Source organism: Semicossyphus pulcher, unplaced genomic scaffold, assembly GCF_022749685.1.
Source record: "Semicossyphus pulcher isolate SPU_LCO1_2020_fin unplaced genomic scaffold, fSemPul1.0.p SCAF_25, whole genome shotgun sequence".
Taxonomy (NCBI): Eukaryota; Metazoa; Chordata; class Actinopteri; order Labriformes; family Labridae; genus Semicossyphus; species Semicossyphus pulcher.
Genome location: NW_027211699.1, coordinates 856,016 through 973,919, shown reverse-complemented (window position 1 = coordinate 973,919; position 117,904 = coordinate 856,016). Strand labels below are relative to the sequence as shown.

Here is a 117,904-nt window from a genome sequence, read left to right as displayed (position 1 = left end):
GTATATGGAAACGTAAGCAAAACTGCGTTCCTTCCTCTTTCCGTCTCACATAGCGATTATCAGAAGCAACAGAAAGCAAAACTGTAGATTAGAAGGAATCCCCCGGACTGTCCCGGTATGTTCCGGGTACTTACCAGTTAAACTCTATGACAATAATATAAACATGACCTCTCTGTATTCTAAGGAGCTTATATTGAGCGCCAATAACATATCTATCTCCAATATTCAAGCTGACAAAAGTTCACAGATTACATTTCTGGAAAAAAAAAACAGCAATAGCCTCATTATTAATTTTTTTCTTCAGTGGTTTGCTGACTCAGCTGGTCTTAACCTGTTGATAACCAGTCTTATAGATGCTCTTCACCCATCACGCAGTTTTAAGTATAACTGGGTTCACCATATAACCCAAAATCTCTTGTTTTTGTGTCTGTTATTGTCATTTCTTTTTTGTTTTAAAGTATTTTACAACTAGTGCACACTACCACAAAACCACACAAAGATCCTTGATGTAAAAAAAAAAAAACAGGTTCAAGATCAAAAACTTTGACTATTTTCCCCAATTCACTTATAATTAGCTGAGCTTTTGGTCACACAGATCGCCAGATCTTTTTCATTAGTTAAATAGCCTAACTTTTTTTTGTTGCAATTATGACTTCATTTGTAATTATTTTTATATTTCACAGAAGTGTTTGTGCTTTATGCAACTTCATATTTATACTCCACTACATTTCCGTTTAAATATTGGACCTTTTGCTCAGTAGTTACTAGCCACTTTATTTGGTATGCTAAATATAAAACATAATCAGCCTCTAAATGATAGTTATTTTCTATGTAGAGAACATTGGATCCACCTTGATTAGCTCTAAAAGTAATATCCTACCTACATGTTAATGCATCTGCGATTATAAATGCTTTAAATAACACTCTGAGCGCTCAGTTCTTTTTTAATGTGATATTACAGTATTTTGCGCTCTGCGGTTTCCATTAACCCATGTTAAATTACACTGTGATGCAAGGCTCACCTCCAAATTTGAGATGAAAACCACATCTCTGATTGTCACATTTCCTCGACACGAGATGACAAGAACAATGTCAAACAAAACCACATCCTGTGTGTTCCACTGCGCTTTAACTTGAGTTGGTTTTTATGTTTCCTCTGTGACTGAAACACTTTGCTGTAATGTTAATAATAATAATGTTGTAATAGTACATTTGAAATGTGTCTGAATATTAAGGTGCTTTTGTTTTGGTAACACGGGTTAACACCCATCACACTACTTTCACTGGACAGGTTGTACCGGCATGGTGATAACAGGTGTAGTAACAGACAGATGATTATATAATAATCCTTTGTTGTGTCCTGCTGAAAATACTGTAAAAGAAAAACATAACCCCTTGTTTTATATTGTGTGTAAAGTGTTTACATACAGGTGTGTGTTTGTAGTCACATCTCACCGTATAAATCAAGTGACACAAAAGCATTTTCTGATTAAATTTTTAATTAAAATACGAATTTATCCACAGATTAAAAATGAAAGGCAGAAAAAGCAAAATGTAGCTACAATCAGGCACCAATGATACATGTTATTTAATATTTTTAACAATTGCGATAACGCAACAATAACATTATTTACTGATCATTATTTAATATTTATTTATTCAACTGAAGACGTGGCGGGCCGAAGCAGCCCACCAAAGACATTCATGGATTCTCCATTATAGATATCTGAGTAAAGACCAAAGCTGATCCTAACCCCCCAAACACCACCCCAACTTTGAACTCCTCTCTCCACCGCACAAGAACTGAAGCTTCAAAATAAAAAAAAATTGCAAATGTCCACAGGGAGAAAAAACAACACTAATTCAGTCAGAAATCAAGAGTAAGAAGAGAGTGGTATTTCATATCAGACGAGCTAGCTGTTTGGGTGGAAGTCGGGAGTGATTAACCACACACACGAGTACTTTTTATATAACCATTAGCCCTGAAGAACAGACGACGAAGCAAAGAAAACGAGGTGAGCGGAGTGCGGGAGCGACAGCACGTGCTACAGCGCAGAGTAGCCTCAGTACACAAAGACGCACAGATATGGTATGAAAACAGTTTAACATCAGTTAAGACATCCCACCGTGGCAGGGGTGGACATGGCTTGGCGAGACATTCCGGCACTTGTGATTGGAGTTTTTTCTTGAAATTAGGGTGTTTTAAGGTGGGAGTGACTAAGGCAGGACACTTCATTCACAAAACTACGACTGCAGTGCTGCTTTGATTCTGCACCACGTTAGAAAAACCAGAGGACAGATGAATACTGCGGGCGCCCTCGAGCACCGATGAGGAAGAGGGAAACAGAAACAGAGGGACTGGCTGAACCAGGTCAGGGAAGAAGTAAACATCTTTGGAGTTCTGTTTTCTTGTAATCAAGCTAACACGGGTGTAGCAACATTGATAAATCGTGGTGTTAAAATATGGCAACTTCTCCACCTGCTTTTTTTAAGGTCTGGGTGATAGTAAAGTGGAGGCGAGAGGCTCATAACTTCAGAGAAATCCATCAGCACTGAGTGAGATTAAGGTGAATAGAAACCCTGACGCTGTACATGGGGACGGTGACATTAGACCCTGTTTACGACCGCAGAGGACAGACATGACGGAGTACTACAGCTCTACCAGCTTTCACACTCTACAACTGAACGAGAGGTTGAGTCATACGCATCACAATCATTGATTCACAATCGTAACGATTACTGTCCTCGTGCTGTCAGTTTAGAAATCCATGAAATTCATGCAGTATTAACAAAGGAAACAAAAAAACAGACCGATAGTATTTTTTCTAAACACAAATAAATTGAATTGCAAGAAGAAGTGGATGGCATCTGGCAGTCGATGTGTTTCTTTACATTGTAGTGGGATGTAAACAGATTCTTTTGTTAGCCTGACTGGCACACTTCAGTTCCTTCTGACCCCCTTTCCCCCCCATCCCCCTCCATCCTCTGTCTGCCCTGTAGCTTCCTTCCTGCTGTGGTGTGATGCGTTCAGCGGATGTAGACGTCCCTCCCCCAGTCGTCCTGGTTCTTGTTGCGGCTCATGTTGGCTCCCGTGTCCACAGGGTCCTGGCAGTATCGCTCCCTTAGCTTAGCGCGTCCGTGCGGCTGCGTCTGGCTCGGCATCGGAGGGTGGTTGAGGTTCTCCTGGTCCGGCTCGGCGCCTTCGTCTTCCCAGGAGGCCTGTCTGCCGTGATGCTGCGCCAGGTGGAGGCGGCTGCCCCCACCACCTCGGTAGGGCTCGGGCTCTTCGTAGGGGTCTGTCTCAATGTCCATGCAGGAGTCGCCGGCCTCGGTGTAGGCCGAGTCCCGGCTGCCCTGTGTCTCAGAGTCGAAGGTGTCTTGCCGTGAAAGGCCCCGCCCACTTCCTCCCCGCAGCTGGCCGCGAGAGGAGCGCATGTATGTCTGCTGCTGCTGCTGCTGAGGCTTTCCTCCCAGGTCTGTCTGATAGTCATGCAGGGTGTCGCTGCCTCCGCACTCTGTTAAAGGCCCTTCTCGCTTCTGCTCGCCGTGCACCAGGTATGGCCCCTGCAGCCAGTCGCAGCCCATGCAGCACAGAAACCATGCAGACACACAAAAAGCAGAGCAAAAGTGTCAGTGTTGTGAGGGTTAGTCGGCAGGGTTAGCAACAGGCAGGCAACACATCAAACACTTTCTTTTTCACACACTGAGATGTTCTAGCTGAAGGACCTGCGGTTTTAAAGCGTTAGTTAATGACACATATCCCTTGTTTGCAGCGTGCACACACACCGACTTGCACACAAAATTAGTCAGCACAGTTAGCCAAACAAATCATCACTTCTTATTTTGAATCATGATACCTACCTGCAAACACAAACACACCCAAACAGTCATTCAAGAGGCAGACTGAGCGTTTACCATTACACCAGTGCCACCTTCTGGCAGATTGAACACATGGCAGAAATATCACTACCAAAGATTACGTAATTAACTGAACTCTGGAGCACATGATGTTCATGCTGTAGATTAAGAAACATATTTGAAGTGCAACAGGCTGTTATGTTTGTTATGTTTTCTCTCTAATAACAGCCTAAATAAAAATGAGATATGATGCATGTTTTCCTGCCATTTGTTGCCACTGTCACACACATAAATATCTCAGACACAATGCAACTCATTATGTGCAGTCGGCAGTAAATTAGGAGTGGAGACTCTGCTGATTAGTACTTTCCTGTTTAAATAATTACTTAAGATTAAAATGGACAGAGCGTTAGTAACAGCCTCCACCAAACTAAGCGTTTCTGTTTGAAGAGGCGGACATGACTTGCTGTTTTCAGGGGCGGTGCCATGGCAACACGGAGGCGGCCAGCAAACTGGATTCAGCCTCCCGGAGAAGAAAAGTGCAGGAGAAAGGAGGCCACGGAGCTAAAGAGGGGAGCCTGGGGGCCGCAGATATCGTTTTACTCTTGATTACAGCGAGAGGGAGGGGCGCCCGAGGGCAGGGGGGTGTCTTACGGTTATTCCGAAAGTCCGGTGTGGTTTGCTGCTCTCACAGTTTAAACAGAGCAGGGAAGTAAACAAGATACGGACGGTGTAAGTGTACCTGTGGGTGTTCTTTAATTGGCTTTTTATGTGTGGGAAATTGAGTGGTTGTAAAGTCCTGCACAGGTGTGTTTGTGTGAGTGTGTATCTGTCTGTGTTTCTATATACAGCATGAACAGGGTTTTAATAAACTAAAGTGAGCGCGCTGCTAGTTTGAGGTTGAAGTTGAGTTGCCGGAGTCCCCGCCACACTCTCTGCTGGACTTCAGAGAGCGTGTTCTTCCTCTTTCGCTACAGCACCGTCCATGTCAGGCCACAGATCCATATTCCTGCGCAGAGAGGTGAGCACCTGTACCTGCAGGTTGGAGACGGGCTCGGGGGAAGCGGCCAGGGCTGCCGTGGCCATGGTGCGGTTGAGCAGAGGGTTGGGAGGGTTGCTGCTTGGGGGGTGTGTCGCCTTCCAGTACGCTTCCAGGTAGTCGGCAAGGTGCTCGCAGGCGTCTTCCAGCTGGTTCTCGTCCAGGATGATGTCAAACAGCTCCTGCAAATACAGAGAAACACTTTTAGGTGGAAACTCTAAGAGCTGTTCTTTCTTTTATTACAACAGCTAAAAAAGCCAAACTCACGGGTGGGCACTGGGCCAGCTTGTCTGCTGCGACCATCTGCACATTTAGGTGTTTAGCCTGGGACTTCCCCCTGGATTTGATGAGCCTCTGGAGGACCTGCAGGGAGACAGCAGCACCTTGTGAACTAAATTAACTATTCGTGTGAATGTGCTGGCACGCTTTTACGGCTGCAGCTAGAGTCAATCAGTGTTTCCTGAAGCCCAGAATGGCGTCCTAACAAGTCTTGCTTTGTCCAACCAAAAGAGATTTAGATTACTGTTTTGAAATAGTGAAGTAAACAGAAAGAAAATCACATGAGGAAGCTCAAATCAGAGAATTTTGTTGTTAAAAGGTTACTTAACTTTTTAATCAACTTTTAAAATAGTTGTAGATTAATTTAAACTAATTGGTTAATCTATTATCTTTAAATTTTATCATGGAGAAGAAGTGAAAAACAACAAATTTAAGGGTACCATAGGAGATACTAGTAGTGCATGTGCGATTCACATCGTGCTGTTGGTTTCATGCTCTACAAATGTAGCGCTATGTTAAATAAAAACAGGGAAGAAAAACACTGCTATAAACTAGCGAGATGGCTTTAAAGGGCCAGCTCGCTCCTATCATGCTATTATGGGGAGCTAATGCCATTATTACTCCGCCTCCGATGTCGTTCAAAATCGTCAGGTTTGAAATGTAGACTGCAGACCTGAAGATTTTTTAGACGATCCGCCGGTATATTCTCATCATATTTCGGATTCTGTACCGCTAGAGTCATTGCCTGCAGCGAAAACGATAGTATTTCACTCCAGCGTCTCTTGCTGGGCCGTTCCTTTCAGAGGGAGGGGTGCAATGCACGCTGGGTGTTGTAGGAATGTAGAGTGGGCGAAACCACAAGCTGTTTGTACAACTTTCTCCACAGCTATGGCGCCAATTTCAAATATAATTGCTTCTATCGATTACAGAGAACACCAGCTTTGACTGACAGTGGCTTTTTCCAGGGGTGAACTGCTCCTTTAAATAATGCAAAGTTTATTGGCTTTGTTGGTTTACAAGAAAACTCTAGAGGTTACCATTTAACGTCCTGGTTGTATCAGCATTTGTTGTTATTTAATAATATTACATGACAGATAAAAGAGAAGACATTAGGGTGTTCTGGTTTATGTTGCAGCAAGACAAACTCTTGTGTTCGGTAACAGAGAGCCAATTTGAATACAGGCAGGAATGGCAGACCCTACCACTTACATACAACCTTTATAAAGAAACACATTACAGAATATTGGTACATTGAAAAGCTATTGCATAACCATAAATAGTATCCAACATGGGTTTGATTAAGGGTTACAACTTACAGGTTATCTGTTTCCTTACCTTAGGTGAGGCTATTTTGATATAGACAATAATGGGGGCCAGGGAGGTCTTCGCCAGCTGAGACGGGTGGTTGATGGTGTCTGCATCCAGCGCCACCAGCTGGAGGGTGCGGGCCAGCTCAAAGATACGCTCGATCTCACTCTGCACCTCCGCTGAAGGCCAAAGGAAACAGATAAGAGAGTAAATACATCACTGACAGCAGAAAGATTGTGTAAAGGACATCTCTCTCTGAGGAGACTCAGAGCTGTACATCAGCTGTACTGCCTTTGCTTTGTGCACAACTGATGTTAATACTTCATCATGCATGTCAACATTTGGAAAAAAATAGCTCCAAGCACATGAATTAGATTGAGTCACAGCTTAAGTTCCATTTATGCACAGCTAAATGGAGCAGTGCAGCATCCTCATTCTGTTGCAACCTCCAAACATTTACAATTTCCTCATGTGCTTCTTGTTTTTTTTTTTCATTATTCAAAGCTGCGAGGGAAGGAGGCACTTAAGAATGAGATGCCTGTGGCACTTGTAATAACTGATGATAAGGGCACGATTTCTCACCATGAAAATAAAACAGAAAAACAGAATTACAAGCACCCCCATCAGACGAATTAAGTGGAACATTAGTTCTTGTTAGCGGTTACAGGCACAGCAGTAATTATTCTATCAGGTGAATAACTCAACTCTGTGGACTGCTTGGGTGTTTTGTTTTCATTGTTCCTCAACAACAGCCTGTAAAAGCGTGTTATTTAGGATTTCCAGCACGGTGGCCTCTTTCTTTTTTCTTATCAGCTTGTTGACGTGTAAGGACAGAGATTAAAACCGGAAACCAGAATGTTCCCTGCCTGTCTGGTCAAACCTCAGCGCCTCCTACATGTGCGTGCTGCCAACCCAGCGGCTGAGACAGATAACAGGGGTGAGGCAATCTGCAGAGAGACCGGAGCCTGCAGACAATGTAGCAGCCTCCAGAGGGCCGAGGCATAGAGAATTAAAGCTGGAGGCAGAAACTCAGGGCCTCCGCACGGTGATAAGAAACCTGAACTTGAACTCGCATGAAGAAGAAGAAGGCAGCGCTTCCATTAACCTCAACAAACTTTTGCAAATTTGGATTGGACTGCTGTGTTGCTCCCCTGCCTTGACCAGACAGAGTTTACAAGGCAAGGTGCAGCTTCTATGGAGGCTTTCATTGGGTATAAATGCGAACATACAGAATATTGACAGCATTAATGCTTAAGTAAAAGGGAACAGCAGAATGAAGGAACGACTTCCCTCGTTGCTCAGTCCTGTCATAGTTAAGAGCAGGTACCAGCCACCCCGCTGCCCTCCCACGGATCTATTTCTGCTTTGGTTTTGTAATTCTTCCCTTTTTTTGAGACTACAGGCTGTCACACAGAAGTATGAGGAACAGAGAAACTGACAGGCAAGCAGACAGGCAGACAAACGAGGTATGAGCAGACGATGAATAAAGTGAGAAAGAAACAGGGAGGAGGGAAGGAGGAGAGAGGCTTCATTGTTTTGTCACAAGGAGAGCATACGTACCCAGTACGTCTGAACCAAAAGAGGATGGTGGAGGAGGGTGGGAGAGAAGGTGGGGCGAGGGGGAAGGATGGGTGGGTGAAGGGGCAGAAAAGACAGGATGAAGAAAGAGAGGAGGCCAGATCAGACTCAGGCAGTCAGAGCAGATATAAAAGGGAAAAACTTTCAGATCTTTGGATGATGTACAACAGTACCTGTGTGGTCTGTCCACCTTTATAACCTCTAACATGGAAATATAGACTGTAAACTCAGGAACATGAATTATATGTCCAATCCTGTATCCAAAAATCAGGTCGTCCTCTGATTTATGTTGCAAAGCTAATAATATGCTTTCACAAGTACTTAAGCCTCGTTCAAAGTGAGCATCATGAAAACATCATTCTGCAGTTTACAGGTTATTTGTTTGTGTCTTTGGTGATATTCTGAAATCAAAGTAAAAAGACCAAATCCATCAATCAATTTATGAATGATTTGCAAATATCATGTTCCTTTGATACAATGAACACATCTAGGAGTGTATTTTGAGTCAAATACAGTATCCCGCTACCTACCTACCTACCTACCTGTCAATCTACCTACCTACCTGTCTGTCTCTACCTACCTACCTACCTGTCTGTCTCTACCTACCTACCTGTCAACCTACCTACCTACCTACCTACCTACCTGTCTGTCTCTACCTACCTACCTACCTACCTACCTACCTACCTGTGTACCTACCTACCTGTCTCTAACTACCTGCCAACCTACCTGTGTATCTACCTACCTGTCAATCTACTTACCTACCTACCTGTCAATCTACCTACCTACCTACCTACCTGTCTGTCTGTCTTTGCCTACCTACCTACCTACCAACCTGTGCACCTACCTAACTACCGACCTACCTACCAACCTGTGTACCTACCTAACTACCGACCTACCTACCAACCTGTGTACCTACCTACCTACCTACCTACCTACCTACCTACCTACCTACCTACCTATCTGTCTGTCTTTGCCTACCTACCTACCTACCTACCTACCTACCTACCTACCTGTCTGTCTGTCTGTCTGTCTTTGCCTGCCTGCCTGCCTGCCTGCCTACCTACCTACCTACCTGTCTGTCTGTCTTTGCCTGCCTGCCTACCTACCTACCTACCTATCTGTCTGTCTGTCTTTGCCTGCCTGCCTGCCTGCCTGCCTGCCTGCCTACCTACCTACCTACCTACCTGTGTACCTACCAACATACCTACCTACCTACCTACCTACCTGTGTACCTAACAGGAAGAAACAGTACAAACAGTAATGTGAGACACAGAGAGTGAAAGGTATTTAAATGGATGGTCACATGACGTGATGAACAGACATGTCTTCCTTTGCTTTTTCTCCACTGTAATATTGTCTCTGTACTTTTCTGAAACCTTCAGTGTTCAAATGAGATGTGAAGCAGCTGTACATTGTGTGTGTGTGGTGTCTTACCCAGGCTGGAGCGGGTACTGGAGCGCTCGATGATGGTGTGTTTGCTGGGGTTGTTGAGGACTGAACGTTTGGCCAAGGAGATGTCCGCTGTCACCCGTGTGATGGATATCCTGACGGAAACACAGATCCGGTACACGGTCCGTTAGCAGATTAGTTTATAAGAAAACACTTAAAAGATACAGACAGGAGATGCTCTCATTCTTACCTGCCCTCAAACTTGTGTTTCAGGAAGTCAAAAAGCGCCTTCTGCATCATATCTGTCACCTAAAAAACGAAACATAAGGTGTAAGAGAACAAGCTAAGGAAGGGGAACGAGATGTAAAACCAGTCATGTCTGCTTACCTCGTATCCTTTGAGTGACGGGCCCACGAGGATGATGGGTCTCATGGAGGGAACCACGTCATAGGGGGGCACATGCTCCATCTGAGCCGGGGAAACACAGCGCCAACATTAGGGTGAGTCACGTTATAATATGGTGTCTAAACATATACAGTCCACCCACTTCAGAGCCGCGCAGATGTACAGTCACATATAAATCAACATGAGCTCAACACAAAAGCCCTCTCTGCCCTGTCCTCCTTTCCTTCTGTGATTGTTACACTGATGGATGGTGAGCTTCAGACGCCGGAGTCCATTCGTTTTATTGAGCGGCTGTGACTGTTGGTGAGGCAGGGATCAATCTCTCAGTGAAAGCACTCGCCTCGATTTCTGAGGCTGCTGTCTCTCACATAATTAAAGTGTCCATAATTAAAGACGAGTGTCAGGAGAGCTCTCGTGACGTCATCCTTCACACTTTTCTCTTTTTGTTATACATCAGTGCTTGGTGTGAGATGGCAGGTTCGAACAGCCGGTATAATGTGATTTTCAGTGTCAAAATAAAGTTTTTATACATGTGCTTTGCATGTCTGTTATTCTAATAAATGTATTTATCCTGAATTAATCATTTATGCTTGAAAGTTTTCATCACATAAACTTCATTTAGGGCATTTACACTTAAAATGGACAACGGTTTTAGCCTCAAAATGAAGTTTTATATATGGCTCCGATTGTAACTCTTGATTTTCCTCGCTGACGGTCGCTTTCCCTTTTAGACTGTTTGCCTTCATCTGAGCATCAAATTTTCACTAATTTTTGACGTTGTATCTGTAGTCATCGATCTTTGTTTGTTCAGCCATAGTAGATTACTGTTTACTCGCTTGCAGAGACTGGAAAAGCAGCCGCTTAGCTCCGCCAACCCTCTCTGGGAGACCAACCACTGCTGGCTGGTGGAAAAAGTGTCACTAACTAGGTGCCGCTTGTGATTTTTTCCGCGAAAGTTGCACCAGACACCCAGTCTGTAATACTGCAAATGCAATGGGCCATCGGCTCAATCACCATTGTGTTACCTCATTCAGATAGATAGTGACTCCTGATCAGACAGAGCGCGTTTTGCAGGCTGTAAAACACGTGGCACACCGCACTGCCTTTTCTGTTGAAGCAGCTCGCTGCGCCTTTTCTTCTACTGTTGTTAAGGCAAGCACCGAATCATTAGCTGTCAGTAACTTAACCAATACTGACAGAAGGCCCGCCTCTCCTTTCATCCAATTGGACAATGAGAAAAAATGTCGGCCGCTTTTCTGCTTTAAGTTGAATTTTTTTCAACTCGATGCGCTCAGAGCGTTTCCTCAAAAACGCGAGGCGCAGAGAGCGAAAAAACGTCCCAACGTTTGCAACGCAAAAGCAGTGCACAAAAAGCGTCCCTCTCATTGAAAACAATGACAAAAAAGCTGCTAAAACTTGTTCTGTCTGATCGGGCCCTTAACGGGCATTTATTTAAATGAAAATCTTCCAGACTATCACTTTAAATGCTCAAAATAAACAGACACATTTCTGTTATTTGTAGAAACAAAAGCTGAATATAAACAGCTCTATTCATACTTCAGTCTGTGGCTTTTCTTACACTATAAATGGAGAAACCTGTAACAGCCACAGAGACCTCTATACAACACCCACGCACAAACTCGATACATACCGCATGAACTTTAAGCTTGTTTGTACATTATGAATCATGAATGATTCATCCATAAGGACTCCATAAGCATTTGTTCTCTTTAGCCACACTCGGCTCCTCAGTGAGAACGGGGTGAAAACACTCACTCGTCCTATATACTCTAACAACAGTGAAATTGGATTTTTTTTTCTCCTTTCTGATCTGTATTCTGAGCACGCCGCCTCCTCTGTGCGTGCCGCGCTGCTCTTAAAGCATGAGATAGTGCTGGAGTGCTCCACTACATTACATTAAATTACATAAAGGCAGAGCAACGGAAGCTCATTTCACCTCATTTGTATTCAACCGCAGCTAAAAATACGTATTTTAAAAAGTTTCCTAATGGCTCTTGTCTCTGAGGGGGCCGAGCTGGAGGACAGAACATCACAATAGTGCTCATTGGTTTGGAATAACGGGAGCACAGAGCACGATGTAGTGAGGAGGCTGTCCTTATTATAGATGTGGATGATAGATCAATATTACGGTTTATTGTGCCTCAGAATTATTGTGGCTCACAGCTGTCATGTTGACAATAAAAGGCAGGTGTTGCATTTATTAAACCTGAGCTAAGACCCTGAGAACGGACACATTTCTTCTCGGTAAACATGATGGAAAATTTGATGCAGATGACTTTTAATTTTCAACAAGTGATTTTGAATGTGGATATATCGGTGTATACATTTAGATATTGTGGTTCACATTTGTCTCGTTTGCAATAAATGGAAAGTAAATATCCTCAATTGACCCTTCGCTAAGCCCCTCCCTTAAACGGCCACTGTCCAATCCTACCTTAGCAACAGTAACTAGGCGCAGGAGGCCCGTCAAGCTTTCAGAACAAGGAGCATTGCCTTAACGGTGTGCATGTGGAATCTGCAAATCCGACAGCAGATATCCTCAAAGTTAAGAGAGGGGGTGTCATATTTTACGCTTTCCTGAAGCCAAAAACTCAAGAGGAGAGACGTCAGATTAAAAGTTGTGGAAGACAGTCAACTGGTCTCCGCTTGTGATCCTGTCTGGCCTTCGCTACCACCACCGATGATATCGGCACTGATATTTACCACCTCTTGGTTTGTGCCGTTGTTGTGGCAGACTTTTACAGGATTTTGATCCTGTTGTGCCTTTAGTGGATCAAGCCCACGATATGCGAGCAACATCCTGATGCGCTTTAAACAAAATGAAAAGGTGGGATAATTTAGTTTTGCTAGCAATGGGCTAAAACATATTAGATAATGAAAGTTAGAGGGAGTCATAACTAAACATTAGCTTAATATAAAACAATATATTGACTTACCCTGCTGTGCAAGAACATTGTTGTTCCTGTATATGATTGTCCTTATCATGAAATGTCAAGACGTGGGGTGCCTGATTCTCTTTTTATGTCCTCTTCATTCTCAACACTCCGCTGACTAATTATATTCTGGATGTAGCTTTCAAATTGTCGTCCTTTCTGTCGACTTCTCTCTGATATTTGGGAACTATTTTTCCAGAAATTTGCTTTGATTTCCCCTGGAACATCCCTCACTTTTATAGTTAAAAACGCCACAATATTTACATGCCGGTGCGAAAGCCTGACAGGCGTAGCAACAGTAACCAAGGGGGTCAAATCCACGTCTCAATGGGATGTTGTCCAAATGTCTCACTCTCTTTGCTCTACAGCCTCAACATGTGATTCAAATTGTGCCGAAAAGCCTAAAAACAGCTGATTGTGTGATGCTGTCGCTCGGTTCAGCCGTCATAAAAGGAGATGAAAGCATGTCAGGATGCGTTACTGTTACTCTCTGACTAACAGGGTCTGGGACGGTTCCGCACCTGTATCCGCACGCTGACAGCCGTGATACGAGCTCTGGGCGAAACGACAGAGGCGTCACTGTGATTTACAAATGATGCTGTGAATATTGCGGCATTAATGTGTGCGCGGACGTGTGGAAAAGGTGCGAAGTAATTATTCGGAGGACTGATTTCCTACCACCACGCGTCAACCGGGAGAAGTAAGACAACAGAGGAGGAGGAGACAGAGTGGAAAGTGTTATTATGTTAATTATGACACTCACCGACTTCTGTTTCTGTTTAGCTGGGCCACCTACAGTTTCAAAGCACACAGAAGCAAGAAAAAAAGCACAAAACACAAACACACAGTTAGTTATTGACAGGTTAGGATTAGAGGGGGGATTGGGGGAGAGACTGATTATTATTGAGTTAAAACTGACGGCACTCTTATAAAAACATCAAAGATTCAGACTAAAATGCAGCAGCAGCCATTTGAGAGAGCATCAGTTAGTTCAACGCCTCTCCCAGCCAGTCGACAAGCACAGAAACAAAGCAAACATATCCAAGTGTAACCATTGTCACCGGAGCCAGAGGGGCCAAAGAGTGTTGCATTCAGGAGCAGCCTGGACGGTTCAGTTGTGAGCAGTTAGTGAGAGACGGAAACGGGGAAAAGGAGAGATTAGTCCTGCACACATCTCAGTCAAATGTAGGAGGGAGGAGAGGTGTGCGAGGTGTCCTAGGCCTCCTCGTGTTACCTTCTTAAAGAAGGGCAGGCGGTGGGCGTTGGCCTGAGGGGATGTTACGCTGCCTGACTGGCCCTTTGGGGAGCGAGGGTCGCCCTGGAACTCAGGGGGCTCCTCAGCATCCAGGTCGAGGGGGTCAACGTCAAAGGACACATTTGACATGTCCACTTGAGCTGATGAGGGGAAGGGTGGGGTGGTCGGTGCAGAAAGAGAGGAAGCAGAAAAGGAAGAGAAGGAGGAAATAATAGAAGAGAAGGAGAAATAATAGCAGAGGAAACAGGGGAGTAAATAGAAGTAAGAATATGAGATGCATCCAGAGAGAGGCATGGAGGAAATTGCAAGAGATGGCATACACACTGAGATCAAGAAAGGTGACTTAATATGATTCAAACTGGAAATAACATTGACAAGAGTTTAAAGAAGAACACATCAGATTATCATGAGGGAAAGCACAGACAAGGGAGGAATAATATGAAGGAAAGAGTGAAGAGAAAGCAGCAAACAATAGTGTGGATGTGTGAAGAGGAAACTGGAGGAGAGCGGTATAGAGAGGGAAAAGGAACGGAGCGGAGAGGGAAGCTGGGGGAATAACGTGTCTGGATTCTTGTTGGTGATGCAGGTGTGGTGGGTATGAGGGAGGGGGCAGCAGAGGCTGGCAGGTGTCTTGTTTTAAAGGATTGCTTCATAGTTTTGGGAAATACATTAGGGACTTTAAGCAGCGACGGATGAAGGGACGACTTCAAACTGTAGCCCAGCTGTCAGTGCAGCATCATAGTGAAAGCAGTAATCAATTTTTTATTGTATATGACTTGCATTTCGTTTATATTCGATTCTACCTTTAGTAATAGTTTGGATTATTAGTATATTTGTTAAAGATATCTGCTAACAGTTTTCCCTGTTTGTTATACTCCGTTGCCAGATCAAATCGTTGCATAGTGACATTAGATTTCCACCACTACGGCAACCCGATGAAATGTTTCACGGGCGCTGTAGCCGTCCCTCAGCCGTCGCTGCTTAAAGTCCCTACTTTCAAGTCGCTACAGGCAGCTAAGTTTTAGGCTAAAACAGTGGGAAACAGCTCGCCCAGCTCTGTCCAACAGCAACAAGATATGCTACTCACCATTTCTCAACCTGAACTAAAAGTGTTAAAAGAAATAGTCAAGCACATAACACCCAAAAAATTATGCAAAAATGTTTTTTGCACGGTCTAAACAAACAAGAGGTGCTGGTCGCTTGACTCTGTCGCCTTTGGAGAGCTCCAGGTGTTTCTCCCTGTTAACAGACTTTGTGCTAAGCTCCTTTAAGAGAGTGGTGATGAAATAAACAGGTTTCCCCAAATGTAAAGGTTTTAAATCAGATCAGTCACTTAAGGTGTACAAGGTGTTTCAGACGGATGTGATCTCCATCATGCAGGTACTGACTTCAGTTTGTCGCTCTCTATAGATGATACGAACCCTTAAAGTCCGTCAAGCTTGTTTATTTTCCCACGTTTGCAATTTCCTCTCTCCTGCTGTCTCTCTTGGACATTGTGCAGCAGTTTTCTGTCGTCTTGGCGATGCGCACACGCTCACATAAGCCAGACATACTTATCAAGTTTAATGAGAGTGGCCCATCCCTGGCTCTATTTCAGTCCCGTCCTGCTTGCTAATGACGGACCTCCTCAGACCTCTCTCACTTCACACAGCGACCTGAGACGGGCCGCCCGTGATTCATCATCATGCCTGAATAACCAGCCAATTAAAATCTGAATATCAGGCGCCTCATCGGGCGCTCTCGGCCCTCTCTCTCTCTCTTGTCAGGAGTGTACCCACACCCACACGAACACGCACAACGTCACTGTTATGCCAGTTGTTAGGGAGACCCCCTTGACCTCACCTGTGCCTGGTGGGGTGGGCCTGCGCGTTCCCGTGGCAACATCCAGACTGGAGCTTCCTCCAGATTTACTGTAACAGGAAGAAAAGGAACAAATTACTGAAAGAAGGCACATTTCAACTAAGTCTTGTTGGCTGTAAACAAACTGCTGAGTGAAAAATAAAGCATGGATAAGCGGCTGATTAAGTGCAGAATTCAATTTAAGAAAATAAGGGGAACAAATATTAAAATATATTAAGAGGGATTTCATTTCAAATTGCACATTAAATCTAAAATCTACAGTCCAAATAAACGGACACATTCTTGGATATTTAAAGAAAACTCAAGCGTACAGAGACTCACAGTTTAGTGTACAAACACACTGTCGTTGCAGAGAGGAATACAGTGACTCACTGTTGTCCTTTCTGTATTACAGGAAGTTTCACATTACCTGGTGGGTGAAATGTGACTCAGGTTTGACCTGTTTATAAGAAGTAAGGGCTGTCATTTCTCAGTGTTTCCCACAGGTCTGAAATTGTGGTGGTAGCCAGGAGAGGGGGGGGCGTACTCAAGCCTACAAGGAGCCTCATTCACCTTCATGAGACTTTAAAAAACATCATATAATACAGACTGTGATGCAGACTCGCAGCGCTGAGAGGGGGAGAGCACGGGCACAGAGGGAGGGAGAGAGCGGGTGATCGCGAACTGAAGTCATTACGTGATGTAAACTAGGGATAGACCGATTATCGGCGCTGATATTCGGCATTTTGACGCTTATCAGCATCTGCCCTTTTTTTTTTTTTTTTTAATCCGATGGCCGATAAGAGATCAATTTAAAACTGGGTTATTTTGGCTCTGATGCATATGCTTAAAGGCATTTAAACAAAGTTAAGTGTTGGAGTTTGTATTATTCAAAATTGTGACGCCAATATTTTCACTTTTACTGCAAATGAATATTGGCTTCAAATATCGGTTATCGGCCTCCTTGACTACTAATAATCGGTATAGGTATCGGCCCTGAAAAAACCATATCGGTCTATCTCTAATGTAAAGCTTTAAAACTTGATCATGAAGCCTGATGCTCCTCTACAGCTCTGTGTGAAATATATGAACTACACAGCAGACTGGAGTCTCTGTTAACAGTGACAGACAGACAGAACGATCCACGTGATTAAACGTCTATGTCCTCCCCGCACTGCGTTATTATAAACTATAATGAACTGATCGCAGGTTACAGCTCCTGCTCGAGTCATTCACACCATGTTTAGAGTGACTGGGCGCAGAAATATGGACAGTTCGCGACCTTAATGAGCCATTTACAGAGCTGTCGATTACCATGGCAACGATTGAAGCATCCGATTCAGCCCTAAATAATATCCACAGTTTGCGGGTCTTCAACGCAATACAGGCGTGTAAGTGTCTCTCTGTTTCTTTGCAGAGCATGTGTGACTTTCAGTAGGTGAAACCTCCCTGCGATATCAGAACGAACAGGTAAGGGAGGGGCTAGATTGCCCAGTGCTACTACTTAATCGATCGTGCGTGGCGTCGTTCTCTCGGATGGATAAAAAAAAAATGCTGAAATGTGTCGCTAAATATACTTGGGCAGCTATTGGCCTGCCCAAGTTCCTCTGTGTGGGAAACCCTGTGTTTCTGATGCTGCAGATGCAGAGTGGATTTTAATGCTCACCTGGAGCTGAGCCGGTTTTGTCTCATCCTCTGCTCCTGCAGCAGGCGGGTGTTCTCCAGTTTGACGGGGCTGGGGATGAAGCCCACCTCACAGCCCTCCTTCACCAGACGCCCGATCCACCAGTCGTTGTTGTACTTCTGCATTCAGACAGGCAGCAGAGGCCAATGGTATTGATTTTGTGAGTGCACATTAAATAGCGTTTTCATGTTTATTGCGATATCATTTTTGTGTCTGATGTTGGAAGCTAAAAAAATGTCCTCCAAGTGACCAAAATCAGAAAGTTAAGAAGTGAAAGCACCGATTTTTTCACCCAAATTTGGATCACCAAGTTCTGCTTGCACTGCACCTCTTGTTACTGCTAACTCCCACTCAAGGCCTGGCTGGAGTTTAAACAGAAGGAGACATGATCCTTCACTGGATTCACACCCACCATCACTGCCAATTGTTTGAAAAGGCCAATCTCTGCGATCTACAGTTGCTCTTTTGGGTAAAACATACTCTTCAGTACCATTGCATGTTTGTGTTGTAGTGTGTATGGTCCGGAAGGTAATACCTCTTTAATGTGCAAGAAGTCTTTGGCTTCGAAGGAGATGGCCATGCCCTGCACAGGAACGTCATCACTGGGGCCGGGGTTGTAACCGACATTTGTCCGCACCGCAAACGCCACTGGTTTGGTCTGGAGCCGCGATGAGAGAGAGCGATATTAGTATAGAGACAACAGCTCACCAATCACACCCAGCACCGAGTTTAGTGTCCTCTTGATACCGATGAAGAGGTTTAACGGTGTCAAAACACTCCACACTGATGTGACGATTATGCAACAATGATAGACCGGAATCAAACTGTTGATCTCTGACCTTTGCTTTCTCGAGTGTGGCGAGGGCCTGTCTGTCGGCCTCCTTCCTCAGAGCCTCGGGGTCCTCCTCCAGGGACACGTCTGAGTCCGACGGCCGGCTGGTGTAGGAGTCTGCAGAGCCCTGAAATGCACAATGACAATGAGTTTACATAAAGGTGAGGAGGGGGAAAAAGTGCACCATAAGTCCATGAAGGAAGCAGGAGGAACTGAGCTGTGTGGGGAAAAGTTTCAACGTCTAAACTTACTCCTTCTTGGTTCATCTTTAGGTGTTCCTTTTTGTCTTGTTTAAAATTTACTTCTGTGAAGTTCTGAGCCTCTGCTTCGCAATTTATTTGCGGTCAAATGTCAAGACCGCCTTGAGAAGCATAACCTACATAGACACAAAAGGGGCCGTGGCCTTCATATTGCATGAAAGCTGACTCTGTGTAATTTGAGGTGGCGAGGATGCACAATAACAGGCCGACATTTCCACTGCAGCTGCAGCCGGGCCGAGGTGTTCTGCACAGGTACACATTCAGCGTGTGGGTGTGTCAAGTAGAGACAGAAAGAGGTGAAGAGGGAAAAAATGACCTAATATAATATAAGCGCGGATATAAATTCCTCATGAAGTGGCCACAGTTTCAAACACATCCACCACTCAGGCTCGGTAACTTGACCTTCCTGCTGACCCTCTTCCAGACACCCATACCACAATAAAAACCCGAGCCTCCTGCGAGCCGGCGGCGTACAGGCCCACTGTACCCACCGTTCAGCAGGGAGGGAGGGAGGCAGCCTGAACTTCTCTAATGTTTGAGAACTTATATAACAATCCCACTTGTTCTCTTTTTGCTCTTTCTCTTTTCTCTCTCTCTCTCGCTGACAGGCTGCCTGGCGCTTTGTAGGAGGTGCTGACAAGAATGCGGACAGCTGAATGTGCCAGGCAGAAGAAGTGACTCACTAGGTGTGGGCTTTTAAAATAGAGGTGAGAATGCGCAAAGATGACATACACCATATGTAGTGATGCTGAAAAATTCTCCGCACACGTGTAGTCAGACATCGCAAAATATCCGGTCAGTAAGTACAATAAATATCGCAGGAGTACGGCTGTGAAATGTTTGAAATGACTCGATATTAGTGCTCATACTTTAGTGTTGATACCAAAACAGTACAACTGGAGATCTTAGATTGTAAATATAAAGTGCTTTTTCGACCAAAAGTACCAGGAACTTTTAGTTCACAGCCACAAAGTCCCGGGAAGATTATGCAAATCAGGCCAATGACGTATGGAGAAGCAATAAAAGTAACCACACTACACCGCCAGTCTAGTAGGTGGTGGTAAGAAAACGATTCATTGAATCAACACTGGATAGGAGACAAGTGCTAGTAGGTAAATGCCCGAAATGCTTGACGATCGACCGGGAGCTGTCAGAGACGCGTTCGCGCTACCGAAGCACAAAGAAGACAAATAGTGGGTGAAATAAAACGCTGCAAATACTCAACCAATCAGAAACAATCAGCACTGCAGGTCCCGCCCTGAAAGTTCCTGGACCTTCCCCCGAGCCGGGACTTTTCAGGGGGTAAATCACTTACCCCAGAACTAAATTTAGACCCTGGTTCCTGCAGTCGAAACGCACCTATTGACATGTTTTAACCCCTTTTGATGTGACGTTGCTTGAGTTAGCATCTGATGCAGCTAAAAAGGCTACAAGTTTGAAAAAAGAAAAGGTGGTTTGGAGTTAAAAAGGAGTGAGACCTCTGTCTGGCTACATTAGCCGCTACCAAGATAACTCAAAAGAACTCTGACTGAAATATCCACAGAAGAGTTGCATTCTGGGTCTTGTAGGCGCCACTTTTTGACAAGAAATAAGAATGTGTGGGATATGATAGGAGTGTTTTATCATTGGAGTAACCTTCTAGGGACCCAGAGTTGATAACAAGTCCTACTCTGAACTTGGTTTCTTGCTGCCAACTCGCTTTAGCTTAAATTGTTTTGTTTAGCAGCTTTTTTTTCGTCTTTCAAAGGTGGAAATAAATCTTGTGAATCCTGGAGGCCTCGCGGCAAAGATGGGGGGCCTGTGTTGCAGGTAAAACCCACCTTCCTCCCCTTTTTCCTGTCTCTATTTTAACTACTGCTATCTAAAAAAAGTGCCAAAATAGTGATGAGAAGAAATCAAAAGAAGAGTCCTTGGTGGCATTCCTCAGACACAAACCTTTATCATGAACCTGAAGGTATAAATACATCCAGATAGAAACACAGGATGTATGTGTTAGAGTGAAGCACCTGTGTGGTACGTTAGCATGTGTGATTTATGCTCCTCCGTGCCTTCGATTACCGTCCACGCGTCTCTTTATGATTTGAAACAAAAGGACAAACACAAATGTTTATTCTAGCCCAGCCACCTGTCTCATCGAGGCGCTCTGCGACTTGGCAACAGTAGACCAAATGTAGACACTCCCTGTTGCCAAGGCGATGGCCAGCTACTCCTCGTGTCCTCGGGCATCCACAGACCATCCGTACTTCCTGTTTCATTCTACTCAAACGCTGGCGGCGAGGTGCGCCCGCATCCCACTCTAGTAGGAGGAATAATCCTGCGAGTGGCATGCAGCATCTAATGAGAACAATAACAGCCGCCCACGCCAACAGCTCTGAGTCATCGTCTAAAGCTTACAGGTGAATCCCAACAAGGAGAGCGACTAAGTGACGGTTAATAAAACCTTAATGAGGAGCACACGGGAAGGTTTTTAGAGAGAAAAATAGCTGAAATTACGTCTGATACGACAGAAACGGCTCGCTTCAACAGGTCGGTGATGCAGCAAAATGTAGAGCAAGAAAGAGTGGGAGGGAAAGGCAATGACTCTGTGTGTCTGTGTAAATACGTGCGTGTGTGTCTGTGTAAATATGTGTGTTTGTGTGTGTGTGGATGAATGCTTGTATCTGAGTCACGCATGGAGTTGATTCACGTCACACAGAAGGAACAGGAAAGACAGTCAGGGATAGAAACGACGGATGGATTCATGAGCAAGGACACCGATACTTCATAAAAAAAGGTGCTTTAGGACAAAAAAAAGCAGCTGACAAACAACCTGCTTGCACTTTTTCTCCTTTGAAACTGTTTCAGGACCTGTTGATAGGCCGAGAAAGCAACTTAACACCTTCTCCTTCCCTCTCTTCTTCTTCTCTTCCTCTCATGTCAATGAGTTGTGCCTCTAATTTAGCAGCTTGCTTCACTTCACATACAGCTCCCGTTCAAAATAGCAACAGGTCACCTGACGGCGGGGCTGCCTTCCTATTGGCCAGCGCCAGACTAGAGACCCCGGCAGTGTCATAGTAACCATCTCTGCAGCTTATAACAGGCAGCCGGTGAGCGCTGAAAAAGGAAGGAGATTAAAAAAAAGCAGACACAGGAATCAATAGTAAATAAAATACCCAGAGGGGAAATCAGCGGCGGGGAGATTGCATAAAAGCTTTTCAACGGGTGATCAATGAGGCTTTTTCTTACAGCTACAAGGCCGCCGCCGGGTCAATAGGTGCGAGGCTAACATGGAAACAAACACGTTAAACAATAAGGGAAATATCAATGTCTGCACTAACAAGACTACCGAAACAAAAGTATCCTACTGTGGCAGGCCTAAGAGGGTAAAACACAAGAGAAAGGTGCAAGAGGTGACGCTCAGTAATTATCCCGACTGTTTCTCCTCCTGCCAGCGTGATGAATTTACACCCCCTTAGCATTGATATTGAATAAATGGAGGGGGAGAAAAAGAGAGCAGCAGAGCGGAGGGGGGGGTAATGGAATAAGGAGTAAGGGCGGGCCGACAGAAGACAAGTGCTTTGAATAATGAGGGTTGAAAAGAGTCAGCCTGCAGCAGGGAAATGAGTTAACATTGTGCGTCTGATGCAACGACACCTTCGTTAATGGTTTCAGGAAAAAGAAGGAATGGAAAGGCAACAATAAAATGTGTTATAAATCTACTGAACCAGCATGAAAATAACACTGCTTTTCATTCTGTTTAAGGACACAGGAAATCATCACGCTGTTTTCCTGTTGTTGTGTCAGATAACAGAGCAGAGGGCAAAGATTTGAATCTGCGACTGTCATAAACAAGAAAAACAACGCAGCAGGTGTCAGACTTCTCGTATGAGTGATTACAATCGAACAGCTGACACATTTAGCGAACCCCTGCTCTGATAATTACACGGATAAAAATACCTGCACACTTATCAGCTCAGATAATGTGAAAAAGGAAAATAAAGATCCATCACATCCCCGACGAGATGAGCTCAGAAAACGCAGCTACAGGATGAGACATCAGGTGCAACGAGGGAAGAAGAGGGAGAACGCGTCTCACAGAACAGGCCGTTCTACAAACCGAGGATTCACAAAGCACAGATTTCCTGTCTGAAGCTCGAGGCTGGTGCCTGTAAAAGGCCATATTTCTTTTTTTTTTTTCTGTCACAGCAGCGTCATGGCAACCAGCTGGACAGCCTGGAGATGACTGGAAAGATGAGTCACGGTTTGAAATCCCCAGTTTTCACAAACAAGCAAACGAGGAACTCCAGGAACAAGTCCTTCCTCAAATTGAAAATACAACTCAGCAACAAATTTAAAAATAAAATCGTATGTGTTAAGGCGTCAATTTAAGTCATTATTCAGGCTTGGTAATGTTGGACATTTTCTAACAGTACAGCCATCATAAGTTTATTAATGCTAACATCCCAACAATGCTGCTTAGTAATTTTATTCAGGCTTATAAACATGTTTCCCTACAAACCGTTTTTATCAAGTACAAAATGCATCAGCTTTCTTAATGCATTTAATGTTGGGTTAAAACAATCAGCTGCACTATGTTAATGTAAATAAAAAAGGTTATTACTTTATATCAAACCTGATATCTCATTAAATAGTATAATTATATCATTGTGGCTTTTAAAACGTGTGTTCACTATTAGTTAATTTGTAGCTAAGTAGTTTAATACTCAGTCTGACGATATCCATGATACATATACATAATGATATAACGTTTGTAGCTTGTATACGCAAAATCATGTATGATGCATGTAAAGTGGATAAAATAAGAAAAAATGTAAAATATTTTAAGCTCTTTTTTAACCTAAATAAATATAGTTCCAGCTTCTTAAATGTGAGTAATGTTTTAGTCGTCCATGACAGTAAACACGTTGGGTTTAGGACTGTTGGTTGGACAAAACAAGCAACTTGAACGCATCAATTTGAACTTAAGACACAAAAAAAGGGACACATCTAAGTGATTGACTGAGACAATAATTGGCATATTATTCGATTATGTAAAAAATATTTGATTGAAACTGATTATGAAAGCAGAACACTGTTTTCAACTGTCGTACCGAACATGGGACATAAGAAAAATTTGGGCAAAAAAAACTGTATTCAAAAAATGCAAAGAGTTTATCAAAGCAAACTGTAGAGGAGTGACTGATTTCAGCTTCTTAAATGCGGCTTTTCTCATACACTTAATATCTTTGGGAGTGAACCTGTTCGATTAGACGCAGCAAACGTTTTGAATTGAACGCCAAATTATTCAACTAAACGCAGCTGACAAAAGGAACTAATGATTAAAACAGTTGCTGTCTGCAGCCTGAATCAGTGGATTAGTATTCTACTGACTGCGAAATTAAAATATTGAATAATCGCCCAGTCCTTCGTGCTTAGATTATTAAAATAATGGACATCTAAAATGAGAGAATATAGGATTGTGAAGCAGTTACAAGCTAACTTCACCTCCAGCCCAGGCCTGTGTGTGACAGGGGGACAGCAGTGACAGAAGCCCCCTGAAACGGCCACAGGGCAGGCGGTGCACATAGCAGAGGCCGGTGGGTCTGGAGGTCTAATTAAAAACACAGCGCCTTTCCAGCAGCTGTGGCCCGGCCCAAAATGGAATCACACTCGCAAGAAGGGGAGCGAAGAAAGAGAGCCGCAGACCAGGAGGCACAGGCGGCGAGTTATATTTCCCCGTCATATCTCGGAGTAAAAGATTCTGCTGAACCTTCAAAACTTCATCCAGACCCTCACAGAGACACTCAAACAGCTCCCAGATCAGTCAGAGGCATCAAACAGCTGGTCGATTAATCCAGATCTTTCTTACCATGACGGGCCTTTGAATCCTCTCAGTCCTCTCCATACCTCGTTTGCCACGCTCGCCACACCACGGCAAACCAAGGGGGCAACGCCGGAGTCCACAGACAGAGTTATGTGTGTGTGTGTGTGAGAGAGATAGTGGCAACTAGTGTGTGTCTGCTGGTGTGACAAGTGCAGAAGTGAACATGTGCGTGTGTCTGTGCGTGTGTGCGCGAGCATGTGTGTGGTGTGTATGATAGGAGAGAAAGCCAGAAAAGAGTACTGTATGTGTGAAACCAGGAGAGCGCTCCCTTAACCTCCAACCCCTTCACACGCACACACACACACACAGGCCCACCCCACCTCCACAACCCAGAGGAACGTGAACCCTGTGTAGAGGAAGGGAGCCGGGGCTGGCTGGAGGAGGGGAGGGGGGGTCGGGTTGCAGGACTTGTGCTACATTTGCAAACTGGGGAAATATATTTAGCCCTGGCGGGGCAGAAACAGGGACACGAACACGCCGAGACCCAGAAGGAGGCTCGGTATGCAGCCGTCAGCCATTCAATGCCCCCGCTGACGTGGGAGAGGGGCTGGGGCAGTGTCCAGGGAAACCCCCCTCACCTCTCTCTCTCTCTCTCTCTATTTCATTCCTTCCTTCTCAGCCCTCTGATCTCATTCTTCCCAACAGCTCGTCCTGTCTCTTTGTTTGTCCGTGTATCTCCCGGAAAAAGGGGTATCAGACGGGGGGTCAATCTGGATATGAGGCAAGAGTAAGGTTCAAAGAAACAGCAGTGAAGGAAGGGCAAAAAGGGCAACAACAGGGCTGTAACAAAACTGGGTGTTTGACTATTTAAGCCTTTAAAGTATCTGCTGAATACTTTTATGTAATTACACATTTAGTGTGGACTTTGGACGCTGTTAAAAAGTAGGTGTGGTTGGCAGGGTGGTGCCTGGGCTCCATTGTGTCCACAAGAGGGCGACCTCTGACACTGTCAAAAAGGCTTTCTTCACGGCCACAGCCCTGACCGCCTCTCCCTCTCTTCCGTTGGTACCCGATGACAAGAAAGTCAGGAAGAAAGAAGAGCCGGGAGCAGCTACGCGGGGCTCTGCTGGGATTCATCTGTCAGGGCCGACAGGAGGGCCGCTTGTCTCTCTCCAGCATCTCGACCCTCGAAACCTTTCACATATGGCGACCGGGCCCGAGACAGCCTCTTATCTTTGGGGACAGAATGATGGATGTTGGTATTCTGGTGATAGAAATAGGACCATGTTTGACGGATAAAATCTCTGGTCTGGAGAGAGTTTGCGTTCCTAAAACGAAACATTTGCATTATTCATATTCTATAGTGCCTCTTTCCCCACGGGGTATTTAATCTATGCAGAACAGTGTGTGTGTTACAGAAGGCGGGAAACTTTTCACACCTTGGAAATCGCACTTTTTAATTTATTCTCTATATCTCTTTTATATGAAGATGAAAGTGAAGAGGTTATAGAAAATGAGGGAAACGATGCAACAAAGGTCTTACGAACGCAATATGCAAACACTTCTTACATGCAGAAATTAAACTTTCTTTTGCTCAAATTAAGAGTGCACATATGCTTTTTAACATTCAGTAGTATTACATAATCCACTGTGCACTGGTCAGTTCTTATATGGAGCCTGAAGGTGATCGGGGAGGATCATGAGACGACGCCGTGTTTACCATATAAAGTGGCTATCAGTCACTAATAAATGGAGCACTGAAAAAGCTGCTGCAGAGTCACATTAAAAGGCAGGAGACACTGAATTGTGGATCTGGCTTTTCAATATGAAGCTCTAACTGTTCGTCCTAAATCAGCCGGAATGAGTCTCATGTTTTACCTGTTGTTCACTTGTTTTTCAGCATTTTCCAAAAGCACTGACTTTTGGCCACAAATTAAAACATTTCCAGCTGACTACCTTTAAGTGTTTCAAAACTGGTTTGTTTTGTGGATAACTTTGTACCTTGTAAAAGTCTAGTGAACGATAAACTCTGAAGGCTTGAGCCTATTTCTCACTGGTCAAAAAACCATGCTAACACCCGGCTTTTTTGCTTAGTGGGAAAGGTTACAATCGGCATTCAGACCCGGGTCAAATGACTGCAGTAGACCCGGGTAATTATCGGCTCGGCTCCGATCGGCAATGATGGGAACACAAAATCGCTAGTCCCCGCCCTCTTTCTGGCACGATGCTATGTCGCGCATTAAAGTTCCAGCCGCTGTCGCGTAAATACAGAAGAACAACATACAAATTTGTTCTTTGTTTCGTGCAAGATGCAGCATCACTGACAAGACAGTGAGGTGAGGGAGCTTCTCACCAAAGAGTATAACGTAAGTTCTTTGTGCGCGCTATTGTTTGCTAACCCTGTCTCCGGTGCGTTTGTGGCGTCAGACGGTGACGCAGCACCGACACCGAAAGGAGTAAACTCCACTGGCAAAGGGAAAAGAGACAATCAGCATTTATTAGGGGGTCTTCCCGGGTCTGAAAAACCTGCATCAACGCGCTGATTTTGGTTTGTCAAGCTAACAGCAGGACATGCTGTTGCTCAGGCATTGCTCTGTGTTGTGACGCAGCTAGAAAAACTAAAGATTCAGCAGGCACAATGTGAGTCAACTCTGGGTCTTCTCTAATGATGATTCAAACCGACGACTTTACGGCAGCCACTTTCTCTACTGATGTTCTGATGAAGTGAAACACGGATTATATCTCTGGTATCTGCAGCAACTTTCTCAGCAATTTGCAATTACTTGTCGGCACAAACGCAGTGATTGTTTTTCTTTATTAGGGGACGAGGGCCGTAGAGGGCCGTTAGTATTTATGAGTCCAGACTGCCTCTAAAGGACCCTCCTTTATCATCCTCGTCCTTTAGGAGATCCACAGAACTAGGACACAGCTGTTACGCGTGGCTGCCCCTCTGATTTGATTCATGTTATAAAGCTTTACTGTTGTGCGTGAACGTGTTTTAGTTTCCTGCTTATATACGTCCTAACAGGGCAAATTCTCCCACCATACTCCCGGAGCAACAAAAGACATGTTGCCTGTCTCACACAGCGGCAGCAGACAGCCCCTGCCGTCTCTGCACAACTGAAGACCAAACGTGTTCGTGTTGAACTCGACACACAAGCCAGCACTGCACAAACACGTAAGATGCACCCACACCCACACGCGCACAAACACAAGCCCATCTAAACATCGTTTCCTTCGTCTCTCCATCCCACTGTGCTTGCACACGGGGGGAGATTCAGTAGACCCGGTCGCCATGGAAACCGGGCTGAGTGTACCAGCCAGCTCTACCGTTGGCTGATTGTGGCTCTCGTCTATTTGTGTGTGTGTGTGTGTGTGAGTGTGGTGTGGTGAGTGTGCTCTTGCGTAGGTGTGTGTGAGACTGTTAAGCCTATACAGGGCTCTGCTTTGAGTTGTTCAAGGGGAGGCTAAAATCGGCTATACGTGCAAAAACCTACAGCGCGTCTGCATGCTGCTGTTTGCGTGTTTTTAAAGCCTAAACGTGGTTTCAGAGTTGGCGTTTGTGTGTTACAACACAGAAAGAAGCTTCATGTATTAAACGGCTGAGTTACTAAAGCAGTGTTTGGATTATGAGCAGCATTTCAGGTGTTAAAATCCTCTGCCGGCCTTGGTGAGTGAAATGCTGTGAGACAGGGGAGGACGTTTTTCTCAGGAAGTGTTAAATCATCCCTACAGTAATGAGATCCTTCTCCAGTGCGAGCCATTATGAATTGTGCCTAACCTGCAGGCCTCGGTGCACGTGGCCCTCCTGCAGGCGCCGAGTCGCCGAGTTAATGAAGGACAAGGCAGCGGGAAGGGTGATGTGTGTGTGTGTGTGTGTGTGTGTGGGCGAGGATGCAGCTAACCTTTAGAAACCACGGGAGAGTTCGGCTCCCCGCGGTCACAAACAGCAAGTTTTTTCCTTTTTTTCTTAAGCAACAACGGCCCCGAACAGGTAAATGTCATTCAGCGCGGGGCAAATCATTTCCTCTCACAAATGAAGAGGTCAGAAGGAAAAAGGGCGGCTTTGAGAAATGTCATGTCCAGACAGGGCTGCAGCTCGGGTGGCGTGTGTGTAATCTCTTTAACCCCGCCTCCTAAACTCACAGAGGAGAAGATGAACTCCCCTCTGATAAAAAAAGCTTCTTGACTCATTCTGCTTGACAAATGACGGATGCAGATGGGATGGAGTTAGGGTCAGATGGGAGAAGTGAGCGGGTGGGGACTAATAATCACCATCAGAGCCCGGGAGGAATCTCTGCGTATGTGGCGGCTCCTTCACGATAAAGCCGTGTGCGTAGCGGTAGTCACAGGGGTTTTACTGTCGTTACTGAGATGCTATCGAAGCCATTTGGATGTGTGAGATGGGTATGTGGGCTGCGACAAACACAGGTGTGGCGAGGAAGATTCGCCTTGTTTGAAGACGAGGTGATGACAGCTGCTAGAAAAAACTGCAGCGGGATTACTTTTCCTCTCATCATGCGTAGCAGAAACTATTATTGTACTCGTTCTATTAGCCTGCTTCTGCATTACTCTTTTTAATTATAAACCTCAAATTCATTGATATTTGGCATATTTGCTCTTTGAAGTGTGCTCGGTCATGTCCTTTTAATTTTATATACCTCTCAGGCAGAAACTCATGCAGGAGATTTCACTGTTGGCACAGCTTATAAAGCAAATCATGCAGGAAAAATAAAGCCAGTCGAGCTTATTCTCCGTAGAGCAAAAAATGTTTAGTGGCGTAGAATCTAATTAATTGGTTGTACTCTTTTGGAATTAGAAAATATTCAAGGGTAACGCATGACTTAGACAAATTCATACGATTTAATAGCTTAAAGGGCCAGTTAACTGATTTTGAGTGAGGACGGAGTGTATGCGGACGCCTAGAGAAAAGGCGTTGCACAGAGGGAGCGCTTGGCCTTTTTTTGTGCGGCCGTTCCGAGCGCTCCGACTTGAAATTTTCTGAACTTTTCAGAAAGGCACTGGTATCATCACGCTGCTTTTATCAGGCAACCAATCAGATGGGGCACCACTCGTCACCCTGGTTACCACAAACATGGAGGAGCAACTTTCCACCTGGAGCTGAACATAAGACAAACAGCATCACAATAGAGACCGAAAACCCCTTTGGTGGGGGCAGATCGGCCGGACACTAACTGTTGCTGGTAAGTGTTGCGCTTTTATCGCCCTTCACGTGGTGAGCTTGTTGTTAGCTGTGTAGTATTGTTGTCATAGAAACAAAACCACGTGCAGGCGCTTCATCCCAGCGCCCTGCCAGCGCTTTTCTGCCAGAAAAAGGTGCTATATGGAGACGGGGCCTTATTCTTTTCTTCGTCATATATGACACTAGACTGAACTAGTTTGGTTTTTAGACTGCTGTTTGGATAAAACAAGCTATCAAGGTAGATCAGCTTGGTCAGTGAAGTTGAAATGAAACATTTTTTTGACAAAACTGTTAATAAATTAATAAATAAAATAATTGACTACTTGATTACGTCTTTAGTCCAAGAAATAAACAAATTAAAAAATCCAAAAGGTGACTCTCAAAAGGGCTTATTTGTCTATTTGTCTCTTAAACGATTTGAGAGAAAAAAATATATTTAAAAAACAATTAAACTTGTGCTCCAGGATGATCAAACTTTTTAGTCTGATGTAAACCTTGACATGGAGACTCTGAGTTCCCGGCATTAACAGCCCTCACTTTGACCCCATTAAACTTTCATTTGAATCTTCATTAAGTAAAACGATGGGAAGGCATCTGGATTAGCGGCCTGCAGGAAGGATTAAGTGTGAAACGTTACCTGTCGGACAAAGCTGTTGGAGGTGGTGTCAGAGGAGGTGCTTCCGTCCGAGCGCTTAAATCGGCTCTTCCTCTTGGGGTACTTTCCCTGGAAGCGGAGCGGTTGGAGGGGAGGGGAGGATGAGGAAGGAAAGAGAACACAGAAAAAGTTTAATTAATTTAATTATGATCTTTAATAACTTATCTTGACATACTGTATCCCGTAGAAAACCTTGTTTCCGGGGAGCATGGCAGTCATTAACATTTGGCCCAGCGCTCGAAGGAGCTTCTGAACATGATGAGGCCGTCGGACACAAGCAGAGATAAAACAGCGGGAGTCTCAGACTGAACAGGGAGAAAGTGCTCCATGAGCGACCATCGTTACTTGTCATTTTTCATGTTCTGATGCAAACAGGGGACCTTGTAATCAGATTGGCAGACCCCGGGCAAACGGTCTATCCGGGTTGGGCAGAGGCCACACATTGCATTATGAGCCCGTCCAGCCCACATCGGCAGGGTTACACAATGCCGACTAATCACATTTGTTGGTAATCAGTAATAGCTCTGTGGAAGAGCATTAGACCGCAGATCAAGAGGTCTTTGATTCAAATTCGGATGCTCCCTGAACATTCAGTCATACCTCTATTTTTCAGCAGAGGCCGTGAACAGCATATATTAAAGGCCTAGGGCGGTGCTTTTGCAATCTTTACCTTGTTTATGACAGATCCTATTTTAGATAGTAGATAATAACACCGTTTAAAACAGTTTCCTAAAGCACAATGTGACATCGGTTAGTTCTGTCCAAAACCCGAACACGTTCAATTAGCAGCAATTTCAAACCAGGAAAGAAGAGCAGAGAAGAGGCACAATCGATTAACGGTTCACTCAGGACAGTTTGCTAATCATCTGCGACTTGCAGGTGTGTTGTGTTCAGGTGCAGGGTTGAAAGTCAAAGATTTCAGAGACGACTGTAACACTGGAAACCTTGTAATTATAAAAATTACCTCATTAACACCAGCCTACTGTTTACCGACTAACTTATACATGAATACGAAACACCTGCAAAACTTTCACTTAAATTTACTGCACACAGTATTTTTAATTCTCAAAAATGAACATACAGGTTCAATGTAATAGATTTTTTATTTTATTGTTGCAAGTTGCAATTAACACTTTACTAATGCGGGCCGGATATCAAACCTCATTACTTTCTTAATACTAACTGAATTGTGTCTTTCACACAGAGCATGAAACGGTGAGGTTTTAAAAAGTTGTCATTCAAAGTCTGTTTTGTCTACTTATTGTTGGACTAATGTATTTAGGGAAAGTTCCTACATGTTTGGTTAAGACAGCATTAGGGCCCGCTCAGACAGAACGCGTTTTGCAGGCTGTAAAACGCGAGGTGCACTGCACTGCCTTTTTTGTGGAAGTAAACACCCGATCAGACAGAGCTCGTTTTAACAGCTGGGGGTGCCTTTTTTTTCTACTGTTGTTAAGGCAACCACCGAATCATTAGCCGTCATTAACCTAACCGTTATATTGTAAACTGACAGAAGGCCCGCCTCTCCTTTCATCTGATTCGACAATGAGAAAAAACGCCCATGATGTGGGGCGCTTTTCTGCTTTGAGTTTAAGTTTTTTCAACTCGAGGTGTCCAGAGCGTTTCCTCAAAAACATGAGGCACACAGAGCGAAAAGCGTGAGGCGCTCTGCAACGCAAAAGCAGCGCACAAAAAGCGTCCCTCCCCTCTGAAAACAATGACAAAAACCTGCCCCAAGCTGCTGAAACGCGTTCTGTCTGATCAGGCCCTTAAAGTAATAATCTGGAAGATTTTCATTGAAATAAATGTCTGTTAAGTCTCTATCTATCACCTGATGAGGTAACACAATGAGCCTATGGCCCACTGATGAAAGCCTTTGCATTTGCAGTATTATAGACTGGGTGTCTGGTGCAACTTTTGCGGAAAAAAATCACAAGCGGCGCCCAGTTAGTGACGCGTTTTCCATCACCCAGCAGTGGTTGGTCTGCCAGAGAGGGTAGGCGGAGCTAAGCGGCTGCTTTTCCGGTCTCTGCAAGTGTTGCGAGTAAACAGTAATCTACTATGGCTGAACAAACAAAGAAAAGATCGATGACTACAGATACAACTTCAAAAATAAGTGAAAATCCAAAGAAAAAGAAACAAACTTGACGCTCAGATGAAGACAAACAGTCTAAAAAGAAAACAACCGTCAGCGAGGAAAATCAATTGTTACAGCCGGAGCCAACTGTGGACGTCACACATGCGACGCTGTCTGTATTTAGGAAGTGTGCTCCTGCAATTACTGTTTGTCGCCATAGGTGCTGATAAAGAGAACAAAACTGAGATCTTCAAGATTACAACTTTAAACACAGGTAAAAGAAAAGGTGAGGCATATTTTATATTTTTTTATCTCCAACCAGACTCATCTTTCGTAGAGCATTTTCAAAAGACTGGAGTATCAAAAATGTAAAAGAACTACAGTTTATTTTGAAAAGTTGATAGGAATGATATTAAATATTCAGAGTGAATATTCTTGCATGTATTCTGTTCACTCTGCACGGGCACTTTGACAAACGCTATCTGTGTTAACTGTTTGTTTTTTCGTGCACATTGTAAAAACACAATTACAGTATCACACACTTGCTTACAGCCAACCAACCAGACAACAATCCCTCAGCCGACACACACAAACACTATGTAAACATGTCCAAATGTCTGTTGCTGGATCAGCAGGACAGAAGCAGTGACAGGTTAACAACACTGAGCTCGCCTCCACACTGTCTTTGGTTATAACTGTCACATCACGTACGACGGGGCACGCCGAGGCCCTCGGATGAATGACGCCGTCCTGCCTGCCTTTAAACAAACATGACCTGTTATACCAGCGCTAACTGGTGCGAACATAAAAACACACAGCGTCCGAGAGGTTTCCAGTGTGAACAGATGAAAGAAAAACACATCTGTCACTCGCTCATCTCCCTAAGAGGAGCTTGGGAATTCATTTGAATATATTTTCGACCTCCTGCAGCTAAATATATAACGTATCAACCCTGTGTGTCCTGCTTGATTTACTGCGGCTGATGGGCCGGATGAATGCACCGCAGGCTGCACAGAAAACTGACAGTGAAACACGCAACAACAAAAACTGTGTTGCAAACTTTTACAAAAATGCTTTCTGGCTTTTTTAAGTGAAACTCGGGGTGATGATACGTGAGAAAAGATGTCGATGTGCAACTGGCATCCCTGCTGGTAAATGTTTCCTCCTACGCTGCCTGAAAAAGTTGTTCAAGAGTCACGACTTTACAGACAAAGTTGTGTTCGCTTATTACTGCTCAGACTTGTACTCCCTGATGCTTCTTAATTTGCGTCTCTGTATATTAAACATCAAATATTCTGATCGTGTTAAGAGAAAAATCATACTTTTTGACAATGTTTTTAGAGATATCTACTTGCATCTTAACACCTGGTTGTGGCAACAGTTGTCTTCTGCATGTTTTATGATGAGATGTAAAGATGCAAGTCACAGATTGTTTAAGGAAAGGATATATGTGTAGTTTGCATGCAGGGAGAGCTGGAGTTATGTATCTATCTATTCATCTATAAATTCTGTCTTAGTAACGGTCAAATGCTCGTATGTTTACTTAAAAAGTTTCTGCTTAAAGGGCCAGTTCACCGATTTTCAACCTCAGTCATATCATACTATTATGGGGAGCTGATGCCATTACGGTAGAAATAAAAACATTATTTCTCTCTGTGCCTCCGACTCAGACTCCGTAAAACACGTCATCTGGCGGAGGCCAGGGAGCTCGCTAAACTACACTTCCTCAATCTAGGACGCCCGCCTCCGATGTCATGTCTCGTTCAAAATCGTCAGGTCTGAAATGTAGACTGCAGACCTGATGATTTTTTAGACGATCCACCGTTATATTCTTGTCGTCATTCGGATTCTGTATCGCTCTGAGCCATTGCCTGCGTCTCTCGCCGGGCTGTTCCTTTCAGAGGGAGGGGCAGTTTAACAGTTTATCTAAAGCATAAATGAGGTTAAACAGATATATAAACAGTTGTGTCATTAACAGTAATAAAAATTCCCGACATTTCCTGCTTTCTCTCCATTGCAGTTCAATGGATAAACACTGTCTGTGAGAAGACAGTGGAAGATATCCACTTCATTTCACTGACACAGACTGCTGCGTTAGTGACATGAAGCTTACTATTGAATTTGTATTTTTTGCACAAAACCAGGACTGTGGATTTTGCTACCCATTAAATTTGCCAGGATAAGCAGAATAATGATCACAGCAAGCCAAAACAGTTTCGTTGTTTTTATGGATATCTGACCTTTGTTTTAAGACTGGTTTTTGAAAATATGTACACCTATCCATACCGGGTGTAATTCAAAGGGTTATCAGAGCTTCTCTGTATGTCGACAGGCCGATATGACTGAATTCTGATCACAATCTGTGGCGTAACTGCCTGTACTAACGTGTTTGGCCGGGTACAAATATGTGAACAAATCAAAGGGTTATAGGGTTAACGTAGAAGAAGCTCTGCAAAACCTTAATGTTAAAAATGGACTGTTCTATTATAAATCGTTTTTATGTTAGCGTCTCTTCTTGTCTGCAGATAAGTGACTTAGACAACACGATTACACTGTGGATGCTTCCCCTGCTGAGGCTGTTGCTGTTCCATCAGATATCTCAGCATTTCAACTGGTAAATAAAATTATGTCATAACAGATAAAATCACAGCTTAACACTAAGTTTAACACAAAAAAAACCCCCTTTAAAGATCTTAAAGGATGTTCTGTTGACGGGGGCACTGCTTCCACAAGTTCCCAATACACTTAACGCCATCTGTGTGTATGCAGGTGGATGTGTGAGCATATGTGTGTGTGTACAGGGGTCCCTACAACCGGAGTCACGATAGGGTGAGTTCCTGTCTGCAAAGGGCAGGGAAATGCCACAGGAAGCAGGGAGGGGAGGTTTCCTGTTGGTAAACATCCTCCCAGATTAGGAATATAATTAAAGTGGGTGTTGTGTGTGAGCTGCAGGAAAGCAGGGAGCTTGCAGGGTGGTGGGTGGAGGCCTGAGGGTGGCAGGGTGCACAATATCACGACTGTGAAAATGTACACTCTTCTAGACGTTATTCTGCTCGCACATATCCTCACTGATCTGCAATCTAACGTCCGTCAGCAACGCGATCTTTAATCTAAGCGACCCTCAGGCGACGAATTCAGATCAGCTCTTGGCAGCTCATTTCTTCTTCTGTGGTGTTGTGCTGGGTAGCAAACTCCGACCGTCTCCTTCAGGATATTAGAAATGCTGTTCCCTGCTTTGCAGAGTTATAAATACATATAGCAGCATGACCCGCTGCAGGTCTGCATGAACTTTATATCTAATTGATCAGAGGTGCCACACACAAATACAAGCACACACACCATTCCCCGCTGCCTGGCACAAATAGGGGGTCCATCTGTTTCTCACCACGGCGATCTGACTTCTAAAAACAGACAGGAAGAGGTGAGATGGGGAGAGCAGGATGGAGATAAAGAGGATGGAGAAGGAATCAGGAGCGTTGAGGGGGAAGAGTGGGAGTACAGAGGAGAGAGCAGGACTTGGCATGGTTTGAAGCGTTGGTTGTCTGTGGTGAGGTGGTTTTTTTTTTTCCTTCTCCAGAGAGACAATGAGCGAGCTCAGCGTGGGTGTGTTTGTTCTAGATATTCTCATCATTTTTATTTTTCATCCATTTAAAGTGTTATGACTAAACATGCCCACAACATCATGTCACTTCCTAACAGCCACAGGCTATTTGTAGCTGTTAAAAAAACAGAGTGACACCATTGAAAGCTGAGGGATACAATTGTAAATGGAAGAGAAAAATGTATCGCTTTACTAAGTCGTGTTTTTGTGGGTGGTGGAGGGTCTTAGAGAAGATTTTCTACAGATTGAAAAACAGATGTGATGTCACGCACAAGACCTGAAATAAAACTCCAAATGACACGTTTCAAAACTTAAACTGAACCTGTTTTTGTGATGAAATAAAACTCCACTCTCCTCCAGCTGAGCAGATCAACATTTAGTCCAGAATCTGTTTAATTACTGATTAATTAAGAAAAGGCGTGGTTTTCATAAAGACCCAATGAGCGGAAAGCATAAAAACAAGCGTTACATCATGTCCTCACATACGATTACACATGGGAGACTTATTAAAACCAACACAATTATCGGCTAGACACAGGCCAAGGATGATCGTAAATCAAAACCCATAAAAGCTTAAACTAAACTGTAAATTTACTTCCTTTATGAATCAATACAATCCGGTTTGAATCAGTGCTCTTGCATTTTTAGACTCCTGGTGGCGAATTAGGCGACTTAATTGCAGAACAACCTGTTAATCGTCAGAAGTGAAGAAACGCTTCACTGGCATTAAAAAGCGTCTGTGATAGAAATGTACGATACTTTACGCAGTTATTTTTCGTTAATCTATCATCATATTTCAGCTTTTGTGTTCCTTGTTCTTACCTGTGTGTGTGGATGATGGTCGAACATGTCCATTTGGATCTCCTGGGTTGAGGTCGAAGGCGTCCTGGACATACTACTTTTCTGTACCATTGATTTAACTTTTTCAAATCTATTTTCAGTTTCGTGTGTTTATGATGGTGTCGACTGACTCATCTTTTTCTTTTTTCTTCCAGGGAGGGTGAAGCCGCTGATGTATCTGAGCTGCCTGATAATATAATGGCAACAGCTGCCTTCCTCCAGCCTATAGCGTTACAAACTGGCGCACCAGGCTTTCACAGTACAGTCAAGTCAGCGAGATGACGCAATAACACATCCGGTTACTGCTTTCACAATAAAATCCTAATTGCTAAAACTACTAGACTAAGAAAGTTACTTTCAAACATTATATACATTTTACATTTACTTCTTTATTTAGGGACTGCGGATGAAAATTAGCTTAAGCTAACTTTGGTACAATGCATCAAATGGTAACATTCATGTTTAATATTGTACATGGTCCCTTTTAAAATAAATAATTGTACTAATTTTTTTTTTTTACACAGTTTGCAGTATTCAATCAAAAATGTCTTTAAAGAATTATCTATCATCTTATGTCCTAAACTGCAACGCAATGTTACCATTACATATTTGATTATGAATCCTATTATAAAGGGCCAACACAGATATAGGCTGGACAATTAGTTTATGCAATTTGTTTCATTATTAAACACCTATGATTTTAATTGCAATTTTAATAACCAATGTTGCAGTGTTTAGTTGTAATTTTAATAGCTTTTATTCTTATTTTATTTTGTCTCTAATTTTATTATTTTCTTACGGGCTTAAGGAGGGGCCGGGGGATTGGGGTGACTGATGTGTGATGTCATATGTCTTGTAAGCTACTGGATGCCTACATTTCCCTTGGGATAAATAAAGTATGTATCTATCTGTCTGTCTGTCTGTCTATCTATCTATCTTTGTGTGACTTTTAAAGAATAGCCTATTATTCATGTAGCCTAGTATTATATAATTTGTGGCAACTGTTGGGCTACCACACCAAGCAGTAATAATAAAATTGAGTGGGGGCATAGTTATAGTCATAGTGGTAACATAACAAAAAGTAACCCGATAGGTAAAAACTATCTCGTCTTCAATCGCATATGCTTTTATTGTGAAGGCAAATTCCGCTTCCTGCCTGTGTGTTACCGTGGCCCTCTGTCTGTCTTGACTTCGTTTCTCTCCGCTGTTCGCTCCTCTGACTCCAGCTGGGAGCCAAGGTCCACGCCCCACAGAACAGACCCCACCTTCGCTTATCGATTGATGAGAGAAACAACCGAGCTCTGCTCATGGGGGAGCAGAACTTTACTTAGGTCATTAAACATGCCAGGAATTAGAGATATTTAAGTTTGAGGCCCCTGGTTAAGTTCGATTCAGGGGCTTCAGGTTTTCTGAAATGAGACCTACAGTGGAGGACCAAGACAGCAAACACATAATATCACCTACTGGGATATTAACAATATGATATTCATATTCCAATCAGTAATTTTGGTCAGTATCTACGTAAAAGACAGCTGTGTCAGTTGATAATGGCACAAAAACAAAACGTGGATGTATAAAGTGTATTTATACATCCACATCCCCATATTTATATCCCATATATATTTAACAGGTCCTTTATTAGTAACAGCTAACCTAGCTAGCTTGCTTAAATCAAAGTTATAAACACAACTTTAGCATTTCATCACGCTATAAAGCCGTGTTAGCAAACAATTATATATCTACATATCCAGCAAAAGTGGAAAAACAGTGCATTACAAAACATTTGGAGGAACACTTAAAGTTTCATGTTGAATGTACGTCCAATATCCACTCACCTTTCTCTGTTTCTCTCTCCAACTACCCAGTTAAACGTCCATTAGCTAATAGCTAGCATCGATGTTCCACTTGCTTTCAACAAGCTAGTTTCCAGCTCGCTGCAAATCTGGGTTTATTGAGGTGTTTTGAAACCGAGAGAAAAGTGATTATTTGCGTGTTTCTTTTGCTCAAATTTGAACATTGGACACCAGTGGATACATTACTGTACAAACATTAGCTACAAGCTAGCTTGAACCGGAAGCACCAACTGCTTCTCTGTAGGTGTCATTTTTATACTCAGCTTTGACTGAACTTAAACTCACCAGGGAAGAAATTAGTATTAGTTTTTCTTACAGTTTCCTAGTCTTTCGTTTCTATGTAATACTAGATAATTAATACTTTTGTTTTCAAATGAAACCATCTAAAGGAGTTATGAGCTCAAAAGGTTTACAACTATTAGCCTCATTTTGAACATTGTCGTATAAGCTTTAATATTTTTGTGAATGTCTAATCTTGACTGGAAAGTAACTAAAGCTGGCATACCAAGAGTGCAGAGTGGAAAATACAATAGAGAAGCATAAAATAGAAATTCTCTGGTAACCCCAAATTGTAAAAAGGGTCTGAGTAAATGTACACTGTTACATTCAACCACTGGATGCTGTGAAGCTTTGTAGAGAGCTGTAAGGGGCTGTAGAGTCAGGTGATAATTCTCTGTGGGTTCATCACGATGAGCAACCAAAATAGATCATCACATTAGTCATTTGATCTGAAAATACTTATTAGTGTTGCTTTGAGTTTTCTGCTGCTTGATGACGTTTGTATCATTTGTGTGAAACATAGTGTGAATGAGTCATGACCAGTAGAGAGAGGGACACAAACAACGGAAATGCTTCACTTATGTATAAACAGATGATTTATATGGTCAAAAGTGCAGATTGTGTCTTTAAATAGTTGTATAGACAGAAGTACTTGATACCTCCGTTTGTCCACATGAATCATGTCTGTGAAAAAGATATACACTGAGGTCATATCGCATATCGAGGTCATATCATCCTGAAAAAACAAGATCTCCACACCCGTTAAAGTCCATGACAAACTCCCTCTGTTGGGAAACCTGTGATGTTGTGATCATGGTGTTGGTTTAAACACCCACGAGGTCATCATCTTTGGCTGCAGCCCGTACTTCCGTTGAAGAGGTTGCCTCTGTAGGAGTGAGGAAGCCATGATGGTTATCCTCTTAAAATAAAAAAAAGCAAACAGAAACATAGCGACAGAGAGTCAACTTTAGCCGTCTTTAGTTTGGAATTCAGTGGATGTTTTTCTTTGCAGATGAATGCAATGAAGGCAAGAGTAGAAAAAACTTAAGTGTCTTATATATTTTGGATATTTGATTACTATCTTTTTTGTGTTTTTATCTCCTTAGATGTGTTTTCAACTTCATAAACAGTGTTGAGTATCAGCGAAAGACCCTGAAAATGTGTATCCCTGTGACCCAGCTAACATGCCATCCAGCGAGCCTGTGGAGGACTGGGCAACTTCACTGCTGGCTCAGAGTAACTGTTGGTAAGAAGAGACAGCAGGCTTAGTGCTGCTTTCCCTGACTGCTGTTCACTTCACTGTGTCAGTAGAGTTTAAGGGCCAGTTCACCGATTTTCAACCTCAGTCCTATCATGCTATTATGGGGAGCTAATGCCATTATAGTAAAAAAAAAAAAAAAAATGCAATTTCGCTCTGTGCCTTTGGAGGACTCTATCCGTTTCTCCAATGGGTCCTGGAAAACCTCATCCAGACTATGTAAAATGCGTCATCTTGTGGAGGCCAGGGTTGCTAAACTACACTTCCTCAATCTAGGACGCCCGCCTTCGATGTCATGTCTCGTTCAAAATAGTCAGGTTTGAAATGTAGACTGCAGACCTGATGATTTTTTAGACGATCTACCAGCCTATTCTCGTCGTATTTCTGATTCTGTATCGCTCTGAGCCGTTGCCTGTAGCGTAACTAAAGTATTTCACTCCACGCTGAGCCATTCTTTTCAGAGGGAGGGGCGCAATACACGCTGGGTGTTGGATTCTAGGAATGTAGAATGGGCGAAACCACGAGCTGTTTGTACAACGTTCTCCACAGCTATGGCAACAATTTTAAATATTATTGCTTCTATCGATTACAGAGAACACCAGCTTTGACTGACATGGGCTTTTTCCAGGTGTTCAATTCAATTATAGAAGAATACTAAAAAAATCTGGATATAATTTGAAGGACTTAATGTAGAGCTCAAAGATGAAAGAGCATCATTGTGACTTCTTGTTAAATGGGTGTTAGTACAGCTGTGCATAATTATTAACCACACAGCTGTGGATTCAGCCTTTCAAGATGGTAGAATGTAAGTATGCACAGCTTGCCCCACATTCATTTATTAATCTATTTTAAAATTAGTTACAAATTGGAATACTTAGTTTCAGCCACTTTGCCTTAACAGTGCTAATCTGCTGCTGCATTGCAATCTGTTGAGGAGGGACTATTTTCTGTGTCTGCACAGCAAAATCTTAGCCGGACTGTGATGCTGTTTGTATCCGTTTGTCTGAGGTGACACTACAGTTTCTCCTTTGTGTTTTCATATGCAATGATCTTACAATTTCATTTAGCAGACGCTGTTGTCCAAAGCGATGTACATCTGAGAGTTAATACAGCACAAGCAGCGATCAAGACAGGCGGGAACAAAGTCAGTAAGTGCCAACTATCTTCTGGCTGTGACTGTGTTGCACATGTAAACAACATGTTTTGAGACAGAAAAAAGGACACCGTAGCATGTTGACACTCGATTCTGGTTTCTAAACATTCTTTGTTGGTACAGAAATGGCTGGCTGAGACCAGAAGTTAAGATGGATAAAGATGATCCGAAACCTTGATACTCGTGTAGGGTCGTGCACACAGGAATAATAAGAACCAGGATTCTCATGTGTCGTTTAAACCTGCAGCAGATATAATATAATATGTATGCAAACTTAATCATTGTGAGGAAGTTTTTACTGCTTTATTATGGATTCATTGATTGTTACCAAACTATTAAATAAAAGTATAAAATACTCTAAAAATCTTACTCTAAAAACGTCCAACTTCATTGAGGTTGAAACTGTTTTGTTCACTTATTTTAAGCTCACCCTTGTAGAGAGAGCTGTAGTAGGAGGTGATCCGGTGCTTTGCCTGGGGATGATGATGGTTTCAGCTGGTATTCTGGGTTGCATGAGGTGAAAAAGTCACACAAGTGCCCCTCGTGCGCCCACACTGTGAGCGTGCAGCGTTGTCATGGTGATGGTGCTGCTGCTGAAGGATGCAACAGTTAACAGTTGCAGCCTTAATAAGCGTGCAGTCAGATGTTTTTGTACCACTTGGCTAATTTTCAAGTGTCCTATGAAATAACCCTTCACCTAACTACCAAGTGTTGTATTTTTTTTCTTAAATAGAAGCCAATTGAAAGTCTAAAACTGCATTTTTATGATGTCTTGATTTGTAATTTTTTGACTTTCCTGAAGCTGCATATTTTATAGCTTCCACCTTTGAGTGGAATTGAGTTCCACCTTTCTGTTGCTCTCACTGAAAATGCTGATTGTCCGAAAGCAGTTCTCTTAAATTTAGCTGAACAGTCCCCTCTTGGTGATGCCCTGGTCTCCCTAGTATTGCTCCCTTATAATTATTACTTTCACAAACTTAATTAAGCTGAATTTAGCAGTGCATCAAAAACAATTTAAATTGGCTTTGTACAATATTTTGGTACTAAGTTGGCCTATCGAATGTAATGTAATTTTATGTGTTTTAAAGGTCATTTCTGTTATATACACATAAATAAACAGCCAGACAACAAACCAAAAGGACATTTGGCACTATGGGAGATTCAGCAAAGTATTTTTTTGGGCAGTCTCCATTGAAATAACTATCATATGTTCTTTCTGATGCAGTATAGGTAATACAGAAGAATCATTTTTGAGAATACCTGTAATATAAAATAACTATTCTTAACTGGCCGACTGATTTAAGAGAGCAAACATAGCAAATTACACAATAATAATAAACCTCCAATTATATTATGTAGTTGGTTTCATTATAAGACCTAATTGCACAGTGGTTATTTAATTTCCTTTTTAATATCAACCATCTTATTGATATTGTAAGAAGGCTGAATTAAACATTTTGAATGCTTCACATCAAGGAATATTCATAAAAACATGTCAGATTAAACATTTTAGTTTATAAATTGAAATCGTAGTCGCCCGTGTGATAACATAAGGTATTGAAATAACTTTCCTTAAAAAAAACCCTACATAATTGTGTTGTCAGTGTTTTGGCAGCAGTGTGCTATCAGGGGCATTTCTGGTTCAAACACCGCCCTCTTGTGTTACAACACTAGAATGCATCTAACTGTTACCTCACCCATAATGCTTTGCGTAAACACCGGCCAGTACCATTATCTTACAAGGGAAGTTTGGCGATCAAGACTTAAAACCAAACCCCTGGGCCAGGGGCCGTGGCCCCCCTGATAAAGTTGTCCCCCCCACCCCTCGTGAGTCTGACGGCTCTGGGGGAAAAAAGGATTACTAATACATGTACCCACATTTCAGGATGTTTGCTTCTGATTGCATCTGCATTCTGCACTAAAGGAGTACGGTTAAAAAAAAGTGATCTAAGTGACCTGGCTTAACCTTATAGCCAGAGGGTAAATTCAGCCATGATTGGGGCATGATTATTATCACGGAATTATTTTCCTCTTATTTCTTTTGCAGATTACCATATCATTGACAATTTAAGCACAGCCAAATATGAAGTGATGAAACGGACAGCTTCGCTGATCAGGATTTAAACAGAAATTGCACCATGGTGGTCCTCTCCTCCTCCAAGCCGCTGGTCAGAGACAAAGCATCACACTCGCGGGGGCAAGGACAATAATTACGCACTGTAAAATTGTGAATAAGAGGGCATTTACTTCACTGAGTCTCAGCTATGTAACACTTCACATGGCCCGCGAGTGCACACAAACACAGTGAACTTATATTGGGAGTGATGGCAGGGACGGTTGTTACAGTGGTAGCTCAAAAACCTCTTAAGTAAGAAAAGGGTCTAAGCATATGGCAGCTTGTAACACTGTAACACAATTAATTAAACAGCATTTGTATAGGAATTCATTTGTATCAAATAGCTGTTTACAGACTGGACGGGCACAGTGTGTGCTTAAACATACAAGAGTCCTAATTCTCCTTTGCAGTAATTCCCTTACTGTTTAGAACTCACAAAATCACAAAAGTATGTCATAATAAATATCAGTGTATATGATAGCAGCTAGCTGTCTACTTTTTCCCTCTGGCTGAATACTACATATGTTGGGTAATAACCTAAATAATCTTAACAATATTGTCAGAATTTTTACATCATGTACTATTCATTTCAGAAATTTTCAGAATTATTCTCATACTCGTTTGTGTGAAAGAAAATAACAAATGTATATCTGTGGCGCGGTGGAGCTTTTTTTTGCCAAACGTGTATATATGGCTTTTGATTTTGGTAGCAGGAGCAGGAGGATGAGGGAGAGGAAAGAGGGAGGTAAAAGTAAAAAGTAAGACAGCAGAGAGGCAAACGATCATCAGTAAAAGAGAGAGTGTGTGTGTCACTTTCTGCGCGCTCACCGTCACTCTGCGCCGTCGTGGTCTCTGTGTATACGCTCGCTGTCACTATCTGTGTCTTCTACTCGCTCGGCTTGGCTGAGTTTTGGCACTTTGGGGACGGGCACTGAATAAACGGCCCCGCAACCCCCCCTCCTTTCTGATTGGTCACTTTAAAGACAAGAGCAAAGACAGAAAAAGTGGAAGACAGAAACTGAGGGGGTCAGAATGAAGGGACAGCTCTTGAAGTCACTCTACCCTTTGGTGATATCGTTCATGTGTTTGGGGAGCCTGATGACTATTCTCATCTGGTACGTGTACAGCAAGTAAGTGTTGGAACTACACACACACATAATCATTTACAATCTCTACATTCCAATTGGGAAGTTTGTGTTATGGTCGATATTATGGAAGACAAAAGTTGCAGTCCACTTCTTTCTCATTGCTAAGATGCACATAGCCTTGGAAGATGCGTTAGTTTTCCTTTTTTTCTGCTCCAGGTATGTGTAATTATATCTCATAGGGCACCACAGTACTAAGCTTTGTTAAAGACTGAAGATACGAGCATAAAAAAATTTAATTTGGAGAAACATCACTTTTTCATTTTAAAAGAACAAGGTGGTTTTTGAAAGGTTTATGCTCACTTTTATGTGTTAATGTGCCATGGTATCGGCATAAGTCAAAGTATCACAATGTCTTTTACAGTCAGTTATAAGGGGGATCTTCACACAGTCATTGGAACTTGTATAAGAAACAGAATACAGTCTGATACAGCATACACAATGGCACACAACGCAATGTATATTCAAACGAATATAATTAAACAAAGAACATGAACTGAATTATGTTATTATGCATTATTATTAGATTAGTATATTAATTATAATAACAATAAGGTGCAAATAAATGCAATTACACTTTGAAAGGGTCTCTGCGTTTGTACACTGACATTAACTATTGTTCCACCCCCTGTCAGTGTGACTTCACTGAATGCAGAACTTTGTATAAGTCCATCAGCTTTTGCGATGATGAAGTTTGAAATACATTCAGAATAAGAAGATTTCATTAAACATTAACTGGTTAGCCGATTCTATATGAAGATTTCTGCACGTAATGAACATGTGCAGGGAAACAAACAATACAAAACATTTTAAACAGGGCCTATTATCGCTTTTACATTGGGGGGTTATTTTTGTGTTGACAATCTTTGTGTATCTTTGTGAGCAGGATCACACAAAGTTACTATTTATAGTGAATGTCTAAATACAGGGTCACTAATTTTGTGCTGCTGCCCTGATTTGATTATCTGTCCCTTGTCTGGTTTCTGCATTTAACACATCTGTCCTGTTTTTGTTTGTTCCACAGCGATGTGGACCCTCACATACCCCCAAAGAAATATGACATCTGCAAAGACTGCAAGTGAGTGCAAACACTGTCACTGCTTCTCCTTAAGTGACCTTTAGGTTCATGACTTTGTTAGATCAGGGATTACTCACCTGGTTGTGTATTTGGATGTGTGTATACTGTATGTGTGTAAAAAAATAAAATAAAAACAAAAGCTAAATTAGCTTGTGCAAATAACATAATTGGAGCTATTGCTGAACCACCGAACCTCTAACTGGTGTGCACATTTAAACACGGATCCAAGAGCCATTTAACCATTTATTGAGCACTGGCAGAAGGATGGCGGTACAGGTGAATGGTGGACGGACTGACAGATGGATGACTTTCTGTACAATAAATTAAAATTAATCAACGCAGTGCAGTGCATATTCAAACAAATAGAATTAAACAAAGAACGCATATTGACTTCCATTGTTATGCATCTATTATAATAACAAGAAATCTATAGGCGTCTTCAGCATTTACACAAGTTTAAAACAAAAAACAGGAGTGGAGTGACCTCTTCCAGAGAGGGGCGTGAACGGTGCGGGGACAGGCACAGCTTATTATCATTTAAAGCTACAGACAGTTTATTATCAGTAGAGGTAGTTACAGGCTGGCTGAAGTCCAGGAACAAACTGGGTTTTTAGGCAACAGACTTCAAATTGACTGTTCTGGGACCTCTGAGACCTGTGTGAACTTGCTGAAAAGGAGTATAATATGGGACCTTTAATCCGGCCACAGGTCTAACATATTGCTTTCCATTGATGGCAACTTCCACAGTCCTAACTCTTCCATCCTTGCTTGGCATCACTTCACTATTTTTCCCACAGGACATAAACCCCTTGGTAGTTGCAATGTTACAATGTTACAATTTCATTGCGGCCTACATCTGAGTGTTAATACAACACAAGCAACGATCAAGACAGGAGGAAACAAAGTCAATAAGTGCCAACAAATATCTTCAAGTGCAATTTCCTTTTAATCATCATCAACAAGGTCAATATAGTCATCCTCATAATTATGAATATCCTAATCAACATCAACGACATCCTCAATGTCATCAACATCAATAGCTTCAACATCATTAAGTGCAAAGGTGTTCCTGAAAGAGCTGTTGGGAAAGACCGGAAGAGCTGGGTATTGTCCGCATAGCAATATGATAAACCATGGGAGCGAATGATTGCACCAAGTGATGTGATATATATTGAATACAGTTGTGGGTCCAAACGACATCTCCTTCCTTTATATATATATGATATTAAAGCATCTTTCTCCGGTCACAGGATGAGGATCAGGTTCACCTGCTTCCTTTTTGTGGATTATGGCTAATTGAGATTTCTTCTGCAACTGACTTTAAGCTTGACAAAGGTGGGGTATCACAGATTCTTTAGGAGACTGGCGTTTCTGATCATTTTTAACTCGAAGCAAAAGGGTTGCAATAAATTCAGTTTTAACCACATTTTGTTTTAGTTCAGTAGAGGGGCTATTTGTTTAGGTAAATAGACACTATGGGGTGACCTGTGTTTCAGTTGGGGATGTAGGCTCTTGGATTTCTCGCCTGCCTCGTCAGGTACTTGGCTGTTGAAGGCAGAACCATGGTGTGCTCTAAGCCATCATCAAGAATCCCATAGGTCCCAGGCCTCCTCACCTCAAGTTTGAACTGTGTATTTGATAGAAAACCACTTAAACAATAAATAATTGGACTGGTTCTTTTCTTGTATTTCGGTGTTCAGTTTTTATTTCTTGTTTTACCTTGTCACTTTGTCCCTTGTCATGAGTTTTCATCGTTTAGTTTAGTATTTAGTTTATTCTGTGTTCTTGTCAGTATTAAGTCTTGTTTAGTTCAGTATTTCACTTGTGTCTCTTTGGTTAGATCATTTCCTGTTTTTCTTTTTCTTCTTGTCTCTGTTGTTGGTCGACTTCCTGCCTTTGTGTTTCGGTAGATGTGCGGTAGATGTGCAGGGGAACATGAGTATGGTAAATGTAAAGGAACTAGGCGTAAGTGTTGCAACTGTGGAGGAGAGCATACTTCTGTTTATCGAGGATGTGAAGTAAGCAAGAAAGCGGCTGAGGTACAGAGGGTCAAAATCTCCCAGGGGATTTCATATGCAGAGGCACTGAAGAAAGTAAAGGTGGTGCAGCCAGGGGCCGTTAAACCAATGGGAGTAGAAAGTAACAGCAGGACTTTGTTATATATGGTTACACAGCAATAGCCGCCAGGGTCACGCCCTCTGTTGTAAGCTCACCAAGTTTTCTCACAAACCTTAATCAAGATCTTCAGTTTCCTGACATACATTTGAGGTTAATATGTTCAACCACTTTGGAGGTGGGGCTTGTAGAGTTAAACATGTCACTTCCTGTTTCCAGTAGCGGGCGCTAGGCCTGATGGGAAATATTTTCATGTAATTGTGTTCAGGCTGGGACTCTTGTCATACATGTGAAATATGAAGAAGAAAGAAGATTGTATGTGAGAGTTACAGTGATTTTATATTTTTGGCATTTTGCCAAAAAAACATCAGACTTTGACCCCCCGCCAAGGCCACGCCCATTCTCAAAAACTCAAGCTTTTGATAACTTTTAATCTCCAATGTGTTGTCAATAAACTGAGGGACTTTGAAAAGTCTGGGAGGAAGTCCCTAGGAGGAGTTCGTTAAAGTATGACCCCTGTAAATCGCCAAAAACATGTCTTATTTTGAAATTCAAAGCAAAATGGCTGACTTCCTGTTTGGTTTGAGGTATGGGTGCAAGAGGCTTTTTAGTGCGTCTTGGGCTGTTCAATATGCTTACCTTTTCATACACCTAGGTGAAAGTAACCTCTATGGGGAGGCGTTTTTGAAAATTTCTAAGGGGGCGCTATGGAGCCATTTTGTAACAGTCATCTGCGAAACCCACAAAATATCAAATTTTTCACCAAACCTGATGCACAGTCCAAATTTGATGATTCATTTGGCACCAGAAACATTTGTGAGGAATGGGCTGAGTTACAACTTAGTCAAAATAGGAAAAGAACAAGAATCCATTGTAATCAAAATCTGGACAGGAAAAAGTAATATAACAGTAGTCAATTACTATAACCCATGTAATAGACTGAGCATTGATATACTGAATAATGCAAGTGGGCTGATTGAAGGGAAAGTAGTATGGTGTGGGGACTTTAATGCTCACAGCACATTATGGGGGAGCAAGAATTCAGATGTAAATGGATCAGTAATAGAGGAGTTTATAGATGATATGAGTTTGGTGTGTATCAATGATGGAAAGGGCACAAGGTATAATAGCTCACAGAACACAGAAAGTGTAATTGATATGACACTCACATCCGCTTTAATTGCAGGTGTAAGTACTTGGGAAGTGTTAAACCGGTCAACAATAGGCAGTGATCATTATCCAATAATGACCAAATTTGAAATTGAGATATATCAAGAGGAGGGAGTAAGAACACCAAGGTGGAAGCTGGATGAAGCAGACTGGGTGGCATTCCAATCATTAAGTGAAATTAGCTGTGTAAAACTAATGGAAGAGAATGTGGCAAATGTAGAAGAAATGAACAGGAAATTGATAGCAGCATTGATACAGACAGCAGAAGAAACCATTCCAAAGAGTAGAGGAAACAAACGAAGAAAGAGTGTGCCATGGTGGGATGACAATTGTAGTAAAGCAATAAAAATGAGAAACAGAACATTTAGACAGCTGAAAGCTCACTATACATTAGAAACATTGATTCAGTACAAGAGAGCCCAAGCATTAGTTCGGAAAATAATAAGATCAGCAATACGAACATACTGGAGGAAATACTGCAATAGAATTGGGAGAGAAACGCAATTAGCAGATGTATGGGGAATGATAAGGAAAATGAATGGCATTAAGAGGAACTTTGAGATTCCAGTGATGCATAGTAGTAACGTTACAGCAATAAGTACTGTAGAAAAGGCAGAGCTCCTAGCAAAGACGTTTGCGAAGGTTCATAGCTCAGAAAATTTATCGGGAAAAGTCAAGCAGTGTAGAGACAATACCCTCGCACAAAATGAAGGGGTTACAGAAAGAAGGACATCATCAGGTGAAGACCTAGATCTGCCATTCACTCGATTCGAACTGAGGAGAGCAATTTTAAAGGCACGACAAACGTCACCAGGGAAAGATGGTGTATGCTATAGTATGTTGGCTCACTTGACAGACAATGCACTTGAAGCAGTATTAAGACTATTTAATAAGATATGGGACACAGGTAAACTCCCGTCAACATGGAAAGAATCAATCATAATACCATTATTGAAACCAGGTAAAGATTCATCCAATCCCAATAGACCCATTGCACTTACGTCACAGTTAGGAAAAACGATGGAGCGGATGGTAACAGAGAGATTAATGCACTTTCTAGAGAGCAAAAAACTTTTTTCAATATATCAAAGTGGATTTCGTAATGGAAGAGGGACGATGGATAGTGTGTTATGTCTAGAAACAGAAATAAGGAAAGCACAGACCAACAGAGAAATTGTGATAGCTGTATTATTTGACGTTGAAAAAGCATACGATATGTTGTGGAAAGAGGGACTCCTTATCAAACTTCATAAGTTAGGGGTAAGTGGGAAATTATTCAATTGGGTATCAGATTTCTTGTATGGGAGAACAATAGAAGTCAGAGTGGGTACAGAGTATTCAAAAAGTTATCAGGTGGAGAATGGAACACCTCAGGGAAGTGTCTGCAGTCCGGTTCTGTTTAACATTATGATTAATGATATTTTTGAGAATGTTGAGAGAGGCATAGGGAAGTCACTGTATGCTGACGATGGAGCGTTATGGATAAGAGGGAGGAATAAGGAATATATACAGAAGAAACTGCAGGCAGAAATTGTGAAGGTGGAGCAGTGGGCAAATGAATGGGGCTTTAAGCTATCAGTTACAAAAACACAAGGCATATGTTTTTCTAGACGACACAAAGATATTTCCCTGAAATTATATGGGCAAACAATTGAGCAGGTCAGGGTCATAAGGTTGCTAGGAATGTGGATGGATGAAAAGCTGACGTGGAGGCATCATTTAGAAACAGTAAGAGATAAATGCAAAAAGGTGAACAATCTTTTAAGATGCCTGTCAGGTAGAGACTGGGGAGCAACCAGAACATCACTGCTGAATATATATCAGGCCATTATGAGAGCAACATTAGATTATGGATGTATAGGGTATTTATCAGCAGCAGAAAGCCATCATAGGAAACTGGATGTGCAGCAGGCACAGGGACTAAGGATATGCAGTGGAGCTTTTAAATCCTCTCCAGTAGCAGCCATTCAAGTTGAAATGGGTGAACAACCGTTAAGGATCAGAAGAATTAAACTTCTTTTAGCGTATTGGGTAAATCTTCAAGGGCATGATACATCACATCCAGCTAAAGCCATCCTGGAGGAATGCTGGGAGCATAATGACTCTAATGTTACAAGCTTTGGCTGGATAGGAAATATAAAAGCAGAGCAAGCAGGTTTGGCTCAAATACAATTCAGTCCGACAGTCCCATACTCTCATACTCCCCCCTGGTTATTTATAGAACCATCAGTGAATTTTGAAATAAAACAACAGCTGAAAAAGAATAAACAAGTCTCTCCCGGGAGGGTAGCTGAAATTTATCTGGAAAATCATTTCTCAGATAACACAATGATTTTCACCGATGGGTCAAAAGACCCTGATACTGGGCGAACAGGAGCTGCAGTCTACATTCCACAATACAAAATACACATTAAGAAAAGGACCACAGATCAGTTATCAGTGTATGCAGTTGAGCTTTTAGCTATCAAATTAGGTTTGGAGTGGATAGAAGGAAATAACTACAGGAATACAGTAATAGCATCAGACAGTTGGGCAGCACTCACAAGCATCAAAACCATGAAATCATGCAGACAAGATCTTATAATCGAAATACATAATACACTATACAGAATACACAAGAGGGGTTTGACTGTCTGCTTTATTTGGGTTCCTGCCCATGTAGGAATAGAGGGAAATGAAGCGGTAGATATTCTGGCCAAACAAACACTTAAATCACACACTGTAGACATAGAAATTCCGTTAAGTAGGGCAGAGGGTAAATCAATAATTAGGAAACATGTTGGAAAAGTATGGCAAGAATACTGGGACTTTCAAGATACAGGAAGACACCTTTATAATATACAAAAACAAGTTGGGGTGGTCCGAAGGAAGGGCAGGAGCCGGAGGGAAGAGGCAGTCATCACACGACTCAGGATAGGGCACACAGGACTGAACAACACACTACATAAAATAGGTAAACACCCTAACGGCAATTGTGACCACTGTGGTCAGTCTGAATCAGTCAAACATGTTTTGTTGGAGTGTAGAGCGTACGAGGAGGAAAGGAGGGCACTGATAACGGCAGCAGAGAAAGCCAAGGTATGCTTTAATATAGAGAGTCTACTCAGAACAGAATTAAACGGAATAACCGTTCAGTTAATGACATATTTAAAAGAAACAAAGTTGATGGAGAGGATTTAGTTTCCTCGTTTCTATTCTGTTTTGTTTCTATTCTATTTTTTGGTTAATAAATATTTTTATTTATTTATTTATTTATTTATTTTTTCTTATTATGTTTTATTTTTCTGCCAATCTACTGCTCCACACTCCAGTCCAGTAGGTGGCGGTAATGCACCTTAAGTCGGTTGCCAACCGCCAATAAAAACCAAAGAAGAAGAAGAAGAAGAAGAAGTCTCGTTGCCTGTTCATTGTCGTCCTTCTTGTGGAGTTTGATCTATGTCTGATTTTTTTCCGTGTTCTACTTTGGATATTCTTCGTGCTTCCCCTGATTTCCTCGTGTCCCTTGGATTACCTGTTCCTGGTTTTGTTTGTAAGTTTTTTGCTGTGTCTTTTGATTTTCCTTTTTGTCTTTTGTTGGAGTTATTTTTGTTTGTGCATTTTTGCCTTTTATTTAATTAAATCCTTTATCTAAGTCTGCTTCTGGGTCCTCACCTTTTTGTTTCTATTGAAACTGTGACACTTTCGAGGAAGTGATAGCCTTGAGATTCTTATCGTGTTTGTGTTACAGGGAGGTCATCGAGAAATTAATGGAGCGTTACTCTCAAACCTGGGAGAAGCAGGATTACAATTACTTAAAATTCAGGTTAAAAAAATCTTTTTTGTTTTTCATTTTTAACTTTTAAAACAACAACAAAAAAAACATGCCAAAAATAAGTTTGCAGAATCAAATATAATCGTCTGTCCATGTACAGATATGCTGTATCTTCAATGTCAGAGAATACAGCTGCCATATTTTACAGATATGGGCAATTAATATCAAAAGGTAGTCAAAATATACTGTACATAAAGCCATGCTCAATAGGGGGTGGGACTTGAGGTCAGAGGTGCTCTCTTGGAAGTAGAGGTCTTCACGGGTCCAAAATTTCGTGCCCGAACCCCAAGAGACCTGTCATTGTGCGACCCAGAACCGAACCAGACCCTTCTATTATTTGAAAGCTGGGGCCCGAACTGAGTTATGTCGGACCCGACCCCGGCCAGGTGAAACAGACCTGATCAGCACCGACTTCACAGCTAATTACTATTATCAAGCTACCGTTAGTCAGCTGTCAAAACAAAACTTTTTTTCCTACCCGTGTTATGCAGCCTCTGTGCCTTGGCTGTACATATAATGCATCCTCTAATCCACTAGATATTTCAGATTAAAAGTTCACTTGCTGTCAAGCAGACGGATAACAAATGCGTGGCTAGTTTTGAAGCCACACACACGTGTTACACTTAACTGCCCTTACTTTCTTCTCGTCTTTGTCCACAATTTGCATAAACAAGGATTTACCGCTTTATATTAATTTTCTTTTAGCTTTTTTGTCCACATCAGCGAGGAAAGTATCCGTCTTTACTGGCTTTGGCTTCAACTTTTCTCTGAACGTGCAGTCACGTGACACGTCACTCAACTCATTGTTGCTATTTCTTCCATTTTTTTCCCACTTTATTTATCTCACGTTGTCATGCAAATGATACATTGTTGCAAATTAAAATACACACACAGATGCACACAGCACTTTAATCATGAACCCTTTCTAATCACGGCCGGGTCTACCAGGATCCACTCGGGTATTACACATTATGTTGAACAGACCCGGAACCGAGGATTATAGGAGTCCTGACCCGGAAGCATTTGACCATGTAATACATGGACCCGAACCTGTCCGGGTCCCGGGTCAGGTCCCGGGTCTTCAGGTTCCGGTAGACCCGTGAAGACCTCTACTTGGAGGCCCTCGTGCTCAATAAAAGAAGACAGGGTGCAGAATAAGGTGGCCCAATGAGAAGAAGCCTTGTGGCAGGGTGGCCTTAAAAATAGTTTACCTCTACATGCCTCTAAATGGTTAAACAGTTAAAAATCTAAATTTAATGATAAAACAATATTAATCTTAACGTGTTTGAAACTTTCAGGGTTTTGGTGCCCAACACCATGTGGCTATAGCCATTTTATTTCTCTCCACCCCGGGCCCTAATTTCACCAGTGTAAATCAACAAATCTTACTTAGCGCCCTATCATAAGTGTCACTGCTATTTTTCCACCCGACGCAGTTGTCATTTTCACACCCAGCGTCCACATTATGTAAATAGCAAGTGATCTTGTGCCCACGTTAGCGCCCATGGTTGTGGTAGTTAGTTTCTGCTGGGCAGTGGGATTGCTTCAGTGGCTTCAAAGTCGAGCTGAAACAGCATTTCAAGAGTATCTAGCTTCCGTATCGTGACGTATTTCCGAGTGAAACAGGACGTGCACGTGGGACATATCATTAGAGGGATTTCATTTGATCGTTGAGAAGTGGGCGTAGACAGACGTTCTCCACAGCGCAGTAGCTAGCTAACTGACCGAGCGTTCTTGGTGCTCTGCGGCTAAATACTGCAGATTGATTGGTTGAAATTGTTAGTTTTGGCCTATATTTTCAAATAGATGCACAATATTACCGGGGATGTGATCTAAAAGGATTAAAATGACATTTTTCATTTCACCTAACACAATCTGTGCTTTGACGTACAGTGACCTGTTTTTTTTTCTGTGTGGCAGTGGCACAGTGGAAAGAAAGAAGTTTAATATGCCGGTCTGAGTTCGGTTTATATATGAAGAATGACTGAAATCCGCCGTGTAAATAGCAACACCTGGCTCTTGAAGGGAATAAGAGCTGACGCTCTGACTGGTTTGATTCATGTTACGTTAAAAAAGCCTATGAATAATCCAGGGCCTTAAGCCAAACCTCTTTGTGCCTTGCGCCTCAATTTGCGCCCAAATTGTGCAACGTGTAACTACCAAAAGTGGATCAGACACACCCTTACACCCTGTTCTCATATAAAATAAGCTTTTAATTTCTAAGCTAAACAAACCACCAATCTAGTTAGGTCTTCATCTTTTGTCAGTCCTCATCAACATTCCTAACCCTTGCACATCCTTGAACAAAGTCCTCATGTTTCCAAAGGTCTCAGCTGAGCAGCAAGTGCAATGGTTTTGAGAAGGCCATCATTACCCAGGCTAATACTCCAGTAGGACATAAGATTATGTACGCTGGGGAGAAGAGGACCCTTGAGGTGACCCCAGAGATTTTCAGCACATTTGTAAAGGTCTGTAGTGTGTCACTCATGAATATTACCTCAACATCTGCTGAGATTTTTTCACTGTTTTGCCATAACATGTGTCTATTCTTACTACCATACTTATTAATTTTAATTTATGACCATGCTCTTTGAAAGGCGCTATGCCAAAAAAAAGCTTACTATCGAGAAGCCAACAGTTCAGTTGTTCAATGCTAACAGGTCTTGTTGACCATGTTCAACATCTTATTTTAGTGCGTAAGCACGGTATTATTTACTAATTAGCATAAAACACAGAAAATATTATGAGCTGATGCTGATGTTAGGTGAAAAGTTTAGTGTGTAGTATTTAAATTGTAAAGTTTTTACAATTCATCCTGACCCAAGTCTCATAGCAATCTATCTTCTCAGTAGTTGAGACATTTTGCTCAAAACCATGACTGTCAACTTCCTAGCAGATTTTTGCAACTTGGAATCCTGGTTCAGACGAAGGGGGCCTTTCTGTGTAGAATTTGCATGTTCTCCCCGTGCACGCGTGGGTACTCCGGCTTCCTCCCACAGTCCAAAGACGTGCTTGTTGGGTTAACTGGTGACTATAAATTGCCCTGATTGTGATTGTGAGGGTGAAAAGTTGTTCTTCTCTATGTGGCAGCCCTGTGATTGACTGGCGATCAGTCCAGGTTGTACCTTGCCAGCTGTGATGGGCTCGAACTACCCAAGACCTTGAACATAATAAACTGTATCAATGATGAGGAGATGGACCTGGGAATGGTGAATAAAGGGACCAAATTTCACAGCACTTTTTTTTTAAAGTAATTTCACTAAGTACTTGACAAGTATTCGGTACTAATAACGCCCAACTCTTTCCACAACTTTCCCTTGAAAATTTTGGAAAGTGGAAGTGAGATATTTTATCGAATGTTCACTGTCAACTGTGTCATCACGCCACAGTTCAGATCTGAGTATCAAAATTAGTATCAAATTATGAGTTATCCAACTCCTGAAATTTACCAGGGGACATCCAGATTTGAACTTGGGACTTGCTCTGCCACTGATATGGTTACAACATGGATACAACGCCCTTGTCATGGGATATCTCCTCTAACTAACCAAACAACAGTATAAAAAATATATGCAATTATGGTGCACCCAAACCTAAAAGTACATTTGGTAAATCATTGAACCGCGGAGCTACTTCCCTTTTAGTGTATTGATGAAGGTTATCTGTAGTTCACAGGTGCAAAATAGCAGCCAGAAACAGCTGCTACATATTTCTAATAATCAGGCACAGTGATCACTGTGCAAACCATATAACCATAAAGTCGTGCAAAGTTAACATCCTCTCTTTTAAAGGTACACACTACAGGGCTTTGATGTCAAGTGATGCGGAAACATTTGCAAATGAGATCCAGCACTAGATTTCACACAGGGAGGACATTATCATCAGTATAAGTGATTGTTTAGTAATACTTTTTCCATTGGTGGTGATTCCAGGAGCATCCTTTCTCAAATAAAACATGGGACACGTGTGCTGTTGTTGGGAACGGAGGGATCCTGACTGACAGCGGCTGTGGAGAGATGATTGATTCAGCTCAGTTTGTCATCAGGTGAGAGAGGTGGTGAACTGAGAGACTGATAAACATGTTAACCAACAGAATTCGATTAATCTCTGGTTTTTACTCATTCAGGTGCAACCTACCCCCTGTGGAAAATGGTTATGAGAAGCATGTGGGCGTTAAGACTGACCTCGTGACAGCAAACCCAAGCATCCTCGGAAAAAAGCGAGTGACAGGTTTAATCTTGCCGCACTGTCACTTTTAATGTTATTTTGTTGCTGTTGTTGCTTCACATCTGCTGTTTATTTACAGGTATGGGTCTCTGATGGGGTGTCGCCGTCAGTTTGTGGAGGATCTGCGTATTTACGGCAACTCCCTGCTGCTCCTTCCAGCCTTCTCCTTTGGCCGCGACACTCCTCAGTGCCTGCGGGCCGCTTACACAATGGAGGACTTTGGAAAGCCCATGCAGCCAGTGTTCTTAAACCCTGAGTACCTCAAGAGCCTGGCTGGCTTCTGGCGCGACCAAGGCCTGGCTGAAATGCGTCTCAGCACCGGTATCATCATGGCTAGCCTGGCGCTGGAGCTCTGCAGCAACGTGCACCTGTACGGGTTCTGGCCCTTCAGTTATCACCCCCATGAACGCTACACCCTTACAAACCACTACTACGATGACCTAAAAGCTGATAATTCTATCCATGCCATGCCGGCTGAGTTTGATCTATTGTCGCAGCTGCACAGACAGGGAGTGCTAAAGCTTCACTTGGGAGATTGTCGCCCTAGAAAAAAGGAGACACTGGGACAGCTTACAGAAAAGTAGAAAAGTGCCTTTTTTCGTATAAACATTATCACACGTTATCACGCAGATTCCAGCTGGAGTCTGGAGGGAGATATTTTGATTTAAATGGGAGTTCCTTTGTGAGGCCTAGGTCTACAATTTAGTAAATTTAAACAATATCATATTAAAGGGAGTTATGTTGTACTGAGGGCTATCATCAGGGCTGTGATTCGGTTGTAGGCACCAGGCCTACTGTTAAAGTCTTAACAGTGATTTTTTTTTGTCATCCTGAGAAATAATGGACAAGCTGTAGACGACCAAACTTGAGACCTCTTTGTGCAACTTTAGTAACATTTCACAACCATTTTTGTGATTTTGATTTTGTTTTGTGAACAACACGAGGCGAGAGGGAAAAATTAAAGTGAATATGGGAATAAATCAAACTGTGTGGGATCAGTAGCTGGAGTGGAATTTATTTCTACTTCTATCCAAAAAGCGAAAGCATTTCTCTTGACCTCTCTATTTACAGATTCTACATAGATTCTGAGGTTAACGTCCACAGGTATGGAAACTTCACTGACTGTAGTGATTGTTTTTAGTTACGTTTCCACTCGTGGATCGTCCTCTACTCCGCTCACCTGGAACTGATTGGCTGCAGGAGCCGAATTTGTCAACAGAGCTGTCAATCATCATTTTGACAGCATCAAATAACTCATTAAAAATAAACTAGTCAGAAAAATGAACACTTGGACGTGAATCAGCATGATAATAACTAGCTATAATGACAGAAACCATGTTTGAGAAAAAATTAATCCGGCGTGTATTTTGATTTTATAGTTTGACTCATGTCCCACCTGTTAACATGGAGGAGGCGGGCTTTATGACCTACACTGCAGCCAGTCAGCAGGGGGTGCCCGAAATGTTTTGGCTTCACTTTTAGGGAGCTGTCATGTCATCCATCTGTTTACACAGTCTATGAACGTTATCCACCGTAATGACATCCCGGCGATTTAGCTTCTTACTAATCTCTATAAACAGATATCTGCATGCTAACAGCTAACAATCTGCTCTAGATCTAAAATTTAACCGTTCAACAAATTCGCATTTTAAAAGTTTTCTTCTCCTCTTGAAGACAGACCTGACAAAGCTTGAATGTTTACTTTTTACAAATCTGCACCGTGATGTGACATTTCAGCAAGGGTAAGACCCATTAATAACAAGTTAATCACATACAACCTACACATTTCAGGATTCTATTAACTATGGTTTCAGTTGTCATACTCACTGCAAGTCAGGTATGCATTTCATTTAGTCCTGTACTCTTCTCCATTTTCTTTCTACAATCTTAAAATAAATGTTATACGTTTCATACTGTGTATGCTGTTTACAATGTTTATCCATTGCTTCAAAGTGGGAAGCCAGCGTCTTGTAATTGCCATTTTACTTGCTACCATAAGAATTTTTAGTAGATATTTGTCTCTCACATTCAGATCCTTAGGTATATTTCCTAGGTTAAGAGAAAGGCAAATGAACTCCATATCAAATCCTAGAATATTTTTAGTGGCGCCTTGAACATCAACCCAGAAAGGCTGTCACGTGGGACAAGACCAAAAGATGTGTGGTCCGCCATTAAGTGCCTTAATGTCTCCAGAATTGATTATGAAGTCCAGTTTGTTTTGATTTGGGGGTTAAAAACCTCACACAGTTCTTCCAGCAAAAGTCTCTCCAACTTTGTGAAGTTGTAGTGGTCATCTGAGTAGAGATGATGGAAGTCCAATCCTGCGGAGAGACTTTAAAGTCCAGTTCTCTTTCCCCCTTTTGCTTTGTGAAGTCTGTTGAGTTGTTCTTCATCCGAGTAAAGCAGTATGAAAGACCACCCCTGAGATGTTACAGGTGTCAGAGATTCGGCCACATAGCAGCAGTATGTAAAGCAAAATGTTGATGTGGGAAATGTGGAGACCATTTCATGACAGTAAGGATTGTACTGGACATGTTAAATGCTGCACTTGTGGGGGAAACCATGTGGCCCCCATTATGCTAAGGCTGAACTGGTACAGAGGGTCAGGGATGAGGTTTCATTATGCAGAAGCACAGAGAAGAATTGAGGGAGTAACTAATAGTAGCCTAGTGGCAGGGCCTGGGAGGAAGCAATACTTGCATTCAGCCGTACCAGATGACTCAGTCCTGATCAAAAAGAGGGCCTTTCTTACTTTCTTTTCTGAGGTGGTGTGGAGAGTTAAGAAGTGGCAAAGAAGAAATAAGATGTTGCACAGGAGGTTATAAGAGTGGGATTGAAGATGTTCTCCCTGAAGCATTGTATAAGTATATGCACGCAGGAACAACTGGAAGTCAGCAGGTAGCAAGCAGCCAGAGCAGTGACAAGTCAGATGAGGAGTACACATTTACAGATGAGGATGAAACGGATTGCTAAATTCTTAATTATGTTTTATGTCCTGCAGTGTAATGCCAGGAGTCTAGTAGCCAATGGTCAGGAATGAAAAAGGTTTGTTGATGAATTTGTAGAGAAACCGGATATGATGTGTGTACAAGAAACTTGGCTTATTCCAAGGCTTAGATTTTGTAATTCTCGGCTAGGAATGCTTAAGGGAAGACAGAGCTAACAGAGTTGGGTGCAGAGAGTTGTGGTCAGAACAGGTCATTTCGGTAGGCAACTTCTACAACCCTTATTCCAATTTAGAAAAAACATTAGACATCTTCTATTGTGATTTCATTTTCCAAAAATACCTTACAACAACAAATCACGAGTGTGAACTGATGTCTTCTATTGTTGCTATTGGCGGTTGTGGCTCAGTGGTCAATTGGAAGGTTAGGGGTTCGATCCCTGACTGCTACAGTCACATGTCAAAGTGTCCTTGGGCAAGACACTGAACCCCAAATTGCTCCTAAAGGCATAGCCATCGGTGTATGAATGGGTATAGATCTGATTGGAGATTCGCAATTAGGCCTTGGCCATCAGTGTGTGTGAATGTGACATATAGTGTAAAAGTGCTTTGAGTGGTCGGAAGACCAAAAAAGCGCTATAGAGGAAGAGTCCATTTTCCATTTATTGTGGGTTTTTTGGAAAATATATCTGAAATAAACTCAGGGTGAACATACACTGATCAGCCATAACATTATGACCACCTGGCTAATTTTGTGTAGTTCTCCCTTTTGCGGCCAAAACAGCACTGACACGTCGAGGCATTGACTCCACCAGACCTCTGAAGTTGTGCTAAAGTAGCTGACACCAAAACGCGAGCAGCCGATCCTTTAAGTCCTGTAAGTTATGAGGTGGGGCCTCCAAGAATCGGACTTGTTTGTCCAGCACATCCCACAGATGCTCGATTGGATTGAGATCTGGGGAATTTGGAGGCCAAGTTAACACCTTGAACTTGTTGTTGTGTTCTTCAAACCATTCAAAGCCTTCTTCCCATAGTGCATCCTGGTGCCATGTCTTCTCCAGGTAAGCGACGTACAAGCACCCAGCCATCCACAAAGAAAACATGATTCATCAGACCAGACTGCCTTCTTCCATTGCTCTGTGGTCCAGTTCTGATGCTCACATGCCCATTGTACGCACTTTCAGCTGTGGACAGGGGTCAGCATGGGCACCCTCACCAGTCTGCGGCTAAGCAGCCCGATCCGATACACAATAAACTGCGATGCACTGCGTCTTCGGACACCTTTCTATCAGAACCAGCATTAACTTTTTCAGCAATTTGAGCTACAGGAGCTCTTCCTTCCACACGGGCCAGCCTTCGCTCCCCACATGCATCAATGAGCCTTGGCCGCCCATGACCCTGTCACCAATTCACTGGTTTTCCTTCCTTGGACCACTTTTGGTAGGTACTGACCACTGCAGACAGTGAACACCCCACAAGAGCTGCAGTTTTGGAGATGCTGACCCAGTTGTCTAGCCATCATAATTTCGTCCAAGTAAAAGTCACTCACATCCTTACACTAGCCCATTTTTCCTTTTTCATGTCTTTGTCAAGGTAATTAGCCCTTGCAACAGGATCAGTGTTGACCCCCCTTGTAGAGACATTTTGTCCTTGTTTGAAAGTGGCATCTATTGGGGGAAATCCATTATAATACAGCAATTAAATGAATTACTTGTGAAATACTGTAGATCCTCCTATCACCGAGTTTCTCTTTATGCTGTTGTTCATGTTCAACAGTCGGTGTCACTGTTAACTCACTTCATACTGCTACATTATAAAATGATGTGCATATATTACATTATTATACATTGCTTAAAACTTTAAGTGAATTGATTACAAATATGCATTCAAACATGCCTGACCATTACCTAATTCTGACAAATTATTTCGTGTTATTAAGAGAGTGACTAACCTTAACATGCAGAAGTTGGGATCTCAAATTGTCTTCTTGCACAATATGACAAAATGGCTCCTTAAATGGTGGTAAACCGCCTTGACATTTCAGTAAGTTGACCTGACAAATTACTAATTATAATTTTTATCAGAATGATGATGTTCCATCACTTTTATTTACTATTAAATATTGCTTTGTAAGATTATGCCAAACTAGTTAGTGGGGTGTTTTATTTAGAATTTCACCTTTTTTAAGGAAGTTTAATTTTTTGGTACAATTTATTTTGGTTACACCACAATAACATTTTTGCCATAATCCCCACAATATCCTCTCAAAATTGATTACAACCAGAAATGTAGCTTTACGTCCTCAAAAAACGAATGTATGAAAGTCATTTTTAAGTTTATTTAGAAATTTTAACCCTTTTAAATTTCATTAAACCACATTGACACAATAAAAACGGAACGTCATTGACCCATCATATTTCAATAGGTAATAATGGTCAATACTAAGTAAAGACAGCTGTGTCAGTTGATAATGGCACAAAAAATCAAAATGTGGATGTATAAAGTTTAACGTTAGCCCCATATCAAATAAGATAAAGTCAAATTTGACCTTGCAATCATTCTAAAATACGTTAGTCCTTCATAAGTAACAGCTAACCTAGCTAGCTTAAATCAAAGTTGAACAAGCTATAAACACAACTTTAGCATTTATCCACTTTATTAAGCTGTGTTAGCAAACAATGACAGCAAAAGATAAAAACAGTACACTACAAAAAAAACATTTGGAGTCACACTTAAAGCTTCTTGTTGAATGCAGGTCCAATATCCACTTACCTTTTTCTTCTCTGTTTCTCTCTCCACCAACTACCAAGTTAAATGTCTGTTAGCTGATAGCTAACATAGATGTTCCACTGGCTTTGAACTAGCTAGTGTCTAGCTTGCTGCTAACCTATTCTAATTGTCATTACCTTTAGGCAGATATTGTACATTGGCGTTATTAAGGTGTTTTCAAACCGAAAGTGAATATTTGCATGTGTCTATAGCGCAAAGTTACACACGGTTCAAGCACAACCGTACAGACATTAGCTATATGCTAGCTAACATATTACTCTAAAAACATCCAATTTCACTGAGGTTGAAACTGTTTTGTTCACTTATTTTAAGTTCATCCTTGTAGAGAGAGCTGTAGTAGGAGGTGATCCGGTACTTTGCCTGGGGAAGATGATGGTTTCAGCTGGTATTCTGGCTTGCATGAGGTGAAAAGGTCACACAAGTGCCCCTCATGCACCCACACTGTGAGCGTGCTACGTTGCCATAGTGAAGGTGGGCCGCTGCGGAAGGATGTAAACGTTAACAGTTGCAGCCAATAAGCAGGTAGTCAGATGCTCATTTACCAGTTGGCTATTTTCTTCAGTGTCCTTAGAAATAACCCTTCACCAAACCACCCAGGGTTGTCATATTTTTTACTTAAATAGAAGCTACTCAAGTTTTTATTTCTTGATTTGTAATTTTTTGACTTTCCTAAAGCTGCATATTTTTGAACTTGTTTAATGAGGAAAATAAGCCTACCAAATGTAAGTTAATTTGATGTGTTTTAAAGGTCATAACTGTAATATGATCTACACAAAAACAAGCATACAAATCAAATGACAATAGCCAGATCATAAGCTATAAGCACGATTTGAATTATAACAGAAATATTTTACAGCCATGTATGTCTGCAGGTTATTTCTGATACAATATCAGTGACGCAAAAATAATTAAATTAAATTAAAACTAAAACAGCACCTATACTTCACTTCTGATTTACACAGAAAATTAAACTATAATAATAACCCTCCAATGTTAATATTCAGTTAGCTTATGATAATACATAATTGCAGCATGGTATTTAAATTTATTTTAAAATAATTATCCTCTTATTGAACCCCACGTGAACCCCTTTATAGGGATATAGTAAAGGAAGCTAATAAGAACCTTTTGGCTTCACGTCAAGGATTAAGCATAAAAAACATTCGTCCATGCGATAATACGTATAAGGTGTCAGTGGTTTAGCAGCTGTCTGTTGTTGGGGCATTTCTTGTCCAAGCACTGCCCTCTTGTGTTACAATAGTAAAATGCATGCAAGTTATATCTTACCCATAATGCATTGCAAAAAAACCCGGCCAGTACCATTATTTTACAAGGGACGTTTTACGATCTATTCTTTAAACCAAACCCCTTTGTGCCTCTGTCTGAATTAATTTCGGCCAGTTAGATGTTTTAACAAACACAATTATCAGCACTGAGGCATGGATGATGTATTAATTATGTCCGGTTTGCTTTGTGATCATACCCAACTGTGTCGTGTTTAGAGATGGACTCTCCCCTATAATGGTAGATTCCACTCGGTCTCTCAAGCCTTCCTTTTCCTATTGAAGTAGCAGCCATGAGGTAGGATCATCGTCGATGGCACATTAAAAAACACGATTTAAGTGTGAAAATGCATATTTGTTAAGCACCTATCACTTAGCTAAGATCATTGAGTTTCTCCTTTAGCTATACATAAAGTTTATACCACATTACAAAACACAAAACCCATTTTTTACATGGCAATGTGTAACACGATGTAGCAGACGGAGAGGCCATATTGCCAACCCGGCTAGCAGTTAGCGGAGCGGCTAACAGCAACTAAGCTACTGATATAGTGTGATAAAGCTTTTGGTCATTTATGAAACGTGTCAGTTTTGTGACATTATGGCTGATTCAACTGCAGAAGTGGAAGTACGCTGGTTAAATGCATAAACTGGGTGTATTTGTCCTGCAGCATGCTCAGGCTCCAGAAGAGGCTGGCCTCCAGCGTTCTGCGCTGTGGTAAGAAGAAGATCTGGCTGGACCCCAACGAGACCAATGAGATCGCTAACGCCAACTCCCGTAAGTAGAGCAACAAGTGTTCCTCAAAGCTGCCTTTTGGCAGTTTGTTTTTATGTGCGACTTTTAGTTGACATCTCTCAAATGAGCCGTCCGTGCTCAAGCGTGTCACTAAAAGTGAAGCTGGGAAACACTGATAGCTAAAGTTTTAGTGTGTTTGTCCATCAAGTCATGGTCATGACTTCATGTAAAAAAAACGTCATGCCTTCATAAAGTCCCCATATCCAGTTTTTTTTCCTTAAGATTTCAAGACTCTTACTTCATGTATGACAACAGCTGAGAGTAGTTTAAAGCGATATACTAATTGAGAAAACTAGGGATGTCCCGATGAGCTTTTTTGGCCCCCAGTCCGATTTTTTTAATATTGAGTATCTGCCAATACAGAGTCCCGATTTGATACTTGTATTTGCTTAGAGAGCTGCACACGGTTTTTGTTTGTTTGTTTACAAATACTTGAAGTAAACAAAAATATGTCTTCGGTTATTCAATTTAACTTGGTCCAGCTAGCATTGTTGTAAAAAAAACCCCAAAAAACCCCTGCATTCTCTACAGAGCTTGTCTGGTTGTCCAAAGTGATGAATTCAACCACCTTCATTGTAATCTTTTTGGCCTTTTCACTCTCTCGAGGATATTTATCCTTCCTTTTAAAGTCCAGAGTTTGTTGCTTCGGCGCAGCAGCCTTACCTCTGTTGCTTTAGTCAACGTACCGTATTCCGTTTCGTTTTTAGATGTCATATTAAATTAATAGTATCGAACGCAGCTCTACTGCTACCGCCTTGCAAAGCGATAGTATTGCATATATTGCAAGTGGCTGTTGGACTGTTATCGTTTTCTAGTTTAAAATATTTGTGTTGCTAATGCTGATTAAATTCTCAAATTGCCGATCTCAGATCAGTTAAAAATGCCCGGATCGGCATCGATCGTCGAATGTTCTTAATTCCTGGTCTTTACAACAGTGGTAAAAAGCTGCAGGCTCTGGTTATTCTGTGATCACGTCCCCATTTCTGTTGGTACCTTAAACTTCTCTTGTTGGTGCACAGTTATTTAGCTCAGTGCATCTCTGAAGCTTACTTGTTTCCTTCTGTGTTCAGGCCAGCAGATCCGTAAACTGGTGAAGGATGGTCTTATCATCCGCAAACCTGTCACGGTCCACTCCCGGGCCAGATGCCGCAAGAACACACTGGCACGTCGCAAGGGAAGACACATGGGAGTTGGTAAGTTAAACCGCCACTTTTATTTTGTTCCTAGTTTAAGAGGCATTTATGGGATGATTCTTTTGTTATAATGAATATAATAATAATAATAATAAATATAAATAAATTGCTTATGAATGGGTAAACCTCACACACAGACCATCCATTACATTGATCCAAAAAAAAAACTAGTAGAATATGTTAGACATCTTACTGCTTGGATGATGTAGCTCAATGTCTGCTCTGATGTTGACTTCCCTCTCTATTTTTTTTTTCTCACAGGTAAGAGAAAGGGTACAGCTAATGCCCGTATGCCTGAGAAGCTGTCGTGGATGCGCCGCATGAGGATCCTGCGTCGTCTGCTGCGTCGCTACAGGGAGTCCAAGAAGATCGACAGGCACATGTAGGTTCAGGATGTATCTGCTTTTAGATTTGTGGCTGGTTCTTTGATCATGTCAATTTTCTTTTTCCAGTTTCTAAAATTGTTACATTTTGATTTCTGACAATTTTCAATACTCTTGTTGCAATACTGGGTTTATTTTACACTAACCAGACTTCCTGAAGGTAAATGTTAAATTGAGCACGAAATTGTCAACAATGCTGGTATCACTGTATTTATTTTAATGTTTCCCTTTCTGTCTCTCAGGTACCACAGCCTCTACCTGAGGGCCAAGGGTAACGTGTTCAAGAATAAGCGCATCCTTATGGAGCACATTCACAAGCTGAAGGCAGACAAGGCTCGCAAGAAGCTCCTGGCGTAAGTCTGAAACCAAACTTTAAGATCTGTTTAGTTCATAGGAAGGCAGTTAGAGCTGTTAATGATCCAGACAAAGTGTTTCAATGAAAGCCCTTCACTTTGGGCAGGAGGGCCCTTGACGATGCTGCACATTTAGTGGAAAAAAATCTTTTTCTCTCCACTCAACTGTGTCTTGGTGAACTGAAGCCATTTTTATAAGAAAGACCTCGAACACTACTGTAGAGAAGATAGAAGATTGGCTTAATGGTCATTTGCGCTAAGAGTAGTCCTGGTTTACCACAAAAGTAACTATCATAACTATACATAAATACAAACCAGTGCATTGGATTTAGTTTACTTGTATGTTAATGTTTGTGTAAGAAGTTGAGGATGATAATTACACACTGTATGAACACATATCTCTCTTCACCTGTCCTACAGTGACCAGGCCGAGGCTCGTCGTTCCAAGACAAAGGAGGCTCGCAAGCGCAGAGAGGAGCGTCTCCAGGCCAAGAAGGAGGAGATCATCAAGACCTTGTCCAAGGAGGAGGAGACCAAGAAGTAATCTGGTTCTGTCAATCCTGCCTGACTGCCAACTGTCAAGTGCTGACAATAAAAGTGTACATAAAGACACTGAAGGTCTCCTGTACTTTCTTTCCTCACAAAGCAAATACGTGATAAGCGGGAAATTATAAGTTTGCCATAATTTAGAGTATTTTTCTCCAGCTGGCTGTAACGCAGGGTCCAGATATTGACTTGGGAATAATTTAATTACAGTGGATGAAAATGCTTAAAGTAAATTTTGAAGGAAAACATAACCATTCATTAAGAGCGATAACTTGAGCCACCTGGCAAATGAAAGTCCAATATTTACCATTTTAGCTCTGTCTGTAACTCAGCTAAATATTATCTGCAGGAATCCCTCAGTGGAAAATCATCCTGTCTGGCTGCAACGTTGTGTGAACGAAGGAAGGAGCCAAAAGTACTCTGAATTCATTGAAGAGCAAGTCATCGGAATCAGGAATGCTTTATTAATCGAATTGGGAAATTTGGGTGTTGGTTACTCTAACACAGAGAAGCATTAAGAAATAAATGGCATAATAGAAGTAAGAAAAAATGTCATGGGCATTATATATACAATGAAATAAGAGATGAATGCAAAAAGTGATACACATAAGAGATATTTACAAATGGACAGTTTGCTGAGCTTATTATTAAGAGTATAAAAAAAAAGTACCTACAACTTTAACTATCTTTGCACCTTGAGCCCAGACTGTTTTGACAAACTAAGACCAAGAAGGATCTTTCTTCATCCCTTAACAATTATCTTTTGATTGCAAATTTTCAAAGTGAAAAAAAAGTCTTATCTTTGGTAACGTCTAAGAGAGACTGATGCTGGCAAAGTAAAACCAGAAAGAAATTTGAGTGCAAAAACGTTCGCTTTCTCAGGGTAACAGTTAATTTGTATAAAGTGCTTTACAAAAAGAACATGGAATTAAAATACACAGGTATGAATAAAGAAAAGAGAAATTACATGTAAACAATGTCTGGCTTCTACCACCATGGCATTTCTTTTAAAATGGAATTAAATGTTGAACATACAGTGTCTTTAATATTTTGACACAAAGAGAAATGTTAAAAATATTGTTATTTTTGTACGCCAGCAAAACAAATGTCAAGAAATGACAACCACAGAGCTTCTGGTGGTAGATCTAAGTCTGAACGTGAGGGTAAACAAAGTTTTTTCCCCACTATATTCTGACGTATGGTTTCGTCAAATGTTTCTGTACAAATATTAATACAGAAACATATGTTGGAATGGTACTTTGTCACTTGTAATGCAATATTTATTTGAGAAAACGGAGTAAATAAAATGTATAAATGCATGTCCGCTATGGGCTTCTGTAGTACACAAACATGATGGAATGTATGGAAGCTCTTAGCGGACATGCATCCATACATTATATTTACTCCATTTTCCCGTGATTACGAGTTATTTCTTTTTTTTCTTTTTTTCAAAGTTCTTTTTATTGGATTTTTAGAGGCAATACAATTATGACATATTTATATAGTACAGTTAAGACTTTAAATCCCCCCTCACACTCCCGCCACACGTCTTCCCCATCATAATCCCCACTGGCCAAATAAGAAAATAAATAAATAGTTAAACAAATAAATAAAGTAAACAAAACTAAATATATATAGATATACAAAATTAGATAATATAAAATTGTGCATGTGTATATATTGCAATTACATATACTTGCCCATAAACAAACTCAAATACACACACATAAATATACAAATACTCATACTGAATAGAATTAACATAGTTAAGAAAGAAAAGCTAGTTCTGCATCCCAAAAGTTGTCAACTGGAAAGCTACATATAGAATAATAAAGCCTTGACTTAGAAAATGTGAGGAAGGAAGTCAAAGGAGCAAGAGAAGGCAGTCAAAGGTCCACTCCTCTGAAAATATGTGAGAAAGGAACCCCAGACCTTTAAAACTTTTGCCCTGATCCGCGAATGGAGTATCTTATCTTTTCAAGATTTAGGCACGACATCAAGTCACTAAGCCGTCTGGAGTGTGTGGATGGGACAGGCTCCTTCCATTTGAGTAGTATAGCACTGCGAGCTAGGAGAGAAGCGAAGGCAAGGGCATTACGTTTGGCAACAGGTAAATTTAACTCCTCAGGTGAAACACCAAACAAAGCCACCAAAGGATTGGGTTCAATAACGCATTTCAAGACCTGGGACAGAGTTTTAAATACCAGTTTCCAAAATTGTTCTGGGCTATAGCCAATACATATGAATTAATGAACCATCTGCACTCTTACATTTATCACAAGTGAGGCTAATGTCAGGGTTCATTTTAGATAGTTTTGCCTTAGACCAATGTATTCGATGGACAACTTGAATTAAAGAATGACGTGTACACATAGACGATGACTGCACTTGTCCAAGAACCAAATCCCAGACATCCTTAGGTAGATTATTTCTGGTCGTTTTCTTGAGATCTGGACTTCTTTACCACGAGATAATGACGCTGCAACACCTGACCAACGTCAGATGATCAGAACTTGTATCCCCAGAGTTGTAAAAGCACAAAACAAACATAGAAACAGGCTTAACTTAGACCATTAGTGTGGGCAATGGCAGCATGGTATGTTGTAGTATGTAAAACTGTTGTTTTGTTTTCTAGATCGCTGGAAAATTCACAAGAAAACAGGCTTTGTTATCTCGAGATAATGGGCCAAATTAATCCATTATAATGGGAAACCAGCGTTGTTTTCAGGAGATAACAAGACAAATAAGTCGAGACCAGAAATAACTCATTGTCACATGAAAACGGACACGGGACAATCTTTGTCAGTTGTAATTTAATAGTTTTTGCATGACAGTAATCTGTAATGTTAAATTTGAATTGAATGCCGCCTATGTCACAAAGCACAGTAAGATGTTTAGTTTTGTTTGTCCATAAATACTTTTTTGTTATCAGATCATGCAGAATTATCTTTCGCCCCCTGATTCTGATTAGTTTGATTTCCTGCTTTCTGAGAAATTAAATCTTTCTTCTGACTTTTTATCCAGATGCTGTGTTGACCTCAAGTGACTCATGTCCGGAGCCCAGTTTTACCTATGAGAAAGGATAAGTCTTCTGTTTCAATTGCTTGACTGAAATATTAAATCTGTAAAATATTTGGAGATATACCAGACATACTGCGTCAATAAAGGTTTGCTGCCTTCTAGTGGTTGTGGCTGGTATGATGAATCTAAATATCCAAAGGGTGTACAGCCACGGATAATAGCGTGTCAAAAAAAAGAGGGCAGAAATCTGTTAATTAATATTCTTTGTGTCACATTGTTGTTATATATTTAACAGTAATGATATCTTGGTCTTGTGGAGACCAGATTTCTTTGACTTTGTCCAACTCATACATCACTTTTAACATGAATAATGAGCCCTTTCTTAATTTACATTGAAATAAAAAGTACTTCCTGTACTTATTTGTGCATGTAACATTCCAGAAAAAAACTTGCAGAGACGTTGAGGCAACTGCGTTTTTTGCAATTTCTCACTTTCAGTCAGACTTTCTGAGAAAGGAAACTTAGAGACGGAGCTGCAGGAAGTTATATTCTCGCTATGATGTATGTAGTTCATAGTTCAGTGTATCCCTTTTTAACTTCTTCGTACTTCTTCTACTCTTCATGTCAGAGGCCATTATCGTAGTTTTTACTGCACTACATGTGTTTAATAACTTTAGTTACTTTGAAGATTTGATGTATAATTTAAAACAATCAACAAATATGTTACGATGCATTATTGTAGCTTAAGATAAAAGTACGACTTTATTGATGCTGGGGGGAATTTACAGGCAAATTTACCAACCTGAGATGTACAAATGAATGCATCAATAATTATAATCTAATAATACAACATATTTAAATGGGCCATTGTGCATAATTGATACTTTTGGTGGTTAAAATTATGCTTATAATTTGTAATTCTAGTTAGATAAAATTACACATGCATGACTTTTACTAAGTATTTCCATATTACGCAGTGTTTCTTCACTGCTGTAATGCTGCTGTTACTTTAGTTCTGACATTTAGACATGCTCTGATACAAACAGACACAAACAAATGAAAAATTATGCCATAAAAATGCTCTTGTGTCTTACACACGTTTTTTTTTTGAGGTAATTTTTTGGGGGGATTTTGCCTTTATTCCATAGGACAGCTGACGAGAGACAGGAAACATGGGGAGTAGAGAGTGGACAGAGTAGACATGCACCAGACCGGGAGTCGAACCTGTGATCAGTGCTCTACCAACTGAGACAAACCAGCACCCCTTATTACACCCCTCCAGTCGGGCCATTAAGCATCGATTGGTGGTAGAATGGATTGGAGGGTCTCTCATGTCCATTACAGCCCCTGCAGGATGTGTAAATTATGCATGTGCCCCTCTGAATCGGTGTATGTGTGCCCAGTATATCTTAGAGGTTTGTGCAGAGTGTGTGTTTTAGTGCTTATGAGACCTGCAGGTTACTGATAGTTCACACAGGCACGGGGGGGGGGGGGGGGGGGGGGGGGGGGGGGGCAGCAGGCCTCATCATAAGCAGCTGTGGAATTCACTGGGATCAGCTGTTCTTAAACCACCTGACTGCATTACTGCCCCCCTCCGGCCTGCGTCTTCCATCACACCTCCCACTGACAGCCATCGCAAGTGCTGTGAAAGGTGAAGACGACTGTTTGATAAAGCCGACAAAGTGACTCCATCAGGTGACTCAGAGGTCCCCGATCTCATGATTAGATCTCCTTGAACCGGAGGCTTACAGGTCAAGCCTCATCAGATGGGCTCATGAGAGGTCAATGCTGGTAATAATGCACAAAACAGTCACATATAACGTCTTAAGGTTTAAGGTTAAGCCACATACTACGGTCATGTGTTAAAGACCACATGGTTCATGGATTTGAAGAGGCCGAAGAAGTGATGGTGGGTGTGCAACTAGCAATTTATTTAATCTTTAAAGTGTCTGTTCAGTCCAACACCTAAAGTTATCTTGTTTACTGTGACGTGAAACAATAAAATGCACCAAATGTTCCCACTTAAAATGTAGAACCAGAAGATATTATATTATATCCCTATGCTGTTCATTTTAGGGCTCCATAAGAATCCTCAGAGGTTAAAATGTCCTGTCTTCTGCTAGATGAAAAAGCAAATATTTGAATAAAGTATGAAAACGCCTGAGGGGGAACAATGGACATGTGAAAAATCCCTAAATTGCCATAGAGTACTAAATTGCAGTGCCATATGCAGTGGTTGTGTGCAGGATGTGTATAGGGCAGACAAATAAAGAGTTGAATTCACACATAAGTCAATGATTGACATGTCTGTTGCTGCAGTTCCCCTTTGTTAGTTCCTCCTAATGAAAGCCACATTTTTCTTTGTATCTTTTGTTTTTTTGCTCCTTGTGTTGTGAGGAGGCAACATGAGGGAAGTTGAAATCAAATGAGGAAAAACCCCTCATTTGATTTACATTCGTGATGCTTTGATTACTTTTGAAAACACGTCTGTGAGCACACAAAGCTGTAACTGCATCATAATCTATTTCCAGACCTTGAGTTATTTTTAGTCCTCAGCCTCTCGCCAGCTCGAAAAACATCCACATATAAACTTAGTGTCCTCTTACTTCATCTGTTTTCGCTGTCATTCACAGAAAGTCACACTACACACTTTAGGCCGCTGTGGAACCGCAGACAACAATGGGCCACAGGAACCATTTAGTTCCTGAAACTAAAAGTTTCCGGTACATTTGGCTGAATAGCACCTTAATACTAAGAGTGATGTTTCTTTGATTCATTTTGTCACTTAACTTAAAGCTCCTGTGAGGAACTTTCGGTTTGTGTTGATTTTGGCGCCCCCTGTGGACAAAGCCATACCTCTTTACTGACTTGGTCGTGTACATGCTTAAGTGGTGGTTTTTATCTTGGAAAGGAGAAGTGTCCAAACCCCACAGCTTATCCACAGGGGTGCCTCAAGGGTCAGTGCTCGGTCCCCTTCACTTTTCAATATACTATATAATCTTGAAGATTTTCACATAAATAAATGTCTTTTAAGTCACTATCTGTCGCAGAATGAGGTAACACAATGGTGACTGAGCCTATGGCCCACTGATGAAAGCCTTTGCATTTGCAGTATTATGGACTGGGTGTCTGTGTTGACATTCGCCCAGTTAGTGACGCGTTTTCCATCACCCAGCAGTGGTTGGGTGGAGCTAAGCGGCTGCTTTTCCGCTCTCTGCTTGTGTTGCGAGTAAACAGTAATCTACTATGGCTGAACAAACAAAGAAAAGATCGATGACTACAGATACAACTTCAAAAATAAGTGAAAATCCAAAGAAAAAGAAACAAATTTGACGCTTAGATGAAGGCAAACAGTCTAAAGAGGAAAGCGACTGTCAGCGAAGAAAAGTTTCAAGATTATATCTTTAACTAAAGGTCTGTCTCACTTCCGCTCACTGGGTTGCCAGGTGTAAACTCTTGATTTGCCAAAGAAAAGAAGACGTAAGACAATGACAGGAAGTATACCTGCCTAATATGTATTTAAAAAAATACCAGCAAAGTCTAACAGGAAGTTTGTGGTGCTTTCAGGGGAACCCCCGTCGTCAGGAGACATTGAGATGCTTCACATCCTGTCTCTCATGTGTTCACGTCATGGATGGTCCTGGAAACAAACCAGCAGCCTCATCCCAGCTGAAGATACAGAGTAAAGGAGGAGGAGGGGGTTGCTTTTATTGGGGGCTGTTTGGATGAAAATGAGACCATTGTCTGTCCGTCTGCCTTGTGGTGATGTCACATGGGCTCTTTAGAGTACTTCTCCTCCTCCTCCTTTATTGCATGCCACCCCGAAGCACGCTGCGTTCAGACTTCCTGTCAAGAGCAGCTGCGGAGGGTCAGCTGGGACTCACACACACGAGAACTATGCAAACATGTTTCCAAAGGAGTACTGGTTGGCCACTTCACACGCAAACACATCCTCTCATCCTCCCCGATTTGAATAACGTTGTCATCTTTGCGTTGACTCTTGACACTGCTGAATAACAGATGAATCACAAAAGCTCGGCTCCTAATTACACAGTCATCCATCAGTGAGATGATAATTCCAGCGTGAGTCATGATGCTGAGTAAAAGAGCCTGAGGGCATCCTACGGGCGCACAGAGAGCTGCACAATGCTGAAAAATCTGTCTTGTTACAAGATTATGGACATGATGTTGAAAAATGACTTCTTTGGCTTTAATGTGGTTAAATAGCTCACAGAGAGGATGTAAATGACATCGCCTGTAAGCTAGTGAGTGTGGGAGGCTGCAGGATGGCCGGTGATCAAAGGAAACCAGATGAGAGGTCTGGATATTGGATTTAGCAGACCTCCAGAGAAGGTGTGCTACAATTATTCCAGGGCAGTGGCTCCCTTTTACTGCCTCCTTATAATTATGGCATTTCCATGCCTGAGAAAACCTTTTTATTCCACATATTTGTCTCCACATTCCTGCCTATGTCTCATGATACAAGAAAGGTCAGGCATGTGTCTATTTCTTCCCAGAGGCATGACTCTCAGGATGGATTTTTTTTTTTTTTGAAATCGCTCGTCTGATCGGGACACATCCGGGAGAAACATAGAAGAGTGATTCATTCTTTGTTTCCACCCCAGAAAGTCAAGTCGATTTGATTCTTTTATGGTGTCAAAATGGACGAAACCTCAGGAAGGGCAACAGATAAGGTCAGAGGTCAAAGAATATGAAGAGATTCCAGATGTTTAGAGTACTTACTTGCATACTATAGCAAATAAAACCTGTAGCGTTGACACATAGCACACATTCCCTTTGTGAGGCTGCTCACTGCGGTCACCAGATCCTCTCTTGGGTCAATGAACCATTACATGAATGTGTGCTTGAGGTAAAAAGCAGGTTAAGTGAAGCTTTTACTTTCCTAACAACCCTCTCTCCCGACTCTATCGGCCGCATAAGCCTGATTTTATTAGTTGCACAACCATCTGTATTGATTTAGCCCACGTCTCCGTCTGGTCACAGCCAAGCAGCCTGAAACAACCCCAACAAGTCTCCTGCAAAGCCCGCAGTCTGCCAAAATCAAAAACTTTCCAAGAGCTCCTTTGTTTTGGATTTCAGCACTTGGGGCGGTGGGAGGGGGTTGCTGTGTTGCAGAACTCAGCTTACTCAGCATGTAGCTACCCGGCGTAATTACTTCATTGCAAGGAGCTCAGCGTGGAGTTTTCCACTGGAAACTCGAATCATCAGGGATAAATGCAGGAAGGCAGGGCGTGGTCATCCGTTTGTGGATGTTTTTTTTCACTGTGAAATGAATCCCACGTAGTCATTATATTTCAGAACTCACCACTCGTCTGTTTTTTATCTCTCTCTGTCTATACCTCTTCTCATTTCCGCCGGCTGCTGCATTTCAGGTTGTACCATGTCTCCCCTTCCTCGGGCCCCAAATGCTCCCTCCCACCTCTCAGACTCCCTCACTTTTATTGTAAGAGGATACACACAAGAGCTTATACAGCTGGCAAAGTTTGACAGCGGAATAAAAGAAGCTTGTGCATGTACTGGTCACTTTAAGAGGTGCTCTGATTGGACGGGAAGCTTCTGTCCTTCGCTGCCCTGCTCTTCTCCCTCATTGGGTTTGAACTTCTTTCCTGACACACACACACTATTCAAGAGGCAAACTGTGGGCTAATTCAGTCCTGGGCACTCATGTTACTGCAAAGGGGAAGGTGGCTTAAGGGGTGTGGGCGGAGGATGGCTTGGGGGAGGGAGGGGAAAGCAGAGAGGGAAGGCTGGGGCTCCGGATAGGGGGCGGAGAACAGAGCAGAAGGAGCTCCAGCTTTGGGACTTCAGTGGAAAGTAGCATTGTGCTGTGAGGACACATGAGAGAAAAAGAGGGAGCGACAGAGGAAAGAAGATGGGTTTTCTTACCTCAGAGACAAGATTGAAGAAGAAGGATGTGGAGCAGAAAAAGATCTGTTTAAATCTCAGCTGACCGGGACACAAACAGGAAGAGAGGAAAGAAAGAGGTGCACAGAAGACAAGGGGACTTGCCTGAACAGGAGGGCAGCAAAAAAGAAGTGTGTGCTCAGAGAGAAACTCTGACTCAAAGTAGACAGACAGGAAGAGTGAGAGGAGGAGGAGGAGGGAGGTAAAAGAAAAAGTTAAGAGAGCAGAGAGGCAAACGATTAACAGTAGAAGAGAGAGAGAGAGTGTGTGTGAGTGGGGAGAGCGAGACGTGTAGGAGAGAGGGAACAAAAAAACAGAAGGGGGGGAGTGACAAAGAGCAGATAACGGCCGAGTGTTGAGCAACGGCAGAGAAAGGGGGAGACAGAAGGTGAGGGGGGCTAGCGGGTGAGGTTAGCCGGAGGAGAGAGAGGTATGAGGGGACAGCTCTCGAAGTCACTCTTCTCTCTGGTGATCACTCTCCTGTTTTTGGGGAGCCTGCTGACAACTCTCATCTGGTACGTGTTCGACAGCAAGTAAGTGTGGAGCTACATACACACACACATTTACTGTCTCTTCGTTCCAGTTGGGCAAGTTTTAGTGTTATGGCAGATTTATGGATGACAAAAGTTGCAGGAGATGCAGAGCTGATTTAGCACTCACACCACAATACTAAGCTTGGTTAAAGACTGACGTTAGTAGCAGAAAAAGTTGGAAATTTAATTAACCTTTATGTGTTAAAATGTGCCATGGTCTCAATCAATCAGCCATTGAGACTTGTAGAAACAGGAACACAGTCTGACACTTAATAATCTGTCAGAGGTTGTCCCAGGGACACACATCTCAAGACTGCATGAAGACTAAGAGTCAGGCGTCCCTCGATCGGAGTTTTTTAAAGCCCTTTTCAGAAACTATAAACAGGAACAGAAGTTGATGATGCAAAAGCAGCACACTCCGCAGACCACAGTCATTTCAACACGCACACAAGTCTGCAGATGAATGTAGCAACGTAGCAAAGGTCTCTGGCGGTGAGTTTGTACACTGGTTGTTCATTTATGGTGTACGGAGCTGACACATTTACAGGGCAGAACGTATTACTTGTACAATTACTCTATTAGCTTTAGTTGTAGCTTGAAATTCATACAGGATCATAAAGTTGGTTTTATGAAAGCGTTTCCTGGTTAGGTGCTCACTAAGATGATTCTATATGAGGATTTCTGCACGTAATGAGCATGTGCAAGGGAACAAACAATACAGCACATTCAAAACAGGGTCTAGTATAGCCTTTACATTCAAGAGTTATCTCTGTGTTGGCTATCTCTGTGCATCTCTGTGAGGAGGGTCCATCATAAATAGTTACTATTAATAGATGTATGCGGGGAGTGGTTCATAGCCAATGTCTAAATACAGGGTCCAGAATTTTGAGCTTCGCCCCTGATTAGATTATCTATCCCTCGCCTGGCTTCTGCATGTAACACATCTGTCCTGTTTCTCTTTGTTTTCCTCCGCAGCAATGTGGACCCTCGCAAACCGGTCCCTCAGAAGAAAAGCACCCCGAAGACCTCTGACCTCTGCAAAGGCTGCAAGTGAGTATGAACACTGTCTCCTGTAGTTACCTTTTTGTTTGCTCCTTCATAAGCTCAAGGCCTGTCAGCGATATGCAGGGATTACTCACCTGGTTGTGTATTTGGATGTGTGTGTTTGTGCGTGTGTGTTACAGGGAGGTCATCGAGAAAGTAATGCAGCGTTACTCTCAAACCTGGAAGAAGCGGGAGAACACTTACCAAAAATTCAGGTAAAAAAACATCTTTTTTTTATTGTTATTTACTTTTAAAACAACAAAAAACAAACAACATATGTATAGACACACACACACACACACACACACACACACACACACACACACTGTACATACTGTACATTAAGCCATGCTCGATAGGTGGTGGGACTTGAGGTCAAAAGTTATCTCTTGGAAGCCCCCACGGCCAATAAAATATGACAGGGTGCACAATAAGGTAGCCCAATGTAAAGAAACCTTAGCCCCTCTTACACTGCCAGCTCAAGGTGGGATTATTAAGCCTCTGTTACGCCTCGTCTTCTCTGTAAAACATGCTGGGGCGAAATCGCTCCGCCTCTGAGGCAGTAACAGAGGCGTAATGGCGTCAGTTTAAACAGCGGCGACGGCAGGGTGGAACAGCGGCGTGTGTGTATGTGAAGCATGTGCTCTTTGTTTACACCTTGCGCACGTTTTGCTTCTGCGACGCTGTAACGGTGTATAAAAATACACACTGGGGCGGCTTCAGCCGGCGTTGCTTGGTCCAATGGAAAATGGCAAAGGCGGCATAACGACAGAGCTTCGTTTCAGCACTGTGGCGGAATTGCGATGTAAAAAGTGCTCTTGTTGCAGGGTGCCCTTAAAATAAGTAAATTGACCTTTTACAGGCCTCTACATGGTTAAACAGTTTAAAATCTGATTTTAATAATAAAACAATTTTAATCTTAACATGTGTTTGGAACTTTCAGGGTTTTGGTGCCCAGCAGCATGCAGCTGGTGCCCCTTTATTTATCTCCGCCCCCAGCCCTCAGACAGCCTGAGTCTGCCAGTGCAAAGCAACAAATCTTACTTAGTAGCAGCTGGGTCTGTTTGCTTTGTGACATAATCACAAAAGGGAGCCCAAATCTTAACAAATTTACATTATGATTCAGATGAGGAGATTCCAATCTCCTCCACATAATGAGAAGAAATGCTGTAAAGGAAGAGGGGACGTAGATTTCTGATTTCTAGCTAGTGTAGCTGTAACCGTTTACTATTGTTGCTGGGGAGCTCTCAGAGAAACCCAAAGTAGTGACTACAGTCTGTGTTCTACAATAACTTGTAATGATTAAATTTCCTTCCTGTATGTTTTAACTTCATAACAAGCTCAGAAAAGATGAGCCAGGGTGCACTCGCCTGAGTTTCACACTTAGCTGAAACTGATTGAGTCATCCTATTAAGTCTGTCTTTGAAACATGATTGAGACGACTTTAAACTGCTGAGTGAATGTTTAAAGAAAATCCAAGGCTGTGTAGGTGTAGGTAGTGTTTTTATATGGAAGAAGAGTTAAAGACGTAGTGAAGGAGAAGTGGAAATAGAAATGTGGATTAAAGTAGAGGAACTTACATGAACATGTGAACCACATGGTCTAAATATAACACCTCGTAAAGTCATGTGAATTATGGTAAAACAGAGGGACTTCACCTGAAGGTACCACGACTACTCTCACTCTTAGAGTTAAATCTTAATGTTAAATTCTCATGTGAAAGAACTTTTAATTGAATAAACTGCCCATCTGCATCAGCATCAACACTCCTGACCCACTTGCACATCCTTTGACAAAGTCCTTGTGTTTCCACAGATCTCAGCTGAACAGCAAGTGTCATGGTTTTGACAAGGCCATCATTACCCAGGCCAACACTCCAGTGGGACATAAGCTTGTGTACGATGGGGAAAAGAGGAGGAGCCTCCAGGTGACCCCAGAGATTTTCAGCACATTTGCAAAGGTATGTTTGTCACACATGAATATAACCTCAACATCTGTTGCTGGTTTGGTGTCTCGATTGTTCCTTAAAGGGGTTTTCACAAAGATGATTTCCCTGTTTGCTTTCACGTGTCTATTCTTACTACTGTACTTAATATTTTTATTGTCAAAGCAGTTTGTGACCTTGCTTTGTCAGATTTAATATAGCTTTTTTCTTTTAAACTTTTTTACTCACGTATTGGTTAATATAAGGGACTACACAGTGTTATGTTTATTTTTTTATCTGTCAAGGGGCACTCAGATTTGACCTAAGGACTTCTTGTTCTGCAGTCCAGTGCTATACCACTGAGCGTTACCCCCAGGGATATGGGATGCAAAAGTTTTAAGCCGACAGCATTAAACCTATTACAGCAATTAAAGACCTTGAAAATAGCAAATACCGTATGATATCTTTAATAATTAAAGAATGAAAATACGACAAGGCAGCTATGTAATCAAAAGACATCGGTAGATTTAGGTGTTGTTAACCATTGAACCATCTTACTTAAGCTGTGTCCCAGTCTAGGGGCTGCAGCTTTCGAAGGCCGCATTTGGAGGCCAGTTGCGTCACAGAAGCGCGTCGAAGGCTGTCTCAAATTGAAGTCTCCTCCTTCAGATGCGGCCGACAAATGTGTCTTCCTTTTCCCAGGCCGCGAAGGATCCATCGGGTGCATCCTTCACGGCCCAAAGTATCCCGGGATGCATTGCGCACCAATTTAAACGAGATTGGCAGACTCTTACGTGACCGAGGAATACACTTTTAAATGTTAGTACATTTTTCAACTCAGTCAATAGACAATAGATAGCGTTACATATGTTTAAAAAAACAAAAGGGCCCTAGAAACAAATTATCTTTGAACTCATATGTTAACTTACTCGATGTCAGTTATGCTAGCTAGTTAGCCCGCTAGCAACCTATTGCTAAGCGACAGGAGCGGTGTTTGGTGACACAAGGGTAATCCTCCATAGACCAGACCGTCTCATTTCCGTTCAGCTTTAACGGTCCGATGAATGACGCATCCTCCGTGGACCGCCTCCTTCGAAGGCTACGGCCCCTGGTTTGGGACACAGCTTTAGTGTGTTAGCATGCTAACATTTGCTAATTAGCACTAAACACAGAAAAGTAAGTTTCATGAAAAGGCACTTTCATGAACTTTATGGTGGTGCAAGATGAAAGGGATCAAACTCCTAGCAGAATTTAGTATCTTGAAACCATGAATGTCTGTGCACACATGGTGCCAGTCGAAATAATTCCCAGAATATAGGGATGCACTATATTATCGGCACGTTATCGGTAACTACAGATAATGGCTTGACAGTGACATATCAGCATCGGCAGATTTGTCAATTTTCTGCAGATAATTTCCACCCATAAAACAACGCTTTAGTTATGCCTAAATGCTCGATGATTCCTTAAAAAAGCTTGACTTAATGCTACGACATTAACTTATCAACAATACACCTCAACAATACAATAAACAACGTTCACAACTCTTAACTAGCTAACAGTTAGCTCACGTCTCGTCATTTTACCGGACTTCGCAACATCAAACACGCTGAAAATACACTCGCGGCCAAAGCCGACACTAAGAGAGTGTCACATACACATCAGTGCAAAACTTACTTACATATTCATGGACGCACACACGATAAAAAGGGTCTGTCAGCGATCACTGATGTCTCTGTAGTAGGTGCCGTGTTTCGGGGGGATGAGTGAGTGATCAAACACGTGACCTTTTGTACAACGCCTCTTCCGTCAAGCATGAAGAAGGGTGCAAAGGGTGCGAAGATGTCTACGGTATGGCAGTTTTTGGCCACTACAATAAGAGTAGGCAAGATATCAATTCCACTACAGGGGAGACTTGATGTTCTTTGCAATTAGGTGGAAAAAACAGGTGCCTGATATATCGGTATCGAAATCGGCAATCGACAAAAAGGGTCGGAAAATATTGGCATAGTGGATATCGCCAAAAAATCCAATATCGTGCATCCCTACTAGAATAGGTTTAAAAGCTGACCTGCTGGTGGCGCTAGATTAACAGCAAATGCATCAGTAAAGTTTCAACTCTTTCCACAACTATCTGGTGAAGTGGTGTTTTTGTTTTTTTATGTTTAATCCCAGAAAGTGATCACCTCGCCTCAGGCTGACACGATGCGATAAGTCATAATTATTAAGCAGATTGACTGTTTCATCTGAAAATGTTATGATTATGTGCGAATTTGAATAAAGTGTTGAGCCCAATTAGATATTGAATTTAAACTCTTGAGGTTTTCCAGTGGTCACTCAGAATTGAACCAGGGGCCTCGTGAACTGCAGAAAAATGCTTTACCACTGAGCTATACCCCTTGTCCTGGGACAAAGCAAACCACAGTACAAAAAAAGGATGCAATAAAGGTGCTCACAGAATTCAAATTACATTGTGTAAATTATTGAACTGACAGACTACTTCCCTTTAAGTGTACTGACAAAAGTTATCTGTAGTTCACAGATGTTAAATATCAGCCGTAAACAGCTGCTACATACTATAACTCTACTGTATACTGCAGGGGATTTGGGAAGAGTGAGTCAAGTGATGCGGAAACATTTGCAAATGAGATCCAGCACTAGATTTCAAACAGAGAGGACATTATCATCAGTATAAGTGATTGTTTAGTAATACTTTTTCCATTGGTGGTGATTCCAGGAGCATCCTTTCTCAAATAAAACATGGGACACGTGTGCTGTTGTTGGGAACGGAGGGATCCTGACTGACAGCGGCTGTGGAGAGACGATTGATTCAGCTCAGTTTGTCATCAGGTGAGAGAGGTGGTTTACTGAGAGACTGATGAACATGTTAACCAACAGAATTCGATCAATGTCTAGTGAAATGTTGTTGTTTTTTTGTTCAGATGCAACCTACCTCCTTTGGAAAATGGTTACGAGAAACATGTGGGCATTAAGACGGACCTCGTGACAGCAAACCCAAGCATCCTACTTGAGAAGTGAGGATGAATCTCACCGCACCGTCACTTTAAATGTTATTTCGTTGCTGTTGTTGCTTCACATCTGCTGTTTATTTTCAGGTACGGGTCTCTGATGGGGCGTCGCCGTCCGTTTGTGGATAATATGCGTACTTACGGCAACTCCCTGCTGCTCCTTCCAGCCTTCTCCTATGGCCACAACACTCCTGTGTCTCTTCGGGCCGCTTACACCATGGAGGACTTTGGAAGCCCCATGCGGCCGGTCTTCTTCAACCCTGAGTACCTTCACAGCCTGGCCGTCTTCTGGCGCGGCCAAGGCCTGCGAGCAGTGCGCCTCAGCACCGGTATCATCATGGCTAGCCTGGCGCTGGAGCTCTGCGGAAATGTGCACCTGTATGGGTTCTGGCCCTTCAGTAATCACCCACATGGACTCTTCACCCTTACAAACCACTACTACGATGACAGACAAACTAAAACAAAATTCCACGCCATGCCGGCTGAGTTTGAACTCTTGCTGCGGCTGCACAGTCAGGGAGTGCTAAAGCTTCACTTGGAAGATTGTCGCCCTAGGAAAAAGTAGACCCTGGGACAGAACAGAAGAAAAGTGCCTTTTTTTAAGCCAGTCTCTCATGAAGTCTTTTAAATATTTTTAAATGAATGGCTGATGACACAAATTGTGTGTCACATTTGCACTGAAACTAAAATGCAGCAAACATGACTCTATAAAACTGACTGTATTTATTACCACACGTGTTCCAGCTGGAGTCTGGAGGGACTTGATTTGAATGGGAAATCCTTTGTGAGGCTTAGGTCTACAATGTAGTGCCTTATATAAATCAGTTACTAATGATATATATAACTGACCAGGAGCTTTTCAAACAAACTGAATGTATTTCGAAGTTACTCAAATACCTCCTTTACATGAAGACTGTCTTGCTAAAACAGCAGCACGCTGAATGTTGTGGTTGAAAAGCTCATCAAACACTTATCACTTGTTGACGGGAAATGTTTGGTGCATTTTTTCACACATTGTTAAAAAAAAAGAACGCTGGTGCTGGTTGTGAAAGATGATTTCTGCACTCTTGTTCTCACTCTATGACACTGATTCTGCTGGATTTGCAGGGGTCGTGTCCCAGGAGCATCACCTACAACCCATCATGGCCGCCCTCTGTGGGCAGAGACGCAATAGAAAGAAACAGGAATAGCAACACTAGTAAAAAAAAAATGGTACAGTCACCGAGGAAACAAGTACTTTCTAAGTAAATGTAAATGCTAAATCAAGTTAACTGACTCTGATCTAAGGTGATATAATGATTGTGAATTGTGCATTTAGGGTGAATTTTTTTTGGGTAACCTTCCTTTGTGTCTGCATCAAGTCTCGGGTGGATTTATTGCAACTGGGAGTATTGCTTTTCATGCTGACATTTGTAAAGTCTTAACAGTGATATAAATAATGAACAAGCTGTAGACGACCAACCTTGAGAACTCTTTGTGAGCAAACTTCAGAAACATTTTTGTGATTTTGTTTTGTGAACAACACAAAGAGGCGAGAGGGAAAATTACAGTGAATCGAGGAATAAATATTTATTAGAAACAGATCTTTGTGTGGTATCGGTGGCTGGGGTGGAATTTATTTCTACTTCTATCCAGAATGCGAAAGCTTTATCCCAGACATCTCGGCTTACATGATTTAGTGTCCTTTAGCCTTTGAGTTCCCAAAACCTGCCAAGATTTGTCCTTAGAATGCAGAATTTCTACTAACAAATGCCACATTTGGCTGGTTCTTGGGGCACAGTTTGTACTTTGTGTTAGTTTTATGGATGGAACAACGTATGATTCACTGATTTATTAGCACAGCCCTTTTATGTGCATACTTCTTTTGATTCTTTTCACATTTGTTACATCTCACAAAACATTGTGCTGGAGTAGTGTATTGTATGAATCCATAATCATTTTTCTATTCATCATTTGGACTTTTTCTGATACAGTTGTGATGTAAGTATCCTTTACATTACTTCACCTTCCACTTCACTAAGTCTCTCCTGCGTGTCCTGCTGCAGGGCGACCAACTGTTATCAAATGTACCAGACAAGCAAAGTGGATGATGCTTTCAAGGACTGAATTAAAGCCATTAATTAGGCTAATTAGTCCATAAATAGGCTGAATTGTTTGTTTCATTTTAGAGAAAATAGCCTGCTGCCACAAGTTGCCATCCCAGAAATTCCCACTGGCTAGTCTCTCCAGGGAAAGTGTTTTATTCAGAGGATCACCAAAACATACTCTCCATTTCCATCCTTGATGTTTCTTCTCCAGGCAGTTCGTCTGTGAACTCGCAAATGACAACAGACACAAAAAGGAAAAAAAGAGAGTGAGGACACAATCCTTACAGGCACTGAATGATCTCTCAATATTTCTGTTTGTTCAGTGTGACTGAACAAATATTATCAAGGACAATTTAATTCAGAGGCTAATTGGAACAAACATTTAGCTCGTCATGCATTAATGTCATTGAAAGCCTGACAGACTGGTTTGTTCTGTCATCTGCTGAAGAGCTGATGAGCTGAAGTTCAACTGTCACTGAATGAACCGCCAAAGTGACAAACAAACGACTGACGTGAGCTAAGGTGGCATCTCGTCTGTTTCCTGTGACACAACATCAGCCTGTGTGACTGACCCGGGACTGTGAGTGACCCCCGATCTCCACCAATCAAAAGCGTAGGTAAGTACATTTGTTTTATCCTCCTCTGCCTGTTGCCCCTCTCTCTCTCTCTCTCTCTCTCTCTCTCTGAGGGCTTTTAGTTCCAAAGTGTGTCTCAATCCTAAACTGGAAAATGCATATTGTTACTGTCAAGTGAAATATATCTCAAATTTAGACACAAATACATAACTATGCCACAGGGTAATTCCTCTGACCTGGATAGCTGCCCGAATTCTTTATTAACCCCACAAACAAACAAGTCTGAGCAGCATAACCTAGAATAGTTTTTGAGATGTAAGGCCAAGCTGCCAGTCACAAATACTCTGAGCAGATGGGGTCTTTAAGTGTCCCCATAGCACGTCCTCATATCTCAGTGACTGCTGTCAAGTGTCTGTTCCACAAACAAACGAACGTTGACCTCGGTCCAACACAGAGAAGTTGTTCTGCTGTTGAACACGTCGGCGTGCGGGATCCTTGCTGTTTTTTCGGGGTCACAAACTCAAGGCCCGCGGGACGGATAACATCCCAAGAATGTCCCCACTCACCCCGGAGGATCATGAGCTGTCCAGCTTGAAGTCAGAGCTACGCTCCATTGCGACCCTCCTGGATGATGTCCTCCAGCGCCAATCCTCGCTCCTCGCCCGGGTGGAAGCGCTGCAGCAGGATGGCCCCAGCTCGGCCAACGCTGTCCACGGCACATCGGATGCTCCCTCTTCCTCCTGGGCGACCGTTGTTAGGAAGGGGAGACCGGTCTCTCTCCCCTTGTTTTCCCCTGACATGGAAGAATGTGACGACAATTCCATCCCGTTGTCCAATTTCTTCACCCCCCTGGAGAAGTTAACTGAGCTACCGGCTACATGCTCACGCACTGCTCCTGAGAAATCAGCCCTGCCAAACTCCCGACACAGAAAGCGTCACATCCCTCCAACTAGCCCACTGATGTCCCAGGGTAAACGTCCAAGGTGTTCATCCCCTTCATCGGTATCCTTCTCAGAAAACTGGCCTCCTCTCCCTGCCCCGCAGCCATCGCTTCCACCGTGGAAGTTCCACGGCCTAACGTGGGTCCGATCCCCTCGACGCTCAATGATGACGTCATCTGCGCAGGTGACTCTAATCCCTCTTCTACTGTTCCGGATTCCCCTGGCATCTCCTATCTGTCTCTGTCCTCTAAATTGTCGGTCTATGACAATGGCTGCAAGAATCAACCTCCTGAAATCCTCATAATTGGTGATTCTATCATCAGAAATGTGCATCTCCCAGGCTCCATCACTTACTGTCTCTCCGGTGCGATTACTACTGACTTCATAGAACTGATACCTGTCCTCATTGATCTCCATCTGTCTGTTCACACTGTTCTGTTGCACACCGGCACAAATGACGTCATGTCCAGACGCTCCTGCAAACTTTACCTTGATCTTGAGTCGCTGATTCACACTGTTGAAAGCCTCGGGAAGAGGTGTGTTCTCTCTGGCCCTATTCCCACCCTGCTCAAAAGCTCAGAGCGTTTTAGTCGACTTTTTAGTCTGCACACGTGGATGCAGAACTTCACCACTGCAACAGGCCTGGGTTTTATTAGCAATTTTGACTATTTTTGGACTGAGCGTGATCTCTTCAAATTTGATGGCTTACACTTGAATAGAAAAGGGTCTGAAAGATTAACAAGCAATTTTATTAACTTCATTGCTTTTAGCCTGAAATGATGCTTTTCCCAGCAAGACTCTGCCCTGCACATGTTGTCTTCCTGTCACAACACTGTCTCTGATAGTGCGGGTCCTGCTGTCATCTTTCGTGTTTGCACTGTCTCCGCTTCTGGCCCCCTTACTCCACCTAGTTCTTTTGCAGCAGCAAAACCTGCAGCTGATCCTCATACCTCTTTTCCAATGTCAATTCCAACTTCTATCTGCTCTCATATCCCTATTAGAGTTACTGACAGGCGTTGCGTCCTGTCAAAACGCTCTCACTGTCCTCAGAGCAACAACCCTGATCCCAGTAAAGTTAATCGTTCCAGTACTCGTGGGAGGGTCACATCTAACCTGATTAGTATAAAAACAGTTCCTGTCCCTCCAGCTCTTCTCCCTGTCGACCTCAGTTGTGCTTTACTTAACATTAGGTCACTCTCCAGCAAGACATTTTATATTAATGATTTTATTACTCACTATGGTTTGCATTTATTTTTCCTCACTGAGTGTTGGCTTTCCTCCACTGCCAGTGCTGTTCTTATTGAGGCGTCTCCCCCTGACTATAGCTTCTTATTCTCCGCTAGGAAAGACAAAACGGGTGGGGGAATTGCAGTTATCTTCTCTAATCAACTTCCCTGTACAGTATGTTCACTCGGTGACTTCACATCTTTTGAGTACCTGGCCATGCTTATTGGAAACCGCCAACATATCCTGGCATTACTCATTTATAGACCACCCAGGTTTAATCCCATTTTTTTAACAGAGTTCTCTGAATTTTTATCTACCGCTTTGATTAAATATGACAAAATAGTTCTGCTCGGTGACCTGAATTTTCACATTAATGATGTTTTGGATTCCAAAGCAACCGAATTTCTGGATCTTCTTTTTAGTCTCAACTTCATCCAACATGTCACTGGCCCCACTCATAATCTCGGTAATACTTTGGATCTAGTCTGTACAAAGGATATTACTGCTGGCCTCCCTTCTATTCTTCAGGTCCCGGTCTCGGATCACTCTTGTGTCTTTTTTAACCTTCTCACGCATGCACTGACTATTCGCTCTGAATCTAACACTCATTTTTTTCGTTTTATTAACAACAATGTTAAGTCCCTTCTAGCTGATCATTTGCCCGATAAACTTGAGTCATTTTCCAACACGTCTATGTCTGTCAACAACCTTACAGATGGCCTAAACAGTGCACTGTCAGAATCGCTCGAGTCCTTTGCTCCTCTTAGAACTAGTAGAGGCACTCGAACTAAATCTGTACCTTGGTTCTCCGACCTCACTCGCTCTTTAAAACGGGCTTGTCGTAAACTTGAAGACAGATGGCGTACCTGTAAATCTGAGTCCTCACGCCTCGCCTGGACTCTTAGCTTTAAACATTATAAACATGCACTTTCAGCTGCCAGATCTTCTTATTTCTCCAATTTGATCGAAACCAATAAGAACAATCATCGGGTCCTGTTTAATACTGTGGCCAGGCTTACACACTCTTCACCGGTTTTGAGCTCTTCTTTCACAGCTAATGATTTTCTAGAGTTTTTCACTGATAAAATCTCCCAAATAAGGAACAATATCATTAGCCAGCAGCTCTCTAGCACCATGTCCAGCCAGTGCTCTGTGTCCTGGTCCACGAGTTCACTCTCTCAGTTCAAACCCATTTCTGCTGAGGCCTTGGCCTCAATGGTTGCCGCCTCAAAGCCAACAACGTGTTCACTAGATCCCATCCCTTCTGACCTCCTTAAGGAACTCTTTCCTATTCTGAATGCCCCCATACGTGCCATCTTGAACACTTCCCTCTCTGAGGGGTGTGTCCCCTTAACCTATAAATCTGCTATCATTAAACCACTCCTCAAGAAACCCAATAGCGATCCACTGGTTCTTGCCAATTATCGACCTGTCTCCACTCTCCCTTTCTTATCTAAAATACTTGAGAGAATTGTTGCTGATCAACTGACTGTCCACCTTTCTGCCAATATCTCTTTGACAATTTTCAGTCTGGTTTCCGCTCCTGCCACTCTACTGAGACTGCCCTAACTAGAGTAGTTAATGACCTACTTGTCACTGCTGACTCTGGATCAGCCTCCTTACTTTTAATTCTTGACTTAAGTTCGGCCTTCGATACCGTAGATCATTGTGTGCTTCTACACCGACTGGAGCATTACGTTGGTATTCACGGGCTGGCGCTCTCATGGTTCCAGTCCTACTTATCTAGTAGAACCCAATGTGTTAGTTTCAATAACTCTTTGTCAGAATGCTCTACGGTTACCGCTGGTGTGCCTCAGGGGTCTGTCCTGGGGCCTCTGCTGTTTTGTATTTACATGCTCCCTCTAGGTAGGATAATTGCCGAATATGGTATACAGTTCCATTTCTATGCTGATGACACACAGCTATACATCCCACTACAGCCTAATGACCCCTCTCAAATACAAAATCTGGAAACATGTGTAAGCCGAATCAAGATCTGGATGAGTCAAAACTTTCTCATGCTTAATACTACAAAGACTGATTTGCTGGTGATTAAGCCTAATAACTATAAGTACTTCTCTGAGAGTCTTTGTCTTAATATTGATGTTCAATGAGATTGTTCAATCTCTGAAAGCACGCACATTAGAAACCTAGGTGTTATTTTTGATCCAACCCTGACTTTCCAGACTCACATCAAGGAAATCACCAGGACGGCTTTCTTTCACCTGCGTAACATTGCTAAAATCCGCCCTGCTCTGTCCTGGCGTAGCGCCGAGGTGGTTCTCCATGCCCTTGTGTCTTCCCGTTTAGATTACTGTAATGTCCTTTTTTCTGGCCTCCCCATCTGTACTACTAGGAGCCTTCAGCTTGTGCAAAATTCAGCCGCCAGACTTTTAACAAAAACAAGTAGGTTCTGTCACATAACTCCTGTCCTGGCATCATTACATTGGCTGCCCATTCAGGCTAGAGCCGATTTTAAAGTTCTTCTCTTAACTTATAAGGCATTAAATGGACTTGCACCATCTTATTTAACTGAACTACTTTCTCCCTACATTCCGCCGCGTCCTCTTCGTTCTCTTAGTTCGAACCTCCTTGTCATCCCACCAATCAATAAAAAGTCAGCTGGTGGCAGGGCCTTCTCCTACCGTGCTCCTTTTCTATGGAATGGCCTCCCACTAGGTATCAAAGAAGCTACATCCACTGCAACTTTTAAGTCCCGTCTTAAAACATACCTCTTTACTCAATATTTTGGTTTAAACTAATTCTTAACTGTTTTATCATATTCCTGTGGTGTTTTAATATTGTTTTATTGTTTGTTATTATTGTACTTGATTTTATTGTAAAGTGTATTGAGACCATGTACCATGGTGATTTTGCACTTATAATAAATTGATTGATTGATCTCCACCTTCCACACACTCTGAAAGGCTGCCTCCTTTGACAGGAAGTCGCCCTCTAGTGGCCTCATTTGGCTCTAACTGTAAAGCACCAGCTGTGTGTTATCCATTTAAACTTCAGGTTGTTTCCTTGTCTTAAGCAGAGGAAAGTGAATACTTGACAAACTTTGCTCACTGAGGAAGGATTTAATGAGAGCTGATTGGCCTCTAGGCAGAGAGAGTGACGCTGACAGGGAAACTCTGAGTAAATCACCTGTGGCTTATTGCTGACAGAGCGGCGTCAGTGCAGCCAGTGTCAATCTCTGGTCTTGTACAGCAACTGACAGAAGACCTTCTTGAGGTTTATGGCTGTCTGTTGTTGCTGGCTGGCTTGATGAACAGTAGTGGAGCCCAGAGGTGAGCAAACCAATCAGAAACACTCGAGCAATCCTGTGATGGTACAAAGACAAAGGAAGCCAAGTCGCAATGCCTAATAACCTCTCGTTGGTAATAATTTCCTCAGTTAGTTCAGTCACAGGTCGGCCATTTTCCTCTGCTCAGGGTTGGAAGCTCAAATACTGGTTTAAAGTTGTACTACCATACTATAGGCTGTAAGTCTCTGATAATCCATATTATATCATGGCCAAGTAATTATCTTTAAAAGCAACTGGATAATAAAAATCCAGAGGGGCATCGAGACATATCTCAAGGTAAAACACAATTGATAACTAGGGTTGTCACCTTCCATGCAGAAAAATAAAGTAGCGGGCGCCCCGCTCCTCGTGGCCAGATATGAAATCTAACGTAATCAATCAGAAAATCATAGAGGAGATTAAAACCTTGTCATTACCGTGTTAGCTAGGAACTTACACCTCTGTTCTATTTCATTGCTCAACACTATTAAAGGGTAACATAAACTGTCTTAACTTAACATAACTTAGCAAGGAAGTAAATGTCTAGCTAAGGTTATGTTGGCTAGAAATGTATGCCTTTCCTAATTGTGTTGTGTAACAATACCAAAAGGTAACTTAAGCCTGCAGCCACTTCCTAGCTAACAGTAATATATGCCAGTAAGTGGCTCAATACTAACGTTAGTTGTTATCTGATAGTGGGTAATGGCTTATTTAATATTTTGTTTGACCTTGAAATATGGCCAGATATTATTTTGTCTTTTTAATTTCTCATCAACCAAGAAGCAGTGTAATGATACTGATTTGTCAGATCCCCCAACTGTCCGGATGAGCTACATCACTTCATTTAAATTACTTAATTCATTTACTGCATTTAAAGTGGTATTACTCAATTTTCATTAATTTATTACCCGTCAAAATGAGCGACCCTCTCTTTCAATATGAGCTACGTTACCTGTCAAAATGACCTACCTTACATTTGATTACATTTAAAGTGATATCACTCAATTTTCATCTATTTTCTACTAGTCAAAATAAGCTACCCTGGTTGTCAATATGAGCTACCCTAACTGTCAGTATGAGCTACCTTACTTTGATTCATTTAAAGTGGTGTAACTAAATTTTCATCTATTTTCTACTTGTCAAAATCAGCTACCCTCCTTGTCCATATGATCTACCCTTTCTGTCAATATAGCTACCTCCCTTTAAATACATTTAAAGTGATATTACTCAATTTATTTTCATCTATTTTCTTCCTGTAAAAATGCGCTGGCCTCCTTGTCAATATGAGCTGATGAGCTGGTGGGTCCTATGGTTAGACCAGTTGAGAACCAACTGCCCGGCAAATTAAAGTCCAATATTCACTCTTTTAGCTCTGTCTGCATCTCCGTTCAACTCAGCTCAACTGAGAAGTTATGTGAATGAAGAAAGAGGCAAAAGTACACTAACTTCATGAAAGAGCACGTAGCTCAAACTTTGATGCTGTTTAGGGGAAAAAAAAACATTTGTAATTTGAGTACAATAGTAAAAAAACAAATAACCTTCCTTAAAGTAATAAAGTGAATTTGTATGTCACATACCAAAACCAGCTTTACTGAGTGCTTTACACAAACACGTGTAACATGATGTTAAAATACACGGTAACAAACATGAAGACATGAGGAAAAGAGAAAGAATTACAAAATAAAGGATTCTACTGTGGCGTATATGTCGGTAAATTTTTTTTAAAATATTGTTAGTTTTGGCACCAATTAACTATAATGTAAGAAATGACTTGGAATATTTGGAGATATACCAGACATACTTCCATCTAGTGGTTGTAGCTGGTATGAGGAATCTAAATATCAGTCGAGGATACAAAAATATTTATGTCCAAAAGGGGTCAAATATTGGTTAATTTAGATTATTTGTGTCACATTGCTGTCATATATTTAACAGTAATGATATCTTGTTTTTTTTATTAATCTATTAAAATGTATTATCAAAATAATTCAAACACGACTCTTGAACAGTTTCTTTCCCAAAGCCATACAATCGCTGAACAAACACACACAGTGACTCTGCAACCCACATTAAAAACTTAAAACTTTATGACATTTTATTCATTAATTAATTTTATTTATTTATTGATTTATAATTATTAATAATATTAATTAATCTGTGCAATATATGTAATATTCTTGTGCAATAGGGTCTGGCAATTTACATCAGTGAACTTTACCTGCCTTGTTTAATTGTCTTCTTGTCTTATGGATTTATGACTGGTGTGGTCGTGGTATAGGAATGATTGTGTGTATGTATTTTTAAGCACCGCTTGTAGGGTCACTCGCAATTAGTTGTATTCTGTATATAATGACAAAAAAGGCTTCATATCTTATTTTTGAGAGCAGGTTTACAAAAACCAGATTTTTGTCCCATACATACATCACTCTTATTGTTAATAAAGAGCTCTTACATGATTTACACTGAATTAAAAAGTACTTCCTGGTTTGAGGTCATTGTATTTCTGCTGCTGGTTTGCGCATTTAACCTTCAAGATAAAAACTTGACGTTTGCAAGTCATGGACACACACATAATCCTGCAAAACTAGTTTCACTTACAACAAAGTTTCTGAGAGAATGAAACCATGAGACGGAGCTGAAGGAAGTTTTATTCTCACCATGATGTTCTTCAGTGTTTCCCTTTTCTTCCCCTCTTTTCTTAAAAATAATGCAAATAATGCAGTTTTTACTGCACTACATATGTTTAATAACTTTAGTCACATTACAGATCAGATAAATAATTTAAAACAATCACCGAATATGTTATGATATATTGTTGCAGCTTAAGATAATGTACTTATTTACAAGCAAAGAGATGTACAAATTGATGCATCAATAATTTTAATCCAATAACACAACATACTGAAAAGGTAATTGATACTTGATACTACTGCCTTAGTTCATGCTCCTTGCTTATCTCCCAGTCATATAAGAACCTGACTTAACCTGTGATAGTTTTGCATATGGCAGTGAATGAGGAAGTGATGATGAATCATGTGCTATGTGTTCTATAACAGTCAGTGTCTTGTCCTCTAAATACAGAGAGACAGGGCATAATCTGGTATTCTCTCATCATATATTGTATACAATATACTGATCTTAAAATCCATCAAATGCTTTGTGTGTTTATTCATGAGTTCTGACTGTTGTCTGCATATTTCCACCACAGCTCCAGCTTTGGGACTTCAGTGGAGTATTGTGCTGTGAGGACACACGAGAGAAAAAGAGGGAGAGACAGAGGAAAGAAGATGGGTTTTCTTACCTCAGAGACAAGATTGAAGAAGAAAGATGCTGAGCAGAAAAAGATCTGTTTTAATCTCAGCTGACCGGGACAGAGAAGAAAGGAGGTGCAGAGAAGACAAGAGGACTTGCCTGAAGAGAGCTAAAAGATTAACAGAGAGAGACAGAGAGAGAGAGAGAGAGAGAGTGGGAGTGGACAGACCGAGATGTATAAGGAAGACGAAACAAAAAACTAAATACAGAGAGGGTTGACAAAGAGCAGATAGCCGGTGAGTGTTCAGCAAAGACAGAGAAAAAGGGACACAGAAACTGAGGGGGTCTAGTGTGAGGTCAGTCTGAGGTGAGATGAGGGGACAGCTCTTGAAGTCACTCTTCCCTCTGTTGCTCACTGTACTGTGTTTGGGGAGCCTGCTGACGACTCTCACCTGGTACATGTTTGACAGCAAGTAAGTGTGGAACTACATACACACAGACACACACACACACACACACACACACACACACACACACACACACACACACACACACACACACACACCCACACACACACCCACACACACATTTACAATCTCTACATTACAGTTGGGCAAGTTTTAGTGTTATAGCAGATGTATGGATGACAAAAGTTGCAGGAGATGCAAAGTTGATTTAGCACTCCGTTTTCCTTTTTTCTGCTCCAGGTATGCGTGAATATATCTCATAGGGCACCACAATACTAAGCTTGGTTATTGGTAATTTTATGGCAGATTTATGGAAGACAAAAGTTGCAGGAGATCTAGATTTGGGGGTTTTGTCCACTTCTTTCTCGTTGCTAGATGGCCTTGGAAGATGCGTTAGTTTTCCTTTTTTACTGCTCCAGGTATGTGTAATTATATCTCATAGGGCACCACAATACTAAGCTTTGTTAAAGACTGAAGATACGAGCATAAAAAATAGAAATTTAATTTGGAGAAACATCACTTTTTCATTTTCAAAGAACACGTTTTAAAAGGTTTATACTCACTTTTATGTGTTAATGTGCCATGGTATCGGCATAAGTCAAAGTATCACAATGTCTTTTGCAGTCAGTTATAAGTCACACAGTCATTGAAAAAGTCTGATACAGCATACAAACTGGCACACAACCTATAGTGCTAATAAATGTCATAAGTCAGATAGCAAAGGTCTCTGCTGGTGAGTTTGTACACTGGTTGTTTATTCACAGTTTATGAAGCTGAAACTAAGTGCTGTTCTGCCCCCCGTCAGTGACTTCACTGACAGGTGTAATTAAAGAACTGTATGGATGTTTGTGCAAGATGGTGGTAGTGCAAATGTTTGACAGTATAGAATTAAAAACAGTGCAATGTAAACATACAGTATGTATTCCAGTGTGTGTTAATGTAGCGCATAATTCTGAATTAAGACTTAACATGAATGTGATGTTAATTGAGGATGAGAGTCCATGTCATGTCGTGGGATGGGGTGGGGCCGGGGCCTTGTTGACGAGGCTGGCAGCAGAGGGGAAGAAACTGTTCCGTGACGTGTCGTGATGTTTTGGTCCTGATGGACCACAACCTCTTGCTGGAGGGGAGGGTCTCAAAGAGACTGGGACTGGGGTGAGAGGGATGGGCCACAATCTTACCTGCATGCCTCAGGGTCCTGGAAGTGTACAGGTCCTAGAGAGATGGCAGATTGCAGCCAATCACCCTCTCCGCAGAGCGGATGATATGCTGCAGCCCGCCCTTTACCTTGGCAGTGACAGCAGCGTACCAGATGGTGATGGAGCAGGTGAGGATGGACTCAATGATGGCGGTGTAGATGTGCCATCATTGTCTTTGGCAAGTTAAACTTCTTCAGCTGCCGCAGAAAGTACATCCTCTGCTGTCCCTTTTAAATGAGGGAGCCGAGGTTCAGCTCCCAGTTGAGGTCCTGGCTGATGATGGTCCCCAGTAAGTGGAAAGACTCCACAGAGAAAACAGTGGAGTCACTGAGGGTGATGGGGCTGGGGGTGGCTGCGTTCCTCCTAAAGTTGTTCTCACCACACCAAGTCACCAGATGGTCAATCTCCCACCTGTAGGTGGACTCATCCCCACCAGAGATAAGTCCAAAGAGGGTGGTGTCATCTGCGAACTTCAGGAACATTTGCAGTGAAACAAACAATACAAAAAATTTTAATCAGGGCCTATTATAACTTTTACATTCAGGGTCCTAGGACTTGGGGGTTATCTTTGTGTTGACTATCTTTGTGAGGAGGGTCTGTCCACAAAGTTACTATTTATAGTGAATGTCTAAATACAGGGTCACTAATTTTGTGCTGCTGCCCTGATTAGATTATCTGTCCCTTGTCTGGCTTCTGCATTTAACACATCTGTCCTGTTTTTTGTTTGTTACACAGCGATGTGGACCCTCGCATACTGGCGCCGCAGAGGAAAAGACCCCCAAAGAAATATGACATCTGCAAAGGCTGCAAGTGAGTGCAAACACTGTCACTGCTTCTCCTTAAGTGACCTTTAGGTTCATGACTTTGTCAGATCAAGGCCTGTCAGCGCTTTACAGAGATTACTCACCTGGTTGTGTATTTGGATGTGTGTATACTGTATGTGTGTAAAAAAACAATAACTAAATTAGCTTGTGCAAATAACATAATTGGAGCTATTGCTGAACCACCGAACCTCTAACTGGTGTGCACATTTAAACACGGATCCAAGAGCCATTTAACCATTTATTGAGCACTGGCAGAAGGATGGAGGTACAGGTGAATGGTGGACGGACTGACAGATGGATGACTTTCTGTACAATAAATGAAAATAAACCAGCGCATTGCAGTGCATATTCAAATTAATATAACATAAATTGACTTACATTATTATGCATCTATTATAATAAACAAGGAATCTATAGGTGTCTTCAGCATTTACACAAGTTTAAAACAAAAAACAGGAGTGGCAGCTTTATTTGTATAAATGATAAGCTCCTCCTACATTCTCCACCCACTCCTGTCTGGAGGGAGCTATAGCCTTGACATTCTTCACAGCCGCCTCTTCAAATGTGTGAATCTGAAGCTTCTTTAGGTGACGGGATCTGTAGGTTCAAGGGTTACTAACTCTTCTACTAACTCTTCCATCCTTTCTTGGCATCACTTACACTTTTCCCACAGGCCATAAACCCCTCAGCAGTTGGGGTGTCCTGTGTTCCAGTTAGGGATGTAGGTCCTTGGAGTGCCCAACCAAGCTTAGTTGTCCCCTCTTTGAACCGAATGGGAGACTTGTTCAACAGGTGTGATGAGCTGAGGACTATCAGTGCCGATTAGGATCTGAGGCTGTATATTAGAAATGGCATCCAGAGGCACGTTGGGAAATAGCGACAGTGTTGCTGGAGCCTCTTGATAGTATAGGCCTGCGTTACCAGTGAGAGTTTATTGGATGTAAATGCCCCTTCTATTGGATATGTTCTTTTTGGTTTGATGCTGCAGCAATTTTTAGGGTGACTGACCAACGTTACATGGTCTTTGTCTCTTGCCTTATTGTTTGAAGTGTAAGTTTCTTGCCCGCCCCGTCAAGACCAAGGCACTCGTCTGCTGAAGGCAGTAACATGTGCTCTAAGCCATCATCAAGGATTGCATAGGTCTCAAGTGTATAATGCTCACTACTCAGCTTGACTTTGACAACCCTAAGTAAGACTTTGGGAGACTTACTTTGAGGATTCATGTATAATACTGAATTTGCTTAACAGCGATGCTGATGTGCAAGCACGTTCTGCCGCCCCTCCTGGTCCTAGAGACTGTAACATACCCACCATGTATCTCATTCTAACTGCAAACTTATGGAAATTACCTGCATCACCAGGGGGAACTTTGGGAAAGATGGTTTGTATTTCTGCCAGGGCAAGGTGATGTAGCTGACCATATTGTGTCTCTAAAGCTGCTAGAGCCATTGTATAGGGCCACACCCAGCCCTTATATAACCTATAAGCACGCACCTCTACCCTTCTCCACTAACTCCTGTCTTGAGGAAGCGATTGCCTTGAGATTCTTAACATGTTTTGTGTTACAGGGAGGCCATTGAGAAAGTAATGCAGCGTTACTCTAAAACCTGGGAGAAGCAGGAGGACAATTACTTAAAATTCAGGTAAAAAAATGTTTATTTATTTATAAATCTAGCCATGATGCATGAATTCCCTGTCTCGACTAAGCGATCGTGCCAACTATATTGACCCTGACTGGCAAGGTCAGGCGACCTGGCCTACCTACACCCCTTATAAAGCCGCTTTCCCACTGGTCAAAAAATCCGCTAACACCTGGCTTTTTTGCTTAATGTGAAAGGTTACAATCGGCTCAAATGACTCTGCACTAGACCCGGGTAATTATCGCCTCAGCTCCGATCGGCATTGATGGGAACACAAAACCCGGGTCAACACGCTAATCTCCTACCCTTCTCCGGCGCGATGCTATGCTCTGTCCGTAACTTCTGCGACTCCTCGTCATCTCAGCCTCAAATTCCGCCTGTCTCCGTCCAAGAAGCCCTCGAACATCGTTCCAAATTTGTCGGCGCAGAGTTTGATACATAGACTGAATGAGTAATAGATACAATAAAGACCTAACCACCGTAACATCTTCACTGTTTACTAACCCTGTTTCTGGCACGTTTGTGACGTCAGATGGTGATGCAGCAGAAAAAAGACCGGCAGGAGTGTACTCCACTGGCAATGAGAACAGAGACAGTTTATAAGTGGGTCTTCTCGGGTCTAAAAAACCAGCAGCGACATGCTAAATTTAAATTGGAAAGGGGTATATGTTGGCTGTTCTGCCGAGGACTGGGGCTCCAGCTACCCCAGGTAGTATTTAAAACTGAACTAGGTAGAGCCATGGCCTAACCTGGCAGGGGTCAAAATGTCTTAAGACCCTCTGCACACCACATTTACCTGGATCCTTAAGGAGTACAGAAACATGTAAGTCTATGCTGCCCATGGGGGGGATCAGGAGTAACACCACTCCCTTTTTACCAGTCTTGTATTGCTTCAGCAAGCACGGACCTGGAAAAGGAGCCTGACATGTCCAAGAGGTAGGACCGTTTCAACAAAAAGGGCGCAGACCACAACGCTGCCATACATATGTCCTCCCATGTGTGCACGAACCACTGTGGGGGGGTCTCTTTCACCTGCACATAGACTTGGGAGAAGCACTCGCAAAGCCATCCTGCCAGGCGTTTCTTGGAGAGGGCTTTTCTAGCTACACCATCCCAGAAACAGACGAAAAGCTGTGCATCTGATGGGGTCTGAGCGTCCAATATATGAACTGGGCAGAGCCATTGCAATTTCGCCTACTTTTATTGTGGCCAGCCTAAGGCACACCTGTACAATAATCATGCTGTCTAATCAGCTTCTTGATATGCCACACCTGTGAGGTGGATGGATTATCTTGGCAAAGGAGAAGTTCTCACTAACACAGATTTCGACAAATTTGTGAACAATATTTGAGAGAAATAGGCCTTTTGCGTACAGTGAAAAAGTCTCATGAAAAATGGGAGCAAAAACAAAAGTGTTGCGTTTATATTTTTGTTCAGTGTAGTTAGCTCTTCTTATTTTGTCAGTCCTAATCGACACTCCTGACGCTCTTGTACATGCTTTAACAAAGTCCTTTCGTTTCCAAAGATCTCAGCTGAGCAGCAAGTGTAATGGTTTTGACAAGGCCATCATTACCCAGGCTAACACTCCGGTGGGACATAAGATTGTGTACGATGGGGAGAAGAGGACCCTTGAGGTAACCCCAGAGATTTTCAGCACATTTGCAAAGGTCTGTAGTGTGTCACTCATGAATATTACCTCAACATCTGCTGAGATGTTTTCACTGTTTTGCCATAACATAATGTGTCTATTCTTACTACCATACTTATTATTTTTATTTATCAACTGCTGCACCAAGGGAGATGCAAACACGCTGCATGATTTCCTTATTATGTCCCTCTCCATCTCGTCCTACACAACAGTCATGTCAGTTTTCCCTACTGTGTGGGTGGCACTGGCCAGCATGCCAGTTGGAAGGGTTTCTCAACAACAACCCGAATCCAGTGCAAGCAGCCTGTTGTCTTGCCGCAATCCAACTTGGTTCTAGAGGAGATGGTCTAAAACTCAGCAATGGGATTGACCAATCTCTTTTTGCAGCCAAGAGAAACTTCACAAGTCAGTGTTTACATCAGTCAATCCTAAATCGTCCAAAACTGAGTGTAGTGGACCAGATTGACCGCATACTTTCCTCGGCAAAGGATAGTCAGGCAGGGAGGAGACCTGCGTGGTTAGGCTTTGGTTTGCTCAGCATCAGGAAGGACTGGATGTTGACAGCTGCCCGTTTTGCTACATGCAGGGCTGGCAGTCACTGGCGACCTCAAGATTGCTGAAAATCTCCACTGACACACAGGAATATACATCAGCAAGTTTAGCGTTTCATTTCAGTGTTACCAGCTTGTCAGAAGGATTTACAGCTTTCATTATGCCATCTACAATTAACATACATCTCACAATATTATGACCATAAATTGCTAACAGAAACTATTGCCTTTTACAATGAATACACACATTAACACTTACTTGTGGTCGGTCATGAACGCACACAAACTGTTAAACTGAAACATAGCTTCCGTTAAACGTCCAACTTTACCAAAAAACAAACTGCCACTCTTGAGCCAGTGCAAGCCGTGCGCAAAACGGGTCCAACGTCACTGTCCACCTGTCCTCCTGCCACCTGAGCCTTTTGCACACTATTCATAGTATTCCATTGCAGACATCTAGGTGAACACTGAATACAACGGTTGACATGACAACGTCGTCATATGCCTCCCACAATTTAAACTACAACTAAGGTTCCATTCCACTACAGTACATTAAAATCAACTCCGGACCAAAAACCGATGGAGCAAACATGGGAAAGTGTGTCCATTCTTAATGAAAATCTTTGTTGTCGCCGTCTACATCTCTTTTTAGAGTGTGCCAAGGGAAATTACTTTTTCACTCACCTAGAGTTATTTCTCCGGCTGTGTGTGTAGATTCGAGTAGCAACCGTGTAACACGCATCGAAATGCTGCAGATTTGATTGGCTGAGTAGCATCACGTGACACTGATTTTGGCGCATGCATTGACCTGTGAGTTTCCTAGGTCAGTACCGAGGCTAGAAATGTTAACATTTTAATTCTTAGACAATATTTAATCACTCTTTACGATTGGATTGCCCCGGATGGCAGGTTAACAAAGGGGATGCTTTTTGGTCAACAAGGGGGATGGCATCCCCCCTCATCCCACTACAAATTGCCTACTGGTGCTACATAAATTCTAATAATCAGGCACAGTGATCACTGTGCAGACCATAACCATTAACTCTAACAAAGATAACATTCTCTCTTTTGGCAGTACATACTAGATTTCACACTGATGACACTGCCCTGCTGTCACTTGTCCAGGGCTCAGAATCGGGTCATAGCATTGTCTGATCAGCCTTTGGTCAATGGTACGATGACTACTATCTTGACCTTAATGTGAGAAAAACAGAAAACATCCTCTATTTTGGAGGTAGATACTGCAGGGATTTCCAAGAGTGAGTCAAGTGATGCGGAAACATTTGCAAATGAGATCCAGCACTACATTTCCCATAGAGAGTACATTGTCATCGGTATTAGTGATTGTTTAGTAATACTTTTTCCATTGGTGGTGATTCCAGAAGCATCCTTTCTCACATAAAACATGGGACACGTGTGCTGTTGTTGGGAACGGAGGGATCCTGACTGACAGCGGCTGTGGAGAGAAGATTGATTCAGCTCAGTTTGTCATCAGGTGAGAGAGGTGGTTTACTGAGAGACTGATGAACATGTTAACCAACAGAAATCAATTAATGTCTAGTGAAATTTTTGTTTCTTCAGGTGCAACCTACCCCCTTTGGAAAATGGTTATGAGAAGCATGTGGGCGTTAAGACCGACCTTGTGACAGCAAACCCAAGCATCCTCATAAAAAAGTGACTGACAGGTTTAATCTTGCCGCACTGTCACTTTAAATGTTATTTTGTTGCTGTTGTTGCTTCACATCTGCTGTTTATTTACAGGTACGGGTCTCTGATAGGGCGTCGCCGTCAGTTTGTGGAGGATCTGCGTATTTACGGCAACTCCCTGATGCTCCTTCCAGCCTTCTCCTATGGCGACAACACTCCTGTGTGCCTGCGGGCCGCTTACACCATGGAGGACTTTGGAAGCCCCACACGGACAGTCTTCTTCAACCCTGAGTACCTTGACAACCTGGATGTCTTCTGGCATGACCAAGGCCTGGGAGCAGTGCGCCTCAGCACCGGCATCATGATGGCTAGTCTGGCGCTGGAATTCTGCAGCAACGTGCATCTATACGGATTCTGGCCCTTCAGTAATCACCCCCATGAACTCTACACCCTTACAAACCACTACTACGATGACATAAAAGCTAAAAATAATTTCCATGCCATGCCGGCTGAGTTCGACCTATTGTTGCGGCTGCACAGTCAGGGAGTGCTAAAGCTTCACTTGGGAGATTGTCGCCCTAGAAAAAACTAGACCCTGGGACAGCTGACAGAACAGAAGAAAAGTGCCTTTTTTAAGCCAGTCTCATGAAGAGAAATCTAACATAACTGCACCTATTATTTTCTTCTCCTCCATGTTATTAAACCAGTCATCAACCATTTGGGTCAATGCAGTGGCAGTTGAATATTTTCTTCTGTATGCATGTTGGAAGTTAGTGATTAAATTATTACTGAAAAAGTAAGACTGAATCTGTTCATAAACAATTTATTCCATTATCTTACCAAGAATTGGAAGTAGACTTGTTGGTCGACTATTGGATTCAGATAACTGCATTTTTGCATTTTTCGGTATTGGTATTACTTTAGATATTTTCCAAGCATGCAGACATACATTTTCATTGAAACATTGATTAATAATATGTGCAATCATAGGAGCAATTATTGAGGCTATGGGCTTAAGCAGCCTGCAATCAAGATTGTCAGCCCCAGGTGGTTTATTTTTACAAGTCATCAAAAGTAGTTCAACTTTAGCGACACTCACTTTCTTAAATTCAAAGTTACATGTTTTACCTTTCATGACCTTATCTATTAATATATATGACAGATCTGCATGCTTAGGCTGTATAGCACCTTTTAATTAGTCTACTTTGGTTATGAAATAACTATTTAGGCGATTAGCTATGTCTATTGGTTTGGTGAAAAATTCACCTCCACTTTCCATATAAGATGGGGTAGATTTTGAGTTTCCTCTTAATAATTTGTTCAAAGTGTTCCATAACTGCTTACTATTATTTTTAACTTCCTGTAATCTATTTTCATAATACATTTTCTTTTTATTCTTATTTAATTTAGTGACAAAATTTCTTAGTTTGCAGTATATTTGCCAATCCGATTTAAAATTAGATGAAATTGCTGTTAGTTTAGCTTGATTTCTTTCTGCCATAAGTTCCTTTAATTCTTTATCCAACCATGGGCAGTTACAGTGAACTTTTTTATTGGTGCATGATAGTCTACAATTTTCATTCAAATTTGATCAAAAACTTGAAATGCCTCCTCAGGATCCTTTTGTATTAATACCTTTGACCAATCAGCATTATTCACCTCATCCTCATAGCTGGACTGATTAAAAGTCCTAAATGATCTTTTCATTATTACTTTTGGACCAGACTTAGGGACTTTTGTTTTCCTTACAATAGCAATAGGATTATGGTCACTACAGCCTATTGGCTCAGATATAGAGTTTGAGCAGAACTGGTCTATTTATAAAAATGTGGTCAATACAGGTAGCTACTTGGGTACCATCACCTCTTAAACAAATCCTTGTTGGTTTATTAATTACCTGTGATGGCCCACAAGCTGCAGCTGCACTTATTAGTTTCATTTTCATTGGACAGAGAGAGGAATTCCAGTCAATATTAAGATCACCCAAAAAGTATATTTCACAAAGTGTATCTAAATACCAAGTATTAGCACTAGGAAGTCTGTAACAACATCCTATTAATATTGGCTTAAGATGTTTCAAACTAACTTGTAGCCATAGTACTTCTATATCAGAATACATTAAATCAGGCAGAACTTTAACAGGTATGTGATTTTGAATATAAAGGGCAACCCCTCCGCCATGTGCATAAATAATATATCCGTGTATTGTGAGGGATGTATCCTCAAATGTAGAATCCAAATGCGTTTAAGATACTGCTAATATGTGTAAATTGTTTGATAAAAGTAATTCAGTTACTTAATTTAAATTATTCCTGATACTACATATATTTATATGGGCAATTTTAAGACCTCTTAGGCAGTTTGTATGACATTAAAGTTTAAGGTCTCTTTATCCATTTTGATATATTCAGTGCTCTCAACTATTCCAGGCGAGCCAACTGGCGTCTCCTTCCCTGGTTTTTAGGCATCGGATTAATTCCAGATTCGTTTCCACTTAATTAATGCTTTAAAGTAAAACTCCCGAAAGGTCCATACGATCTACGACCAGCTTAGTTTAAGTAATAAATAATTATTTTAGGAGCTCAGCGTCCCACACATTCACGTGCTCAGTCACTCACTCCCTACAACCGGACATGACGTAATAAAGTTAATTTGTATGTCACATACCAAAACCAGCTTTACTGAGTGCTTTACACAAACACGTGTAACATGATGTTAAAATACACGGTAATGCAAGAACAAACATGAAGACATGAGGAAAAGAGAAAGAATTACAAAATAAAGGATTCTACTGTGGCGTACATACAGTGTTGTAGATATGTTGGTAAAAAAATTATGTTTGAAAACATTTTAAAGTATTGTTAGTTTTGGCACCAATTAACTATAATGTAAGAAATAACTTGGAATATTTGGAGATATACCAGACATACTGTGTCAAAGGTTTGCTTCCATCTAGTGGTTGACGCTGGTATGAGGAATCTAAATATCACTCGAGGATACAAAAATATTTATGTCCAAAAGGGGTCAAATATTGGTTAATTAAGATTATTTGTGTCACATTGCTGTCATATATTTAACAGTAAAAAATCTTCTATATATATATACATATCTCAAATTAATTAAAAAACGACTCTTGAACAGTTTCTTTCCCAAAGCCATACAATCTCTGAACAAACACACACAGTGACTCTGCAACCCGCATTAAAAACTTAAAACTTTATGACATTTTATTCATTAATTAATTACATTTATTTATTAATTAATAATTATTAATAATATAATCAATCTGTGCAATATATGTAATATTCTTGTGCAATAGGGTCTGGCAATTTACATCAGCGAACTTTACCTGCCTTGTTTTATTGTCTTCTTGTCTTATGGATTTATGACTGGTGTGTGTCGTGGTATAGGAATGATTGTGTGTATGTATTTTTAAGCACCGCTTGTTGGGTCACTCGCAATTAGTTGTATTCTGTATATAATGACAAAAAAGGCTTCATATCTTATTTTTGAGAGTAGGTTTACAAAAACCAGATTTTTGTCCCATACATACATCACTCTTATTGTTAATAAAGAGCTCTTACATGATTTACACTGAATTAAAAACTGCAAAACTAGTTTCTGCTAGTGCTGTGAGGACACATGAGAGAAACAGAGGGAGCGACAGAGGATAGAAGATGGGTTTTCTTACCTCAAAGACAAGATTGAAGAAGAAAGATTCTGAGCAGAAAAAGATCGGTTTTAATGTCAGCTGACCGGGACAGAGAAGAAAGTAAGAGGTGCAGAGAAGACAAGAGGACTTGCCTGAAGAGAGCCAAAAGATTAACAGAGATGGAGAGAGAGAGAGAGAGAGAGAGAGAGAGAGAGAGAGAGAGTGGGAGTGGACAGACCGAGATGTATAAGGGAGACGAAACAAAAAAACAAATACAGAGAGGGTTGACAAAGAGCAGATAGCCGGTGAGTGTTCAGCAAAGACAGAGAAAAAGGGAGACAGAAACTGAGGGGGTCTAGTGTGAGGTCAGTCTGAGGTGAGATGAGGGGACAGCTCTTGAAGTCACTCTTCCCTCTGTTGCTCACTGTACTGTGTTTGGGGAGCCTGCTGACGACTCTCACCTGGTACATGTTTGACAGCAAGTAAGTGTGGAACTACATACACACAGACACACACACACACACACACACACACACACACGTTTACAATCTCTACGTTCGAGTTGGGCAATTTTAATTTTATGGCAGATTTATGGAAGACAAAAGTTGCAGGAGATCTAGATTTTGGGGTTTTGTCCACTTCTTTCTCATTTTTAAGATGGCCTTGGAAGATGCGTTAGTTTTCCTTTTTTTCTGCTCCAGGTATGTGTAATTATATCTCATAGGGCACCACAATACTAAGCTTTGTTAAAGACTGAAGATACGAGCATAAAAAATAGAAATTTAATTTGGAGAACAACACTTTTTCATTTTAAAAGAACACGTTTTAAAAGGTTTATACTCACTTTTATGTGTTAATGTGCCATGGTATCGGCATAAGTCAAAGTATCACAATGTCTTTTGCAGTCAGTTATAAGTCACACAGTCATTGAAACAGTCTGATACAGCATACACACTGGCACACAACCTATAGTGCTAATAAATGTCATAAGTTAGATAGCAAAGGTCTCTGCTGGTGAGTTTGTACACTGGTTGTTTATTCACAGTTTATGAAGCTGAAACTAAGTGCTGTTCTGCCCCCCGTCAGTGTGACTTCACTGACAGGTGTAATTAAACAACTGTACGGATGTTTGTGCAAGATGGTGGTAGTGCAAATGTTTGACAGTATAGAATTAAGAACAGTGCAATGTAAACATACAGTATGTATTCCAGTGTGCGTTAATGTAGCGCATAAATCTGAATAAAAGACTTAATATGAATGTGATGTTAATTGAGGATGAGAGTCAATGTCATGTCGTGGGGTGGGCCACAATCTTACCTGCATGCCTCAGGGTCCTGGAAGTGTACAGGTCCTAGAGAGATGGCAGATTGCAGCCAATCACCCTCTCCGCAGAGCGGATGATATGCTGCAGCCTTCCCTTTACCTTGGCAGTGACAGCAGCGTACCAGACGGTGATGGAGCAGGTGAGGATGGACTCAATGATGGCGGTGTAGATGTGCACCATCATTGTCTTTGGCAAGTTAAACTTCTTCAGCTGCCACAAAAAGTACATCCTCTGCTGTCCCTTTTAATGAGGGAGCCGATGTTGATGATGGTCCCCAGTAAGTGGAAAGACTCCACAGAGAAAAAAAGTGGAGTCACTGAGGGTGATGGGGCTGGGGGTGGTTGCGTTCCTCCTAAAATCTACAACCATCTCCACTATCTTTAGAGCATTAAGCTCTAAGTTGTTCTCACCACACCAGGTCACCAGATGGACCTGATCTCCAGATCTCCCACCTGTAGGTGGACTCATCCCCACCAGAGATAAGTCCAAAGAGGGTGGTGTCATCTGCAAACTTCAGGAACATTTGCAGTGAAACAAACAATACAAAACATTTTAAACAGGGCCTATTTTAACTTTTACATTCAGGGTCCTAGGACTTGGGGGTTATCTTTGTGTTGACTATCTTTGTGCATCTTTGTGAGGAGGGTCGGTCCACAAAGTTACTATTTATAGTAAATGTCTAAATACAGGGTCCCTAATTTTGTGCTGCTGCCCTGATTAGATTATCTGTCCCTTGTCTGGCTTCTGCATTTAACACATCTGTCCTGTTTTTTGTTTGTTACACAGCGATGTGGACCCTCACATACTGGCGCCGCAGAGGAAAAGACCCCCAAAGAAATATGACATCTGCAAAGGCTGCAAGTGAGTGCAAACACTGTCACTGCTTCTCCTTAAGTGACCTTTAGGTTCATGACTTTGTTAGATCAAGGCCTGTCAGCGCTTTACAGAGATTACTCACCTGGTTGTGTATTTGGATGTGTGTAAAAAAATAAAATAAAAACAATAGCTAAATTAGTTTGTGCAAATAAAATAATTGGAACTATTGCCGAACCACCGAACCTCTAACTGGTGTGCACATTTAAACACGGATCCAAGAGCCATTTAACCATTTATTGAGCACTGGCAGAAGGATGGAGGTACAGGTGAATGGTGGACGGACTGACAGATTGACACCAGCGCATTGCAGTGCATATTCAAATTAATATAACATGAATTGACTTACATTATTATGCATCTATTATAATAACAAGGAATCTATAGGTGTCTTCAGCATTTACACACGTTTAAAACAAAAAACAGGAGTGGCAGCTTTATTTGTATAAACGATAAGCTCCTCCTACATTCTCCACCCACTCCTGTCTGGAGGGAGCTATAGCCTTGACATTCTTCACAGCCGCCTCTTCAAATGTGTGAATCTGAAGCTTCTTTAGGTGACAGGATCTGTAGGTTCAAGGGTTACTAACTCTTCTACTAACTCTTCCATCCTTGCTTGGCATCACTTACACTTTTCCCACAGGCCGTAAACCCCTCAGCAGTTGGGGTGTCCTGTGTTCCAGTTAGGGATGTAGGCCCTTGGAGTGCCCAACCAAGCTTAGTTGTCCCCTCTTTGAACCGAACGGCAGACTTGTTCAACGGGTGTGATGAGGTGAGGACTATCAGTGCCGATTAGGATCTGAGGCTGTATATTAGAAATGGCATCCAGAGGCACGTTGGGAAATAGCGACAGTGTTGCTGGAGCCTCTTGATAGTATAGGCCTGCGTTACCAGTGAGAGTTTATTGGATGTAAATGCCCCTTCTATTGGATATGTTCTTTTTGGTTTGATGCTGCAACTATTTTTAGGGTGACTGACCGACGTTACATGGTCTTTGTCTCTTGCCTTATTGTTTGAAGTGTAAGTTTCTTGTCCGCCCCGTCAAGACCAAGACACTCGTCTGCTGAAGGCAGTAACATGTGCTCTAAGCCATCATCAAGGATTGCATAGGTCCCAGGTGTATAATGCTCACTACTCCGCTTGACTTTGACAACCCTAAGTAAGACTTTGGGAAACTTACTTTGAGGATTCATGTATAATACTGAATTTGCTTAACAGACGTTGCAGATATGATGTGCAAGCACGTTCTGCCGCCCCTTCTGGTCCTAGAGACTGTAACATACCCACCATGTATCTCATTCTAACTGCAAACTTATGGAAATTACCTGCATTACCAGGGGGAACTTTGGGAAAGATGGTTTGTATTTCTGCCAGGGCAAGGTGATGTAGCTGACCATATTGTGTCTCTAAAGCTGCTAGAGCCATGGTATAGGGCCACACCCAGCCCTTATATAACCTATAAGCACCTCTACCCTTCTCCACCAACTCCTGTCTTAAGGAAGCGATTGCCTTGAGATTTTTAACATGTTTTGTGTTACAGGGAGGCCATTGAGAAAGTAATGCAGCGTTACTCTAAAACCTGGGAGAAGCAGGAGGACAATTACTTAAAATTCAGGTAAATTTTTTTAAATTTATTTATAAATCTAGCCGTGATGCATGAATTCCCTGTCTCGACTAAGCGATTGTGCCAACCACATTGACTCTGACTGGCAAGGTCAGGCGACCTGGCCTACATGCACCCCTTATAACGACGCTTTCCCACTGGTCAAAAAACCCGCTAACACCCGGCTTTTTTGCTTAATGTGAAAGGTTACAATCGTCTCCAATGACTCTGCAGTAGACCCGGGTAATTATCGCCTCAGCTCCGATCGGCATTGATGGGAACACAAAACTTAGATCAACACGCTAATCTCCTACCCTTCTCCGGCGCGATGCTATGCTCTGTCCGTAACTTCTGTGACTCCTCGTCACCTTAGCTACAAATTCCGCCTGTCTCCGTCTAAGAAGCCCTCGAACATCGTTCCAAATTTGTCGGAGCCGAGTTTGATAAATAGACTGAATGAGTAATAGATACAATAAAGACCTAACCACCGTAACATCTTCACTGTTTACTAACCCTGTTTCTGGCACGTTTGTGACATCAGATGGTGATGCAGCAGAAAAGAGACCGGCAGGAGTGTACTCCACTGGCAATGGGAACAGAGACAGTTTATAAGTGGGTCTTCTAAGGTCTAAAAAACCAGCAGCGACATGCTAAATTTAAATTGTAAAGGGGTATCTGTTTGCTGTACTGCCGAGGACATAGGCCCCAGCTACCCCAGGTAGTATTTACACCTGAACTAGGTAGAGCCATGGCCTAACCTGGCAGGGGTCAAAATGTCTTAAGACCCTCTGCACACCACATTTACCTGGATCCTTAAGGAGTACAGAAACATATAAGTCTATGCTGCCCATGGGGGGGGGTCAGGAGTAACACCACTCTCTTTTTACCAGTCTTGTATTGCTTCAGCAAGCACAGACCTGGAAAAGGAGCCTGACATGTCCAAGAGGTAGGACCGTTTCAACAAAAAGGGCGCAGACCACAACGCTGCCATGCATATGTCCTCGACACACACTGCTTTAAAAAGGGTAATTGACACTGTTATGTGATGTGAGCACGAACCACTGTGGAGGGGTCTCTTTCACCTGCACATAGACATGGGAGAAGCACTCACAAAGCCATCCTGCCAGGCGTTTCTTGGAGAGGGCTTTTCTAGCTACACCATCCCAGAAACAGACGAAAAGCTGTGCATCTGATGGGGTCTGAGCTTCCAATATATGAACTGGGCAGAGCCATTGCAATTTCGCCTCCTTGGTCCTTGCATGGGGAGGAGGGCAAAAAGCATCCAGCTGTAGGACCCTTGACCTGAAGGAGCTCCTTAAGTTCTTGGGAAGGAAGGAGGGGTTTGGTCTGAAGGTGGCACCGCTACAGTCACCCCAAAATTAGCAAGAAGCTTAGGTGCACCGAGACAGCTGTTCTCTCTCTTTGCGGCCTCCAGGGGCTATGCAACCCCCCCTCCCACCATCATCTCCATGCACAATGCAACACCCCCCCAACCACCACTACCACCACCATCCCCATGGACAATACAACCCCCTCCCCCATACCATCTCCAAAGACTAGGTGAGCAGAGAGCTGAAGAGACTAGGTCACAGAAAAGCTGCTGGCCCAGACGAGGTGTGTCCAAGGATGCTCAAGGCCTGTTCTGCTGAACTGGGGGAGCCCCTTCAGTGTATGTTCGACCTAAGCTTGCTCTTGGGGAGTGTCCCAGTGTCGCATCCCTGTCCCCACAAAGAAACACCCTACTGAGCCAGTTGCATTTACATCACACATGATGGAGATCATGGAACTTCACCCGAAGGAACCATGACTACTCTTGCTCTCTTGGGTATTTTATGCTGTTCTTATATGAAATAAGCTTTTAATTTATAAGCTATACAAACTGCCAATCTAGTTAGCTCTTCTTCTTTTGTCAGTCCTAATGGACACTCCTGACGCTCTTGTACATGCTTTAACAAAGTCCCTACGTTTCCAAAGGTCTCAGCTGAGCAGCAAGTGCAATGGTTTTGACAAGGCCATCATTACCCAGGCTAACACTCCAGTGGGACATAAGATTGTGTACGATGGGGAGAAGAGGACCCTTGAGGTGACCCCAGAGATTTTCAGCACATTTGCAAAGGTATGTAGTGTGTCACTCATGAATATTACCTCAACATCTGCTGAGATTTTTTCACTGTTTTGCCATAACATAATGTGTCTGTTCTTACTACCATACTTATTTTTATTTATCAACTGCTGCACCAAGGGAGATGCAATCTTGCTGCATGATTTCCTCATTAACTCCATCTCCTCCATCTCGTCCAATACAACTGTCACGTCAGTTTTCCTACTGTGCGTAGTTGTAGGAAGGGTTTCTCATTAACAACCCGAATCCAGTGCAAGCAGCCTGTTGCCTTGCTGCAATCCAACTTGGTCCTAGAGGAGATGGTCTAAAACTCAGCAATGGGATTGACCAATCTCTTTTTGCAGCCAAGAGAAACTTCACAAGTCAGTGTTTACATCAGTCAATCCTAAATCGTCCAAAACTGAGTGTAGTGGACCAGATTGACCGCATACTTTCCTCGGCAAAGGATAGTCAGGCAGGGAGGAGACCTGCGGGGTTAGGGTTTGGTTTGCTCAGCATCAGGTTGGACTGGATTTTGACAGCTGCACATTTTGCTACATGCTGGGCTGGCAGTCACTGGCGACCTCAAGATTGCTGAAAATCTCCACTGACACACAGGAGTATACATCAGCAAGTTTCGCGTTTCATTTCAGTGTTACCAGCTTGTCAGAAGGATTTACAACTTTCAGAGGCAGCCAGCCGTCATCTCTCAGCAATGCCACTATTGTCCGTACTATGACTGATCTTGGCCATGTTCTCTAACTTGTAGGCTCCAGCATTAGTGTGCTTCCAGCTGACACCACGCTCTCTTGCTGCAGCTTGACCCAGACCAAGTGCTCAGTCATAGGCTCCAGTGTGACAGGCTTTCTTTATTGTCAGTGAAGTCCTCTGTCTCCTCGACCACCTCAGCCATCAAACTCAACAGCTGTTCTTGGGGACCATTTTCAGTGCAAGGTGTGAGGGAGCCAAAGTCCAGCAGACCCCTCTCCATCTTCAGGCGATGGGTCAGATACCTCAGTAGGTTGCTGCCAATGATGAGGTCGTCGCTCTGTCATAACCACACACCTCCACGTCCAGCTGGGCTGCAGGGTTTGTGCCCCTAGTTTTTCGTGGCTACGGTTCTGGGACACTCAACGTGTGATCAGATGCATAGTAGACAAAGCACAGGTGATTTGCCCTGCAGTGGTAATTAATAGTGTGTCCAACATCCCAACATTTTTTCACTGTTTTGCCATAACATAATGTGTCTATTCTTACTACCATACTTATTAATTTTATTTATAACCATGCTCTTTGAAAGGCGCTATGCCAAATAAAATTTTACTATCGAGAAGCCAACAGTTCAGTTGTTCAATGCTAACAGGTCTTTTTGACCATGTTCAACATCTTATTTTAGTGCTTTAGCACGGTATTATTTGCTAATTAGCATAAAACACAGAAAATATTATGAGCTGATGCTGATGTTAGGTGAAAAGTTTAGCGTGTAGTTCTTAAATTGTAAAGTTTTTACAATTCATCCTGAACCAAGTCTCATAGCAATCTATCTTCTCAGTAGTTGAGACATTTTGCTCAAAACCATGACTGTCAACTTCCTAGCAGATTTTAACAAGTTGGAATCCTGGTTCAGACGAAGGGGGCCTTTCTGTGTAGAATTTGCATGTTCTCCCCGTGCACGTGTGGGTACTCCGGCTTCCTCCCACAGTCCAAAGACGTGCTTGTTGGGTTAACTGGTGACTATAAATTGCCCTGATTGTGATTGTGAGGGTGAAAGGTTGTTCTTCTCTATGTGGCAACCCTGTGATTGACTGGCGATCAGTCCAGGGTGTACCTTGCCAGCTGTGATGGGCTCGAACTACCCAAGACCTTGAACATAATAAACTGTATCAATGATGAGGAGATGGACCTGGGAATGGTGAATAAAGGGACCAAATTTCACAGCACTTGTTTTTTAAAGTAATTTCACTAATTACTTGACAAGTATTCGGTCTTAATAACGCCCAACTCTTTCCACAACTTTCTCTTGAAAATTTTGGAAAGTGGAAGTGAGATATTTTATCGAATGTTCACTGTCAAGAAGTGATCATCACGCCACAGTTCAGATCTGAGTATCAAAATTAGTATCAAATTATGAGTTATCCAACCCCTGAAATTTACCAGGGGACATCCAGATTTGAACTTGGGACTTCTTGATCTGCAGTGAAATGCTCTGCCACTGATATGGTTACAACATGGATACAACGCCCGTGTCATGGGATATCTCCTCTAACTAACCAAACAACAGTATAAAAAATATATGCAATTATGGTGCTCCCGGATCTAAAAGTACATTTGGTAAATCATTGAACCGCGGAGCTTCTTCCCTTTTAGTGTATTGACAAAGGTTATCTGTAGTTCACAGGTGCAAAATAGCAGCCAGAAACAGCTGCTACATATTTCTAATAATCAGGCACAGTGATCACTGTGCAAACCATATAACCATAAAGTCGTGCAAAGTTAACATCCTCTCTTTTAAAGGTACACACTACAGGGCTTTGATGTCAAGTGATGCGGAAACATTTGCAAATGAGATCCAGCACTAGATTTCACACAGGGAGGACATTATCATCAGAATAAGTGATTGTTTAGTAATACTTTTTCCATTGGTGGTGATTCCAGGAGCATCCTTTCTCACATAAAACATGGGACACGTGTGCTGTTGTTGGGAACGGAGGGATCCTGACTGACAGCGGCTGTGGAGAGATGATTGATTCAGCTCAGTTTGTCATCAGGTGAGAGAGGTGGTGAACTGAGAGACTGATAAACATGTTAACCAACAGAATTCGATTAATCTCTGGTTTTTACTCATTCAGGTGCAACCTACCCCCTTTGGAAAATGGATACGAGAGGCATGTGGGCGTTAAGACTGACCTTGTAACTGCGAACCCAACAATCCTCATAACTAAGTGAGTGACAGGATCAATCTGACAGCACTGTCACTTTAAATGTTATTTTGTTGCTGTTGTTGCTTCACATCTGCTGTTTATTTTCAGGTATGGGTCTCTGACGGGGCGTCGCCATCAGTTTGTGGAGAATCTGCGTATTTACGGCAACTCCCTGCTGCTCCTTCCAGCCTTCTCCTTTGGCTTCTGCACTCCTGTTTGCCTGCGGGCCGCTTACACCATGGAGGACTTTGGAAAGCCCATGCAGCCAGTGTTCTTCAACCCTGAGTACCTTAAGAGTCTGGCCGGCTTCTGGCGCGATGAAGGCCTGCGTGCAGTGCGTCTCAGCACCGGTATCATCATGGCTAGCCTGGCACTGGAGCTCTGCAGCAACGTGCATCTATACGGATTCTGGCCCTTCAGTAGTCACCCACACGGACTCTACACCCTTACAAACCACTACTACGATGACATAAAAGCTAAAAATAATTTCCATGCCATGCCGGCTGAGTTCGACCTATTGTTGCGGCTGCACAGTCAGGGAGTGCTAAAGCTTCACTTGGGAGATTGTCGCCCTAGAAAAAAGTAGACCCTGGGACAGCTTACAGAACAGTAGAAAAGTGCCTTTTTTAAAGCCAGTCTCTCATGAAGTCTTTTAATTTTTTTTTATATAAAAAAACTTCATGATTTAATAATATAATAATATATTTTATTTAATGAATGGACCCATATTTTTGGCTGATGACACAGATTACATGTGTCCAAGCAAAACAGATACCAAGACATCTACACTAAAACTAAAATGCAGTAAACCTTCGTCACTATAAGGGCCTGTGTACACTAATGGTGTTTTTTGTACTGGCGACGCCTATTTTGTATATAAAACCAAATCTGCCCACCGTATTCAGCGCTCAGAGTCATCAGCGCAAAAATGCCCTCGGCATCAGCTGTTTTTTGTCACTGCGTTTACAGCACTCTCATTTCAAAATACACTCCCTTTAGATTGTGTGCCCTGCCCTCATTGTGTTCACTTGTGTTGATTAGTCTCACCTGTCCCTGATTACCCTGTGCGTATTTAGTCTCTGTGTTCCTACCCTTCTGTGCCAGTTCATTGAGTCTATGTCCTTCCTCCTGTGAATACGTTCCTCGTGTTTCTAGGTTTCTTTTCTTTTTGTTTGTATTTCACTTGCTCTGCCTTTTTGGATTTTGCCTTTTGTTTTATTTAAGAAATTCATTAAGTCTGCACCTGGGTCCTTTCCCTTTTCTGTTTAACCTCAAATCGTGACAACAGGCAACATTAAAGCAAATCTTGTGGCTGAGCTGGTGTACTGGATTTCATTAGATTTTCCAGGTGTACCTAATGAAGTGGCCGGTGAGCGTAGTTTGACTTTTGAAACACAGCCGTGCTTGTCAATGTCACTTCTCCATCACCGACCAATCAATATCAAGAAGGGGTGGGACTTCAGATATTAACTTTGTCAACAACAATGGCAGAGGAGAAGCTTATCATTTTGTTTTCTTGAGGGTACAATTTCCAGGTCTAGAGCTGCTGCTAACGCCAGGACACGATTCCTTTTCATTGTTTTTATGTTTTCTTTTTAAAATTTCCTGTAATTAAAGCAAATATTAAGCATACAGAGCAATTTAAAACAGACTTAATGGTCACTACCAAGCAGGGAAGCAGAAGTGTCGTCAGACAACTTCGTAACCTAGTAACGCTAGGAAACGGTCTGAAATTGAGGTCGTGGGCGCTGCTAGTGCAAAATTAGCTGTTAGTGGACACAGGCCCTAAAACTAACTGTATTTACTACCATACGTGTTCCAGCTGGAGTCTGAAAGGACTCATTTTGATTTGAATGGGAAATCCTTTGTGAGGCTTAGGTCTACAATGTAGTGCCTTATATAAATCAGTTACTAACTGACCACAGGAGCTTTTAAAACAAACTGAAAGTATTTTGAAGTTACTCAAATACCTCCTTTACATGAAGACTGTCTTGCTAAAACAGCAGCACGCTGAACGTTGTGGTTGAAAAGCTCATCAAACACTTATCACTTGTTGAGGAGAAATGTTTGGTACTCACATTTTTCAAACATTGTTAAAAAAATCTGGTGCTGGTTGTGAAAGATGATTTCTGCACTCTGACACTGATGTCCCTGGAGCATCACCTACAAACCATCATGGCCGCCCTCTTTGGGCAAAGACGCCACAGAAAGAAACAGGAATAGCAACACTATTAAATAACGTTAGCTACGGTTATAGTTATGTTATAATGTGCCACCCATCCTCAAGTAACTGGACAGGAAATGGTACCAATTTAATTGACTCTGATCTAAGGTGATATGATTGTGAATTGTGCACAAAGAGTGAAAATGATAACTTTTGGGTAACCTTCCTTTGTGTCTGCATCAAGTCTCGGGTGTAATTTTTGCAACTGGGAGTATTGCCTTTCATGCTGACATTTGTAAAGTCTTGAAGGGCCGCTTTGCTGATTTTCAACCTCAGTCCTATCATGCTATTATGGTATTAAAAAAATGCAATTTCACTCTGTGCCTTTGGAGGACGCTATCAGCTTCTCCAATGGACCCTGGAAAACCTCCGCCAGATGTTATTGCTTTTATCGATGACAGAGAACACCAGCTTTGACTGACAGTGGCTTTTTCCAGGTGTGAATTTCTCCTTTAACAGTGATTTTTTTTGTCAGAAATTGTGAGCCAACTTTAGAAACATTTTTGTGATTTTATTTCTGTTTTGTAAACAACACAAAGAGGCGAGAGGGAAAATTAAATTGATGTGTGGGAAAAAATATTTATCAGATATGCTTTGTCAGGAATGATTTAGTGTCTTTGAGCCTTAGAGTACCCAAAACCTGCCAAGTTTTGTCCTCAGAATGCAGAATTTCTACTTACAAAAGCCACATTTGGCTAGTTTTGGACACAGTTTGGAGGAGTGCCTTGGGATTGGGACCCAGCTGGTCCCGCAGGACCCAACGCGAATCAAAAACAAACAGCGGGACTTTTGCGGGATGAAAATTGTAGAAATTAGTCCCCTTATGTTTGACAATGAATACAGTCTTGAAATAACCTTGTTTAAGAATAAGTCCTCTTTGCCTACATGACTATACAGGATTCAATGAAAGTCCTCTTATTCTCTGCCTCCTTGCGTTTTAATGCACCTGACTGTCGGTGCCACAGGTAGTTATGTCTGAGGATTATAATAAATTTACCAACGGGAGCGGGCAGTTATGGTCAGAAATCCAA

The 117,904-nt window shown here is 42.1% G+C and overlaps 6 protein-coding genes across 8 annotated transcripts; 5 read left to right on the top strand and 1 right to left on the bottom strand.

Moving 5' to 3' along the window:
• Window positions 1–1,479: 1,479 nt before the first annotated feature.
• cacnb1 (calcium channel, voltage-dependent, beta 1 subunit) lies at window positions 1,480–37,086 on the bottom strand. 2 transcript variants are annotated; one of them, XM_069676407.1, is made up of 14 exons: window positions 36,842–37,086; window positions 30,324–30,410; window positions 18,428–18,547; window positions 18,124–18,246; window positions 17,571–17,707; window positions 15,908–15,975; window positions 14,045–14,205; window positions 9,839–9,919; window positions 9,702–9,760; window positions 9,497–9,606; window positions 6,512–6,663; window positions 5,165–5,260; window positions 4,894–5,079; window positions 1,480–3,564 (listed from the first exon to the last, which is right to left on the bottom strand). In XM_069676407.1, the coding sequence occupies exons 1-14, from the start codon at window positions 36,929–36,931 to the stop codon at window positions 3,028–3,030; spliced, it is 2,007 nt and encodes a 668-aa protein (XP_069532508.1). In that variant the 5' UTR covers window positions 36,932–37,086; the 3' UTR covers window positions 1,480–3,027. The 2 variants fall into 2 exon arrangements, with proteins under 2 accessions (XP_069532508.1, XP_069532509.1); XM_069676408.1 differs by lacking the exon at window positions 14,045–14,205 and adding an exon at window positions 13,574–13,602.
• A 7,464-nt stretch (window positions 37,087–44,550) lies between these two features.
• Window positions 44,551–58,127, top strand: LOC138604053 (alpha-2,8-sialyltransferase 8F-like). The gene is made up of 7 exons (XM_069675883.1): window positions 44,551–44,648; window positions 45,688–45,741; window positions 52,754–52,828; window positions 55,164–55,305; window positions 56,770–56,882; window positions 56,964–57,056; window positions 57,144–58,127. Exons 1-7 carry the CDS (start codon window positions 44,551–44,553, stop codon window positions 57,646–57,648), a joined length of 1,080 nt encoding a protein of 359 aa, XP_069531984.1. The 3' UTR covers window positions 57,649–58,127.
• A 6,229-nt stretch (window positions 58,128–64,356) lies between these two features.
• rpl19 (ribosomal protein L19) lies at window positions 64,357–67,418 on the top strand. The gene is made up of 6 exons (XM_069675892.1): window positions 64,357–64,379; window positions 64,753–64,859; window positions 65,948–66,070; window positions 66,332–66,452; window positions 66,696–66,806; window positions 67,227–67,418. Exons 1-6 carry the CDS (start codon window positions 64,375–64,377, stop codon window positions 67,348–67,350), a joined length of 591 nt encoding a protein of 196 aa, XP_069531993.1. The 5' UTR covers window positions 64,357–64,374; the 3' UTR covers window positions 67,351–67,418.
• An 8,731-nt stretch (window positions 67,419–76,149) lies between these two features.
• Window positions 76,150–84,506, top strand: LOC138604051 (alpha-2,8-sialyltransferase 8F-like). Of its 2 annotated transcripts, none has more exons than XM_069675882.1 (7): window positions 76,150–76,813; window positions 77,807–77,881; window positions 78,016–78,090; window positions 79,691–79,835; window positions 82,537–82,649; window positions 82,742–82,834; window positions 82,916–84,506. In XM_069675882.1, the coding sequence occupies exons 1-7, from the start codon at window positions 76,731–76,733 to the stop codon at window positions 83,391–83,393; spliced, it is 1,062 nt and encodes a 353-aa protein (XP_069531983.1). In that variant the 5' UTR covers window positions 76,150–76,730; the 3' UTR covers window positions 83,394–84,506. The 2 variants fall into 2 exon arrangements, with proteins under 2 accessions (XP_069531983.1, XP_069531982.1); XM_069675881.1 differs by having other exon boundaries at window positions 76,150–76,831.
• Window positions 84,507–94,571: 10,065 nt separating this feature from the next.
• LOC138604278 (alpha-2,8-sialyltransferase 8F-like) lies at window positions 94,572–102,767 on the top strand. The gene is made up of 7 exons (XM_069676169.1): window positions 94,572–94,672; window positions 96,601–96,675; window positions 98,258–98,332; window positions 99,855–99,996; window positions 101,911–102,023; window positions 102,110–102,202; window positions 102,290–102,767. The coding sequence occupies exons 1-7, from the start codon at window positions 94,572–94,574 to the stop codon at window positions 102,765–102,767; spliced, it is 1,077 nt and encodes a 358-aa protein (XP_069532270.1).
• Window positions 102,768–106,208: 3,441 nt separating this feature from the next.
• LOC138604297 (alpha-2,8-sialyltransferase 8F-like) lies at window positions 106,209–115,235 on the top strand. Its single transcript, XM_069676194.1, has 7 exons — window positions 106,209–106,309; window positions 107,938–108,012; window positions 109,565–109,639; window positions 111,602–111,743; window positions 114,384–114,496; window positions 114,578–114,670; window positions 114,758–115,235. The coding sequence occupies exons 1-7, from the start codon at window positions 106,209–106,211 to the stop codon at window positions 115,233–115,235; spliced, it is 1,077 nt and encodes a 358-aa protein (XP_069532295.1).
• The last annotated feature ends 2,669 nt before the right edge of the window (window positions 115,236–117,904 follow it).

What these genes read in the sequence shown, in the direction of transcription:
- LOC138604051 (XM_069675881.1), top strand. Translation starts at nt 76,731, where the DNA reads ATGAGGGGACAGCTCTCGAAGTCACTCTTCTCTCTGGTGATCACTCTC. An exon ending in TGGTACGTGTTCGACAGCAA is followed by an intron (nt 76,832 to 77,806) that starts GTAAGTGTGGAG and finishes TTTCCTCCGCAG; the next exon opens with CAATGTGGACCCTCGCAAAC. An exon ending in TCAGCTCAGTTTGTCATCAG is followed by an intron (nt 82,650 to 82,741) that starts GTGAGAGAGGTG and finishes TTTTTTGTTCAG; the next exon opens with ATGCAACCTACCTCCTTTGG.
- LOC138604278 (XM_069676169.1), top strand. Translation starts at nt 94,572, where the DNA reads ATGAGGGGACAGCTCTTGAAGTCACTCTTCCCTCTGTTGCTCACTGTA. An exon ending in TGGTACATGTTTGACAGCAA is followed by an intron (nt 94,673 to 96,600) that starts GTAAGTGTGGAA and finishes TTTGTTACACAG; the next exon opens with CGATGTGGACCCTCGCATAC. An exon ending in GACATCTGCAAAGGCTGCAA is followed by an intron (nt 96,676 to 98,257) that starts GTGAGTGCAAAC and finishes TTTGTGTTACAG; the next exon opens with GGAGGCCATTGAGAAAGTAA.
- cacnb1 (XM_069676407.1), bottom strand. Translation starts at nt 36,931, where the DNA reads ATGGTACAGAAAAGTAGTATGTCCAGGACGCCTTCGACCTCAACCCAG. An exon ending in ACCATCATCCACACACACAG is followed by an intron (nt 30,411 to 36,841) that starts GTAAGAACAAGG and finishes CTCCGCTTCCAG; the next exon opens with GGAAAGTACCCCAAGAGGAA. An exon ending in ACTTCTTGCACATTAAAGAG is followed by an intron (nt 17,708 to 18,123) that starts GTATTACCTTCC and finishes GTCTGAATGCAG; the next exon opens with AAGTACAACAACGACTGGTG.
- rpl19 (XM_069675892.1), top strand. An exon ending in GATCGCTAACGCCAACTCCC is followed by an intron (nt 64,860 to 65,947) that starts GTAAGTAGAGCA and finishes TTCTGTGTTCAG; the next exon opens with GCCAGCAGATCCGTAAACTG. An exon ending in GGGAAGACACATGGGAGTTG is followed by an intron (nt 66,071 to 66,331) that starts GTAAGTTAAACC and finishes TTTTTCTCACAG; the next exon opens with GTAAGAGAAAGGGTACAGCT.
- LOC138604053 (XM_069675883.1), top strand. Translation starts at nt 44,551, where the DNA reads ATGAAGGGACAGCTCTTGAAGTCACTCTACCCTTTGGTGATATCGTTC. An exon ending in GACATCTGCAAAGACTGCAA is followed by an intron (nt 45,742 to 52,753) that starts GTGAGTGCAAAC and finishes TTTGTGTTACAG; the next exon opens with GGAGGTCATCGAGAAATTAA. An exon ending in TACAATTACTTAAAATTCAG is followed by an intron (nt 52,829 to 55,163) that starts GTTAAAAAAATC and finishes ATGTTTCCAAAG; the next exon opens with GTCTCAGCTGAGCAGCAAGT.
- LOC138604297 (XM_069676194.1), top strand. Translation starts at nt 106,209, where the DNA reads ATGAGGGGACAGCTCTTGAAGTCACTCTTCCCTCTGTTGCTCACTGTA. An exon ending in GACAATTACTTAAAATTCAG is followed by an intron (nt 109,640 to 111,601) that starts GTAAATTTTTTT and finishes ACGTTTCCAAAG; the next exon opens with GTCTCAGCTGAGCAGCAAGT. An exon ending in TTTTCAGCACATTTGCAAAG is followed by an intron (nt 111,744 to 114,383) that starts GTATGTAGTGTG and finishes TGGTGATTCCAG; the next exon opens with GAGCATCCTTTCTCACATAA.